Genomic DNA, 144,179 nt, shown 5'->3' on the forward strand with positions numbered 1-144,179 from the left:
GTCTGTCACACACACAACTATCTTGTCTCATCACAAGGGCACTGACATTATGTGGCATCAGATGTACATGTCACAACACAACCACAAAACACAAATAATGTGCTACCAGAGTGTTGCTCACTCAAAAAATGCATGCTTGTGATGGACAGGCATAACAGCGACTCACATTTCAAAAACACATGGATGTTGATGATGATTCACAACTCCCACAAATATTCAGAGACATGTGTGTAGCACAATACGCACATAATGTGAATCAACGCCACAATGTCAGATGTGGGAGACCCAGTGACACACCGACCCTTTCACCTATGAGTCAGGGTGTATATAACATGTCAGCACACAATGAGCACCTAGAACTGTGTACATGCCTCTCTGCACAGTTTGAAATGACAGTTGTGATGTGCATTACACAAAATGGTGTCTGTCACCATCACATCTTGCAAAGCCTGGGAGTGTGTGCCACTAAGTCCAACATAGAAGATACCATGTGTACCCACATACTCACACAGGTAATACATCCTCAGATGTCACATCATACACTGTGTGACAGGCTGGTCATATGTTGTCAATTAACTTATTCCATGGTAAAATACTGTGTGTTTAGCATCACTTAGTAATGGCCTGCAATAGTGACCGATGCATGTGTGTACCCCTAAGACGCGTTGTACACTGACTGAGCGAGACATGTGCATGCCTATGCTATTGCCTGCGATGGTGACCGATGCGTGTGTGTTACCCGGAAATACGCTGTACACTGACTGAGCAAGACGTGCACATGCCTAGGCTATTGACTATTATGGAGACAGACGCAGGTGATTTTTTAAGACGCCTCGCACACTCACGGCCCGAGCCATGCGCACGCATTAGCTATTGGATGTAATGGAGATGGACGCCCATTTGAGCGTTGTACAAATTGTGTCCAAATAAAATTCAGTTGGCTCCCTACAACAATGCATCAACAGCAAGGGGGTGATGTAGTTGAATGTTTTATCCATGCAGGAGGTGTGTATGAATCGTACAATGCAATTGATTGGCCATTTTCATAACATGCAAATGTGTCGGACCTATCACCTAGGTCGCCTGGGACAGATTCATCTCTGCAGCACAGATTTAAGACTGTCTGTTCCCCAGAGACTACACTTGCCTGCACCAACTGCTATAGCATTACATCTCCAATACCACTGCTGGTGTCTCTGCATCCTCTGGCTACAGGAATGGCACGTACTGTGGAGAGAGCCCCAGCCATCACAGAGGAGGAGAAGAACCAGGCCCTGCTGGACAGCCTCCTTCCACAGTACAGCAAGCTGTATGGGAAATTAGGGGAGCAGGTGAGTGCGCAGTCCACTGTCTTCCAAATTGTGCATGGAGTCTGACTAGCACTACTAGCATTGTGTTCAGCAGTCCTAAGCATGCTCACTGAGTATTTGTAACTCCCAAACTTTGTGGATACAATTACTGTACAGTTGCAGTGATGTCAATGTGTACATTTTATTTCTTGTTTGACTATTAATGCTCAGTTTCCAGTTTGTTGAATCAGGCTTGCACACAGGACAAATGCCCATTACCATGGTGGCTCTAACTGTATACAGCATATTCCCTTGTGATGACAAAATGTATGGTCAAATGTGTGAGGAACAAACATGTTGCATGTGTAGTGATGGTGTCGTACATTGTCACTCTTACAGGTTGATGCCCATCACAAACAAGAAACCTGAAAGTCAATTGTACGTGCGGTTCGATCAGTGGGGGTTTTTAAGCGACACCATCACAACTGTCATAAGAGGTGGCAGGACCTTCATGGCTGGACCAGGAGGATCGCCAGGGTCCAGCTGAAGCTGTTGCCTCCACGCCAACGTGGAGGCAGATGGATACTGACCTCCCACATGCTGAGGATTTTGCCAGTGGTCTTCCCTGACCTGGATGGGCAGTTGAAGGCCAGAAAGCAGCAAGGAGGGGTAAGTTCATTTCTCTTTGGTGAACTATGGCTAACATGATTTTTGCACTCCCCCAGCCTCCTAACACTCCCACGGTTTGTGTGTCTACTGAGAAAACACTAATGTGGACACATTTGCTGAATCCCCATTCTCATTTGCTGACCAGGTGTGGGCCTTTTGGCAACAGTCCCTCACACCTCCCACATCAGCCACATCCATAATGCCCAATACCCTTCCTACCCTGAGCACACTCACACAAGTACAGGCAAGCACATCATCAGACCCAAGCATTAAACAGCAATGCAAGACAAAATCATGAAGCGCAAGCACGCACACTCTGGGGACTGACAGCACAAACACAGGGGATAGGGCACAGACACACAGACAAGCATCCACAACCACTCTGCAGTCCTCAGATCCCTCTCCCTCCAAAACCCCTTCCCTTGCCTCACCTGCAGCACCCACTGCCCAGCAACTCTTCCTTTTTGACCTTGGCCTCTTCCCCACAACTCCATCTGATCCCACTCACAAGGGGAAGAGGCACGCACAGAGGGGAGATCCCCTGCCACACGGACACCCTCCCCAAGGCGCAAGGACACTGAGGCCCCCATCTGCAAATCCCCCATGAACTGGAGGAGCAAGACCCTTCCTATTTATGCACCACCACTACACAGTCTCCGTCCTCTAGCCCCAAGCCTACCACTCCTACAGTTCCCCTGCCACACCCTGCCCAAGGTGCCCTCACACACAGATACACCATCCCCAAATTGATTAGGCCCGTCCCCCTTCTACATGCACTTCACACCCTAAGCCTGTTCCTGCGACTGCTGTTGAGTCCATGTCCTCCTCATCTGTCCTGCCCACTTCACCTTTGCCCCAAGACACTGCCTTTGACATTGGCACTGCTGTGGAGACCCCTCCACCCCGTCTCACTTGGGCACTGCTGTGGTGACAGTGCCCACTGTGTCAGACACCTCCACTGCAAATGCCACTGGCACTCCTGCACGCACCACCTGCCCCATTCTGCTATCCCCTGAGCCGGCCCCTGCAGTGCTTGGCCTGACCCTATTAATGCCCCTTCAAAGGGAGATGTCCCCTGGCTGTAGCAGTACAGGCAAGCAATGTGGGGCACTAATTTCTGTGGCACACTTTATGGAAAAAATTAATGGACTGGCCATTGGCCTTTATGTTATCTTTGGGTTTACCACATCAATTATTTGAAGCTGAATAAAGCAAATTTTCATTTCAATGTTGTTTTGCATATGCTGTACATGATGTTGTTAATGTGTATCCTGATTTCCAGTTGTAATACTTGTAATGTGGAAGAGGTGTGGCGCAATGGCCAGGGTACCTGACTCAAGGCAACGGGGTTCATGGTTCGATCCCCGGTGCTGGCGACAGGTTAGTCCAGCACTATGTGACTCTGGGCAATAGCTTGCTTAATCTTCCCGAGGGCCCCCAGCGCCGGGACACCACTTCGGAGGTAGCTGTGCGCTTTACAAATACTGGTATTTATTTCAATGTAGCTATTGTGATAGACTCCATGTGGTCCCTGGTATCTGAGTTCTATTACAGTATGTACCCATGTAATCCTTTGCTGAAATTAGAGTATGTCATGAGCTATACAATTTGGCAATGGGAGCCTCATAATTCCTTTGCTGTGTCACATCTTTGGCTTGCACTATAGCACTTATGTTGTACTTACACTTGTGCACAAAGTCATTTCTTGGAACAGTGGGCACTTCTACACTGGAAATGCAGGTTTTTGCAACACATGGTGACCAAGTCATCTGTGGTGTCATTGCAAATGGCCATACACGATAATTGTGTATGTGCAGATGACTTAATTACCCTCCTGTACACAGTCTGATGTGACCTGATCCTTCAGTGTTCTGTAATTATTGTCTCACTAACCATAATTTAGGCGGACATGACACGGCCCTGCACAGACTACTTTTTGCACACCTGACCTTCCACAGGAGTGGAGTCACCTCATGGCAGTGAGTCGTTCCGTGGAATTGGCAGAGCCCATGCGGTATATTCTGAGAGCATGTCTCTTTGTTTTACTTTCCATTTTTCTACACAGCCTGTATTCCAAACAGATGTCCCTGTCTGTGATGCTTGATGAGTTGCCCTGTATTCATTAAAGAATGTTGTCCTGTGTTTTCTGGGTTGTAGGTGCATGTGAATCTACTGACCACTAGCGCGTCATCCCGCAGTGTGTTTGTTGTTAGGGCCTGGGAGGTGGGCAAACACAAGTGTTACATATGTAGGATTTGCCAAGGCTGTTTAATGTTTCTAACATCAAGTTGATTTCCCTTTGTAGTATTTTTCTGTGACTGGGTCACTTGTATGTGTGTGTGACTGCTACCACTGCTCAGATGCAAAGATGCACGGTTTTAAGGTTTCAACATATATTCTTTGTGGGTGTCCATGTGTTCCTCATATTTTCTGGGACTGTGGCAGGGATCCCAATTATTCATATACATTTCACATAAGGCACATGTACCGCATACTGTTCAGGCTGGCAGACATTCACAAGGGTTTTTAACTGGCCATGTGTGACCAGTTGGTGCACCTTGGATCCCCCTGCCACCCCTGGTTGTGTCATGTTGCATGTGCAATGTCCACAGGCCATGTGGGATTTGCAGATGCACATTGGTGCTGTTCACGGTGTATGGTGATGGGAGTATCCTTATGTGAGTTGTGGCATGGCTATGCCCGTACCTACATTTTGACCTTAGATTACAGGCCATGGCCAGTGATTTGTGTTTGTGTAAGTGTGAATGTAGGTGTTGTGTCAAGACACATGACCCAGTGTGCACAGGTGACTGGGGTCCACAGTAGGGGCAACATCCCAAATTGTCTTCACAGAAGGGTTATCATGCAGGCTATGGTCACCTAAATGTAGGATCCTTGAGGGTACAGATGGAATGGGTCTGTCTCTTGCATGTGTTGGTTGCTGTTCCACCCAGCTTATGTTACCTGAGTCTGTTGGGATCCCACTCATCTAATGATGTCTTCTTGCCCACAGAGGGATAGATTATTCATGATTTACTTTTGTATGGCACTGTATAGACCTATGTGTAATATGAGAGCAGCACATCGTCATGTATTGCATACCTGCCTGGGTACACTGACACACACACATACATGTTGTGTTTGAGATGCAGTGTGAGTCAGCCTGTTTGTGTTAATGCAACTGCACCATTCAATTGGTATTATTTGTGTGCCATAGGCTGGATCATGTTTTGAAGTTCTCCACCGCTTTCTGTGTGTCTCCTACATCATTAGTCAGCACATTCCTCCTGGTTGGTATGTCCCATTGCTGCCATGGTATGTGAGTGTGTCACCTCACATCTACAGTCTCCACAGGATATTTTAGTTTGTGTATCTGTCCCTGCAGATATATGTGTGTGTGTGTGTGTACATTCTGATGCTCACCTCTTACATGGTCTGATTGCACACAGAAGCATTGTCAGCCCCCATGGGCAATGGTTGTCTGCACATAGCCGAGTGAATATTGGTGAGACACAACAAACTATCCGTCAACAGATCTGTGTGTGTTTGGATCACAACCACTACTTTGTCACTACATTGCTTGTTGTGTACGTGCCAGGTATGATACCTGATGTATTGAAATGGCAGCAGGTGTTGTGACCACATTCATCTTTTGGACACTGTAGTGATGGTGTGTTTAGACCCCATTACCATGATGTTCCTGATGTGCTTGATTATTACGTAAAGAGGAGGAAGGTACCCCCTATGATTTACATAGGGACGGGGTATATATGTAGACTAAAAAGACTTTAAACCCTGTAGTATGGTGTCTAAAGAAAGGGGGAATCCCTTATTAAACACAACTACTAATGCAGTATTCTCTCTTGAAACAATGTCAACTACCCTGACATTATCTACCAATAAACCACATGTATTGTGCCACTATATCTTGTATCACAGTGCAGCATACAGATTCTCAAAAATTCTCCTCTACGGTTGCAGGTATGTAAAAAAGATAAATGTATTCAATAAAACCACAGTATATATTTATACGCATATCCTCCCTATTGGGCTACAATCTAATCATGTGGATATATCGACCAAGTGGTCGATAATTACTAGCACATTTGTTTTGAGCCTCTGTTTGTGAATCTAAGGCGTTCTTTTTATACATTTAAAATACGATCTGTTAGCTGACACTGTGAGGTGGATCCTACAACCTCAAAATACATTTCTAATTTTCATATGTCTACTGTTTAGTTCATGTATCACACTCAAAGCTCATATGAGGATTTTACAAATTCGCAACAAATACAATTTGATATTTAAAACACAGTCATTGAAAACAATTAGGTTCCTAATAGCATATTCCATATAATAATTTACAACATATGCTATACGTCTACGGGCGCTGGGGCAGAGTTAATAATTTGTCATTCTTGAGCATACCTTAAAACTTTGTTGGATTATGTTTAATCAGTTACATAATCTTCGGAGGTTCAAGTGTTTCACTACTGTTTCAGCCTCATTGATAGGGTCCTTAATTAGGAAAAAGATGAGGCATTTAACATCTTTTCTTGCATTCAAGAGATATGCAAATTCTACGCCCCAGATGCCTTTTTATATATATCTGGGACATCAAAGGAATCATTTAAATATACCTTTTATGATAATCCTGTTCTCATGCCCGTTGGAGCCACCGTCTGGTTTTATTGGGTGCGGGGAAAGATTTAAAGCTCTCTTGTTAAGAGCAATTTCTAAAAAAAAATAGAGACATTTTGTGGTCGTTATCAATTATTACAACAATTTCTGCACCTCCTCTGCACCAGTGTGGAGGTGCAGAAATTGTTGGCTTCTGTCCCATTTTCAGTATCTTTGTGTGCTGAATCCTTAATAATTGTTGCCAAATTAAACATGAAACTCTGTCCAGCTGGTTAAGTTTAACTAATACAGTACTGATTGGGTCTTTATTTACTGCTTCTTGTTCATCTCTATTCTCCACTAGGGACATGTTATGATGCAGACATTTCACTTTGCAAAATATCGATAACAGACGACACAATGCAATTCAAGTTGTAAGTATGAGAAGACAATGTATCAATACTATTATCAACAAAAGCAAGTACTTTATCGAAATTATCTTGATCAATTGGTCTTAAACAGACAGCAGCTTCCATTATGATAATTTCAAAATTTCATTATATGTTGCATACATAAAACCTTCTAAACGCGCATACTTAGGTCCCAATAATAAAGCAGATAGGTCCATGTTTCCAAAAAGAGAGAAAGATGTTTTATTGAAGACAGTGTGTAATGTTCCAACCATTGTTGGCACAATTTCCCTACTGAATATGTGATGACTATCACTGAGTGTTGAGCGTGGGAATAACAAGGGTCGGGTCTGCTGACCTTAAACCCTGGTATGGAATTCAAAAAATGAGCGCAACAACCATTTGTGTCTATTGGTCACAATAATTACCCATTTGGACCTGAAAGTGTGGAGTTAAATTCACCAAACTAAGGAGCTGTTCTTATAAATATGAGAAAAGACTGATCGGTAGTAGTGTTCCCTAAGAGGGAAAGAACAGCACATCAATATGTCTATAACTGACAATAATGAGCGTGAATAATTTTGTTGCCATAGTTACAGCAGGGTGCTAGAGTAGATTCGAACACCTACTACCTAGAGGGGCTATCAGCACGTTATAAGATAACATGCATATCAATACACAAGAAAAAAAAGCTGTTACAGCACACCCTTTACTATGTATATCAATCCAAAAAAAAAATGTTGGCCAAATACTAATGTATGTATGTATGTATGTATGTATTGGCGCTCTTATATAGCGCAATGACTGTCACCCATCGGGTATCTTGGCGCTTAGACTTAGATGATAAATCCCAGTGTACAGACAGTTGCAAAGCCTAGAGAAGGGTTTAACAATTTATGGGAAACAAAAATGTTTTCAGAGCCTTCTTAAAGGAAGTAAGATAATCTGTGCAGCGTAAGCCAAGAGGTATAGAATTCCACAATTTTGCCGCAGTGAATCTAAAAGAACGGCCTCCTAACCGAATCCTCAGAATCTTGGGAACTGTCACCATACATGCTGAGGCCGAACGAAGAGATCTGGCCGGTACGTCCCAGGAAAACAGGTTCTGCAAGGAAGAAGGGCCCTGTCCATGAAGGGCTTTATGTACCAGACACAGGGCTTTCAACTCAATCCTCTGAGGGATTGGAAGCCAGTGGAGCTCCCTAAGCGCTTTTGTAGAAGAGTCAAACCGACTCCGTGAGAGAGCCAGCTTGGCGGCGAGATTTTGCACTCGTTGCAGTTTTGCCAACAGGGTTTTTGGAGCCCCTAGAAGTAGTGAGTTGCAGTAGTCGAGCCTACTTAGAATGATGCTTCTCACTACTTCTGGCCTGGACTGTTCCGGGAGCAGCGGTAATATTTTCCGCAGCATTTGCAGAAGGGCCATACAAGTGGCCACTGTTTTATTTACCGACACGTCAAGCTGCATGCTGGAGTCAAACATCATCCTCAAATTTTTTGACTGATTGTGCCGGCGTACCAGTATCCCGAAAGGTTGGAGGCCAGAAATTCGATGGCAAAGGTCTGGGGGAGAGGTCCGTAGAACAGTGCAACACCTCCGATTTGGAGCCGTTAAATTGCAAGGAGTTACGGCTCAACCATGTCGCTGTCATGGACATGCACTGATGGAAAGTTTCTAGCGACACTCTACTATATTTCTAAGCACATGAGGATAATCCAAAGAGACAAATGATGTGCAGAGCATTAAGATAGTCCACGAGCGTCATCAGTTGATAATACTTTTTATTAGTTTCTTACAGATTCCCAGCACACGATTTAGCCGACACGTGTTTTGTCTGTACTCAGCCTTTTTCAAGGCTGAAAGAATACATTTTACACAATCAACGTACTAAATATATTCAAAAATGATGTTTTTTAATTAAAAACACCTAATACAAAATGATAAAATACCTCACAACATTTAGTTCATCTGAACCATTGTAATTAGATAGAAGGACCTTCATTACAGAATCCATTTAGATCAGTTCCAGAAAAGTAAGAATTCCACTGATGTGATTCATAGGAAGAAGAGATCAAAAGACGACCAGTGTTTGAGTCCTTAGAAGAAAGTAGAAGGAAAAGTGAGACTTGGACCACTCTTGTGTACATGCAAAAGTAAAAAAAATTATAGTGACATAGAAACAAGTGAAATATTTTAGAAAAAAAGAGATTCTGAATGTATCTAAAACTAAATTGTGTACCCAGACACCATAGACCCATTTGAAAAACTCCATTCATTAAAAACTTGAAAGGAAACCCACCAATATGGGAATAATGAAGCAATAAAGTCCAAAGTGGATCTGTCCCAGTGGCAAGTCCGATTGCATGTTCAAAATCCCAAAATGTTTTTATGATGTACCCGATGGTATAATTGCACAAGATACAAAATTAAATGTATATTTCCTGAGACATAGATATAACATAATAGTAAATTGCACAAAGAAAAACATGTTGATATTGCCTGGCATATAAAGGCAAAAAGCTTATACATGTACGCCAAATGTGTCAAAAAAAGAGTTAAAAATAGCTTAATAACGAAAGATTGGAGCATGTATATATGCATAGGGCGATAAAGTCTGCAGGACTATTTGGCAAAAAAAAATCCGGATTGGTCCCAAAGCTCACTTAATTCGTGAACCTACATGATGATCATCGTGAAAAATCATGTATGTACAAAAGAGTAATATGATAACTGCACAGTGTATCACAGCGTGAACATCCTGTTAGTGCTACTAAAGGGCCATAGTAAACATAAGTTGCAAATGATTAAATCCGTAGAGTCTTATGTACAAATGAAAGTATTGGAAAAAGATATCAGGATGATACAAGTGATCATATTAACCCTCACAAATTAGTGGAGACCATAAAGTACATATGCTGTACCATAAGGTGGTCCAAGTAATAATGTATGCCTATGCCGAAGATGGGACAGTCTAAGATTGCCACCGCTATACATAAAGTCCGTACTGTAATAAACGACGAGATCGAGAAGCATCATGTATCTCAAAAAGAGACATTCACCCAAAGAAGAACAACTGCAGTACAATACATGAAGCAATATTGAGTCCCGACCTCCAAATCATCAGCTGTGCACTGCAATAGTCTCATCCTAAATTCATAAACAAATAAGTGTTAGGGATAACATCACGCACACCAGGAAAAATAATCCTGAAAGACTAGTAGTCACTCACTCGTAAGTGTTGTTGTGTGTACTTCAAAACAATGACATTTTAGTAGTGTGCACCATATGTAGCTGTCCTTATTGTGCTCAGCATCCTTATGGTAAATAGCAAACGTGGGGCAAAACCAGGGTAAGTTTGCAACCTGATGATAGAGTAATAACCCAATGAGTATGGTAAAAAACGTAAAATTGAACAACCAACATGTATCAAAAAGGCACCTGATTGAACTCACCCTATATCCGAAAGTATCTCCACAGCAATTGCACGTGTTTCCGCTCATAGTGTAAGTAAGTGAATGCCTGTGGCCATCTTGTATTAGGGCGATCTTGCTCGAATGTCACATAACCGGAGAGCACGAGACAATCACGTGGACTAAGACTGATCATGGAAGTGTTGCTACGCAAATTTGGTCCCAAAGCTCACTTAATTCGTGAACCTACATGATGATCATCGTGAAAAATCATGTATGTACAAAAGAGTAATATGATAACTGCACAGTGTATCACAGCGTGAACATCCTGTTAGTGCTACTAAAGGGCCATAGTAAACATAAGTTGCAAATGATTAAATCCGTAGAGTCTTATGTACAAATGAAAGTATTGGAAAAAGATATCAGGATGATACAAGTGATCATATTAACCCTCACAAATTAGTGGAGACCATAAAGTACATATGCTGTACCATAAGGTGGTCCAAGTAATAATGTATGCCTATGCCGAAGATGGGACAGTCTAAGATTGCCACCGCTATACATAAAGTCCGTACTGTAATAAACGACGAGATCGAGAAGCATCATGTATCTCAAAAAGAGACATTCACCCAAAGAAGAACAACTGCAGTACAATACATGAAGCAATATTGAGTCCCGACCTCCAAATCATCAGCTGTGCACTGCAATAGTCTCATCCTAAATTCATAAACAAATAAGTGTTAGGGATAACATCACGCACACCAGGAAAAATAATCCTGAAAGACTAGTAGTCACTCACTCGTAAGTGTTGTTGTGTGTACTTCAAAACAATGACATTTTAGTAGTGTGCACCATATGTAGCTGTCCTTATTGTGCTCAGCATCCTTATGGTAAATAGCAAACGTGGGGCAAAACCAGGGTAAGTTTGCAACCTGATGATAGAGTAATAACCCAATGAGTATGGTAAAAAACGTAAAATTGAACAACCAACATGTATCAAAAAGGCACCTGATTGAACTCACCCTATATCCGAAAGTATCTCCACAGCAATTGCACGTGTTTCCGCTCATAGTGTAAGTAAGTGAATGCCTGTGGCCATCTTGTATTAGGGCGATCTTGCTCGAATGTCACATAACCGGAGAGCACGAGACAATCACGTGGACTAAGACTGATCATGGAAGTGTTGCTACGCAAATTTGACGGCCATCTTAGAGTGTGCAAAATAATAACATACAAGATTAAATGAGTGTGGGGACAGCATGTAAGACCTCGCAAAAATGTGTAACAGAGAAGCACTTATGGGAACTTACCCTGTGCTCAAATGCATCAATGTCAATCAATCAATTACACTTTATTTGGTTTTCACATGACATTTAGAAAAAAACATAAAAGCACAATGTACAACAATAGTTAAAACACTTTCTCAGTCAAATTAAACAATTAGCTAAAATATTCACAGCAATTAATGATCCCGTGGTGTCACTATTATGCACTATACATAAATAAGGAAGTTAAAAAATCTAATGAATAGTTTAAAAAGAAAACAGTCAAAATACAAATTTCAGAATATGACATTCTTTAAAGGTGCTTTCTATGCCTAATGGTACTTTTTAGGAATTGTACCGTGTTTCTCGTAAAACATTCCAAATCGAAAAATTGGAGTGCAAGGTAGGCTGGGTGACATTGTCTCATACCCCATATTTTCAGTATTGGCTTAATCCAATTTCTCGTTTGTTCTTTGTAAAATTTACAGAACAGGATTACATGCATTGGCGTTTGGGGCAAGACCTCGTCACAGGGGCAATTAGATAAGTTTTTAGCCCAGTCGTTCATTTTGGGGAAGCTTACCAAGCGATGGAATACGTCAAGCCTAAGGCGTGTTAGAACAAATCTGTTGTACCCACTTAATATAAACGTGAGATAGGGTTGAATACTGAATCTTGATTGCATCATTAGGTTATTTTGTACTGTTCGCTTATTTTCCTCAGCGGCAAATCTAATCGCCTCCATGTGGCTCATACAATGTTTTTTAAATGTTTTCCTGGGAATAGATGCTAACAGTGTGGGATTTTCATAGTAATTTGATAGACCCAGGTCAGCCAGAAACTCCATTATATAATTAAGCCACCGAATCTTTAGAGCATTGTCTAAACCTAGACTGTCTCTCAAGACATCCTGATTAGTGCTCTAGGGGACGACCAGATACGATGCCATAATAAGGCAGGATAGACTTTTATTATATCTGTGATGTAGGGTATTCCCAGTTCCGTATGGCATATATATGTTGAGGTGCCTCATGGGACTGCCAGTAAATATCTTAAAAAGGCATTGTCCACTTTCTGGATTTTGTTCACATCACCATGACCCCAAACTCCTGCCCCATAGGTCGCTGTGCTGACACACTTAGCTTGATATATTTGGAGCATTTCAACTGGAGGCCTTTTACCTAACTTCTGCGAAAAATTCAACAAGGAAGTTGTTGTTCTCATAAAAAGAAATTTCCTGGCTTTTATTGCTTGGTGCTATGAACCCTTATTGTCAATTAGGATACCTAAATAAGAGTATGTTTTAGTAAACTCCACCTTTTTATTCTCTATGTAGATATCCTTCTGTTTACTTCCACCTGTCTCACAACTCATTATAAACGTTTTATTAATATTAATTCTTAGGTCTAAGTTTTCCATGTATTTGTGATAGGTGCTAAGGGCACGTTGTAACCCTATCGAGGTTTGAGCCAAGTTTTGCGGGCCATACGTCCTCTTGATATCATCTCTACGTGTTTTCTGTGGACAAGATAATGACACACTCATGGGGAAATGGTCACTGATAGCATTTCTATGCATACTAAAATTCAACAAACAGGAGGCATGCTTATTTGAGATTAAGATAAAATCTATGATTGTACTTGCTCCTCTACCGTTGAAGGTCTGTGTAAATGGGATTGGAGGGGAGGACAGTGTGTTGGCAAAACCTAATTCCAAGACAAATAGAATCTCGTTTAAACAATCTCCATTGACTGTGTGAGGAAAATGGGGTAGATTTCTATTATCTTCATCGATCAGGCCGCATGTTAAATTATTATTTTTAGGACACAGAGACAGGTTAAAATCCCCCCCAGATAAGTAAAACATTCTGCGTGCTAATATTCTGAATTTCTTGCAATGCATTTCTGAGTTGTTTTAAAACATCAACCAAATGTTCCTTCAGTACATTGTTATAGAAATTGACCACTACATGCATGTTTTGCTTGTTCATATTTAAGATTATTATTTGATAATAAGGTTCTGAATTTACAAATAATATTTCCTTTATCACCAACAGATTAGAGATATACACTGTCAGACCTCCCTTAGCCCTCCCAAAAGCGGACGACATAGCTGGTGTATGGTAGGTCTTATAACCCTCAATGTGAATTTCACTGGTGGCCCAGGTCTCTTGAAAACAGAGGACATTGAATTTCCCCACAAAGTCATGCCATAGGTGATTTGTTAGTTTCGACCTTAGGCCAGCTAAGTTCTAATACAAAATTGTGAGACTACTTTCACTGGTACTAAGTTCCTCTTTGAAATTAGATATAATGGACGTAGGTGGATGTACAACTGAACTCATACTCATAGCCGGGTTTGTTCCCTGATCTGTCACTGGACTATGGTCTGCTATTACCACGCTACCGGCCAAGTTGTTATCTGAGCCCGTGTTCTCTGGTTCTGATGTATAATCGCTTTCTAAATGTAGTCTGTATGGACTTGTATTCTGGTTTGGTTCTGCATGGTGTGGACCAAGAGGGATAGATACTATTGCTTTCTTTGTCTTGAGTTCCTGTGTCTGGTCCAGTCAGTCTATCTCTTCCAGACTCGAGAGCAGTGTAAACCTGTTCTCAACAGGTATGTTGTAGGTACAATTATCACTTGCCTCGATGTTTCTAATATTACCACCTCTCTCTACCAAAAAGGGTGGTTGATAGAAAAAGCCCAATGGCAGTGTGTTAATCGCTCTCGTTGTCACATAATTATTTCTTGCTAACCAAAAGATCTTTTCCACTTGAAGGAGTGTTTTAAACATTAGCACTAGGCAATCCCCTGGTAGTGTTTTTCTGCTTTTACCTACCCACTGAACTCTACGGGCCATCTTGAACTCAATAAAGAGCTGTTCCGTGAGCCCGACCTTCGTGCTTTGCCAGTGTAATGATTTGTTTCTAGGCATTTCCCAGGTTTCCTTTTCTGAAATGCCCAGCTTTGGTACATTTGGTAAAATGACCGTGTACGGTGTTACTGCTGGCGGTAAGTCTAGATATTGGTCTCTAGTTATATACTCCTTGGGTAATTTTGGGTATAATATACGTGGTTGCGACACTGTCTGTTGATTGCAGATAGCATGATTGGTCCTGTGCTCTGAGGTTTTATCTGTACTCCTACCCCTCATCTCTTTAATATTGAGGGACTGGCCAGTAGTGTTTTGTGGAGGGATGTCTGACCTGGACGTTCGAGTTTGTTCATGGGGATTACTCTGACTAGGGTTTACATCCTCTCTACTTTGAGCAGTTTGTAGATAAGTAGTTAACGGATTCGAAGTCCTACTTGTTTCTCGGTTATAATTTTCCCCCTTACTAAGATCAATGGCTACTTGTTTATCGCTGCTTCCCCTGTTTAATTTGTTCATCAGACGGACCTCTATTAGAGTTATCCTTTCCCCCATTTTGTCCCGCAAAACTCGTAGATGTCAAAAAATTTATTGAACTGCTCACAGTACACGTGAAAGAGTGTCCGCGGCCATCTAGTTTTTACCGCTGTTGCTCATCGGTCACATGACCCGAGAGCGCGTATCGTCAACATCACATGTAGTAGATGTTGACAATATCTTTAAGCAAATGTTGTCGCCGTCTCTAAATGGGTGTTGGTATAACGTCGAAAAACATGTCAATACGTACTTCGTGCAAGAAAATGTGATTATACAATTCAGTTATTTTGCCATGTATGGATAAATGATATGAAAACCAAATTTTTTTTATTGTAGAGCCAATATATATATGCCTAAAGTACTGACGCACACGATTATAAGCTACATTCTAATATATTGACAATGTGACTTAAGACGCAAACAAATAATAAAATGTAAATCGAGAAATCCCTCGATCTCATGATGGAGAGAGATTGATGCCTCCAGATAATTACTGTGACAGAACAAGGTTTAAGATAGATGTTGCAAAAAGGGTCCAGATAAAAACATGTAAAAATACGATTCACAAAGCCTGCAAGATTAAGCCTATAAGGAACCACATCAGTGACAATATAATATGAAGAAAAATGCGCATGTGTAAAGGTATACATAAAGTAGTCTAATGAACTACCTAATGCGCAAATAGACACAAAAATATATGTGGATCTATCCAAGCAATAGGAGGGTAACGCTTGTATAATACCCCATCACCACTGTGATATTTATAATAAGTATTAGGCCAAATGGAAGGAGAAACCCGGTCAGTCACAGTCCAAACAAAGTCGTAACAGCCCATTAAGCATGGGCGGATTTTGCGGATCCACGATTCACGAATTTGCGAATTCACGGATCGTGGATCCGCAAAATCCGCGGATTTTGCGGATCGGCGGATTTGGGGGCGGGGCTTCCTCGAGTGTGTGGGCGGGGCCAAACGGACGGGGCTTCCATGCGAGCGCACATGCCTCTTGTCTGTATAAAAGGTCAGAGAGTGTGTATAAAAGAGACAGAAGCTCCTGGTCACAGGAACAGCATGGGGATTGCGCTCGTGAAAGTCAAAGATGCAAATGCCTCTGGCCAGCATCACAGCGGATTTTCGATGGTATATTTGGGAAGAAGGCACACCTGCCCAGCCTCCACAACGCTCACGATTGTTTTTGGGCTGATGAATGAGTCACTGAATTTAAGCTTCAACTAGGGCACATGCTTTATTGATATCTGTAAGTGTTTCCTGTTGAGGGTTAATTTTTGTGCCAGGACCGTCGTGCCAGAATGAACCCTGCCCTTCATATTTATTCAAGAAGACACCACCGTTTTTCCCCATCGTAAATTATTTACGATGGCGCCGGCAAGCTGCCAGCGCCATCCTGAAAAAGTTACTTAATTAGCTTCAACAGGAAGCTCCAATTGATAAAATAAAGCAGGCGCTCGAGCCCCTGCTTTATCTTATCTATTAGAGCTTCCTGTTGAAGCTAATTAAGTAACTATTTCAGGATGGCGCTGGCAGCTTGCCGGCGCCATCGTAAATTAGGCTTGAACTTTTGACCGCGGAATCCGCCGCTCGCGGATTGCGGATTTTCGGTAAATTCGCGAGAGTTCGCGGACCGCAAATTTACCGAAAATCCGCAAAATCCGCGATCGGAGCGGATTTTGCGCTCATGCTTACAGCCCATGCGTTTATTGAACATCTGAATGTCAACCATTACAATTTGAGCTTCACGCATAATATTAACAAAAACCACATTGATTTCTTGGACATTACACTTTTTGTTGAGAATGGTACACTGGAGGGCAAACAACATCGTAAGACTACAGTATGCAATTCAGTGTTGCACGCTAGTAGTGCACATCCTGAATCCCAAATCAGTGCAATAGCCTTTGGCGAGATGACTCACCTAAGGAGGAATTGTAGTAACAATCATATTTTCCAATAGGAGGTAGATACTCTGAAACAATGTTTTCTTATCAGAGGATATGACCACACCACACCACATTAGAAAAAGCTCATACTAGAATCAATAGAACGAAACGCACAGGACTCTTAAAATCCAATTCTAAAAAGAAGAAGAAAAAAGAGAGAATGAAAATTGCACTCATGACGCAATTCAATTCGCACAGTAGCAATGTGTTAGTGGGTCGAGAGGGAAGGATACAACACATCGAAGGGTTATGTAAGGCTTTATTATATTTTGGAAAGAGCGTCTACTGAGTTTCTTCCTAGAAGCCAGGATGCATGTACACTCGACTCTCTCTCTTCTTCACATTAGGGGTCTTCGGACTATATCGCTCTTCTGTGCCTCTTGTCTTCCTCCTTCTTTGATATAGGGCTCGGATGAAGGAGAGAGAGAAGCAGTCAGCGTCGGGTTCAGATACGTGCTCTAGGAAAGGGGAAGTGAGGGGACACCTTCCAGCAAGTGACGGTAATACTGACAAGGGGGTACGAGTGAAGGGTAGGGGGTCGTGCAACACTCAGGGCTCCGTGTGCCCTACACGTCCGGTGTGTCCCGCCTCCCTACCCAGCCCAGGAACCTTTTGCGTACCTGGTTTAGCCATGCTCCTCCTGGAGCATGGCAGGATGAAGTGTGGTCTCTGATTTCCCGCGGCGCTTCCGTCTGCTTCAGGGTCTCGACTTCTCCTTGAGTACTCGGCACTCCTTCTCCTTGTTCTTCAACTGGCGTGTTGTCCTCTCGGCGTTCCTCGTCCGGCTTCCGCACGTCGGTGAAGAGACACACCTCCTTCCGGGGATCCTCCGCTTTTGTTGGATCTGAAGGTGTTGTGTCAAGTCTGGGGGAGGGACAGGCATATGTTGTTTCCCAGTTAAAGGGACAGAAGCTGAAATCTCCTGGGTTCTCTTCCTCATAGGATATTCTCCAGTCGTCCTGCTGTTTAGAAAAATAAGGGGAAGAATCACGTGGAGCCTCCCACCAGTTCACAGTCTTTTGTCTCTCCTCTTCCCCTGCACCCTGGGCCCTGCGACACAATGTTTTCAAAACAATCTATAGACATTGGCATATTTTGAAGTTAGATCATGATTTGGATCCATACATATCCAACAAACCACAGATCACATACAAAAGGGGTAGAACCTTGAGGAACATACTGAGTTCGTCAATCACTGGTAATAGAGGAATGGAACAAACAGGGATGTGGTTACCAGTGAAAACTAGTGTCTATTATAAATGTTTAACGTGCAGTGTATGCCAATTTGCTGATAATAAGATTACTAGTTTTAGCTACAACACCATGCAGATACATAAGATACACCATTTCATGAATTGTAATACCAAGTACATAGTGTACTGTATTATCTGTCAATGAAATTTAAACTATGAATGTAGTATCATCAGACCGCTAAAAGAGCAGATCGAGGAACACATTAGAGCCATTTGTAATGGTAACACCAATTTTCCACTGGCAGCACATTACAATACTTCACATGCAACCTCAGAAGTACTGCGAATTAGATTTCATAGTATTGCCATAGTGGAAGATGATCCCCGCGGAGGAGACAAAACCTCTGCACTCAGAAAACTGGAAACAAAGTGGCTTATTAAATTGAGATCTGTTGATCAAGGGCTTAATACTGATAGAGAATTGCATGTGCTTTTACGAGACTGATTACAATTCTGTAGATCCACATTGTCATGGTGTTCCGCATTGTACAGGGCCTCTTTAACATTGCATTATTTGAGGTTTAGTACTACTGCACTGTAATCTAGAAATATTCCTTTACAAATCAGATCATATTCTGTGTGATCTAATGTAATGTAGTGACCCAATACTGTTTCAGCTGTCTAATACTGTATATACTGCATAATGACATTGTGTTATGTTTGTAATGCATAATTGGGGAGGAACGTTTGCAGACTTTGCATGGAACGTTGAAATATGAATTTATTGTTCTAATTCATTGGGCTGTTACTACTTTCTTTGGACTGTGACTGACCGGGTTTCTCCTTCCTTTTGGCCTAATCCTTATTATGAATAACACACAATAGTGATGGGGTATTATACAAGCTTTACCCTCCTATTGCTAGGATAGATCCACACAATTTTTGTTTCTATTTGCGCATTGGGTAGTTCATTAAACTACTTTAAGTATACCTTTACACATTCAAATTTTTTTTCATATTATATTGTCACTGATGTGGTTCCTTACAGGCTTATTCTTGCAGCCTTTGTGATTTGTACTTTTATATGTTTTTATCTGGACACTTTTTGCAACGTCTGGCTTAAACCTTGTTCTGTCACACTAATTATCTGGAGACATCAATCTCTCCACATCATGAGATTGAGGGATTTCTCAATTTACATTTTATTATTTGTTTGCGTCTTAAGTCACATTGTCATTACATTACAATGTAGCTTATAATCGTGCACATCAGTACTTTAGGCATATATATATATTGGCTCTACAATCACATTTTTTGGTTGACGTATTATTTATCCATACATGGCAAAATAACTGAATTGTATAATCACATTTTCTTGCACGAAGTACCTATTGACATGTTTTTCAATGTTATACCAACTCCCATTAAGAGACGGCAACAACATTGATATTGTCAACATCTATTACATGTGATATTGACAGTATGAGCTCTCGGGTCATGTGACCGATGAGCAATAGCGGTAAACACTAGATGGCCACGGACACTCTTTCACACATACTGTGAGCAGTTCAATGCATCTTCTTGACATTTAAGCACAGGGTTAGTTCCCATAAGTGCCTCTCTGTTACACATTTTTGCGAGGTCTTACATTCTGTCCCCACACTCATTTAAGCTTGCATGTTATTATTTTGCTGACTCTAAGATGGCCGTCAAATTTACGTAGTGATACTTCCACGATCAGTCTTAGTCCACGCGATTGTCACGTGCTCTCCGGTTATGAGAGACTCGAGCAAGATCGCCTTAATACAAGATGGCCACAGGCATTCCCTTACTTACACTACGAGTGGACACATGTGCTAATGCTGTGGAGATACTTTCGGATACAGCGTGAGGTCAATCAGGTTCCTTTTGATACATGTTGGTTGTTCAGTTTTATATTTTTTACCATACTCATTGGCTTATTACTCTATCATCAGGTTGCAAACTTACCATGGTTTTGCCCCGTGTTTGCTATTTAACATAAGGATACTGTGAACTATAAGGACGGCTACATATGGTGCACACTACTAAAATGTCTTTGTTTTGAAGTACATATGACAACACTCACGGGTGAATGACTACTTGTCTTTCAGGATTATTTTTCCTGGTTTTCGTGACGTTATCCCTAATACTTATTTCTTATGAATTTAGGATGAAACTATAGCAGTGCACAGCGGATGATTTGGAGGGTGGGACTCATTATTACATTGTGTATCGTACTGCAGTTGTTCCTTTTTAGGTGAGTGTCTCTATTTGAGATATACGATACTTCTCGATCTCATCGTTTATAACAGCATGGACATTATGTCTAGTGGTGGCATTCTTAGACTGTCCCATCTTCGGCATAGGCATATATTATAACTTGGACCACCTTATGGTACAGCATATGTACTTTATGGTCTCCACTATTGTTGTGAGGGTTAAGATGAACACTTGTATCATGCTGATATCCATTTCCAATACTTTCATATGTATAAGAGACTCTACGGATTTAATTATTTGCAACTTATATTTACTATGGCCCTTTAGTGGCACTAACAGGATGTTCACACTGTGACACACTATGCAATTATCATATTACTCTTTTGTACATACATGATTTTTCATGATGATCATCATGTAGGTTCACAAATTAAGTGAGCTTTGGGACCAATCCCCATTGTTTTTTTTGCCAAATAGCCCTGCGAACTTCATCGCCCTATTTCTAATACTCTCCCTAGGTTGGATGTATATATACATGCTCCAATCTTTCATTATTAAGCCATTTTTAACTGTTTTTAGGCATGTTTGGCATACATGCATAAGCTTTTCATCATTATATGCCAGGCAATATCAACATGTTTTTCTTCATGAAATGTACTATGTTATATCTATGTCTCCAGGAAATATACATTTAATTTTTTATCTTGTGTAACTAGACCATCGGGTATATCCTAAGAACATTTTGGGCTTTTGAACACGCACTAGGACGTGCCACTTGGACATATCCACATTGAACTTTACTGCTTCATTATTCCCATATTGGTGGGTTTCCTTTTGAGTTTTTAAAATAATGGACTTTTTTACTTGGGTCTATGGTATCTGGGTACACAATTTAGTTTTAGATACATTCAGAACCTCTTTTTTTCTAAAATATTCCACTCGATTCTATGTCACTATAATTGTTTTAACTTTTGCATGTACACAAGACTATGGCCTAGTCTAACTTTTCTTTCTGCTTTCTTATAAGGACTCAAACACAGGTTGTCTTTTGATCTCTTCTTCCTGTGATTCACATCAGTGGAATTCTTGCTTTTTGGAACTGATCTAAATAGATTTTTTAATGTAGTGTAAAGGTCCTTTCTTTCTCTATCTAATTATAATGGTTCAGATTAACTGAATGTTGTGAGGTATTTTTATAATTTTGTATTAGGTTTTTTTAATCAAAACATAATTTTTGTATATATTTAGCACATTAATTGTGAAACATTTATTCTTCCAGCCTTGAAAAAGTCTGAGTACAGACGAAACACGTGTCGGCTAAATCGTGTGCTGGGAATCTTTGAAAAAAAAATAAAAAGAATTATCAACTGATCACGCTTGTGGACTATCTTAATACTCTAAACATCGTCTGTAAAGATGGTTCAAAGACCAAGTCTACACCAGCAGCTGTTAAGGATATTCAGGCACATAAATCAAAAGAAAAACCGGTTGCAAAAGGGCAGATTCTCAGAATCTGCCCCTTTGCGACCAGTATTTTAGCATTTGAAATGCATCATCCCAAATGCAAAAATCGCAATTTTTCTAAATAGCAATGACTTAAATTGCGATTGCATTTAAGGAATCGCAAATTGAGATTCCTTAAATGAAATGCATTAAAGTAAAAAAAAAAATATCGATTTCACTAATAGGGGGCGCAAATTACCATGAAGTTGAACTTCATGGTAACTTGCAAAAACTTTGAAAAATGCACTTTTGTCCATTTTTCAAAGTTTCATGTTGCGCACACATATGCCCTAGGGCATGTGTGTGCGCAACATAAGTGCACAGATCAATTTCAGGGGTGCAACAGGGTGTCCTGTTGACACCCTTGCACCCTGAAATTGCATTTGTGTGGACATATTGGTACTCGCAAATTGTGCATGCAATTTCCAATTCATTCCTATGGGCCTATAGGCCCATAGGAATGAATGAGAAGCCATTCCTAAATTTGCTAGTCGCAAATAAGGAATGTGTAGGAATCGCTATTTTTACAGCGATTCCTACATGCAAAGGGATTTGCGAATCCTAAATAGCGATTTCTTAAAATTCGCTGTTTAGGATTTGTAAATCCTGACTTTCATGCATGTGGCCCATTGTTCATTGTATCCATCTAGGATGGAGAGTTTTAGCTTTAAAAATGCTTGCTTTGGTAACTAAGGCTGGAACAGGAGTTACTATAAAAATGTATGTCAATTGTGCAAATGGCCTCTAGTTAAGTATAGCCATATACACTGCATTCAGTATTTGTTCTGGGATGAAAAACGCATTTCCGCATTTAAATAAATGCAATTTACATGCAATGGGCACGATTTCACCTTCATTAATGGTGATATAGTAAAGCCAATAGTACCCGCAACTACATGGATAACCAGGTTTGTTGTGTTGACGTGTGTATGTAAGTGACGTGTTGCAAGTCACATTATAGTGATTTGACTATGTCTGTGTGTTTCATGCCCAATGAGAACTCCAAAACTATGAATTAACTAAGTCATATGGTTCAATGTGCTGTGCATAATCAGGTATCAGGCTGCTGCACTGCTGCACTGATCGGGTTGTTATTAGGCCTGGGCATAGTTCACAGAACTCAGCCAATTCACAAAAAAAATCTGCGGAATTCTGCAAGCGGCGAGTGCAGCACAAACTGTCATTCGCACTGATCTTTCTGCCGCTGAGGTAGAAATTCTACTCGGGTGACAGCTCGCGCTCGCCAACATACCGTTGGCAAGCGCGAACAGGAGAAAAACTCCACTAATCGACATGGCACAGGGTTTTATGCCCTCCGCGAGCTCTGCAGAGGGTAGTTCACCTCCCATGCCTAGATGTTATGATAAATTCGGCAACCCCTGCATGACAGAGGATGAACATTGTGAAGTGAGCTGTGAACTTTGCTGCACCAATCGAGCCATTGTCCATGTGCAGGTTTGAAATCAGCTACCCGATATGCTAGGTGGGGGACGCCATGCAGATTCCTGCTATGCCGATTGGGCCATAGTCCATGTGTTAAATGAAGTTGGTGACTATGTATGCCAGGTGGGGCCACTGTGAGGATTGCTGCGGTTCCAATTGGGCCATAGTCTGTGTGGGGAATAGAATCAGCAACCGTGTATGGCAGATGGGACCCCTATGAAGAGTACAACTGTGCTGATAGGGCTTTAGCCCTTATACAGAGTGAGGACAGTGCCCCCGTATGCCCGGAGGGCCAGAAGGACAAGATAAGGAGTGTGATCAGGTTGAGACTGTTATCGTGAGAAGGAGGCTGCCATGGCAACCCAAGCGAGACCAAGCCCAGACTTTGAATCTGTGCCAGGAACCCCCCGGATACCAAGAATTTACCAGCATCTTAGGAGCATAGAAGACCCCTCATCCACTGGCTTTTCAGGATGGCTTGTGCGGACCAGGACACCTGATCGCTGCCTCTTCAGGTTTGTGTGCGAAGAACTTACCAGAGACAGCTGCTGCAGCTTCAGGGCTAGGGGTGGGCAGAATTTGTGGAGTTTCACTCTGCATAATTATATAAACATTACATAAAAACTGCACCCGAGCTTCTGCGGAGTTACGCCAATGGACGTAAGCATGCAATTCATGCTGCTCAAGCTGTAATTTAGCAGTGTGCAAGAGTGTGTGGCCGTTTGAGTTGATTTTGCTGCCTCTCAAGTAGAAAATCTACTTGAGCGCCAGCAAATCTACTGGAGAAGCAGCCCTTTGACCTTGACCGCCTGTGACCGAAAATGGTGCTAGTAGATGTCAAATCTCGCTCAAGCGTGCATATATGGAGCCTCATGGGATAGAATTCTGCCATATGGTGATTGGCGGCGATTGTCCAGAACTCTGTGTTACAAGACTAATAATGTTGATATGCCAAATTCCACTAATTATGCGTGCGGAATGACACATTACACCCACCCCTATTTAGCGCCTACAAATGAGGCACCCTTGGACCCTGCAGTTGTTCAGATCCTGCCGTTGCGTGTATGTCTGGTGTACATGCCAGTCATCCCCGGTGGAACTTGCTTGCCATATTTTGCTTCGGCATTGGAACACTTTTGGCTTTTTTTTTTCTTCACTTTCAACGTATGGACGTTATTTGAACTGGCTAAGTGTATAGTTAACCCTCCATTCACTCGACTGGCACCACATCCTAATAGAGGAGAGATTTTAACTTTCAACAAGTAATGGGAAAATAATGTGTTGGTGGAATGGCGAAAAAAAGGAATGAAAATTAGAGTAACACGAGCTTAAGGCAGAACATACAAAATACACTTGCATGGATACAAATAAAAAAATAATATTACATACGATTTTACGTAGGCGCTCCCACATGTTGGGCAGTCTTCATGGAGGCAAGTAACAAATGTAACAATGCATTACACAATTTGGAATGACAGTAAAATCAAGTCCTCTAAAGCACTGCAGAACTTGGAATGTTGGCTCCACAATACCGACATACTCTCTGGTTTTTACAGTTTTCCAATCCAGAGTCCAGCACCAGAAGCAAACTACAAAATTACCATGCCATCTCGGAATTTTCTGTGCAGTTATTTGCCCAGGTGAAAAATGGCAAAAGTATGTTTAGAAGCATTTGCGGTGGACAATGGAAGGGCCGGACTCATCGTACTCCTGCTTGCTGATCCACATCTGCTGGAAGGTGGACAGGGAGGCCAGGACCGAGCCACCAATCCAGACAGAGTACTTACGCTCAGGTGGGGCAATGATCTTGATTTTCATTGTGCTTGTTGCCAAGGCAGTGATTTCCTTCTGCATCCTGTCTGCAAGGCCTGGGTACATAGTGGAGCCACCAGACAGCACTGTATTTGCATACAGATCCTTACGGATATCAACATCACACTTCATGATTGAGTTGTAGGTTGTTTCGTGAATACCACAGGACTCCATACCTAGGAAAGATGGCTGGAAAAGCGCCTCTGGACACCTGAACCTCTCATTACCAATGGTGATCACCTGACCGTCAGGCAATTCATAGCTCTTCTCCAGAGAAGATGAAGAAGCAGCAGTGGCCATTTCTTGCTCAAAGTCCAGGGCGACATACCAGAGCTTCTCTTTGAGATCACGCACAATTTCTCTTTCGGCTGTAGTTGTGAAGCTGTAGCCTCTCTCAGTCAGGATCTTCATGAGGTAGTCTGTCAGGTCACGACCAGCCAAGTCAAGACGCAGGATGGCATGAGGCAGGGCAAACCCTTCATAGATGGGCACAGTGTGGGTGACACCATCACCAGAATCCATCACAATACCAGTGGTACGACCAGAGGCATACAGGGACAGCACAGCCTGGATAGCCACATACATGGCTGGAGGTTGAAGGTCTCAAACAGGGTCTCTAGCAGGGCTTAACAGACATTTCTGCTATAGTGAATGGGGAATAACCACTACTGCTAGCGATAGCTCAACAAGTTCCCTTTCAGCATTGCTTTGCATGAAAGTTTAGTACATCTGGGGTGTAATTTCAAGGCCTTGTTTCACTAAACAGAACTGTGATAAATCAGTCCCACTGTCCTACCAAAATTCCACATACAACACATTATGGACGTTTTTGACGGGGCAGCTGCAGTGATTTACTATTAAAGCTAGGACCCGATATAGGAAGGTGTGCATCCCCCACAAAGCATTGCACACATCGAATCCTATTTACCTGGCTGTAAACCTGAAAACATTTTCTGGCCAGCAGCACTGCTATACAGCATATTCTCTTCACCTGGAACCTCGAATATTCAAACAAGAGAAGTCTATGAATGGTTTTCAGGCAGCACTATGAGAACCTGAAATTCCCTTCCACTGACTTTAAGCACCTCTCCCTGCTGTGTAAGAGTCTAACAGCGCCTCAAAGTCACCATTTTCCAAAGACACTGTGATTGAGCCCAAGAATAGTTGCTAGTCTTCACATGTCCATTCTTCAATTCTGTCGTATGTCACCACAGGACTCTCTGTATTCACATTTGATATCACCGCTCCTACTGCCTGTTTGCACTGGATGGTAGGGCACTGATTCCCAAACGTTTTAAAACCATTACCTACTTTTTACAATGACAAACGTTAGTGATCCACCTAGCCTTAATGGAAATAAGGCTGGCAAAATATTTTGATGGCACTAAAGCATTGTTTGGCAGCACACTGTCATTTAAACACTGCTTATTTTCCATTGAAATAGGCACTACATTTGCACAGAAATATAGCTCTACTAATAAAACTATACTGCACACAAATGATAATGTGTGGTACTTAAGTTTCAGTGAATATTTATTATTTCTTCATCACCAAGTAAAGTGTCTTGATTTGTTTTCATCCTATCAAATCATTCGCTTCCATTGAATGTCAGAATTACAAAATGAGTTTCATTTTGTAGGTTATCTACCATTAATTATTGTAATCGCTTTAAGCTTCTGTTTTATTTCTGGTGTGTGATTATCCTACTGTCTGTTATATATAACAGACTATGTTTATTTACTTTGTTTTTTGGTATGTTTTACTTTTCAACCTGTAAGTACTCAGGTATAGCACTCTAAATTATGGCAACATTCATTCTACCTAAATGAATGAAATATGCAACAAATCAACAGGCATCTTGTAAAAATGGGGAACTGCACTTCGAACTGACACATGTCAGTTTCCCTAGCCACAGCATTAAGTGCATGCAGAAATAACCTACGCAATATACATTTATATATTAGCAGGTTTTGAATTTGGCCACATAATGAGCCAGATCATACTTCAGAGCAGGGTTTCCCAAAGTGTGCAGGATTTGTTGTTTAATTTTTTTTTCTCTGACTGAAAAGTGAGAGTAGTTTGTAAAGGGAATTATGTGAACTAATTGCTGGAGTGCAGGGAATGTGAAAGGAAAGGCTCTGGGATGGCATGTTTTTGCAGCACATACCAAAATGTTAATACTTGTACATAAACTGAATGCATTCATCAGTTAGGAAAGCAAAAATTAAGCAAATGTTTTGTAATGTTTTGTAATTCTGAAGTGTTCCGGAAACAAAGATTTTATTAGGATCAAAACAAATCAAGACACGTCACTTATCCCATAAATGGTTAATATTCACAGAAACTCAATCTCCACACAGTATCATCAAGTATATAGTTGTATCAGTAGAACTGTATATAGTGCAAAGTTAATGGCTATTTAAACGGAAAATAAGCTGCCTGTGAATAACAATGCGATCTAACGCCCCTCCTCATGTCCATTAAAAGTAGGTGGGGCTCGAAAGTTTGTCATTCTAAAAAGTGTGTCATGGTTCTAAAAAGTTTGGAAACCACTGCTCTAAAGAACTCTTCAAGAAATACACTAAGGGGAATATTCACAAGAACGTGTGATAATTACTGCAAAATTAGCTTAAAGCAACCCTTCACATCGCAGTCTATCGGGGGAAAATAACGCTGTGTCAATGTTGTATTCTCAACACGGCAGTATCATGCGATAGTCTCACGATAACGCATCAAACGACAGTATTAAAATTAACGTGTTGCCGAAAAAACACAACGCGAAAATAATAGCGATGAGGCCAATAGTAATACAAAAATCTGTGATAACCAGCCACAGGCCTACAATTTCCACGCATCATGTGGAAAAATGCACCATAAAAGCAGAGTAAAAAAACGGTGAGATGACAATGTACGAGCACAACCCCACATCCGTGATGTAGAACAAATGACCATTGTCCCACATCAAATAGCATCTCCTCCCAAACCGTCATAAGATACATTGACATGCAGTCTGCATGTGAACTGCACCAATGCGGAAACATACATGGAACACACTGTGAAACTGCATCTCCCCTTCACATTGCAGACGGACAATCAATACCTCCTGCACACAGACGTGTCATGTACATGATCAATCAATTATGAAAGGATTGACGAATGTAGGCAGAGTGACTACCACTTACGTACATGTTGCCCATGTCGTGGGACTTGAGTCACAGGGTGCATCCCTGCATCATGGTGGTACATATCTGACCCCAAAAGGAGCCTTGTTGTTACTTGTCGGCCACTAATGACAGCCAAAATGGAATCATTTGGGACACATGTGAAACACCGAAGCGTGGGATTCCGTACTAACTGTAACACACAGAACTGGCAGTTCGAATACAATGCAGCCTCTCTGCACAGAGGTGACACACCCACCATCCATTAACAAATTATAAAAAAGCTATACATGTTGCGCTCACACTTGTCTGAGTGATGTGCTTGTACAGATGAGTGACATGCACTCAGGGAATGTGTCTTGGAATGCATTTATTTGCACATGCTGTGCCTGTGGTCATTTTGTACTGTCCCATGATTGCTAAGGACCGTCGGAATGTGACATGCTCATGTTGAGAAATTGTCAATGATGGTGTTCCTATGGGCTATTCCTGCTGCTGCTCCAGTGGGGTTTGGCCCACCTCCCTCATCTTCCTCATCATCGTCCGGTGCAACTGGCACTTGTATTAACTTGCATTGCTGCATACACATATGTTGTGCAATACACAAAATGCAACGATCATCTTACACACAATGTCTGGGATGTACAGGAGCCTTCCACCTGTGATGTCCAGGCACCTGAAACATGACTTCAACACACCGAATGTGCGTTCCATGATGCCCCTGGTGCATTTGTGGGCCAAATTGTTCTGCCTCTGGATCTGTGTGTTCGGGGCTCAGAGGGGTGTCATCATCCAAGGGCAGAGTGCATATCCTTGATCACCTGTGACAGTGCAGAGAGACATGAGTCAATAGTTGGTTCTGCATGATGTGTTGGCAGGCTCACTCGTTCATTGGTGTGTGATATGTGTGACTTAGTGATTCCTGTATAACATGTATTGCTTGTTGCAAATGAGTGGCATCAATGTGTATTACGTAGCTTCAGAGCTGCTCCTCTCTCCCAGGAGCCCATTCACTAGTGTGCGCAGCACGTTGCATCACTTGCACCCCAATGGCACAAAATTGTCATGCCTGTCTGCGCATGTCCACAAGCCTGACAACGACACAGTGATGATGTGCGCTGAAGGTGGGTGGCCACGGGTGTGTAGGCCTATGGTAAGGACAGGGAAGACACAGATGTAGAGTTCATACCTGGCTGAACTCGCCATGCGGTTGAGGGCAGTCCTTTGGCTTATGCTGCCGCAATCGTGCCCTACACAACAGTTGGCATGTCTGATCCCTGACCCTGAGCGGGCTTGCGCTCCCTCATTTACCCCTCGACCGAGCCTGCATTCCGGGGACATGCTACATAGCAACATTGTCCATTTTTGGGACAGGTGGCGCAGGCACTACAAAAGAGACACAGGCATTAGTTACTTCCTTGGCAAGGCCTTAACTTAACCAAGCCCAGAGCCACATGTTGAATAACTACATCTCTATGTTGCATTGCCGTACGCCAGTCCACTCCGCTTATGCTCACAGGGGGGTACAACACAGCTACATGTACCAGGTCTACCCCACTGCCTGAGGTGACAAGGTTGCGCCCCAGGGCCCTCATGCATACATAATGACCACACGGATGCACTTAGATAGTTTGAGGAACTGGCTATGGGCACGTGCACTCAGCACCTTTTATTGCCAGGGTCACATGTCCAGTGACACCTGAGCTGGATGGGTGTTGGGTAGTGTAAGCCACCCCTCAGGGGTTGGTTGGTGCGGGCAACAACTACAACAGTGATCAGACAATCAGAAGTTCAAAGTTCAAACAGCAAGGGTCCATGACTTGAGCTGCACAGAGTTAGTGGCCCCATATGCACTGCGCCCGACACTGGCACACCGCCACGGGACGGTGACCTGCGATGCACTGAGGTAGGGCCATGAGAGCCTAGCGGGTCCTCCTTGATGTCCAAGTAGAATGTCGCTGAGTGCTACAGGGGACAGTGGAAGGTGTCCCGCAAGAGCATGATGCAGAGGGAAGAAGCAAGCAGAAACAGGCAAATGCAGGAGTTGAATGCTACAGAATCCTTTTTACTACCATGTCAGTATCAGATGATGAAGACAACCCCGAGGCCATAGACTCAGATGCCACCCAAGTTCAACCAGATAGTGTCCATGACTTCCGTGGCACAGAGTCAGTGGCACCAGAGCTGGAGGGGATGCAGTCTGCGATGAGGCCTATACAATGATATGAACTCTGCCATGAAGAGATCAAGACTCAGTTGCAATTGTGTGAGCTACTCGACCACAGTGTGTGCTGGAGGCAGCGGTCAGCAGTAGCCACAGACACGTGTCGTCGGCTTGCGATGCACCGAGTTAGTGGCACCAGTGCAGTTGTTGGTGGTGTTCGATCACCTCCGTAACAGAGATCCTTTTTTCCTCCGGACTGAACCACATCTTCCTCTTACTCTTCTCCTTGCGTACTGTGATATGAACTCTGCCATGAAGAAATCAAGACTCAGTTCCAAATGTGTGACCTACTTGACCGCAGTGTAGGTCGGAGGCACCAGTCAGCGCGGGTCAACCGCTGTTCAGCCAGCTCCTCCTGGATCTCTAACACACGACGTTGAAATGCCATGTGAAGATGATTTGTGATTGACGGAGGCAGAGGGACCAGAGCTGAGCAGGTGTGCAGCCTGCGATGATGCCGTGTCCTGCCTGGTACGCACTGTATTGGATTGGTGTGAATCCTGCTGGACCGCAGTGTACGCCGAAGGCAGAAGTCAGCAAGGACCCACAGACATGTGTGGTTGGAATGCTATGCACAAAGATGGTGGCACCACATCAAAGGGAGTATAGTGATATAAACTTTACCATAAAATATGTACTCTGCCATTGTGTAATCAAGACTCAGTTCCAAATGTGTGACCTACTTGTCCTCTGTGTTTGCCCGTGGAGTATGTCAACCAGAAAGGAATACTGCAGGCCTTGCTCGCAGAGGCCGTGATGGTCTGAGGAGGCTGCCAAGGTCACGGGCCTAGGGCTTGGAGCTTGCACTGGCACGAGGTGGGCCATCCGTGACACATACCGGTGTTCGTAGGTGATCAGTGAGGCCAGGGTGCACAGGGGCGTACAAGACTGGTTCGGGGACAAGCTGTCCGGGCTATGGCAGGCACACAGGATTGCAGGCACCGCTGCTCACAACGGCGGCATCGTGGCGGGGTGAGAGGCACCGCCCTGGCAGACATGTTGGCCATTCCGGAAGAGAATCATGCCCAGGGATATGTGCTTTTTATTCACAGCCCTACACTAGCCTGAGCCAGCCCACTCCGCACAAGCTTACAGGGGGGATGTAACAAGCTACATTTTTGTGATCTTCCTCACTGGTTGGGGTGACATGGTTGCGTCCACTGTCCACAACACTACCACCACCAGCAGTATATGTCGACATGGATATGTCTGTGGTCTGCATACTGCAGTCTAGCCAGCACATCCACACCACACTTGGCATTGTGTACATTCTCATTCATGGGTCACTTGCCTCCTCCGCACATGCCTGGTTCCCACCTCTACCCACATTCTGCTATTGTGTGGCTGAGATGCCATGCTGTTGATGGCTCATGTACATGGCTAGCCCAGGTTACTGCAGGATGCTGTGCTGTCAAGTATGGTGGGTGGGCATGTTGTTTGGCATGCTGTATGTGAGTTTGTAACGTGTGCATTCCCAGAGTTGTGAGTCACATGATTGTGAAGTTGAGGTGTGTTGTGTGCTCATTTGGTACTTACCAACGAGCAGTGCATTTCCGTAGGTGCCATCCTGGAAGCGCTGGTTGATGATTGACTGTCTGAAGATATATGAATCATGCACACTGCCTCGGTAGTTGGCGACGACATTGGTGAAGAGTCCCCGGTGGTCCACTATTGCCTGCACATTGAGTGAATGCGTGTGCTTTCTGTTGCAGTAATTGTATGCAGTGTCGGCAGAGGGCACAAGTAGGACTATTGCCCACATCACGTGCGGGAAGCCAGCTATGGCGTAGAACCCGTGCTTGCTCTCCAGCTGTTCCTGCACAGTGTGGGGGAAGTAAAGGTACTGGGGTACCAAGCTGATAATGGCATCCAGGACAGATGTGAGGAACTTGGATAGGGCTGGCTGTCAGACTCATCTGACTCTGGAAGTTGTTCGTTGGAAGGTACCAGAGGCCAAAAAGTGCAGCACAGCCAGCAGCTTTTTCTGATGTGGGATGTTGGTTGTCCGCTGTGTTGGTACCATCAGCCTGTGGGCAATGATGGTCAGGATGAGGAAGATGGTTGTCCTTTTGAGCCTGTAGTGGGCAATGACATTCTCTGGTGTTAGGTCTGTGAGGCTGGTGCATTTCCTGAAGGTCCGCTGTCTTTGTCTACGCTGCCTCTGTGGTGGTCTGGGGCTGGGGGGAGCGGTTGGTTCGAGGGGGGCCTAGGGGTGGTGGCGGTGGGTGTTGTGGCCCTGTTGGGTCTCCGAGCCTCATGATCAGTAGTTCCATGGCAACTGTTGATCTTCAGTTTTGGCTCTGGGCTGGGCTCCCTTTTCTGGTGCAGGTCAGGTCCAGTTCCAGGTCAGAGCAGGTGTTAATTTCCTGCTGCTAACGCGCCTTATCGCCTGTTTTGTGGTCTTATCGCTGATCTGGCTAGTCGTTGAGAATGTTGCGGTGTGGTGATGTTGCGGCTTTTTGCATGGGAACGCCTACTCTGCATTACATTAGCGATAGTTGCTGGGGTTATCTGTGGCGATGTTTTTGGCGGCTGCTATCGCAGGTAAACTGGTGATATCGGCTGTTAGCACCAGCTTGTGAATGGGGCAATACATGTATCGCCAATTTGGCTGTGATAAAGTGCTGATAACTCGGCGATAAGTCCTTGAGAATATGCCCTCCATTGTATTCCAAACTTTTTCCCTGTGAACGGAGGAGCACTGGCCCTTCCTTTAGTTAGTGAACATTGAGGATGACACATTGTTCGCGCTTTATTCAGTCATCTGCTATCTAAATTGAGGTAAGTCTTCTGTCCTGTCTCGGATGTATTGATGTTGGGACGGCATGCTGTGATGCATACCCTTCAGGAAAATGCACAGGCTTGAGTGAATAGCTCAAGTGAGACGCCTTCAATTTATATTAAAATGGCGGCCCTGTTGCAGTATTTCCTTGAGCACGTCAGCGGACTCCGAATTTACAGTGCATCTTCACGAGACCTTGGTGGTCTCTGCTAGACTGAAAGCAATTTCTCTGTCTTGCCCAGCAATGATAGCCGTCTCCCCTTGTCAATTTCTTTGTTTGATGGCTGGGTGGTTCCATTAAAAATGCTAACGAGAAATAAACCGAAGCTATCCCAGCCTTTCAGTTCAATGATAAGAGATTCAAAGCTTAGGACCTTGAAATCGCTTAGATCAGCGGTGCACCTGCGGGTTGGTGTAATAAGAAACAAACAGATGGGGAAAGAGCTTCCTGTTTTACCTCTGAAAAGAAAATAGCTATTTATCCGACACAAAATGCAGTCAATGTTTAAAGAAGACCTCCGTGCTCTTTTTTCTTGAACCCTTAGATATTCATAATGAAGGCAGCGTTAATTGTATACAGTTTAGCAGCTCTTTAAATACCACGGATTGTCTAAATAAATTACACTCATTACATAGATTTGTTAATGATGAAAGGCTGAGTCTTATTACCGAGGCTTAAACAGTGATTGACATTTGGTACACAAATTATTCTACTAGGTATATTAGTCTTCAGTTATTTCACCAAATGCACCTCTAGTCCTTACTTGTTTCTCATATTACAAGAAGCATAACATTGCTATAACCATTCACAGCTTTTTTACTATGGATTTACTCCTAAAGATAATGAGTTACATCAACGCCCACCCTCGGTTAATCTACACTGCAGGCTACTAGCCTGTTTAGTGGATTCAGTGACTTGTTGAATGCTGAGCCAAGTCTCTCTATAGTGATCAATCCTCACACCAAGCAGAGACCGACAACAACATGCTCAAAATCATCTCGATGTTGGAATCACATTTTTAACAAAACCATGTATTGGGTAACCACTACTGAAAGTCACTCAGTTAAATTCAGTGCTGAATAAGTGAACAGCATTTGAAATCGCCAGAAAGAACCAGAAAGGAGAAAATTAGGCACAAGATACAAACATACCCTTGAGAAGGTATAAGTAACAGCAGATAGTAATGCACATCAACCAGATTCAAACGTTGAGGCGGAGTAGGAGTGAACCATGATTTCAATAGCAGCAGCAGGAGCTGAAGTGCGAGAGAAGAAAACAAAATGTAGAAGCATAAAAAAGTATCTATAGTATTTTAATTTGCATTGATTGTTATTTACCCCACTGAACTAAAAGAGGAACCATGATAAGGAGCATCGGTGATGAAACTGAAATAAACCTTAGATACAGGAAGAGATATAGAGGCACATGCATCAAGATAAGGAATTGTGATTCCTTAGTAGCGATTTTTAAGGAATCGCTATTTATGAGTTGCAATTCCTTATGCGTGTAGGAATTGCAAAATGAATAGCAATTCCTATAAATTCCCTAATAGTGAATCGCAAATTCTGATTCGCTATTAGGGAATGCATTCCCATTTATTTCTATGGGCCTGGCCCATGGGAATACGAAGGCATTCACAATTTGCGATTATCAAATAGGTAATCGCAAATTGCAAATGCAATTGCAAAGGTGCGAGGGTGCCTAATGCCCCCGTGATGCACCCCCAAACATGGTAAGTGTGCACATGTGGCGCACACACTGAAAAATCCAATTTTGTGCATTTGTCTAAGGATTTGCAAATTACCATCAACTTGAACTTGATGGTAATTTGCAAATCCTTAATGCAAAGTCGCATTTGTAAAATGCTTTATGCATTGCATTTAGGGAATTGCAAATTGCGATTCCCTAAATGCATTTGCAAAGTAGGTAATCTCAAAAATTGCGATTACCTATTTTGCAAATCCCTTTAGGTTTGATGCATCAGAAATGGCTTTTTACTGGTCGCAAACGGGCCAATGTTTGTGACATGTAAAAAGCTTGATGCATGTGCCCCATAATGTGTTATGAGAAATAGGTTCAAAGTTGCACAGTGACAAAACAAGCATACCCGCACTCACGCGCACCCTGAACTCAGGTGCACGATCAGCGATTTAATAAAGGGTTGTTGGAACTGCAGTCGGACATGTGCCAGACCTGTTGCAGAGCAACTAGTGTTAGCCTTATTAATTGTTTAAATATATATAATATTATAATTTTATATTATTTGTATATATATATATATTTTTTGTGTGCATATTTCTTTATATTTTTTATAAATAATTTGTTCATATTAATTTCATTTGGTAATTTATTTGATATTTTGCATTCTATTTTTTATGTTTTATGCATTTGTATATATATATATATATATAGTATATAAATGTTATGTTATGTTATGTTATGTTATGTTATGTTATGTTACGTTGTTTTTATATAGCGTACGGCTACTCGAACTGGAGTGTCCCGACGCTTTTTTTTCCACCAACGGCTGATAAAAAGGTAACACAACACAATAAAAACAGTAAACCACACAAAAAATAAAAGAACCATTTAATAAAGAAACAGACTAAGAGTTAAAAAGCCACGTCTTCAGGCTCCTCCTGAACTGAAGCAGATTGGGAACGCTACGTAAAGAAAGCGGAAGCGAATTCCACGCCTGGGGAGCTCGACAGCTGAAGGATCTCCCTCCAGCACGAGCCTTCCTTACCCGTGGCACCACAGCTTTAAAAAGGGATTCCGAGCGGAGAGAGCGAACTGGGTGATAAAAGTTCAACCTCCGCTGCAGGTATCCCGCCCCTGATCCATGCAGAGCTTTATGCATCAGGGTCAGGGACTTAAACAGAATCCGCTTCCTAATAGGGAGCCAATGAAGCTTCTGCAGCAGCCCCGAGGCACGGGCTCGCCTACCAAGACCGAAGATTGCCCGGGCAGCAGAGTTCTGCACCACCTGGAGGCGCTGGACCAGGTAATCGGGAAGGCCAAGAAAGAGAGCGTTGACATAGTCCAGCCTCGAACCGATCAAAGCCTGAACGGTAATCCTCCTGTGCTCTTCCGATAGTAAAGGCAAAAATTTGCGGAGCTGATACTGACAATTGTGAGGGACTCCTTGATAGTTTTGTCAGAGTTTCATTAAACACTAAAGGAAGAGGGAGTGAAAATTAGCACACATGTTGGGCGCAGCTCTGACAGAGATACTCAGTCACGTCCTGATTACATCACGGATGAATGCCCTCCAACCAAGAGTGCAGATGCCCTTCACTGATGGTCATGATTTGTCTGATACATTCAGAGGTGTCCTTTCAGGATGGTGTTGGATTTTGAATAGACGGCATTGCCTTTGTGATAGAAAATCTGACCTGAAAGTACATTATTAATTCTGTAACAGTCATGTTCCAGCTAAGATTTCCCTGTTCGGGTGGCTTAGATTAGGGCCCAGCTTCGATTACCGCTGCTTATAAAGAATCTGAAAATCACAATTTTCAGATATTTCTGAAGAATGAATCTAGTAAAATCTCTTTACATTTGTTTCCAAATCTAGGACTCCTCCCATCTGAATGATGAAGTGGGACCGCCTATATTTGTTACTTCTGTGTGGCAGCATAGTAATTCTGCCGAGCATGAGCCTGAATTGTATCTGGCTGCCTTGATGTTGCAATCAGAGTCCAACTTCAGTCCAAGACATCTGCTTTTCTGGAAACAAAACCTCAAGACAATTCAAGTCAAACTCAACACATTGGAGAGATTCTAAAAACGGGCATTGATAGCGACTGAGCAGATTTTGGAACTTGATGTTCCCCCGACTAAAACTCTAGAGCTTTTCATAGCGGCCAGAAGCCTCGAGAGGATGCTGGATGTGGGAGACTTGTTATGTTTGGTGCAACATTGAAGTTGTTTGTTGAGTCGCAAACATTGGGTCGTTTATGGTGAAAGATGTAAATGTCTCTTCATAAATATATCTTTCAAGCTTAGACAAACCAAATCTTCCACCGAAGCCGCAATAGTGATCATCCTTTAAATATTTTGAGACTAGTTAATTTCTGGTGTTGTCAGTCAGCAGTGCTTAATTAGTATATGAATGAGTGCCGGTGTCCAAAGCTCCGCTCTGGTGGTGCTATTAAACACTGGTGTGCCAAATACCACAGCTGTATGGTCTTGAATTCGACTTGGCCCTCTTTAATCCGCGACCATGCACCCCCTGCTTCTTTATCTCACTCTTGCAGATCTCTGATTTCGCTGTTTGTGCCGTTTCTCCTATCTTTCACTCCCCCATCCAACCTCCCCTTGGTTTTTTATGTTTTGGTTTCTTCTCTTGCTCAAGGTCAGTATCTGATGGCAAACAATGTATTTCAGCTCCCAAAAATAGGTGCTTATGGGCCCCATTGGTAACCACCTGATCGAATTAAACACAGGGTGCTGCTGTATATACTTGATATAGGAATGATGTGTTAATAGTTTTTGGCCTACCTTTGTTTGTTATTTCTGTCTGACTCTTTCTGTCTAGCTTTCTCTCTCTTTCATACCTGGGGTTGGTGCAAGACAGAGCAGTGCCACAAAACTGTCTGAAGGTAATCAGAAGCAGAGCTAGTGATCTGAATTGCGAAGTCAGGCATGTTGTGTGCCAAAAGGTCAGGGCACACATCTCTACTGTTTGCAGACTTCGCGTATCTGGAGGTGGCCGATGACTCAGGTTAAATTGGCAATCACCTTGATGTTTTAATAATGCTAATCAAAAATGATCCACATACTGTATTGCGTTTATCAACTGTAGGGTTTTAGATTTAAATGTGGGAAACACGACTGACCCTATACAAATATATTCAATTGCAGTAAACTCATTCAACGGTAGCAATATCAGATACAAGGTATTTACAAGCATGCACTATTTTCCCAGGGCACACTGTGGTCACCCAAGGCTCAAACTATAATCCTTGCAAATGAAGTTTGAGCTCATGTTGCAGAGAAATGAGCTCTACGAAAATATTATTTGCCCTTTCAAACATGTCATCCTTTCAGGTTCACAAAAAATGAGCAGTTTTAAGGTGGCAGAATTAGCAACAGGGAGTCATCCTAACAACTACAGTGCTGCACAGTTTCGGAACGACCTAGATAATCTCCCTATTATGGCCAGAAGATCTGTTGTACCGGAAGTAACGGGACCAGAGGGCAGGGAGATGGTGCCAAATATACAAATGAGATTTGGTGATGTAAAACACATCTGCGCATTTTGCGATGGATTCATTTCCTACGGAGAAAAAAGCATCACTCTGATCAACAGAGCTATTGACTATCATATGCAAGTTTGTCCGAAACGCCCAAAATAATAAATACTTCTTTTTTTTGTTTTGTTGCTCCTGTTGAGCCCTTTACAATGAATCGTTTTCATTGCCCCCTCCAAGAAAAACCCAAAAAAATATAAAACTGTTCCGAAAAATTCAAAAACAGTAAAAAAATGTTCAGAAAAATAAAAAAAAAAGTTCTTTTCAGAACTACCTCCCCGTTATTAAAAAATTGGTGCAATATTTGGAACTGTGCCAACCTCTATTTCTCTTAGTTCGCTTCCTAGTTCGCTCGCCGGTACGCGAACCGGAAGCGAACCAAAAACAGTAAGTATAAGGGAAGGAAACAGACACTTATGTTAAAAGAAACACAGCTATAAGGGAGTAAACTAGAGATACCATTACCCGTAATCCACTGCTGATGATGTCACATATTACATCATTCATGACATGCTCAGTGACATCATCAGCAGAGGATTGCGGGTTTTTTGGCAACATGCCTTATCCACGGTTTAATAACGCTGCCTTTTGCTTTATATAAGTTTTCAAATTGTATGAAATATATACCAATAGGTCGTTATGAACCTTTAGGTAGTGCTTTTCTTCATGAGGTCTGGTCGCTTCCATACACATACAGATGTTTCAAAGATGATCAAGAAGTTTATCTGAATGGAGAGGAATGCACTGAGACGCCAGATCATTCACTAATGTGTAGGCACATACAGTTACACGGTTCATGCAACAAACACCGACCAAATATGGCTTGCGTGTTGCAAGGCACGCCAGTTCCTGCTATCATCCCCACGTTCAAGTTGTTGGAAAATGGTAGTTATTTGATGCTCAATAATGAAGATTGTTCTGAGTTAATTAAAAGTATTCCTTTTATCGTAACAGTAAGTGAACGGGTTATTTGCTGCAGAAATGTTCTATTTCCTCCCACACATGAACATAGGGAGTTTTCAATCTGGCCACAAATACCAACCTTGGGACACGTTTCAACGGCATGGCAAGAATAAGAGCTCTTTTGTCTCAGAGAGAGGTGGCCTTGAGTTCGGCCCGTGAAACTTTCGTACTTCACATAGCGAACACCCATACAGAGGTGCACACCCTTTTCAATTAAGATTTGCCTTTCAATTTCAGCAACATGTTTCCGACTATCTTTAACGCATCCTCCACAAAGTCCCTGGCACACTTTTTTAAAGTTGTTACCAGTGGTCTCGTGACTTCATTTGAGAAAATCTTTGGAGTCATCCCTGCTTCCTTTCATTGTATTTTCTGCACTCTGGTTCGTAGATTGGCATTTTTACTTGCATCTCCCCCTCCCCGCCTCCTTGCCTCACCATAACTCCCTCCACGGCCCGCGGCTGCTTATAAGTGTTGCTAACTCTTATTCATTTACAGCATGTTAACATACTATCACCATTCACTTTTTATGTACTAGTAACTATGCTGGTAATTTTGCTACTGATAATATGTGTACTTTTATTATCTAAGGTACTACGCCTGAGAAGACGGCATTAGTAAATAAACATTTCAAATACACATCTGTTCTTCTTAACTCCATGTTCTGGTTTCTAAGAAATCTATAACGACCGACTGTTCATGAGTTCCACGTATCCTGAGGTACTATAAGTTCATATTCTGGATTGTCTAAACATTGAGAGTTTGTTATATCCAATGTGACACTGTACCTAGCTTGCTAAGGAGTTTTTGATTACTAACGTGAGTTTTGGGACACCCTAATTCGCCGAGGTTCCAATCCTCTGTCCACAGTTCTGTGTGAGAACAGAAACCCTGCGACAGGGGCACCCCCGACCCTTGCTGGAGCTTCATCACACTTGCGATACAACTCCAGCAATGCATTCGCCGAGGTTCCAATCCTCTGTCCACAGTTCTGTGTGAGAACAGAAACCCTGCGACAGGGGCACCCCCGACCCTTTCTGGAGCTTCATCACACTTGCGATACAACTCCAGCAATGCGCCACCTTTACGGCACAGATACATCACGCATCTGTGCTGTTTTTGCCCCATGATGCGCCGCATTGTAAATGCAGCACACCATAGGTGACGGAACAGCGGCACAGAATGACTAACACATCCCTGGTGATGCGCCAGTCATCATAAATGTATCCCTATGCTTCTTATCTTGTTAGAGATGAACCGCCATATGTATCATCAAAGTTATTTGCATTTCCTAAATAGCGAACTTTAAGGAATAAATAGCGATTCTTTACCATTCCTAGTTTGCGATGAGCTATTTGCTAATTAGCCGAACGTAGCCCAATGAAGCCCAATGTAGCCCAATGTAGCCCAAAGATGGCCGCCAGACACACAAAAAAACAAATGTAGCCCAAATATCAGCCAGATGTAGCCCAACTATAGCCCAGTGACAGAATGACCAATCAGCTTCGCAAACCTCCGTTACGCGAAGCGGAGCGCTGTTACAGATATATATCTTTTTTTGAACGTTAATTTCTCAAAATCCACTGGAGCACATATATTGAGACCTAGCAAAGGCACATCGGGCTACCAGTCCCTAATATTTTGCCAAGTTTCGTGCAAATCCATTCAGCCGTTCAATTATTATTATTATTTTTTTTTTTTGCCCCGCGGGGCCCTTTTAAAACCTCCACATCAAACCTAGGGGGTCAGCGAGGATCTACTATGCCCCCTTATAGTTATTTCCCCCTTTGTTTTGACCTCCTCTTGTCTCTCGATCCTACCGAGAGACAAGATGGCGGCCGCTACGGACTGTTTGGAATGTTGACAGACGCCGGAGAACCAATCAGCTTCGCTTCACAAAGCTCCGTTGCGCGAAAAGTCCGCGAACCAGTGTGCTGCCCGGTCCGCTGTTACAGATATATATCTTTTTTTAAACGTTAATTTCTCAAAATCCACTGGAGCACATATATTGAGACCTACAAAAGGCACATCGGGCTACCAGTCCCTACAATTATGCCAAGTTTCGTGCAAATCCATTCAGCCGTTCGGGCTAAAAGTGAGGCCAACCGCCCTATGGAAAACTCAATGTTAAAAACACGTTTTGGGACCCCCCTTTTTTCTCGGCCCCCACTGGACGAACCCCCCCCAAATTTTCAAGGGCTGCTCAGAAACAAAATGTGCCATTTTCCTGAAAATTTCAGCCAATTCCGTCCACAAACGCCAAAGTTATTAGACATAGAATTTTCAAAAAACCCATAGAGAAAAAATCCTAACTATATATACCTACTGGCGACCGCCAGTAGGTAATATATACACACATATATTTACATGTATATATATATATATATATATATATTACCTACTGGCGGTCGCCAGTAGGTATATATAGTTAGGATTTTTTCCCTATGGGATTTTTGAAAATTCTATGTCTAATAACTTTGGCGTTTGTGGACGGAATTGGCTGAAATTTTCAGCAAAATGGAACATTTTGTTTCTGAGCAGCCCCTGGAAATTTGGGGGGAGTTGGTCCAGGGGGGGCCGAGAAAAAAGGGGGGTCCCAAAACGTGTTTTTAACATTGAGTTTTCCATAGGGCGGTTAGCCTCACTTTTAGCCCGAACGGCTGAATGGATTTGCACGAAACTTGGCAAAATTGTAGGGACTGGTAGCCCGATGTGCCTTTTGTAGGTCTCAATATATGTGCTGCAGTGGATTTTGAGAAATTAACGTTCAAAAAAAGATATATATCTGTAAGCGCGGACCAGGCAGCGCCCCGGTTCGCGTACTTGACGCGTAACGGAACTTCGCGTAGCGAAGCTGATTGGCTCTCCGGTGTCTGTCAACATTCTAAACAGTCCGGAGCGGCCGCCATCTTGTCTCTCGGTAGGATCGAGAGACAAGAGGAGGCCAAAACAAAGGGGGAAATAACTATAAGGGGGCATAGTAGATCCTCGCTGACCCCCTAGGTTTAATGTGGAGGTTTTAAAGGGGCCCCGCGAAGCAAAAAAAAAAAATCTTTTTTTTTGTTTTTTTTCGTGGTTAGCGCCCGGTACGCGAACCGGGAAGCGTTCTGGGGAGCGTACCACAATGAAAAATGAATGATAGACTTTTCAAATGCTGTATGTTAATTGATTGTTGGTTTTGTTGATTATTTTTTATTTTTTTTTATTTTTTAAGCTTTTTTTATTGTGTTTCATAATTTATTAAACTTTCTAACATTTCATTGTCAGAAATTTCATAATAATCATGGAATATAGATTGTAGTCTCTGAGGTTGTAAAATGTCCTCATTTGCAAGGAGGTTATCTACTGCTTGTACACATTGCAGTAGTTCTTGGTCCCAAGTTTCATCCATAAATTCAATCTCATTTGGATCAATGATTTCTGTGTTGGACTCTGGAAGGACAATTTCAAATGAAATGTTTTGTTCACTTTCCATTTTCCCTGAAATTTGCATAAAAAAATATATATTAGTAGAGGTAGGGCACTGTTGGGATTATTTTTAGATAGGCAGTTTTTAACAGAGAATTTATCTTTGGGCAGGGTATAGTATCAGAGTGGAAGTAGGAATATAAAAAAGTGTATCTAAATTTATAAGTACTACAGAGGGATAGTATATAACTAACAGAAAAAGTTTGCCATATTAACTTAAAGTGCAAAATATACTTCAGTTTTAAAAATAACAACTTACCTTTAAAAAGAAGTTGAAGTTATTAATGAAAATCCTATTGAAATGTACACCAGGAAGTAGTAGTCAAAATGGCTGTGTTTCCTTCTCTTCCTTTATATATATTCGGGTACATAACCAATCAAATGTCAGGTAAAAAAAGTAGAAAATGAAAGTAACATTTTAATTGGTTGTCAATTCCAACATTTCAGATGTGTTTTGTGAAGTAATTTACCTCACGGTATTTAGAGAGGTCTACAGGCTAAATGGCTAAATGGAATTCCAATCAAATTTGTGAAAATGGTAGGGATTGGTATGTAGTATGAGCTAATCTATATTTGGTGAAATTGTCTCAAGTGGCTTTTCTGTGAACTATTTTCCCACCTTTTTTGATGGTGCGCTTCCCAGGGAGCGACCCGGTACGCGAACCGTTGAGCGCCCCGGTTCGCGTACCTTAAGCGTTCCGGGAGTCCACCATTTTGTGTTTCGGTCGAATTAAGATACAAGATGGAGGGCAAATAATGTTCAGAATGGGTAGAAGGGGGCACGGTAGACTTATCTTGACCCCCTAGGTTTTCTGAGGGTGGCTGAGGAGGTTTATATGTGCGAAAAAAAAACATTTTTTTAAAAAATTTCGCGAGGTTAGCTCCCGGTACGCGTACCGGGTAGCGCCCCAGGGAGTGTACTTTGTTGAAAATTTGTGAAAAAAGTTAGAGTAAAATAATAATTGTGAGTGATTAGATGTAGGGTAGCTCTGAGAAGAGCTTTTGGGTTTATGGTATATTTAGGTACTTATAAGTAGGTACCAATGCACATTCTTAAATTCAGAGTGAAAACTCTGTTGCCCTCATCTGAGAAGTGAACTCCATCTCCTCTGTAGATATCTTGCATGTAGTAACGCAAGTTATTGTTGTACAGGGAGCCCATTCCATGGTCTCTCATGTAAGCTGAAACAGATTTGTTTACATGCTTCCTCGACTTCTCAATTTGTGGACAAAATTGGTTTGACCACCTCCATTTCTGTCTTTGGCATATATTTGAATATACCAAGGCAGTCTGAGGAAAAAGTGCCATTAATTGCTCAAAGGTGTCCTTTAAAAGCATTTCCAGACCTACACCAGTCAAAGTGCCCAAGTCATTACCTCCACAGTGCACAATTAACAGGTCAGGTTTTGGCAAATGCATAAAGGTTTTCACCAATGGTATCAATTGGTGACATTTTAATCCTCTGTGGCCAAACCACTTAATTTCCACATCTTGTAAATTGAGGTTAGGTAAATTCCTGCTTTCAACGTACCTTTGAGCCCAGTGAATATAACTATGACCAACAATCCAGACAGAAAACATGGTGAGAGAAGGTTCTCCTGCAGTCAGATGAAGTGTGGCAATGAAATGGCAGTTGAAAAAATGAGAGTTTGAAATGAAAAAAACTGTGGAGTTTCTGTGTTCATGAAGTAGTAACAGTGATTGGTGGATTTTGATTGATGAAAACAGAAAGTTAGGGTGTACAGATGTGTTGTTTGAAAGATGTATTTTGAGTGGTCAATAAAAAATCATTAAATGAAAGAAAGCACTGGATATGCAGGTGCACTGAGAGTTCAGAGTTCAATTGCAACATTGTTGTGTGAACTTGCAAACACCAGAGTTTCTCCAAGAGGTGGTTGCTATGGAAAATAGGCAGAAAGGGCAGAGGGGGAAGGGTTTTCATTTGAAAAAAAGTGAGGGAAGAGTTTTGATTGGGTGACATGAGAAATATGTGTGAAGAATTACAGCATTTCTGTGCTTTTGATAGCTGCAGACTCTGGAGTGCATACCTTTTGCTCTGCTGAAGACAAATTGGTGTGTTTCTTAGACTGTTTTCAAACTGAAAGTATTTGCTAAGGTGAGAAAATATTTCTTTACTTTAGATAGAGAATAGTGTGCTTTAAGGAGAAAATTATGATTTATGTGGCGCAAATTGCTTGTAAATATGCTCTCACATGTGCATGGAAAATTTTGATTTTGAATGTTTGTGTTACATAGCCATGTTAAAAGTGACGCAACCATGCTGGAAAGCCAATCAAAAAATGATTTCATGTGTTTTAATGACATTTTAAGTCATTTTCTGATGTGCAGTGTTTAGAAATTATGATTTGAAAATCGTTTTTGAGGAAAAGGAATTGTTTTTAAATTCATGACAAGGATATAATGGTGTATGGTTCTTTATAAGGCAATTGACTGTCCCTGATGTTATTTTTCTCATTTTAGTGTAAGACCTTTCTCTGTGGCGCAAATTGCTTGTAAATATGCTCTCACATGTGCATGGAAAATTTAGATTTTGAATGTTTGTGTTAAATAGCCATGTTAAAAGTGACTAAACCATGCTGGGAAGGCAATCAAAAAACGCTTTCATGTGTTTTAATGACATTTTAAGTCATTTTCCCATGTGCAGTGTTTAGAAATTATGATTTTAAAATCGTTTTTGGGGAAAAGGAATTGTTTATAAAATCATGACAAGGACATAATGGTGTATGGTTCTTTATAAGGCAATTGACTGTTCCTGATGTTATTTTTCTCATTTTAGTGTAAGACCTTTCTCTGTGGCGCAAATTGCTTGTAAATATGCTGTTACATGTGCATGAAAATTTTAATTTTGAATGTTTGTGTTACATAGCCATGATAAAAGTGACCCAACCATGCAGGAAAGCCAATCAAAAAACGCTTTCATGTGTTTCAATGACATTTTAAGTCATTTTCTCATGTGCAGTGTTTTGAAATTATGATTTGAAAATCGTTTTTGGGAAAAAGGAATTGTTTTTAAATTCATGAGAAGGACATAATGGTGTATGGTTCTTTATAAGGCAATTGACTGTCCCTGATGTTATTTTTCCCATTTTAATGTAAGACCTTTCTTTGTGGCGCAAATTGCTTGTAAATATGCTCCCACCTGTGCATGGAAAATTTTGATTTTGAATGTTTGTGTTACATAGCCATGTTAAAAGTGACCCTACCATGCAGGAAAGCCAATCAAAAAACGCTTTTATGTGTCTTAAGGACAATTTAAGTAATTTTCCCATGTGTAGTGTTTTGAAGTTATGATTTGAAAATCGTTGTTGAGGTAAAGGAATGTTGTTAAAATTTATGTGCGCCATATGCCCCCAAATTTCTTTTTCAGGGTTGCAGCAGGGTGTTCTTGAGACACCCCTGCACCTTTGGAATAAATTCCTAATTTGTGATGAGCAAATTGTTAATCGCAAATTGCACCTTCATTTATATGAGCCTCCTAGCCCATGGAAATGAATGGGTAATTTGCAATTAGCTATTTTCTCAAAGCAAATTTGGAATGGTAAAGAATCGCTATTTATTCCTTAAAATTCGCTTTTTTGGAAATGCAAAATAGTTATATGATACATATGGCGGTTGATGTCTAACAAGATAAGAAGCTTACGGATACATTTATGATGACTGGTGCAATGAAGTAGAAATCACTTACTTCATTGGTAGGCCTTTACAATAAATTATCTCCTCTGTATTCTTCATCAAGCGTAACTTTAATCTGCAATCCTGAGTAGGCCTCACCTTAAACAAACCTCTGGATAGGCCACATCTTATTGTCATCCTGAATTAATCATTTAAAATGCTAGGGACAGATTTATGATAGGTGTATACCTCTTTTGTGCCACTTAGAAAACATTGTCCATGGGGAAATGACTTAAAATGTCCTTAAGACACATGAATGTGTTATTTTAAAACGTTTGCAATTTTTTTGGGTCACTTTCAACATGGCTATGTGTCTGAAACAGTCAAAATCTAAATTTGCAATGCACAGGTGGGAGCATATTTACAAGGAATGTGCTTCATGGGGAAAGGTCTTATAATGTAATATGGGAAAAATGACATTAGAGATACTGAAATGCCTTATAGAGAAGCATACACCATTATGTCCTTGTCATAAATTTGCAAACCATTACTTTTCCCCAAAAACGATTTTCAAATTATATTTTGAAAACACTGCACATGTGGAAATTACTTAAAATGTCAATAATTCAAAATTTGTGATTCCTTAAATGCAATGTATCAAAAAAAAAAAATGTAAAAAATGATATTAAGGATTTGGAAACTACCACCAACTTCTAGTTTGTGGTAATTTGCGAATTCTTTTCAAAAAGCATTTTTTTCAACAAAAAAAAAAAGGTCCCATATGACGCCCATACATGCCATTAGGGCATGTAGGTGTGCCATGTGCTCCCAAATTTCTTTTTCAGGGGTGCAGCAGGGTGTTCTTGAGATACCCCTGCACGCTTGAAAAAAATCCTATTTTGTGATGAGCTAATTGCTAATCACAAATTGCAACATTAATTCCTATGAGCCTCCTAGCCTATGGAAATGAATGGGTAATTTGCAATTAGCAATTTGCTCATTGCAAATTAGGAATAGTAAAGAATTGCTATTTATTCCTTAAAATTTGCTATTTAGGAAATGCAAAATAGTTTGATGATACATATGGTGGTTCATCTGTAACAAGATAAGAAGCTTAGGGATACATTTATGATGACTGGCGCAATAAAGTGCACATTACTTACTTCATTGGTAGTCCTTTATATGTATTATCTCCTCTGTATTCTTCATCAAGCGTAACTTTAATCTGCAATCCTGAGTAGGCCTCACCTTAAACAAACCTCTGGATAGGACACACTTTATCGTCATCCTAAATCAATCATTTAAAATGTTAGGGACAGATTTATGATAGGTGTATGCCTTTTTTCTGCCACTGTGCGTCACTTTTATGATGCAGCGGTGGTGCATAATATTTGCTATGAGGTGACAACATTAAAAATTGATGCATTTAGGCAGATATGTCATAGTGTAAAAAAAAAACGTACCACATAAAACCCAATCAGCAGTAATGCAAAAGATGCACCATGTCGCAAGACAGGCCTCACTTGGGGCCATATGTATCAAGCTAATTAGCATTTGCAAAGATCAAAATTCTATGAATTTCGGCCTTTGCGAATGTTAATTAGACAAATGGTATGTATCAAACAACTTTGATGCAAAATAAGGAGTAGCAAAATTTGCTATTCCTTATTTTGCGATTGCACTGAAGCATTTGTAAATTTTGTGACTACTTAAATGCAATGTATCAAACAAAAACTATGTAAAAAATGACATTAAGGATTTGGAAACTATTGTGGTAAATTAGTGGTAATTTGTGAATTCTTTTCAAAAAGCTTTTTTTCAAAAAAAGAAAAGGTGCCATATGACGCCAACACATGCCCTTAAGGCATGTATGTGTGCCATATGCCCCTAAATTTGTTTTTCAGGGGTGCAGTAGGTGTTCTTGAGACACCCCTGCACCCTTGGAAAAATTCCTACTTTGTGATGAGCAAATTGCTAATCGCAAATTAAACCTTCATTCATATTAGCCTCCTAGGCCATGGAAATGAATGGGTAACTTGCAATTAGCAATTTGCTCATCGCAAATTAGGAATGGTAAAGAATCGCTATTTATTCCTTAAAATTCGCTATTTAGAAAATGTAAAATATTTTGATGATACATATGGCAGTTCATCTGTAACAAGATAAGAAGCTTAGGGATAGATTTATGATGAGTGGCGCATCACCAGGGATGTGACAGTCATCCTGCGCCACTGTTCCGCCACCCATGTTGTGCTGCATTTACAATGCGGCGCAGCATGGGGCAAAAACGGCACAGATGCGTGACGCATCTGTGCCGTAAAGGTGGCGCATTGCTGGAGTTGTATCGTAAGTGCGATGCAGCTCCAGCAAGGCTCAGGGGTGCCCCATCTCTACAATGCTGCGTCAAGACCTATGCCAGCTTCAAGCAGGCGCAGGGTTTTGAAGCAGCTTTCTCCAATCTGATTGTAAATGCGGCACACCATGGGTGGTAAAGCAGTGGTGCACATTAACTGGTGCATGCCTGGGGATGTGCCATTTAATATAAATCTGCACTTTAACATTTGAGTATGTGCAGGGGACACAGAGTCGTTGAGGCTTATCCAAGGTTAAGAACAGATGAGTCCTGTTCAGTGAAAAATTAGACATAGGCTTCACCTGCTCAGCATCGCTGGACATGGCTAAATAATAGCTGCAAAATGTTACTCTTGTTAAATAATTTTACTATTATAATCTGTGAGATTTGTCTCTTACTCTGCAACATCTCATTGTTGTTATCTTTCTTTAAAGATAAAGACAACCTCAACATGAGCGACAATCTGCAATCAGTTGATTTTGACCTCATCATTGAACTTGTAATTGAAACATCAGTGGATGTTGATCTATTGGATGATTTAAATCCTGAGGATGAAGAAGAGCGTGATGAGGATGCAGATTTGTCCGAATTATATGATATAGGATGGGAAGCTGACCTGCTTGAGCCTTTGGAATTATAAACATTTATTTTTAAAATTTATAATCAATAAAAAGTAAAAAGGTAAACCGTTTAATTTAAAAATAAAGACACCTTCAAAAACAGGTTATGTGTAGTGTCTTCAATAAAATATTAAAATATGCTCATAAAATTAGATCAGATTCACATATAAAATAGCATAGGTAACATAAATATAAATGTCATTTCTTTTCTGGTATTTCTGTATTGTAAAAATGGCAATGACTAAAAAATCTTCAAATTAAAATGTCAAGTAGTGTGTTATGTTTTTGATCACTATTACTGATTTACTGTTTGATAATAATGTTTATTAACATTTTTTATTATATTTTTCCTCAGATTCAACTGCAGATCATTTCAAGATTTCAATATGCCTACAGTACTAAGACAGATAAAGGCTGCAAAACGTCAAAGACAGCAGGAGAAAAAAAAAACGCAGCAGTCCTCTAACAAAAAGATTTCTCAAGCCACGAAGAAAGCACCGGGTAAGAGCTCTAAATATTTCATAAGAAATATTTGTAATAAAAAAAATATTACTACAGAAAATGTTTCAATCCATAACACGAGAAGTAAATCAAATGGAAAGAAAAGGACAAATGAAAATGTTACTGCTAGAGCAAGAGATAAATCTGTGCATGATAGTAGAAGGAAACAACAGTTTAGGGAGATTCGTAAACGAATGTTCCGTAACAGGATAATTGGCAATTTGTTAAAAAATATTAAGAAAGGTCAACAGAAACTAGTTTTTTATAAGAGAAAAAAAAAAGTTGAGAAAGTTATTGATCAGGCATTTGAAATTAAACGTAAGTTATTTATTTTGATAATCAATAGAATTAGGAAGCTAAACAAGGCAATTTTTGATTTCAAAAGAAATAGTAGATGGAAGAGAATAGTTAATCGTAGTAATTTTTGTGAAGTTTTTTCTGGAGAATGGATACATAGTTCAAGCTGTGAGGCATTTTTTAATGAAGAGAGTTATTTCCAGGATAATGATTTGGTGCATGCAGTTGACATCAGTGGTCGTGCTTATGAAGTGAAAGATGGTTGTCCAGTTGAAAAAGAAAAACTTGTGACAACAGAGGCAGAAGAGTTGTTAGGTAATGAGGTTTTAGGAAGACGTGCTAAGGGTCCTGTGTACACCTGGAAGTGTAGTAGTATTTGCAGTGTGCGACAGGATTCCATCAATTTGCTTTGTGATTTTGTACGGTCATTTAACAAAAAAAGTTTGAAGCAGAAAATGAGGTTGTTGCAAGAATTAGATCCTTGCAGAGTAAGAGAAGTGACAGGTTTGCATGGTCATTCACTGGCTTGTCTATCCAGGAGAGTATGCCAGAGTGTTTTTCATCATTTCAGGATGCTAGCAGTGCATCATAACAAAGTGAGGAAGTTAGTTAGACTGTTGTATTATGCTAAGAGTCCAGCAATTATGCTGAAACAATTATGCGCTGCTCTTTTGCATGGTTCTGAAATAGATGTGAAGAATATATGTGAAGAAATTGAGTTTTGTTACTTTGGAAGTAAAGAGGAGAATGTTGAAATTGAGCAAGAAGTAGAGGGTCATTTGGAAGATAGTGTACATGTTTCCAGTACAGATAATTTCCAGAGGGAAATTGCGACGTTTGACATGAAATCAAGTGAGAGGCCTAATTTCACTTGTGTGTGTTGTAGACGCACTTATTATAAGAATCAGACTAAGTTAGTGGATTTATATGCAAAAAGTGAAAGGGAAAATAATAGTGAATGGAAGGATTTTGCAACATACTTGATGGTAGAAAATTGTTTTGATTTGGGATTGGATCAACGTGTGTGTACTTATTGTTGTAACAAATTAAAACAAAACCAGATGCCTGCTAGAGCAGTTCATAATAATCTGGAATTGGTTGAGATTCCTTCTGAATTGAAGGACTTAAATACTTATGAATCTATTTTGATTCAAAGTATCCATCCCTTTCAGGCTATTGTAAGAATGGAGCCAAAGACAGGGAAATTGCCTCCATCAGATTTACAGAGAGGATTAAAGGGAAGAGTTGTTTATTTGCCTCTAGATTTCAAGAAAAACATTAACACAATTGGAGTAGAAAAAGTGGAAGAGGAACCTCTGGTTATCTTAGTTAATGGGGTTCCGACAAAGAATAAGAAAATATGGCAAGATTTAGTAGATGTTAGGAAAGTTAAAAAGGCAACATTGTATTTGAAAAAAAATAATAAATACTATAAGAATGTATATGTTGCAGAAGAGGAAGTAAGTGAGGAAGAGGATAGCGATTTGTGTGCTGGTCAAATTGAGAAAGTAGAACCCTCTACTAGTGAGGAAATATATGAACATTATAGTGTTCATCCTTTGCATTCGAAGGAAGTCATGGGGAATGCTATTGAGTTGTTTCAAATGAAACAAGCCAAAGGGAGTCCCATTAGTGTTTGGGAGGAAAGTTTGGAAGCTCGGTGTTTCCCACAGCTTTTTCCAACAGGTCAGGGAGGAAGATATGATGAGCGACCTCATCAAATTCCTGCTTCTGAATACCGGACTTTGCGATTGTATGCAGGAGATGCTAGGTTTCGACAATGCATTCCTTATTTGTTTCATCTCCTGTTTGAAAGCGATCTGTCTGGACTGTCATATGCAGTGAACCACATCTTGAAAAGTGGTATACACATGCAAAACATCTCGGCAAGTGATTTTATGGATAAAGTGAATGTCCAAGATAGTATTTTGGATTCTCACCTGATTAATCTCATGGCGTGTCAGCGTGGTACTAATGAGTACTGGTACCGTCGTCATGGTGATTTAAAATGTATGCTGAGGAACTTAGGTACTCCCACATGGTTCCTCACTCTGAGTTGTGCCGAGTATGGCTGGGAAGACTTACTTCAATTTCTACGAGAGGCAAATGCTAACGTAGAAAACATCGAATTCAAGACACCCGGAGAACTGTGCTCTTTGGATCCAGTCAATGTATGTAGGTACTTCAATCATAGATTTGAAGCTATGATGTCTTTCATCATGAATAAGAAGAATCCACCTCTTGGAGAGGTGTTGGATTTCTTCTGGAGAAAGGAGTACCAAGCAAGAGGTGCTCCTCATATACATATGTTGCTGTGGATCAAGGATGCACCTAAATTTGGAACGGATCCAGAAGACTCAGTGATGAGTTTCATCCAACAGTATTCTACGTGTGCTGTTCCAAACGCAAAGGAGAAGAAAAGCCTAAGAGAAAAAGTTCTGCGTTTCCAAAGCCATCGATGTGGAAAGTACTGCCGTCGTAAATTCCGAAACAAAGACAAGTTCTACACCAAATGTCGTTTCGGCTTTCCACGACCGGTGATTTCTAAAGGAAGAGTAAACAGTTTGATGTCTTCGCTGCGACATAATGTGATGAAGAAATCACCTAAAAACACTTACAATTTGAAGAGGAACGAAGAGTCCAAGTACATCAACGACTACAACCCGGTGATTTTGTCCATGTGGAATGCTAACATGGATATACAGTTTGTGGCTGATAACTGTATGGCTGTGGCTCGGTATGTGACGTCTTACATCACCAAAAAAGAGAAGACAGAATTGAAGGATATGTGGGAGGACATTTCCCATGAAAAGAGCCTCAGCAAGAAGTTGTACAGTTTCAGTCTGAAGATGTTGTCGCATCGAGAAATCGGAGCGTACGAATGTTCTGACCGGTTGTCTTCAGCAAGTCTCTATGCCAAGTCCAGGAGTATCGTTTGGGCGAGTCTTGGTCTTGCTGCAACGCGTAATCGAGTTCTCAAACCTGTGCGGGAAATTGAGTATTTGGCGGAAAAGGAGCCAAACAGTACCGACATTTTGAAGACAAACATGTTGGATACATATTATCCAAATCGAAGCAGTCACCTAGAGAATGTTTGTCTGTATGAGGTTCTGCAAAATTACATGTTCAAGAGGAACATCAAAGAAGATACTGAGAAAGGAGTGTATGCTGTAATAGGAAGTGAGGGATGTCTGGTCAAGCAAAGAAAATGCCACTTGATAAACCATCGAAAATTGAGTGGCGAATCTCCTGAAAAAAAGGAGTTTTTCTATTTAGCACTTTTGCAACTTTTCAAGCCTTGGCGTGCAGAAGAGGAACTGCTTGGAGATTTCCTCTGTTACGAAGACTCTTTCAATGCCGCCAAGGAGACCATAGAATGTCCTGCTTTTCCCAAATATGTAGAAATGTTGAATGCGGAAATTGAGCAGGAAGCAACGATTGCAGCCGAGATTGCCAGAGACAGTTCTCAGGACAGTCAGAGTTCTGCTTCATTGAGTCAGGATCCACTAGGAGGACCTCTTATTGAAAATGAAGCTGCCACTGCTATGAATGAAGTGGAAAGAGCCATGGCACATGCTCAAGAGGATGCGGTTAACTTAGAAGAGTTGGAAAGGCAACTCAACGTTGAGCAGAGGAAAATATATGACGAAGTTACCATGCAAATTGATCATGGATTAAGTCATGATAAGAAAGAGTGCTCATGTACGTTGTTGAAGCCTGTCCGACTGTACGTGAGTGGAGAAGCGGGAACTGGAAAAAGTTTCCTCATTAAAGCAATTTCATGCTATTTGCAGGAAAGGACAGAGTCATCGCTGTCTTGTGTTGTCACTGCTCCAACTGGACTGGCAGCACATAATATTAAAGGGATTACTTTACATCGTTTACTGATGCTGCCAGTGGAGCATGACAACAAATTAGAATATCACAAGCTATCTGGAGATGCTTGTTTTGAAGTTTCAAGAATCTTGAGGAAAATGAAACTTCTTATCATTGACGAAGTAAGCATGGTTTCCAATGTCATGCTTGCCTTTGTGCATTTGAGGATGCAAGAAGTTCTCAAAACAGAGTATGATGTGTTATTTGGTGGCAAACACATCATTGTTTTCGGAGATCTTCTGCAGCTGACACCAGTGAAAGGGCAACCTGTGTTCAAAATGCTCACGCATGAAGATACCAGGAAGTGCCTAGGCAGCATTGGCAACGTCAATATATGGTTAAACTTCAATTATGCTGAACTGCATGAAAATATGCGTCAGGCGAAGGATGAAGTTTACAAGACTATTCTACAAGATGTTAGAATTGGAAAAGTGACCGAGCATGGGAAAGAAGCTTTACATGCACGATTACTGTCAAATTTGTATCCAGAACAAGATGTTGTGCCTGAGAATATTTTTCAGAAAATTACTGATAAGAAATCTGGAATATGTTTGATGCCAACTCTTGCAGAATGTGCCAAATTCAACAACAAAATGTTGAATTTAGAAAAGCAAGAGATTGTGAAACTGGAAGCTATTGACAGAGTAGAGCATATGGGATCAACAATTATTTTGTCTGAGAATCTGAAAACAAAATTGGATTCATTAGAGAAGACTATATCTAAAACTGCAGGTTTTGAAAAGACTCTGAATGTGTGCTTGAACTGCCGTATAATTTTAAGAAGGAATTTACATGTTGAAAGAGGTCTGGTAAATGGGTCAATGGGTAATGTTGTTGATTTTGTAAAATACAGAAATAGAGATGGAATTGAATTTTTAAAAATTAAATTTGATGGCATTGAGGAAGTACAGCTAATTGGTCGTTGCTCTGCTAGATTTTTGCTTGTGAAAGACTTATATGTTCGCCGTAAGCAGTTTCCTGTTTGCTTGGCATATGCGGTGACAATCCATAAATCGCAAGGTTTAAGTGTAGACTGTGCATTGGTGAATATTGGCAGTTCTGTGTTCAAGGAGGGTATGGCATACGTGGCATTGTCACGAGTTAGAACTTTATCGGGATTGTACTTGATTGAGTGTGATGTCACAAACATTTGTGCGGATCTAGATTGTGTTAAGGAATACAATAGGTTAAGAAGAGAGTATGCGCCACATTTGCCTCAGTATCCTTTGTTTGAGAAACGTGTGGTAGGCCGGAAAAGAAGAAATGTGACCAATACTGGGGAGGTTGTAGCAAAAAGACGAAAAGTCGATGAACCTAAAATTACAAGCAGAAACAAAGAGGATTCTGTTGAAGATGTTGTTGGTTTTCAGTTTGAAAACAGTTCTGGTGTCAACTGCTATGCTAATGTAGTAATTAATGTTTTGTTTTCTCTAAAAAATGTAAAAGAAGAGATTGTGGTCAATTCTGATCAAAGATTTTGCAGTTTGTTAAATTCTGTGTTAGAGAAATGTACCACTGATAGAAGAAACATAGAAAGTGTGTCTGAAATTAGAAATCTGTTAGATATATGTTCAGGCCAAACACAATTCTCTCAAAATATTCAGCAAGATTGTCAGGAGTTTTTAATGTATATGCTTGATGTATTACATGCTGAAGGTGTAGATGTAGATCAGCTGTTTGGGCTTTCTTATCAATGGCAGCATGACTGCGAGAACTGTATGGTATCAAGTACTACTAGTGTAGACTCAGAAAGATTTATATATTTAACTTTGCCAGACAGTAAATCAGTCTCCTTTAATAAGCTAGTAAAAGCTGCTAATCACAACATGGAGTGTAGCCAATGTAAATCTGAAATGATGTCCACTTTATTTATACGAACATATGGCCAGTACGTCATTTTAATGTTCCAACGATGTAGGCCTGATGGAACAAAATTGACAACTTTAATAAAAAATTTTGTAGCTTCGCAGTTGTCAATATCAGGAAGGACTTTTGTAACTACAGCAATTATATATCATGACGGCCCTTCAATATCATCAGGACATTACACAGCTTATTTAAAGTCTAGAAATGGCTGGTCATTCTGCAATGATTCTGTTTTAATTTTCAAAAAAAAATTGCCGTATGACCTTAAAAACTCTTACCTGGTGTTTTTAAAACCAAAATTTTAGGGAAATAATCTCAGGATGTGCTCTGTGGAATTTCAAGAAGTTCTAATGGCTCCTACACAATTTGGCCTTGAGGATAAGTGTAGTTCAGAGACATAACTTCTAATCATAGGATTGGACATCATGGAGAAATAAGTGCACTTTGAATGAGTTCAGAAAAACTGTTTCTTTTCATAAGCTAATTGAAGCAGCCAATCAAAACATGGAGTAGAGGGAATGTAAGTCTGCAATGCTGTCTACTGTTTTACATTGCTTTGTGATTAAAAGTGATGTAGAGAATTAAATAATTGTGCTACTCATAGAGGTAGTGTAAGTCTGCTTCATATTAAGCAGTATCAGTGTCATAGGAAATGTAGAACATGACTGAGCAAGAAGGGGAAGATATTACTATTCCAGGATTGTGAAAATGATCTTCAACATTTTAATTGTGAAAGTTGCGGAAATGCCAAATGATGGGATTGGCTTACAAGAAATCCAAGAGTTATAAATATCTCTGACTAGATTTGGCCTTGTGGAAAATAGTGGTACAGAGCAAGAAGTCATTTATTGCATGTAACGTGTTTTTAAAAACGATGGAGGTTTTCTTTCAGAAAGTGGCGGGCTGAAAGTAATAACAGCACAAAAGAGTGTAAGCTGTTCATAGGACATCCTTGGACGTCATGGAAAGTAAGTTAACTTTAAGGAGTTCTGAATTTTAATTTCTGATGTTGTATGGGTTTTTTAAACACAATCATTTTGATTGTGTTTTTTTTTCCCCGCTGTTACATGATGAATACCTTCAAGTCACTGTTTTTAGTGAATTTTGATACATTCTGAGAACAGCAAAAATAAACCATTTAACATGTATAATTAAATCTGTACTGTTTGCATTTATGATGTATATGTAGAACTGTGTAGGAGGCATGGAGAAGGTGAGTTTTCTGTAAGTGTTAAATTTACTGCATGCAGTGCTGCACTTCTACGTATTCTTTCATATGCTGGACTACATCTGCACAATGAGATACCTAAGCAAAGGAAACACAAGTGATGTGATTGTGAAATGAGCAAAATAAATTGCACATATTTCAATTACATCACCTGTGTTTCCTATCATTACGAATCACATTGTGCAGATCAAGTTTAGGTCTGTCCAGGGAAACATAGGAGGTTTCTACTTTGTTGAAGAGTGCAGTGGACATGACTCACTTCATTGGTAGACTTTCACAGATATTATCTCCTCTGTACACTTCAACAAGTGTAAATCTCATCTTGAACTCTGAGTAGGCCTCACCTCAAACAAATCTCTAGATAGGAGACATGTTATTGGCATCCTGAAGCGACACTTTTCTGAAACAAGAGCAATGCAAAAGATGCACCATGTTTTAAGATAGGCCTCACTTCATCTGCATCAAGATACTGTTAGTTTAAAATGTATATCTTTAGGATTGTGTAGAGGACCTGGAGAAGCAGAAGCTTCTGTCAGTGTCAAAGTTGTTGAAAAACTATTTGTCCTTCAATATTTTCCCTTGTCTTTTGTAATTTTTAAATACATGTTTTAATATTGTTCAAATGTTGGTTCTCTCTTTCACAGATTGAAAGTATAAAAATAAAATGTGATTAATTTAACGGCAATTACAAGGTAAATAGTTGTACTCTTTTCGTTACATTTCTATCACATTCACCTACTATTAGATCCACTGCTTCACTTCTTTAATCCTCAGTTTCCTGCCTTTGCTACTTTCCTCATTCCTTTCTCTATTACCTACTTACTCAACTCCTTCCACTCTTTTTCTCAGTCCCTCTGTTCTCATAGTTCCTCAGTCTTGTTCACTCACTCCATCTCTATTACTCTTAGTGTCTGTGAATTACTTTCCCAACTTTTTTTTTTGGACCGCTTCCCGGGAAGTTGCCCGGTTCGCAAACCAGCAGCGTTATGGGAGTCCACCATTTTGTGTTTCGGTCGAATCAAGATACAAGATGGAGGGCAAATAATGTTCAGAATGGGTAGAAGGGGGCACGGTAGATGTATCTTGACCCCCTTGGTTTTCTGAGGGTGGCTGAGGAGGACCATAGTTCTTCACTCTTGTTCACTCTCTCTGTTTCTATTAATGTCACTGTTTATGACTGATCATAAAATTTTTTTTAAAAAAAGAACAGTAACTATAAGGGAAGGAAACAGACAGTTATGTCAAAAGAAAGACAGCTATAGGGAGTAAACTAAGGATACTGTTACCTACAATCCTCTGCTGTTGATGTTACTGACCATGTCATGAATGATGTAATGTGTGGAAGTGTGGAAGGGTATGCTCAGACATGAGTCCCTTGCTCATTGCACCATCAGGATTCAAGCAAGCCGGGCCGAAGACGGCTGTAATGCCAGAAACCGGTCCCCGGAAGCTTGTTTCCTTTCCAGTGAAGAATTGGCTTGGTAGTTTGGTCTGCCCTGTTCCCATGATGCACTGGGCCAGGGATAGACTAATTTGCATATAGCCAGGTTCTGAACTGGGATGGTGCAGTGAGCTAAAAAACGGTGATGGATCAAGCCCTGATCTGTTGACTGGGTAGGAGTGTTCTGATTAACTCAGATACTCTGTCCATCACCACCCCCTTTTTGTAATTATTTTGGCCACCATGAGTGTGGAAGGGTATGCTCAGACATGAGTCCCTTGCTCATTGCACCATCAGGATTCAAGCAAGCCGGGCCGAAGACGGCTGTAATGCCAGAAACCGGTCCCCGGAAGCTTGTTTCCTTTCCAGTGAAGAATTGGCTTGGTAGTTTGGTCTGCCCTGTTCCCATGATGCACTGGGCCAGGGATAGACTAATTTGCATATAGCCAGGTTCTGAACTGGGATGGTGCAGTGAGCTAAAAAACGGTGATGGATCAAGCCCTGATCTGTTGACTGGGTAGGAGTGTTCTGATTAACTCAGATACTCTGTCCATCACCACCCCCTTTTCGTAATTATTTTGGCCACCATGAGTGTGGAAGGGTATGCTCAGACATGAGTCCCTTGCTCATTGCACCATCAGGATTCAAGCAAGCCGGGCCGAAGACGGCTGTAATGCCAGAAACCGGTCCCCGGAAGCTTGTTTCCTTTCCAGTGAAGAATTGGCTTGGTAGTTTGGTCTGCCCTGTTCCCATGATGCACTGGGCCAGGGATAGACTAATTTGCATATAGCCAGGTTCTGAACTGGGATGGTGCAGTGAGCTAAAAAACGGTGATGGATCAAGCCCTGATCTGTTGACTGGGTAGGAGTGTTCTGATTAACTCAGATACTCTGTCCATCACCACCCCCTTTTTGTAATTATTTTGGCCACCATGAGTGTGGAAGGGTATGCTCAGACATGAGTCCCTTGCTCATTGCACCATCAGGATTCAAGCAAGCCGGACCGAAGACGGCTGTAATGCCAGAAACCGGTCCCCGGAAGCTTGTTTCCTTTCCAGTGAAGAATTGGCTTGGTAGTTTGGTCTGCCCTGTTCCCATGATGCACTGGGCCAGGGATAGACTAATTTGCATATAGCCAGGTTCTGAACTGGGATGGTGCAGTGAGCTAAAAAACGGTGATGGATCAAGCCCTGATCTGTTGACTGGGTAGGAGTGTTCTGATTAACTCAGATACTCTGTCCATCACCACCCCCTTTTTGTAATTATTTTGCCCACCATGAGTGTGGAAGGGTATGCTCAGACATGAGTCCCTTGCTCATTGCACCATCAGGATTCAAGCAAGCCGGGCCGAAGACGGCTGTAATGCCAGAAACCGGTCCCCGGAAGCTTGTTTCCTTTCCAGTGAAGAATTGGCTTGGTAGTTTGGTCTGCCCTGTTCCCATGATGCACTGGGCCAGGGATAGACTAATTTGCATATAGCCAGGTTCTGAACTGGGATGGTGCAGTGAGCTAAAAAACGGTGATGGATCAAGCCCTGATCTGTTGACTGGGTAGGAGTGTTCTGATTAACTCAGATACTCTGTCCATCACCACCCCCTTTTTGTAATTATTTTGGCCACCATGAGTGTGGAAGGGTATGCTCAGACATGAGTCCCTTGCTCATTGCACCATCAGGATTCAAGCAAGCCGGGCCGAAGACGGCTGTAATGCCAGAAACCGGTCCCCGGAAGCTTGTTTCCTTTCCAGTGAAGAATTGGCTTGGTAGTTTGGTCTGCCCTGTTCCCATGATGCACTGGGCCAGGGATAGACTAATTTGCATATAGCCAGGTTCTGAACTGGGATGGTGCAGTGAGCTAAAAAACGGTGATGGATCAAGCCCTGATCTGTTGACTGGGTAGGAGTGTTCTGATTAACTCAGATACTCTGTCCATCACCACCCCCTTTTTGTAATTATTTTGGCCACCATGAGTGTGGAAGGGTATGCTCAGACATGAGTCCCTTGCTCATTGCACCATCAGGATTCAAGCAAGCCGGGCCGAAGACGGCTGTAATGCCAGAAACCGATCCCCGGAAGCTTGTTTCCTTTCCAGTGAAGAATTGGCTTGGTAGTTTGGTCTGCCCTGTTCCCATGATGCACTGGGCCAGGGATAGACTAATTTGCATATAGCCAGGTTCTGAACTGGGATGGTGCAGTGAGCTAAAAAACGGTGATGGATCAAGCCCTGATCTGTTGACTGGGTAGGAGTGTTCTGATTAACTCAGATACTCTGTCCATCACCACCCCCTTTTTGTAATTATTTTGGCCACCATGAGTGTGGAAGGGTATGCTCAGACATGAGTCCCTTGCTCATTGCACCATCAGGATTCAAGCAAGCCGGGCCGAAGACGTCTGTAATGCCAGAAACCGTTCCTCGGAAGCTTGTTTCCTTTCCAGTGAAGAATTGGCTTGGTAGTTTGGTCTGCCCTGTTCCCATGATGCACTGGGCCAGGGATAGACTAATTTGCATATAGCCAGGTTCTGAACTGGGATGGTGCAGTGAGCTAAAAAACGGTGATGGATCAAGCCCTGATCTGTTGACTGGGTAGGAGTGTTCTGATTAACTCAGATACTCTGTCCATCACCACCCCCTTTTTGTAATTATTTTGGCCACCATGAGTGTGGAAGGGTATGCTCAGACATGAGTCCCTTGCTCATTGCACCATCAGGATTCAAGCAAGCCGGGCCGAAGACGGCTGTAATGCCAGAAACCGGTCTCCGGAAGCTTGTTTCCTTTCCAGTGAAGAATTGGCTTGGTAGTTTGGTCTGTCCTGTTCCCATGATGCACTGGGCCAGGGATAGACTAATTTGCATATAGCCAGGTTCTGAACTGGGATGGTGCAGTGAGCTAAAAAACGGTGATGGATCAAGCCCTGATCTGTTGACTGGGTAGGAGTGTTCTGATTAACTCAGATACTCTGTCCATCACCACCCCCTTTTTGTAATTGTTCTAGTTACTTAGCCTTGACGTTATGGGGGATGTATGCGGTCTTTGTGCACATGGCGGGCGGGGAAGGGTACTGACTGGGAATACGGACAACCCTATTGATGTCGATTTTTCATTATTGTTTATTGTATTAATAAAGCTAGAGATAAGTCAAGTACGTGGTAGATCAAAACATTTTCGTGTTTATGCACGCTGATGTGCTTTGAACGCTGCCCCCCCCCCTCATCATTTAGATTACCACCGCCCATTGCACAAAAGCGTACCGGGCGCTCCCCACGCATAAAACCTTATGGTCATTTCCCCCTTTGGTTTGGCCTCCTCTTGTCTCTCGATCCTACCGAGAGACAAGATGGCGGACGCTCCGGACTATTTAGAATGTTGACAGACACCGGAGAGCCAATCAGCTTCGCTTCGCGAAGTTCCGTTACGCGTCAAGTACGCGAACCGGAGCGCTACCCGGAGCGCTGTAACAGATATATATTTTTTTTTTAACGTTAATTTATCAAAATCCACTGGAGCACATATATTGAGACCTAGCAAAGGCACATCGGGCTAACAGTCCCTACAATTTTGCCAAGTTTCATGCAAATCCATTCAGCCGTTCGGGCTAAAAGTGAGGCCAACCGCCCTATGGAAATTAACATGGGAAAAACGCGTTTTGGGACCTCCCTTTTTTCTCGGACCCCCCTTGACGAACCCCGCCCAAATTTTCAGGGGCTGCTCAGAAACAAAATGTTTCATTTTCCTGAAAATTTCAGCCAATTCCGTCCACAAACGCCAAAGTTATTAGACATAGAATTTTCAAAAATCCCATATAGAAAAAATCCTAACTATATATACCTACTGGCGACCGCCAGTAGGTAATATATATATATATATATATATATATATGTGATGTCATCAGTGATGTCATTTGAGATGTCATCAGTGATGTATGATATAGTGATATATGGTCTATAACCTATGGTTTTTTCAGTGAATTTTCAAGGTTTTGTAAATGCTAATTCCTAACTATATATGGTCTATAACCTATGGTTTTTTCAGTGAATTTCAATGGTTTTTTAATAGCAAATATCATAAGCTGTCGAATGTCAAGTACGTGGTAAGTAAAAACATTTTCGTGTTTATGCACACTGATCTGCTTTGAATGCTGCCCCCCCCCCCTCATTTCTATTAGGAGTACTCTCTCTTTGCAGATAGTGAAGGGTAGTTAACGCAGGCCTTTGCCCCCGTTGTAATCCGTCGTGCCTGCTTCTCTCTCCATTTGATTGATTGTTCTCTTTGGTTCATTCTCTATTTACAAACAAGCACAGAGTCGCAATACTCTGTTTAGTCTTTGCAGATAGCGAAAAATCGTGTAAAAAAACAAAAGGAATCGAGCAAAATCAGTAGGCCACTAATGGGATCTCTTTTTGACCTCGCTAAAATAGAAACATTAGGAACAACCTGTTGAAAATAGCAATGTGTATGTACATAAGCGGCGTTCATTTGTGTTCACAGTACCCCTTGTTGATTGTTTGAATCGAGCATTGAATTGTTCGAAGTTGGTTCTCTTAAGGATCTTCTCTGCCTGCAAACGAGGAAGAATAGGAATATTCTCTCTCCCTTTGCAGATAGTGAAGGGTAGGTAACGCAAACCTTTAACACGTCGTGCCTATTTCGTTCCTCATTGATTGATTGCTTGCCCGAACATTGACTGTTTGGGAATTGGTTCTTTTTGGAGGTATTCCCTGTTTGCAAATAAACGTAGGAAAATCTTTGCAAGTAGTGAAAGGGTAGGTAATGCGGACCTTTCTCCCCCGTTGTAATCTGTCATGCCTATCTACTCCCCACTGATTGATGCACCTGTTTCACCCGGACCATTTACTAGAGATAGGTCATCTGGCCCGACCAGAGAGCACCCCTAGTGAAAAGGACATATGCAATAATAACGAAGTGATCACTGTATCCTGTTAACAGAAACTTTAGCATGAAACAACCTGGAAAGAAAGGAATAGGAAAACGAAAATCAGTAGGCCACTAATGAACTTTTTATTAAATAACAAACAAAGAAACGATAACAATACATAATGATAAAACCTATTATTGTCCTAGAAACAAGAAACGTTAGAAGTAAGCCCGTAATAAGAAACCTGAAAACAGTAAGAGAAACCAAGTGTGACATTGCAACGGCCACAAGGCAACGAGGCTTCATCGCCCCTCACTGCCCCAAAACGTGTCTGTCCCACCGCCTGCCACGGCCAAATAACGGCAAACTGGGAAAGATACAAGTCAGCAGACATCCGCCCCATTCTGGAAACTTCCAAAGTGCAACAGGTTTCCGGCTACGCCCAGCCGGAAGCAACACATATAAGGCGGGTCCTGCTGCCAACCGTCGGCAGAAGATCATCACGTAGGGTGTAGCCGGAGGAAAGGCCGAGGCCAGCGGGACCCGGCCAGGGGATTGACAACACTGGAGAGTTGCAGGGGGGGGAATGTCTATGTCCTCGACCCTCCCCTCTCTCTCCCAGTCCGGCCGCGGTGGCACTTGAGAGTTGCAGGTTGTCCCCCCACTCTCTCTCCCGGTCCGGCCACCAACGGCCGGGGGCTGGGGCCGACGGGATCCGGCTGCAGCCGATGAGCCAAGGAACCCGTTCATGGGGCCAGAGCAAAGGGCGTCCGGCCGCCATCCACCGGAGGTCCGGCCCAAAGACGGACGGGACATTTCTTCTTTCTTTTATAATGGCTGCGACAACACTGGGGGGGGATGTCTTGCACATGCCTCCGACCCCCCCCCTCGTCCTCATCGCCTGGTCCGGCCATAACAAATGTCAAGCGAGACGCCGTGGGGTGCACTGGGTGGGAGAGACGGTGCGAACAGGCCTCTCCCGCCTCCCCAGGTGGAGGCTTTCCAGCTGCACCCTCAGCGCTCAAGGCGCCCGGAAAAGGGTTCTTCCACTGTGGCGATGTTGCAACGTCTCGCCCGGCAGGGTGGAGCCCGTCCGCTCATTTGACCCCGCGATCGCCAGTAGCTACCGAACTCTCAAAATGGCGGTCGACCTGGCAAGAGCGGGCCCAGCATAAAGAAATGGCCCGGTCACTGGTTGACTCCACCACCGTAGTCCTCCACGACCTTGAAGATTCTAGAGGAGCCGCGGGAGTCCCCGACCCCCGCAGACACCCCCGATGGGGAATGACTGCCATGATCGCCCGTGGAGTGACGAACCTGTAGCCGCGGGACGTTGGCGCTCCCATGCTGGCGCCAGCCTCAGTTTGAATGACTAGAATCCTGCAGACCTCAGTTCCGGTGAAAGCACGGTGTGACCCGGTAGGAAAAATTGTTGCACCCCCTCCCCTTTTTGACTGATGGTTCAAACCACCGATCCTTTCCTTTGCCCTTTTAACGGAACTTTGGACTGCCTCCCCCCCCCCCCCCCCCCCGCGGCGCCCCACGCCGTTATTTGCTGGGCGGCAACTTACTAGACATCACCTTCGTGCCATCTAGATTTCAGCGCGTTCTGCTGCCTTGGAACTATTCGCACAACAGACCGCTACTGACGACCCACCCCCAGGCAACATCTTCTGAATTTTCATAATTTGAAAGAACTAGTAACATCTCCTCATCAGGAATTTCCTCTTCAATCATCTCATCAGGAATCTCCTCATGAAAACTCTGCAATGATGATTCTTGTAACTCTATGGTCTCCAAACATTCGATAAATTCGCCATCAAGAGATTGATCCAAAAAATCATTCAAGTCATCTCCTCCTTGTGAGAATACTTCATTATTGGTGCTGTTAATTTCAATAAATGTAGTGGATAATTCAAAAGAAATTGCCACGGTCTCTTCATTGTGAGCCATTTTATTTTGAAATTGCTTGCTGTAAATTGCAGAAAAAAATAATCACTTTCATTTATCGTTTTTAGTAATACATAATATAAAACTAACTTTATCAAGTATTTAGTATAACAGAAGGACTGTAAATAAATAACAGAAAACATTTTTCATATTATCTTAAAGTGTACAACATAGTTCCCCTTACAAATTAACAACTCACCTTTTTAAAAGTAGGAGAAGTGTTAGTACTGTGTAAACCAAACACCAGAAATTGAGCACCAAAAATTCCTCACAAATGTACCTCAGACAGTAGTATCACAAAATGGCTGTGGTTTCCTCTCATTTTATATACATAACCAATTAACTTTCATCACACACAAATACAAAACCAAAGGAACATTTTAATTGGTTCTAAATTTCAACACTTTCAAATGTGTTTTCCCCATGCAATTTTCCATAGGACATTTAGATACGTCTACAGCCTGAATGGCTGAACGGAATTACACCAAACTTGGCAAAATGGTACATCAAACCTAAGAGGTCAGGGAGGATCTACTATGCCCCCTTATGGTCATTTGCCCCTTCGCTTTGGCCTCCTCTTGTCTCTCGATCCTACCAAAAGACAAGATGGCGGCCGCTACGGACTGTTTGGAATGTTTACAGACGCCGTAGAACCAATCAGCTTCGCAAAGCTCCATAACGCGAAAAGTACGCGAAGCGGAGCGCTGTTACAGATATATATCTTTTTTTGAACGTTAATTTCTCAAAATCCACTGGAGCACATATATTGAGACCTAGCAAAGGCACATCGGGCTACCAGTCCCTAATATTTTGCCAAGTTTCGTGCAAATCCATTCAGCCGTTCGATTATTATTATTATTATTTTTTTTTGCCCCGCGGGGCCCTTTTAAAACCTCCACATCAAACCTAGGGGGTCAGGGAGGATCTACTATGCCCCCTTACGGTCATTTGCCCCTTCGCTTTGGCCTCCTCTTGTCTCTCGATCCTACCGAGGGACAAGATGGTGGCCGCTACGGACTGTTTGGAATGTTTACAGACGCCGGAGAACCAATCAGCTTCGCTTCACAAAGCGCTGCCCGGTCCGCTGTTACAGATATATATCTTTTTTTGAACTTTAATTTCTCAAAATCCACTGGAGCACATATATTGAGACCTAGCAAAGGCACATCGGGCTACCAGTCCCTTCAATTTTGCCAATTTTCGTGCAAATCCATTCAGCCGTTCAGGCTAAAAGTGAGGCCAACCGCCCTATGGAAAACTCAATGTTAAAAACACGTTTTGGGACCCCCCATTTTTCTCGGCCCCCCCTTGACGAACCCCCCCCCAAATTTTCAGGGGCTGCTCAGAAACAAAATGTTCCATTTTCCTGAAAATTTCAGCCAATTCCATCCACAAACGCCAAAGTTATTAGACATAGAATTTTCAAAAATCCCATAGAGAAAAAATCCTAACTATATATACCTACTGGCGACCGCCAGTAGGTAATATATATATATATATATATATATATATATATATATATATATATATATATATATATATATATATATATCTATATATATATATATGTATATATATACATATATATATATATATATTCACTGAAAAAACCATAGGTTATAGACCATATATAGTTAGGAATTAGCATTTAGAAAACCTTATTTTACTCACACAAAACCATTGAAATTCCATATATAGTTAGTTGCACTAACTATATATCGCGCACCCGCAATCCACTGCTGATGATGTCACATATTACATCATTCATGACATGGTCAGTGACATCACTGATGACATCACTGATGACATCTCAAATGACATCACTGATGACATCACTGATGACATCTCAAATGACATCACTGATGATATCTCATTTGACATCAATGGTCACATCAATGATGATATCATTAATGTGACAATACAATGCATCTCCTCACACTTTAATATAACCTCTGTTACACCCAGTGTTAAATACAGAGTATAATTTTTGAAACCATTGACACACCAATACTAGTTACTACATACGCACTCACTGATTCCTACGTCTACACACACATTCACTCATTCACCCATACAATCATTCATACATACAATCACTCATCTTTACAACACTATCATATGCACTCATACACCTATACAGACACTCACACTCTGCCACTCATCCATGGAGTTACTCACACACCTAGTCAGTCCTGTAAAGAATCAATCACACTTCCATTTTCTAATCTACACAGTTAAACATAGAGTACCTTACATTTTCAAACATATACTAACACATACTTACTCTCTTATAGAATCACTGATACAAGTACACATTGATCTGCACAGAGTCACACACCTCCCAGCCAGCCATACACACACTCAGTCTCCCATACAAATACTTGTGCAACCAATCAATAACCCATATAGCTACTTATATAGCTACTGATCAACACATGCAGCAGCTTGCACAACAACAGACATACTGATGCACACTTTCAGACAGTTTAGTCACTAACCCGTGCATTTAGTAAGACGCATTTAATCACTCACTCATACAGTCAATCACGCACCTACTAAAACCTTCATTCAGACACTTATACATCCACTCATTCTTCAATATGTAAAACATATATAAACTTTACAGAAACACATAATCACTGGATGTTGTCATCAGTGATGTCATTTGAGATGTCATCAGTGATGTCATCAGTGATGTCACTGACCATGTCATGAATGATGTAATATGTGACATCATCAGCAGTGGATTGCGGGTGCGCGATATATAGTTAGTGCAACTAACTATATATGGAATTTCAATGGTTTTGTGTGAGTAAAATAAGGTTTTCTAAATGCTAATTCCTAACTATATATGGTCTATAACATATGGTTTTTTCAGTGAATTTCATTGGTTTTTTAACAGCTAATATCTGTAGCTGTAAAATGTATTCTTCTTTAAATCCAAAAATATATTTTATATGTTTATTAATAATTTTTTTTTTAAATATTTTTTTTTCTTCGTTCCCGCTTCGCGAATCGGGAAACTTCCCGTTAGCTGACCTTGATGCCGCGAAATAGACCGCGAGCCGGTAAACGTTTCTTTACCGCAACTGCCGCGTTAGAAAACAACATCGTGACGCCTCCCGTCCACATGACGTTTCGCGTTGTCGCGTGATACGTCATATGACGTGCTACGTTAGCGAACTGGTACGCGAAGCGAGGCGCAAAGCGCAGTTTCTGGAAGCAAACCGGGAGGCCCTGCAAAGCGCGTAACGTAAACACAGCAGGTCATGTGACTTGGTAATAACACTTTTCATTGGTTCGTTTCACTTTTGGTTTCCTAATGATGTAAGACTAGGTCATATAATCTAAAATGAACACTTTTCATTGGTTGAGAACTATTGTTTTCCCAAATGATGAAAATCCCTCCTTCTTTCCTCACTCTGACTTTCATCATTGTGAGAGAAAGACCCTTTGTTACCAGTGAGCAATGGCTTCTTTAGTAGCTTCAGCTGGTGCTTCCCCACCACCTCCACCACATCCAAGGAAGAGTGGACCACCTGCTGAAGTTATAATTCAGCAAGAAGAGGAAGAAGAGGAACAGGACGAAGAGCACGAAGAGAGGCACTTTTTGCCTGAGGAGCCCAGGACGTCTCACCGGAAAGAAAACTTCATTTGGCAATTTTTTAAAATTCCCAAAGGTCAGAAAAAAGTAAATGCAAGATACGTAACTTGCCTTATATGTCAAGATAGACTGTCCAGAGGGACCGACAAAAAATACAGTTTCGGAAACTACACAATGCATCGCCATATGACTAGGTGGCATCCTAACAACTACAGTGCTGCACAGTTTCGTAACGACCTAGATAATCTCCCTATTATCGCCAGAAGATCTGTTGTACCGGAAGTAACGGGACCAGAGGGCAGGGAGATGGTGCCAAATATACAAACGAGATTTCGTGAAGTAAAACAAGTCTGCGTACATTGCAGTGGATTCATTTGCTACGGAGAAAGTAGCATCACTCTGATCAACAGAGCTATTGACAATCATGCTCATGTTTGTCCGAAACGCCCCAAACAATACATTCTTTTTTTTTTTTTGTTGCTCCTGTTGAGCCCTTTACAATGAATCGTTTTCGTTGCCCCCTCCAAAAAAAAACAAAAAAAATATAAAACTGTTCAGAAAAATTCAACAAAAAGTAAAAAAATGTTCAGAAAAATAATAAAAAAAATATAAAACAACAAAAACAATTAAAAAAAAGTTCTTTTCAGAACTACCTCCCCGGTATTAAAAAATTGGTACAATATTTGGAACTGTGCCAACCTCTATTTCTCTTAGTTCGCTTCCCAGTTCGCTCGCCGGTACGCGAACCGGAAGCAAACCAAAAAAACAGTAAGTATAAGGGAAGGAAACAGACAGTTATGTTAAAAGAAAGACAGCTATAGGGGAGTAAACTAGAGATACTATTACCCGTAATCCACTGCTGATGATGTCACATATTACATCATTCATGACATGCTCAGTATGTATGGAAAGGGGCAGATTTATATTAACTAGCACATCCCCAGAGATGCACCAGTTAACGTGCACCGCTGCTCTACCACTCACAGTCTGCCGCATTTACAATCAGATAGGACAAAGCTGCATCAAAACCCTGCGCCTGCTTGAAGCAGGCATAGATCTTGACGCAGGTAGGCTGAAAGCTAAAGCAACAACTAAGTGTCGTGTGCAGAAGTTGCAAAAAAGGAAAAATGGCGTTTAAACCAATAATGAGCCCATGCTAACTTAACACAGTGTAAAGATATCCAGGATCTACATCAGTTTGGGGTTCACGAACCTGGCAGGTAAAAGGCACTGAGGCTTTGCACCGTGCATATCTCATCCCAAATCATATGTTGTTTGTGAATGAAACAATTTCCCAGACCAAATGCTTTGGATTGGCTACTTCTAAAAAATTAAACACCCCTACTATCCCGGAGTTAGAGGAATATGATGGTTGGAGTAATTTTACTCGGTTGTCCATTAAAGATTTACAGGCCCTACTCCATAATTCTTCCTTTAACATTTCCAGTATAAATCCAAAAGGTTGGCTGCTTTGGCAACGTGCCTTATCCACGGTTTAATAACGCTGCCTTTTGCTTTATATAAGTTTTCAAATTGTATGAAATATATACCAATAGGTCGTTATGCACCTTTAGGTAGTGGTTTTCTTCATGAGGTCTGGTCGCTTCCATACACATACAGATGTTTCAAAGATGATCAAGAAGTTTATCTGAATGGAGAGGAATGCACTGAGACGCCAGATCATTCACTAATGTGTAGGCACATACAGTTACACGGTTCATGCAACAAACACCGACCAAATATGGCTTGCGTGTTGCAAGGCACGCCAGTTCCTGCTATCATCCCCACGTTCAAGTTGTTGGAAAATGGTAGTTATTTGATGCTCAATAATGAAGATTGTTCTGGGTTAATTAAAAGTATTCCTTTTATCGTAACAGTAAGTGAACGGGTTATTTGCTGCAGAAATGTTCTATTTCCTCCCACACATGAACATAGGGAGTTTTCAATCTGGCCACAAATACCAACCTTGGGAACAGATTTCAACGGCATGGCAAGAATAAGAGCTCTTTTGTCTCAGAGAGAGGTGGCCTTGAGTTCGGCCCGTGAAACTTTCGTGCTTCACATAGCGAACACCCGTACAGAGGTGCAGACCCTTTTAAATACAGATTTGCCTTTCCATTTCAGCAAGATGGTTCGGACTATCTTTAACGCGTCCTCCACAAAGGGCCTGGCGCACTTTTTTAAAGTTGTTACCAGTGGTCTCGTGACTTCATTTGAGAAAATCTTTGGAGTCATCCCTGCTTTCTTTCATTCTATTTTTTCCACTGTGCTTGGTGGATTCCCATTTTTACTTGCATTACCAGCGGACGCTCTTGTGCTTTTTTACATTTTTAAATATGGATGTCCCTCCTGTGCAAGCTCCCGCCCTGCAGCTGCTGACGCTGTTCCGCAATCGCATGCTTGAATATTATGGCACAATGCCGTTGGCGATATTAAGCACGGCATATGGATTATCTTTTCGATTCTCCTACTTCACCTGTGTCCAGCCTGTATTTCACTGCCTGACCTGTGATTTCGATTGGGCCATTGATTTGTGTCTCTGCGGACCGGTTTCTCCTGACGTCGACTTTAATCAGCTGATGACTCCTATCATTACTCACGAGTTGGTTTGTCCTGGCGAAAGGATTATGGCTGTGGCATTGATGCATGGACTAATTGGTCCCTGGAATTTACTGGCGGCAACACAGTCTTTCTTGGAACAGAGCTTTCTTGAAAACCCACCGAGCTGTCCTCTGATGGTGATAGAGGATCCGGTGCTGGGAGAGCACGTATGTTCTTTTCCGCTTTTAAATTGGATGGCTGAACTCTTTTCGGATGAAGACGGTGACTTCCTATTGGAGGCTGTTGCAGCTTATTTTGCATACACAGTTATGTCATAGACCTTTTTCATGTTTGATATGCTGAGTACTAGCATTTCATTGACAATTCATTGACTTATTTGTCAAGTTTTTATTATTTAGCTTGCCTATTGGCTTAAGCCTCGATAAAGTAGTTGGCTGTTTTATTTTTCTTTAGCATTAAATTTTCCTAGTTTTTAATGTTTTACCTTGCGGACCGTCCACATATAAAGTTGCAATCTGCTCTCATGAGATGCCACTTCTATTATCTTATTCAGTTCGTTTCCGGATCATGGGGAGGTGTCATCTAGATCCTGGATATCTTTACACCGTGTTAAGTTAGCATGGGCTCATTACCGGTTTAAACGCCATTTTTCCTTTTTTGCAACTTCTGCACACGACACTTAGTTGTTGCTTTAGCTTTCAACCTAGTAGTTCATCGTGGTTTACATGAGAATAATATGTTATTGCTCTACTATCTGCTTTGCTTGTTAAACTATATCTGTACAGCGACTGCTGAAGTTTCAAGAACAACACGATACAGAATTGTTATGAGGTCTGATCTCCACGACTTCATACTCATAACATAAGTGCAGCTTCTGCCAATTCTGGGCATGAGGCGGGTTTTATATTGCTTTGCCGAACACACATACACAACACTTGATGCGGTTCACATGAAGAGAGAGCTGGTGTATGCTGATGTGATTCCTTCAAATCTAAGACACTAAAGTATGGGCACGCCCTAAACCAACACAAAGAGACCTTCTTAGCAAATAATATAATATGTGTATTAGGGAGGGTCAGATATAAGCAGCCGCGGGCCGTGGAGGGAGTTACGGTGAGGCAGGGAGGCGGGGAGGGGGAGGGGCAGGGTGGAGCCCTCTCCACCCTGCCCCTCCCCCTCCCCGCCTCCCTGCCCCACCGTAACTCCCTCCACGGCCCACGGCTGCTTATAAGTGTTGCTAACTCTTATTCATTTACAGCATGTTAACATACTGTCACCATTCGCTTTTTATGTACTAGTAACTATGCTGGTAATTTTGCTACTGATAATATGTGTACTTCTATTATCTAAGATACTACGCCTGAGAAGACGGCATTAGTAAATAAACATTTCAAATACACATGTGTTCTTCTTAACTCCATGTTCTGGTTTCTAAGAAATATATAACGACCGACTGTTCATGAGTTCCACGTATCCTGAGGTACTATAAGTTCATATTCTGGATTGTCTAAACATTGAGAGTTTGTTATATCCAATGTGACACTGTACCTAGCTTGCTAAGGGGTTTTTGATTACTAAGGTGAGTTTTGGGGCACCCTAATTCGCCGAGGTTCCAATCCTCTGTCCACAGTTCTGTGTGAGAACAGAAACCCTGCGACAGGGACACCCCTGAGCCTTGCTGGAGCTTCATCACACTTGCAATACAACTCCAGCAATGCGCCACCTTTACGGCACAGATACGTCACGCATCTGTGCTGTTTTTGCCCCATGATGCGCCGCATTGTAAATGCAGCACACCATAGGTGACGAAACAGCGGCACAGAATGACTAACACATCCCTGGTGATGCGCCAGTCATCATAAATCTATCCCTATGCTTCTTATCTTGTTAGAGATGAACCGCCATATGTATCATCAAAGTTTTTTGCATTTCCTAAATAGCGAACTTTAAGGAATAAATAGCGATTCTTTACCATTCCTAGTTTGCGATGAGCTATTTGCTAATTACAAATTACCCATTCATTTCCATGCAGCAGGAGGCCCATAGGAATGAAGGTGCAATTTGCGATTAGCAATTACCTCATCGCAAATTACGAATTTTTCCGAGGGTGCAGGGGTGTCTCAAGAACACCCTGCTGCACCCCTGAAAAAGAAATTTGGGGGCATATGGCGCACATAAATTTTGAAAACATTCCTTTACCTCAAAAACGATTTTCAACTCATAATTTGAAAACACTGCACATGGGGAAATGACTTAAAATGTCCTTAAGACACATAAAAGCGTTTTTTGATTGCCTTTGCAGCATGTTTCAGTCACCTTTAACATGCCTATGTAACGCAAACATTCAAAATCTAAATTTGCCATGCACAGGTGGGAGCATATTTACAAGCAATTTGCTCCACAGACAAACTTCTTACATTGAAATGGGAAAAATAACATCAGAGACTCTCAATTACCTTATAAAGAAGCAGACACCATTATGTCCTTGTCATCAATATTAAAACCATTGCTTTTTCTCAAAAACGATTTACAAGTCATAATTTGAAAACACTCCACAGCTCCTATGCACATAAAAACCCTGTCAGTACTAATACTTCACATTTTCTCCAATTACAATTTCTCAAAGAAACAAAATCTATTTGTAAAACACTTGAGACAAAGCAACATTTGAAAAACACAACTTTCTTCATAATTTTCTCCTTAAAGCACACTATTTTCTATCTAAATTAAAGAAATCTTTTCTCACCTTAGCAAATACTTTGAGTTTCAAAACAGTCTCAGAAACACACCAATTTGTCTTCAGCAGAGCAAAAGGTATGCACTCCAGAGTCTGCAGCTATCAAAAGCACAGAAATGCTGTAATTCTTCACACATATCTCTCATGTCACCCAATCAAAACTCTTCCCTCACTTTTTTTCAAATGAAAACCCTTCCCCCCTCTGCCATTTCATGCCTTTTCTGCATGGCAACCACGTCTTGGAAGACCTCTGGTGTTTGCAAGTTCACACAACAATGTTGCACCTCATATCCAGTGCATTCTTTGATGTAATGATTTTTTCTTGACCACTCAAAATACATCTTTCAAACAACTCATCCATGCACCCTAACTTTCTGTTTTCAGCAATCAAAATCCACCAATCACTGTTACTGCTTCATTAACACAGAAACTCCACAGTTTTTTTCATTTTAAACTCTTATTTTTTCAACTGCCATTTCATTGCCACACTTCATCTGACTGCAGGAGAACCTTCTCTCACCATGTTTTCTGTCTGGATTGTTGGACATAGTTACATCTATTGGGCTCAGAGGTATGCTGAGAACAGGAATTTACCTAACCTCAATTTACAAGATGTGGAAATTAAGTGGTTTGGCCACAGAGGATTAAAATGTCACCAATTGATACCATTGGTGAAAACCTTTATGCATTTGCCAAAACCTGACCTGTTAATTGTGCACTGTGGAGGTAATGATTTGGGCACTTTGACTGGGGTAGGTCTGGAAATGCTTTTAAAGGACACCTTTGAGCAATTGATGGCACTTTTTCCTCAGACTGCCTTGGTATATTCAAATATATGCCAAAGACAGAAATGGAGGTGGTCAAACCAATTTTGTCCACAAATTGAGAAGTCGAGGAAGCATGTAAACAAATCTGTTTCAGCTTACATGAGAGACCATGGAATGGGCTCCCTGTACAACAATAACTTGCGTTACTACATGCAAGATATCTACAGAGGAGATGGAGTTCACTTCTCAGATGAGGGCAACAGAGTTTTCATTTTGAATTTAAGACTGTGCATTGGTACCTACTTATAAGTACCTAAATGTACCATAAACCCAAAAGCTCTTCTCAGAGCTACCCTACATCTGATCACTCACAATTATTATTTTACTCTAACTTTTTTCACTAATTTTCAAGAAAGTACGCTCCCCAGAACGCTTCCCGGTTCGCGAACCGGGCGCACTCCACGCAAAAAAACTAAAAAAACGATATATATTTTTTTTGCCCTGCGAGACCCTTTTAAAGCCTCCACATCAAACCTAGGGGGTCAGGGACGACCTACTATGCCCCCTTATGGTCATTTGCCCCTTCGCTTTGGCCTCCTCTTGTCTCTCGATCCTACCGAGAGACAAGATGGCGGCCGCTACGGACTGTTTGGAAAGTTTACAGACGCCGAAGAACCAATCAGCTTCGCAAAGCTCCGAAGCGGAGCGCTGTTACAGATATATATCTTTTTTTGAACGTTAATTTCTCAAAATCCACTGGAGCACATATATTGAGACCTAGCAAAGGCACATCGGGCTACCAGTCCCTACAATTTTGCCAAGTTTCGTGCAAATCCATTCAGCCGTTCGATTATTATTATTTATTTTTTTTTTTGCCCCGCGGGGCCCTTTTAAAACCTCCACATCAAACCTAGGGGTCAGCGAGAATCTACTATGCCCCCTTATGGTCATTTGCCCCTTCGCTTTGGCCTCCTCTTGTCTCTCGATCCTACCGAGAGACAAGATGGCGGCCGCTACGGACTGTTTGGAATGTTTACAGATGCCGGAGAACCAATCAGCTTCGCTTCACAAAGCTCCGTTGCGCGAAAAGTACGCGAACTGGAGCGCTGCCCGGTCCGCTGTTACAGATATATATCTTTTTTTGAACGTTAATTTCTCAAAATCCACTGAAGCACATATATTGAGACCTACAAAAGGCACATCGGGCTACCAGTCCCTACAATTTTGCCAAGTTTCGTGCAAATCCATTCAGCCCTTCGGGCTAAAAGTGAGGCCAACCTCCCTATGGAAAACTCAATGTTAAAAACACGTTTTGGGACCCCCCTTTTTTCTCGGCCCCCCCTTGACGAACCCCCCCCAAATTTTCAAGGGCTGCTTAGAAACGAAATGTGCCATTTTCCTGAAAATTTCATCCAATTCCGTCCACAAACGCCAAAGTTATTAGACATAGAATTTTCAAAAATCCCATAGGGAAAAAATCCTAACTATATATACCTACTGGCGACCGCCAGTAGGTAATATACATATATATATATATATATATATATATATATATATATATATATATATATATATATATATCACTGAAAAAACCATAGGTTATAGACCATATATAGTTAGGAATTAGCATTTAAAAAACCTTTTTTTCCTCACACAAAACCATTGAAATTCCATATATAGTTAGTTGTACTAACTATATATCGCGCACCCGCAATCCACTGCTGATCATGTCACATATTACATCATTCATGACATGGTCAGTGACATCACTGGTGACATCACTGATGACATCTCAAATGACGGTAATTGCAAACACAACAGTGATGGACAGAATGTGGATCAATGTCACACATTCACCCCAGTCAAAAGATCTGGGCCCAAATCCATCGTTTTTCCACTCCACACCACCCTGGGTTAGACAATGGCGATATGCAAATCAGCGCTGACCCTGTGCCCCATGGGAACAGTCCAGTCCGAACTACAAAAGCCATGTCTCAAATGACATCACTGATGACATCACTGATGACATCTCAAATGACATCACTGATGACATCACTGATGACATCTCATTTGACATTACTGATCACATCACTGATGACATCTCATTTGACATTACTGATGACATCATTCATGTGATAATACGATGAACCTCTTCAGACTCTAATATAACCTTAGATACACTCAGTGTAAACAGACACTCACAGAATGTCACTCATCCATGGAGTTACTCACACACCTAGTCAGTCATGCAAAGAATCAATCACACCTCCATTTCCTCAACTATACAGTTATACACACCTTACTTATTCAAACATATACTAACACATATTTACTCTCTTTTACAATGCCTGATACAAGTTCACAATGATCAATACAGCCACTCACACATTCACTGGCTCTTATGCATAGTTATTTATATATGTCAACTGTCACATGTACTGTGTTTTACATATGTACTTACTTTGACATGTAGCACTGAGATATCCATTCACTCACCAATGCACTCAGTCAACCGCCCATACAGGTGTTTCTACATGCACTTTTGAACCCATACATCTAGTGAATCAACTGCTCACACATCTATGCACAGAGTCATACACCTCCCAGCCACCCACACACACACACTCAGTCTCCCATACAAATACTTGGGCAACCAATCAATAACCCATATACTTACTCATATAGCTACTGATCAACACATGCAGCAGTTTACAGAACAACAGACATAATGATGCACAAATTAAGACAGTTTAGTCACTAACCCATGCACTCAGTGACACACATTTATTCACTCACTCATACAGTCAGTCATGCACCTACTAAATCCTTCATTCAGACACTTATACATCCACTCATTCTTCAATATGTAAGACATATTTTAACTTTACAGAAACATACAGTCACTGGATGTTGTCACCAGTGATGTCATCAGTGATGTCATTTGAGATGTCATCAGTGATGTCATCAGTGATGTCATTTGAGATGTCATCAGTGATGTCATCAGTGATGTCACTGACCATGTCATGAATGATGTAATATGTGACATGATCAGCAGTGGATTGCGGGTGCGCGATATATAGTTAGTACAACTAACTATATATGGAATTTCAATGGTTTTGTGTGAGTAAAAAAAGTTTTTTTAAATGGTAATTCCTAACTATATATGGTCTATAACCTATGGTTTTTTCAGTGAATTTTCAAGGTTTTGTAAATGCTAATTTCTAACTATATATGGTCTATAACATATGGTTTTTTCAGTGAATTTCATTGGTTTTTTAAAAGCTAATATCTATAGCTGTAAAATGTATTCTTCTTTAAATCAAAAAATATATTTTATATATTTATTAATAATTTTTTTTATTATTATGTTTTGGTTCGCTCCCGGTTCGCAAACCGGGTAGCTTACCGTTAGCTCAATTTGGTGCCGCGACTCGGTACGCGAACCGGTAAACGTTCCGTTTGCGCAACTGCCGCGTTAGAAATCAACATCGTGACGCGTCGCGGAAGCGCGACGTATCGCGTTGTCGCGTAATGCATCTTATGACGCGCCGCGTTAGCGCACCCGGAAGTGCTCCGGTACGCGAACCGCGGCGCGAAGCGCAGCTCCCCGGAAGCGATCCAGGGGCGCGTTGCGAAAGCGCGACGTATCGCGTTGCCGCGTAATGCGTCTTATGACGCGCCGCGTTAGCGCACCCGGAAGTGCTCCAGAGCGCGAACCGAGGCGCGAAGCGCAGCTCCCCGGAAGCGATCCGGGGCGCGTCCCGCAGCGCGTAACATAAGCGTAACAGGTCATGTGACTTGTTAATAAAACTTTTCATTGGTTCATTTCACTTTTGGTTTCCTAATGATTTAAGGCTAGGTCATGTGACCTAAAAATAACACTTTTCATTGGTTTAGAACAATTTTTTTTCCAAAATGATGAAAGCCCCCACCTTTTTTCTCACTCTGACTTTCAACGTTGTGAAAGGAAGACCTATTTTGCTGAGTAGAAAATGGCTTCAGTAGTAGCTGCAGCTGTTGCACCCCCACCACCACCACCACCACCATCAAGGAAGAGAGGACCACCTCCACAGTTCCTTCCCAACACAGAGGAGGAAGAGGATGAAGAAGAGGAAGAGGAAATACAGCCAACACAGTTTTTACGTGAGGAGCCCCGGATATCTCACCACAAAAATAGTTTTATTTGGCAGTTTTTTTCTTTTCCTCAAGGACAAAAAAAAGTAAATGCTCGCTATGTGACATGCCTCATATGCAAAGAAGATTTATCTAGAGGCACAGATAAAAAGTATAGTTTCGGCAACTATACTATGCACCGTCACATGCAGAGGTGGCATCCACTGAATTACAGCAGGGCAGAGATGCGTGACCTGCAAGACAACCCACCAACTCCTGTGGCCAGGACATCGGCACAGGTAACTCTGTCGGGGCCAGAGGCACGGGAAACAGTGCCAAACATTCAAGAAAATTTTGTGCACATGAAGATAGTGTGTATATATTGCGGTAACCTACTCTCATGTGGCAATATGAGTATTAATTTGATAAACAGAGCCTATGAAAACCACAAGTGCTCTAAACGCCCCAAAAAATAATTTTTTTTTGCTCCTGTTGAGCCCTTTCTAATGCCTGTTTTTCGTTGTTTCCCCCCAAAAAAAACAAAAAAAACATAAAATTGTTCAAAAAATACAAAAAAACAAAAAAAATTCAGAAAAATAAATTTTTTTTATAAAACAACAAAAACATTAAAAAAAAAAGTTCTTTTCAGAACTACCTCCCCTTTATAAAAAAAATGCTAGAATGTTTAGCACTCTGGCAACCTCTATTTCTTTTGGTTCGCTTCCCGGTTCGCTCCCCGGTACGCGAACCGGGAGCGAACCAAAAAAAAAAAAAAAAAAAAAAAGAAGAGTAAGTATAAGGGAAGTAAACAGAGAGTAATGTTAAAAGAAAGACAGCTATAGGGACTAAACCAGAGATACTGTTTAATAGATTTATTTACCGAAGAAAAGATGGAAGAGGATATAATTGTGAAAAACAAAATAGATAAGGAAGTGAAAGAAAAAAAGGAGAGTAGAAGAATAACAAAGAAGAGTTTCTTAGAGAATATGAGTGAATGTTCAAAATAAGATTAAAACATGTGGAATAACAGAGAGAAAAAACAGAAAGCAGAAAAGAAGAAGTAACAGAAAAAGAATAATTGAAACAGCAAAGAAATCTAAATAACATAGGGGCATATTATCAACATAGGCAATAAAAGTTTTGCAGCTTTTATCGGCAGAAATGTGTCGCTAAAGCCGCTTTTGCGGCAGAAAACTGCTGCTAAAGCCGCTTTTGCAGCAGTTTTCTGCCGATAAAAACAGCAATAATTTTATTGGCTGTGTTCATAATATGCCCCTTATTGTTCTTCAACTACACAGAGAAAGCATAATGAACAAGTAGTGAAAGAGTGATCAGTCAGAGACACTAAGAGTAATAGAGACGGAGTGAGTGAACAAGAGTGAGGAACTATGAGAAGAGAGGGACTGAGAAAAGGGGTGGAAGTAGTAGAGTAAGTAAGTAATAGAGAAAGGAATGAGGGAAGTAGCAAAGGCAGGAAAGTGAGGGTTAAAGAAATGAAGCAGTGGAACTAATAGTAGTTAAATGTGATAGAAATGTAATGAAAAGAGTACAAAACATTTACCTTATAATTGTCGTTAACTTAGTCACTTGTTATTTTTATACTTTCAATCTGTGAAAGAGAGAACAAAAATTTGAAAAATATTAAAACATGTATTTAAAAATTAGAAAAGACAAGGGAAAAGATTGAAGGACAAACAGTTTTTCCTAAAACTTTGACACTTACAGAAGCTTCTGCTTCTCCAGGCCCCCTACACAGTCCTAAAGATATACATTTTAAACTAACAGTATCTTGATGCAGATGAAGTGAGGCCTATCTTGGAACATGGTGCATCTTTTGCACTGCTGTTGTCTCACAAAAGTGACGCAATGGCAGCGCAAAAGAGGTGCACAATCATCATAAAACTGTTCCTAACATTTTAAATGATTGTTTCAGGATGGCAATAAAGTGTGTCCTATCCAGACGTTTGTTTCAGGTGAGGCCTACTCAGGGTTGCAGATGAAATTTAGGCTTGTTGAAGAGTACAGAGGAGATAATACATGTGCAGGCCAACCAATAAAGTTCAGACCTCCTCTGTTTCCCTGGACAGGCCTAAACTTCATCTGCACAATGTGATTCGTAATGTTAGGAAACACAGGTAATGTATTTGAAAAACGTGCAATTTCATTTGCTCATTTCACAATCACATCACTTGTGTTTCCTTTGATTAGGTATCTCATTGTGTAGATGTAGTCCAGCATATGAAAGAGTACGCACTGCATGCAACAACTTTGACACTTACTGAAGCCTCAGCTTCTCCATGCCCCCTACACAGTCCTAATTATATACATTTTAAACTGACGGTATCTTGCTGGAAATGAACTGAGGCCTATCTTGCAACATGGTGCATCTTTTACACAAAAGTGACGGAACAGCGGCGTAAAAGAGGCACACAGCCTTCATAAAACTGCCCTTAACATTTTAAATGATTGTTTCTAGATGCTGATAAGGTGTAACCTATCCACAGATTTGTTTCAGGTAAGTCCTACTCAGGGTTGAAGATGAAATTTAGGCTTGTTGAAGAGTATAGAGGAGATAATACATGTGCAGGCCTAATAACGAAGTGAGTCATGTCCACTGCACTCTTGAACAAATGTCAGACCTCCTCTGTCTCCTGGAACAGGCCTAAACCTCATCTACACAATGTGATGTGTAATGTTAGGAAACACAGGTAATATAATTGAAAAACGTGCAATTTTTTTTGCTCATTCCACAATCACATCACCTGTGTTTCCTTTGCTTAGGTATCTCATTGTGGAAATGTAGTCTATCATATGAAAGACTATGTAGAATGTGAGCACTGTATGCAACAACTTTGACACTTACAGAAGCCTCAGCTTCTCCATGTCTACTACACATTTCTAAATGTAGATCATAAGTACAAAAAGTACAGAATTAATTATACATGTTAAATGGTTTATTTTTGCTGTTCTCAGAATTTATCAAATTTCACTAAAAACAGTGACTTGAAGGTATTCATCATATAACAGCGGGGAAAAAAAAAACACAATCAAAATGATTGTGTTTAAAAAACCCATATAACATAACCAATCAGAAATCAGAACTCCTCAAAAGTAACTTACTTTCCATGACGTCGAAGGATGTCCTATGAACAGCTTACACTCGGTTGTGCTGTTTTTATTTTCAGCCCACCACTTTCTGAAAGAAAACCTCCATCGTTTTGAAAAATATGTTACATACAATAAATGACTTCTCGCTCTCTACCACATGTTTCCACAAGGCCAAATCATGTAAGAGCCATTTATAACTCTTGGAATTCTTGTAAGCAAATCCCGTCATTTTGTATTTCCGCAACTTTCAGAAAGAAAACGTTCAAGATCACTTTCACAATCCTGGACTAGTAATATCTTACCCTTCTTGCTCACTCATGTTCTACATTTCCTATGACACTGATACTGCTTACTATGAAGCAGACTTACACTACCTCTATGACTACTACAATTATTTAATTCTCTACATCACTTTTAATCACAAAGCAATATAAAACAGTAGATAAAATTATATCAACCCCTAGAATCATTATACGCCAGTTACCTACCCTAAATTCTCTTTTCTGAAAACAGAAAGTAAGAATATTTTTAAATAAAAAGGCAACATTGTATCGTAGTCAAATGGGAATAATTTCCGAAACAGCAATTTTTTTTACATTTTCAATAAGCTGTGTAATAAGCGGATCTTGTCAAATGACCATCATGCCATATAATAGCTGCAGTTACAAATGTTCTTCCTAAAATCAACGACTGTGTAGCCACAACATTTGTAATTAAAGTTGAAGACTTACTTTCATCAGGTTTATATAGTTGGATTTTTAAAATGACATTATAATCAAAAGTTTGGACCAATAATCTAGACAGCATTGCAGACTTACATTCCCTCTACTCCATGTTTTGATTGGCTGCTTGAATTAGCTTATAAAAAGAAACAGTTTTTCTGAACTCATACAAAGTGCAGTTATTTTTCCATGACGTCAAGTGTTATGGTAAGAACACCGTTTGCTTTGGGAAATACTCTGTTGTCCTTCAACTAATCTCTGCCCACCACTTTCTGTAAGAAAATCTTCTTTTTTTCCAGGAACTATTTAAAACTCAAAAATAACTTTTGACTCTGTACTACACTTATCCTCAAGGCCAAATCGTGTAGGAGCCATTAGAACCTCTTGAAATTCCTCAGAGCAAATCCTGAGATTCCTTCCCTAAAACTTTGGTTTTAAAAACACCAGGTAAGAATTTTTAAGGTCAAAAGGCAATTTTTTTTTGAAAGTTAAAACAGAATCATTGCAGAATGACCAGCCATTTCTAGACTTTAAATAAGCTGTGTAATGTCCTGATGTTATTGAAGGACCGTCATGATATATAATTGCTGCAGTTACAAAAGTCCTTCCTGATATTGACAACTGTGAAGCCACAACATTTTTAATTAAAGTTGTCAATTTTGTTCCATCAGGCCTACATTGTTGGAACATTAAAATGACATACTGGCCATATGTTCGTATAAATAATGTTGACAACATTTCAGACTTACATTGGCTACACTCCATGTTGTGATCAGCTGCTTTTACTAGCTTATTAAAGGACACTGATTTACTGTCTGGCAAAGTTAAATATATAAATCTTTCTGAGTCTACACTAGTAGTACTTGATACCCTACAGTTCTCGCAGTCATGCTGCAAGTTCACCTGCACCCGGACCTGCCCCGCACCAGCACCTGCCAAGTCGAACACCAGCAGCACCCACCTCAAGTGCATCCTGCTCAACACCCGCTCCGTCCACAGACACGCCATCGAACTCTGGAACCTCCTAGACGCCACAGCCCCTGACGTTGCCTTCCTCACGGAGACCTGGATGAACGCCTCGTCAGCTCCTGACATCGCCATCGCCATCCCAGAGGGCTACAAGATCGTCCGGAGGGACCGAAACGCCAACCAGATGGGAGGAGGCATCGCCATCATCCACAGGAGCACCATCCGTCTTACGACCAGCATCGACAACACTCTGACCAGCGCCGAACACCTGCATTTCCAGATCCACACCAACCCGAACACCACCCTCAGAGGCACCCTGATCTACCGACCCCCTGGACCACGCACGCAATTCAGCGAGGACATCGCCGACTTCGTCAGCCCGCATGCCCTCCCCTCCGCTGACTACATCCTCCTGGGAGACCTCAACTTCCATCTGGAGAACAACAACGACCGCAACACCAGCACCCTGCTCGACAACCTTGCCAACCTGGGACTCAAGCAACTGGTGTCCACCCCCACCCACCTCGCCGGACACACACTCGACGCAGTCTTCTCTTCCAGCACAGACATCGACTTCAGCCACGCCACAGAGCTTCAATGGACGGACCACAGCTGCGTCCACTTCACCTTCAAGAGAACAACGACCCACCAACACCAGCAACAGGCCGCCTGCAGAAGCTGGAACAAGATCACGGCAGACCAGCTCGCCACCTCCCTGAGCCAGCACCCTCCTGCCAGCTCAGCGAACCCCAGCCAGGCCGCCGATAACCTCACGAAGTGGATCAGCAACTGCGCGGACGAACTCGCCCCACTGAGGACCCCGCCTAGCAGACCCGGCAGCAAGAAGGCCCCATGGTTCACAGACGAACTCAAGAGCTCCAAGAAGAACTGCCGAGCCCTCGAGAAAGTCTGGAGAAGGGAACCGACACCAGACAACAGGACCTCCCTCAAACTTGCCACCCGGAAACACCACCAGCTGATCCGCGCCGCCAAGAAAACAGCATTCAAGGACCGGTTGGACAACAACGCACACAACTGCAAGGAACTCTTCAACATCGTGAAAGAGCTTTCCAACCCCAGCGCAGGAAACAACGACATCACCCCATCGCAAGACCTCTGCAACTCCCTCGCTTCATACTTCCACAACAAGATCGCGGACATACACAACAGCTTCAACAACCAACCAACGCACACCAGGACCGAACAACCACCCCCCACCACCACCCTCCACGCCTGGACCCCGATCAGCACCGAAGACACCATCCGCACGATGAACTCCATCCACTCCGGATCACCGACCGACCCCTGCCCTCACCACGTCTTCAACAAGGCCGACGCTGTCATCGCACCCCACCTGCGAGACATCATCAACACATCCTTCAACACCACCATCTTCCCGGAGAGCTGGAAGCACGCCGAACTCAGCGCTCTACTCAAGAAACCAACAGCGGACCCCACCGACCTCAAGAATTACCGCCCCATCTCGCTCCTCCCGTTTCCAGCCAAAGTCATCGAGAAGACCGTCAACAAGCAGATGGCCGCCTTCCTCGAGACGAACGGATCCCTCGACCCCTCACAGTCCGGCTTCCGAGCCAATCACAGCACCGAGACCGCCCTCATCGCCGCCACCGATGACATCCGAACCCTGATGGACAATGGAGAAACAGCGGCCCTCATCCTCCTAGACCTCTCCGCGGCTTTCGACACGGTCTGCCACCGCACCCTAGTGCAGCGTCTCAACAACGCCGGAATCCAGGGGAAGGCACTGGAATGGATCATCTCCTTCCTCGACGGAAGAACACAGAGAGTCCGCCTACCACCGTACAAGTCAGAGGCCTCCGAAGTCATCTGCGGCGTCCCTCAAGGATCATCTCTGAGCCCCACCCTCTTCAACGTCTACATGAGCCCCCTCGCGGCCATCGTACGCAAACACAACCTCAACATAATCTCCTACGCCGACGATACCCAGCTGATCCTCTCCCTGACGAACGACCCCGCCGCCGCCAGAGCCAACCTGCACGAAGGGATGAAAGAGGTAGCCGAGTGGATGACGACCAGCCGCCTGAAACTGAACTCCGACAAGACGGAGGTCCTCATCCTGGGCTCCTCACCCTCCGCCTGGGACGACTCCTGGTGGCCCCCCGCCCTGGTCACCGCACCCAAACCGACAGACCATGCACGCAACCTGGGCTTCATCCTGGACTCCTCCCTCTCCATGACCAGGCAAGTCAACAACGTCTCCTCGGCGTGCTTCAACATCCTACGCATGCTACGGAAGATCTTCTGGTGGATCCCCACCGAGACCAGGAAGACCGTCACCCAGGCCCTCGTCACCAGCCGACTGGACTACGGCAACGCCCTCTACGCCGGGACCACCGCCAAGCTCCAGAAGAGACTCCAGCGGATCCAGAACGCCTCAGCCAGACTCATCCTCGACATCCCACGAACCAGCCACATCTCCGGACATCTGAGAGACCTTCACTGGCTCCCCGTCAACAAAAGAATCACCTTCCGCCTCCTCACCCACGCACACAAAGCCCTACACGACCAAGGCCCGAGCTACCTCAACAGCCGAGTCAACTTCTACGCTCCCAAAGGCCACCTCCGTTCAGCCAACCACGCCCTCGCCGCCGTCCCCCGCATCCGAAGAGCGACTACAGGAGGAAGGTCCTTCTCCTACCTGGCCGCCAAGACCTGGAACTCCCTCCCGACCGACCTGCGCCTGACCCAAGACCACCTCTCCTTCAGGAAGAAGCTGAAGACCTGGCTGTTCGAGCAGTAGCGGCACCCCCCCCCCCAGCGCCTTGAGACCCTACGGGTAGGTAGCGCGCTCTATAAGTGTCAATGATTGATTGATTGATTGATTGATAAGAAAGCCCAAACAGGTGATCTACATCTACACCTTCAGCATGCAATACATCAAGCATATACATTAAAAACTCCTGACAATCTTGCTGAATATTTTGAGAGAATTGTGTTTGACCTGAACATCTGTCTAACAGATTTCGAATTTCAGACACACTTTCTATTTTTGTTCTATCAGTGCTACATTTCTCTAACACAGAATTTAACAAACTGCAAAATCTTTGATCAGAATTGACCACAATCTCTTCTTTTACATTTTCTAGAGAAAACAAAACATTAACCACTACATTAGCATAGCAGTTGACACCAGAACTGTTTTCAAATTGAAAACCAACAACATCTTCAACAGAATCCTTTTTCTTTCTGCTTATAATTTCAGGTTCATCGACTTTTCGTCTTTTTGCTACAACCTCCCTACTATTGGTCACATTTCTTCGTTTCCGGCCTACCACACGTTTCTCAAACAAAGGATATTGAGGCAAATGTGGCGCATACTCTCTTCTTAACCTATTGTATTCCTTAACACAATCTAGATCCGCACAAATGTTTGTGACATCACATTCAATCAAGTACAATCCCGATAAAGTTCTAACTCGTGACAATGCCACATATGCCATACCCTCCTTGAACACAGAACTGCCAATATTCACCAATGCACTGTCTACACTTAAACCTTGCGATTTATGGATTGTCACCGCATATGCCAAGCAAACAGGAAACTGCTTACGGCGAACATATAAGTCTTTTACAAGCAAAAATCTAGCAGAACAACGACCAATTAGCTGTACTTCCTCAATGCCATCAAATTTAATTTTTAAAAATTCAATTCCATCTCTATTTCTGTATTTCACAAAATCAACAACATTACCCATTGATCCATTTACCAGACCTCTTTCAACATGTAAATTCCTTCTTAAAATTATACGGCAGTTTAAGCACACATTCAGAGTCTTTTCAAAACCTGCAGTTTTAGATATAGTCTTCTCTAATGAATCCAATTTTGTTTTCAAATTCTCAGACAACATAATTGTTGATCCCATATGCTCTACTCTGTCAATAGCTTCCAGTTTCACAATCTCTTGGTTTTCTAAATGCAACATTTTGTTGTTGAAGATGGCACATTCTGCAAGAGTTGGTATCAAACATATTCCAGATTTCTTCATTCTCAGGCACAACGTCTTGTTCTGGATATAAATTTGACAGTAATCGTGCATGTAATCTTCTTTCCCATGCTCGGTCACTTTTCCAATTCTAACATCTTGTAGAATATTCTTGTAATCTTCATCCTTCGCCTGACGCATATTTTCATGCAGTTCAGCATAATTGAAGTTTAACCATATATTGACGTTGCCAATGCTCCCTAGGCACTTCCTGGTATCTTCATGCGTGAGCATTTTGAACACAGGTTGTCCTTTCACTGGTGTCAGCTGCAGAAGATCTCCGAAAACAATGATGTGTTTGCCACCAAATAACACATCATACTCTGTTTTAAGAACTTCTTGCATTCTCAAATGCACAAAGGCAAGCATGACATTAGAAACCATGCTTACTTCGTCAATGATAAGAAGTTTCATTTTCCTCAAGACTCTTGAAACTTCACAACAAGCATCTCCAGAAAACTTGTGGTATTGTAATTTGTTATCATGCTCCACTGGCAGCATCAGTAGACGATGCAAAGTAATACCTTTAATGTTATGTGCTGCCAGTCCAGTTGGAGCGGTGACAACACAAGACAGCGATGACTCAGTCCTTTCCTGCAAATAACATGAAATTGCTTTAATGAGGAAACTTTTTCCAGTTCCCGCTTCTCCACTCACGTACAGTCGGACAGGCTTCAACGACGTACATGAGCACTCTTTCTTCTCATGACTTCATCCATGATCAATTTGCTTGGTAACTTCGTCATATATTTTCCTCTGCTCAACGTTGAGTTGTCTTTCCAAGTCTTCTAAGTTAACCACATCCTCCTGAGCATGTGCCATGGCTCTTTCCACTTCATTCATGGCAGTGGCAGCTTCATTTTCGATAACAGGTCCTCCTAGTGGATCCTGACTCAATGAAACAGAACTCTGACTGTCCTGAGAACTGTCTCTGGCAATCTCGGCTGCGATCGTTGCTTCCTGCTCGATTTCCGCATTCAACATTTCTAGATATTTGGGAAAAGCAGGACATTCTATGGTCTCCTTGGCGGCAGTGAAAGAGTCTTCGTAACAGAGGAAATCTCCAAGCAGTTCCTCTTCTGCACGCCAAGGCTTGAAAAGTTGCAAAAGTGCTAAATAAAAAAACTCCTTTTTTTCAGGAGATTCGCCACTCAATTTTCGATGGTTTACCAAGTGGCATTTTCTTTGCTTGACCAGACATCCCTCACTTCCAATTACAGCATACACTCCTTTATCAATATCTTCTTTGATGTTCCTCTTGAATATGTAATTTTGTAGAACCTCATACAGACAAACATTCTCGAGGTGACTGCTTCGATTTGGATAATATGTATCCAACATGTTGGTCTTCAAAATATCGGTACTGTTTGGCTCCTTTTCCGCCAAATACTCAATTTCCCGCACAGGTTTCAGAACTCGATTACGCGTTGCAGCAAGACCAAGACTCGCCCAAACGATACTCCTAGATTTGGCATAGAGACTTGCTGAAGACAACCGGTCAGAACATTCGTAAGCTCCGATTTCTCGATGCGACAACATCTTCAGACTGAAACTGTACAACTTCTTACTGAGGCTCTTTTCATGGGAAATGTCCTCCCACATATCCTTCAATTCTGTCTTTTCTTTTTGGGTGATGTAAGATGTCACATACCGAGCCACAGCCATACAGTTATCAGCCACAAACTGTATATCCATGTTAGCATTCCACATGGACAAAATCACTGGGTTGTAGTCGTTGATGTACTTGGACTCTTCGTTCCTTTTCAAATTGTATGTGTTTTTAGGTGATTTCTTCATCACATTATGTCGCAGCGAAGACATCAAACTGTTTACTCTTCCTTTAGAAATCACCGGTCGTGGAAAGCCGAAACGACATTTGGTGTAGAACTTGTCCTTGTTTCTGAATTTACGATGACAGTACTTTCCACAACGATGGCTTTGGAAACGTAGAACTTGTTCTCTTAGGCTTTTCTTCTCCTTTGCGTTTGGAACAGCACACGTAGAATACTGTTGTATGAAACTCATCACTAAGTCTTCTGGATCTGTTCCAAATTTAGGTGCATCCTTGATCCACAGCAGCATATGTATATGAGGAGCACCTCTTGCTTGGTACTCCTTTCTCCAGAAGAAATCCAACACCTCTCCAAGAGGTGGATTCTTCTTATTCATGATGAAAGACATCATAGCTTCAAATCTATGATTGAAGTACCTGCATACATTCACTGGATCCAAAGAGCACAGTTCTCCGGGTGTCTTGAATTCGATATTTTCAATGTTTCCATTTGCCTCTCGTAGAAATTCAAGTAAGTCTTCCCAGCCATACTCGGCACAGCTCAGAGTGAGGAACCATGTGGGAGTTCCTAAGTTCCTCAGCATACATTTTAAATCACCATGACGACGGTACCAGTACTCATTAGTACCACGCTGACACGCCATGAGATTAATCAGGTGACAATCCAAAATACTGTCTTGGACATTGACTTTATCCATAAAGTCACTTGCCGAGATGTTTTGCATCTGTATACCACTTTTCAAGATGTGGTTCACTGCATATGACAGTCCAGACAGATCGCTTTCAAACAGTAGATGAAACAAATAGGGAATGCATTGTCGAAACCTAGCATCTTCTGCATACAATCGTAAAGTCCGGTATTCAGAAGCAGGAATTTGATGAGGTCGCTCATCATATCTTCCTCCTTGACCTGTTGGAAATAGCTGTGGGAAACACCGAGCTTCCAAACTTTCCTCCCAAACACTAATGGGACTCCCTTTGGCTTGTTTCATTTGAAACAACTCAATAGCATTCCCCATGACTTCCTTGGAATGCAAAGGATGAACACTATAATGTTCATATATTTCTTCACTTTTAGAGGGTTCTACTTTCTCAATTTGACCAGCACACAAATCTCTATCCTCTTCCTCACTTACTTCCTCTTCTGCAACATATACATTCTTATAGTACTTATTATTTTTTTTCAAATACAATGTTGCCTTTTTGACTTTCCTAACATCCACTAAATCTTGCCATATTTTCTTATTCTTTGTCGGAACCCCATTAACTAAGATAACCAGAGGTTCCTCTTCCACTTTTTCTACTCCAATTGTGTTAATGTTTTTCTTCAAATCTAGAGGCAAATAAACAACTCTTCCCTTTAATCCTCTCTGTAAATCTGATGGAGGCAATTTCCCTGTCTTTGGCTCCATTCTTACAATAGCCTGAAAGGGATGGATACTTTGAATCAAAATAGATTCATAAGTATTTAAATCCTTCAATTCAAAAGGAATCTCAACCAATTCCAGATTATTATGAACCGCTCTAGCAGGCATTTGGTTTTGATTTAATTTGTTACAACAATAAGTACATACACGTTGATCCGATCCCAAATCAAAACAATTTTCTACCATCAAGTATGTTGCGAAATCCTTCCATTCACTATTATTTTCCCTTTCACTTTTTGCATATAAATCCACTAACTTAGTCTGATTCTTATAATAAGTGCGTCGACAACACACACAAGTGAAATTAGGCCTCTCACTTGATTTCACCTGAAACGTGTCAATTTCCTTCTGAAAATTATCTGTACTGGAAACCTGTACACTATCTTCCACATTACCCTCTTCTTCTGGGTCAATTTCAACATTCTCCTCTTTACTTCCAAAGTAACAAAACTCAATTTCTTCACAAAAATGTTTCACATCTATTTCAGAACCATGCAAAAGAGCAGCGCATAATTGTTTAAGCATAATTGCTGGACTCTTAGCATAATACAACATTCTAACTAATTTCCTCACTTTATTATGATGCACTGCTAGCATCCTGAAATGATGAAAAACACTCTGGCATACTCTCCTGGAAAGACAAGCCAGTGAATGTCCATGCAAACCTGTCACTTCTCTCACTCTGCAAGGATCTAATTCTTGCAACAACTTCATTTTCTGCTTCAAACTTTTCTTATTAAATGTCCGTACAAAATCACAAAGCAAATTGATGGAATCCTGTCGCACACTGCAAATACTACTACACTTCCAGGTGTACACAGGTCCCTTAGGACGTCTTCCTAAAACCTCATTACCTAACACCTCTTCTGCCTCTGTTGTCACAAGTTTTTCTTTTTCAACTGGACAACCATCTTTCACCTCATAAGCTCGACCACTGATGTCAACTGCATGCACCAAATCATTATCCTGGAAATAACTCTCCTCATTAAAAAATGCCTCACAACTTGAACTATGCATCCATTCTCCTGAAAAAACTTCACAAAAATTACTACGATTAACTGTTCTCTTCCATCTACTATTTCTTTTGAAATCATAAATTGCCTTGTTTAGCTTCCTAATTCTATTGATTATCAAAATAAATAACTTTCGCTTAATTTCAAATGCCTGATCAATAACTTTCTCAATTTATTTTTTCTCTTATAAAAAACCACTTTCTGCTGACCTTTCTTAATATTTTTTAACAAATTGCCAATTATCCTGTTGCGGAACATTCGTATACGAATGTCCCTAAACTGATTTTTCCTTCTACTACCATGCACAGAGTTATCTCCTGCTCTAGCAGTAACATTTTTGATTGGCCTTCCCTTTCCGTTTAAATTGCTTCTCTTTTTCTGGACTAAAACATTTTCTGTAGTACTACTTTTTTTTCTACAAATATTTCTTATGAATGATTTCTTTATCTTACCCGGACCTTTCTTGGTGACTTGACAAGTTTTTATTGTAGAGGTCTGCTGCAATATTTTTTGGAGCTGCTGTCTTTGATGTTTGGTAGCCTTTCGCCTTCTGTCCTTCGAAGGCATTCTTTAATTTTGAAATGATCTGCAGTTGAATCTGTGGTAAAATATAATAAAAAATGTTATTAACCACTATTAGCAAACAGTAAAGCAATAACAGTCATCAAAAATTTAACACACTACTTGTTATTTTTACATAGAATAATTTTTAGTGCATTGGCAAATTTAGAAATCACAAATAGTAGCAAAGAAATGGAATGCTTCTACATTTTACCTGTTCTGTTTTATATGTGAATCTGATCCAATTTTATGAGCATATTTTACTATTTCATTAAAGACACTACACATAACCTGTTTTTGAAGTTGTGTTTAATTTTAAATGAAACAGTTTACATTTTTACTTTTCATTTCAAGTACATTTTAAAAATAAATGTTTATAGTTCCATAGGCTCGAGCAGGTCAGCTTCCCACCCTATGTCATACAATTCTGACAAATCGGCATCCTTATCATGTTCTTCATCATCCTCAGGATTTAAATCATCCAAGGGATCTACTTCCACTGATGTTTCAATCACAATTTCAATGATAATATCAAGATCAACAGATTGCTCATTGTCACTCATGCTTGATGTTGTCGTTATCTTTAAAGAAAGAGAACAACAATGAGATGTTGCAGAGTAAGAGACAAATCTCAGAGATTATAATAGTAAAATTGTTTAACAAGAGTAACATTTTGCAGCTATTATTTAGCCATGTCCAGCGATGCTGAAGAGGTGAGGCCTATGTCCAAGTTTTCAGTAAACAGGACTCATCTCTTCTTAACCTTGGATAAACCTCACCGACTCTGTGTCCCCTGCACATACTTAAATGTAAAGGGGCAGATTTATGTTAACTGGCACATCCCCAGGGATGCACCAGTTAACGTGCACCGCTGCTCTGCCACCCATGGTGTGCCGCATTTACAATGTGGAGCACCATTGAGTAAAAACAGCACAGATGCGTCACGCATCTGTGCCGCAAAAGCAGCACATTGCACGAATCACATCGTAAACGCGACATGTCTACTGCAATGCACAGGAGGAAGCCACACATTGCATGGTGCTTCACTCCTTATGCCTGTTTCAAACAGCCATAAGGATTTGATTCAGCAATGCTATAAAGCTGACTCAGTGAAATCTTCTAAATTTCACTGTGTTAGTTTTACAGGGCTTTCATGCAAATGAATGCCCACCCTGCAACAAAACACCTATATGAAACCTGACGCAGGTTTCATGTGGCACAGGACTTTACAGCATGACACATCTGCCTAGATGCATCAAGTTGTAAATATGTCGCCACATAGCAAATCTTTTGCACCGCCGCTGCGTCACAAAAGTGACGCACAGTGACGCAAAAGAGGCATACACCTATCATAAATCTGTCCCTAACATTTTAAATGATTGATTCAGGATGACGATAAAGTGTGGCCTATCCAGAGGTTTGTTTGAGGTGAGGCCTACTCAGGGTTGCAGATGAAATTTACGCTTGTTGAAGAGTACAGAGGAGATAATACATGTGAAGGCCTACCAATGAAGTAAGTCATATCCACTTCACTCTTGAACAAAGGCCAGACCTTTTCTGTGTCCGTGGACAGACATAAACCTCATCTGCACAATGTCATTCGTAAACTTAGGAAACACAGGTGATGTAATTGAAAAATGTGGAGTTTCTTTTCCTCATTTCACAATCACATCACCTGTGTTTGCTTTGCTTAGGTATCTCATAGTGCAGATGGACTCTAGCATATCAAAGAGTACACAGAAGTTGAGCAGTGTATACAACAATTTTGACATTTACAGAAGATTCAGCTTCTTATCTTGTTGGAGATGAAATGAGGCCTGTCTTGCAACATGGTGCATGTTTTGCATCACTGCTGCATCGGTTTCATGTGGCACGGGACTTTACAGCATGACACATCTGCCTAGATGCATCAAGTTGTAAATATGTCGCCACATAGCAAATCTTTTCCACCGCCGCTGCGTCACAAAAATCACGCACAGTGATGCAAAAGAGGCATACACCTATCATAAATCTGTCCCTAACATTTTAAATGATTGATTCAGGATGATGATAAGGTGTGGCCTATCCAGAGGTTTGTTTGAGGTGAGGCCTACTCAGGGTTGCAGATGAAATTTACGCTTGTTGAAGAGTACAGAGGAGATAATATATGTGAAGGCCTACCAATGAAGTAAGTCATATCCACTTCACTCTTGAACAAAGGCCAGACCTCTTCTGTGTCCGTGGACAGACCTAAACCTCATCTGCACAATGTCATTCGTAAACTTAGGAAACACAGGTGATGTAATTGAAAAATTTGGAGTTTCTTTTCCTCATTTCACAATCACATCACCTGTGTTTCCTTTGCTTAGGTATCTCATAGTGCAGATGGACTCTAGCATATCAAAGAGTACACAGAAGTTGAGCAGTGTATACAACAATTTGGACATTTACAGAAGATTCAGCTTTTTATCTTGTTGGAGATGAAATGAGGCCTGTCTTGCAACATGGTGCATGTTTTGCATCACTGCTGCATCGGTTTCATGTGGCATGGGACTTTACAGCATGACACATCTGCCTAGATGCATCAAGTTATAAATATGTCGCCACATAGCAAATCTTTTCCACCGCCGCTGCGTCACAAAAATGACGCACAGTGACGCAAAAGAGGCATACACCTATCATAAATCTGTCCCTAACATTTTAAATGATTGATTCAGGATGATGATAAGGTGTGGCCTATCCAGAGGTTTGTTTGAGGTGAGGCCTACTCAGGGTTGCAGATGAAATTTACGCTTGTTGAAGAGTACAGAGGAGATAATATATGTGAAGGCCTACCAATGAAGTAAGTCATATCCACTTCACTCTTGAACAAAGGCCAGACCTCTTCTGTGTCCGTGGACAGACCTAAACCTCTTCTGCACAATGTCATTCGTAAACTTAGGAAACACAGGTGATGTAATTGAAAAATGTGGAGTTTCTTTTCCTCATTTCACAATCACATCACCTGTGTTTCCTTTGCTTAGGTATCTCATAGTGCAGATGGACTCTAGCATTTCAAAGAGTACACAGAAGTTGAGCAGTGTATACAACAATTTTGACATTTACAGAAGATTCAGCTTCTTATCTTGTTGGAGATGAAATGAGGCATGTCTTGCAACATGGTGCATGTTTTGCATCACTGCTGCATCGGTTTCATGTGGCACGGGACTTTACAGCATGACACATCTGCCTAGATGCATCAAGTTGTAAATATGTCGCCACATAGCAAATCTTTTCCATCGCCGCTGCGTCACAAAAATCACGCACAGTGACGCAAAAGAGGCATACACCTATCATAAATCTGTCCCTAACATTTTAAATGATTGATTTAGGATGATGATAAGGTGTGGCCTATCCAGAGGTTTGTTTGAGGTGAGGTCTACTCAGGGTTGCAGATGAAATTTACGCTTGTTGAAGAGTACAGAGGAGATAATATATGTGAAGGACTACCAATGAAGTAAGTCATATCCACTTCACTCTTGAACAAAGGCCAGACCTCTTCTGTGTCCGTGGACAGACCTAAACCTCATCTGCACAATGTCATTCGTAAACTTAGGAAACACAGGTGATGTAATTGAAAAATGTGGAGTTTCTTTTCCTCATTTCACAATCACATCACCTGTGTTTCCTTTGCTTAGGTATATCATAGTGCAGATGGACTCTAGCATATCAAAGAGTACACAAAAGTTGAGCAGTGTATACAACAATTTTGACATTTACAGAAGATTCAGCTTTTTATCTTGTTGGAGATGAAATGAGGCCTGTCTTGCAACATGGTGCATGTTTTGCATCACTGCTGCATCGGTTTCATGTGGCACGGGACTTTACAGCATGACACGTCTGCCTAGATGCATCAAGTTGTAAATATGTCGCCACATAGCAAATCTTTTCCACCGCTGCTGCGTCACAAAAATGACGCACAGTGACGCAAAAGAGGCATACACCTATCATAAATCTGTCCCTAACATTTTAAATGATTGATTCAGGATGATGATAAGGTGTGGCCTATCCAGAGGTTTGTTTGAGGTGAGGCCTACTCAGGGTTGCAGATGAAATGTACGCTTGTTGAAGAGTACAGAGGAGATAATATATGTGAAGGCCTACCAATGAAGTAAGTCATATCCACTTCACTCTTGAACAAAGGCCAGACCTCTTCTGTGTCCGTGGACAGACCTAAACCTCATCTGCACAATGTCATTCGTAAACTTAGGAAACACAGGTGATGTAATTGAAAAATGTGGAGTTTCTTTTCCTCATTTCACAATCACATCACCTGTGTTTCCTTTGCTTAGGTATCTCATAGTGCAGATGGACTCTAGCATATCAAAGAGTACACAGAAGTTGAGCAGTGTATACAACAATTTTGACATTTACAGAAGATTCAGCTTCTTATCTTGTTGGAGATGAAATGAGGCCTGTCTTGCAACATGGTGCATCTTTTGCATCACTGCTGCATCGGTTTCATGTGGCATGGGACTTTACAGCATGACACATCTGCCTAGATGCATCAAGTTGTAAATATGTCGCCACATAGCAAATCTTTTGCACCGCCGCTGCGTCACAAAAGTGACGCCCAGTGACGCAAAAGAGTCATACACCTATCATAAATCTGTCCCTAACATTTTAAATGATTGATTCAGGATGACGATAAGGTGTGGCCTATCCAGAGGTTTGTTTGAGGTGAGGCCTACTCAGGGTTGCAGATGAAAGTTACGCTTGTTGAAGAGTACAGAGGAGATAATACATGTGAAAGCCTACCAATGAAGTAAGTCATGTCCACTTCACTCTTGAACAAAGGCCAGACCTCTTCTGTGTCCGTGGACAAACCTAAACCTCATCTGCACAATGTCATTCGTAAACTTAGAAAACACAGATGATGTAATTGAAAAATGTGGAGTTTCTTTTCCTCATTTCACAATCACATCACCTGTGTTTCCTTTGCTTAGGTATCTCATAGTGCAGATGGAGTCTAGCATATCAAAGACTACGCAGAAGGTGAGAACTGTATGGAACATGGCTATGTAAGTCAAATAATCAAAATCTAAATTTGCCAAGCACACATGGGGGCGTATTTACAAGGACCTTGCACCACAGGGAAAGGTCTTAAATTAAAATGGGAAAAATAACATCAGAGAGACTCAAAGGCCTTATAAATATGCCCCAAGCAACCTATGAATCTCTAGCAGTACATATCCAGAAAGCTAATTGTTTTCATAAATCGTTTTTAAACACAACATCTAAATCAATTATATACCTACATTCATGAGGAAGTGAGTTAAAATACCCTAAGACACATAAAAACATTTTTGTACGACCCTTGCACTATTTTTGCGTCACTTTTAACATGGCTATGTAACACAAAGAAACAAAATCTATTTGTAAAACACTTGACACAAAGCAACATTTTAAATACACAACTTTCTTCATAATGTTCTCCCTAAACCATACTATTCTCTATCTAAATTAAATGAATCTTTTCTCACCTTAGCAAATACTTTATGAGTTTCAAAACAGTCTCAGAAACACACCAAATTGTCTTTAGCAGAGCAAAAGGTATGCACTCCAGAGTCTGCAGCTATAAAAAGCACAGAAAAGCTGTAATTCATCACACATATCTCTCATGTCACCCAATCAAAACTCTTCCCTCACTTTTTTCAAATCAACACCCTTCCCCCCTCTGCCCTTTCTGCCTTTTTTGCATAGCAACCACCTCCTGAAAGACCTCTCATGTTTGCAAGTTCACACAACAATGTTTCAATTGAACTCTGAACTCTCAGTACACCTGCGTATCCAGTGCAATCTTTCATAAAATGATTTTTTCTTGACCATTCAAATTACATCTTTCAAAGAACTCATCCATGCACCCTAACTTTCTGTTTTCAGCAATCAAAATCCACCAATCACTGCTACTGCTTCATTAACACAGAAACTCCACAGTTTTTTTCATTTTAAACTCTTATTTTTTCAACTGCCATTTCATTGCCACACTTCATCTGACTGTAGCAGAACCTTCTCTCACCATGTTTTCTGTCTGGATTGTTGGACATAGTTACATCTACTGGGCTCAGAGGTATGCTGATAACAGAAATGTACCTAACCTCAATTTACAAGATGTGGAAATTAAGTGGTTTGGCCACAGAGGATTAAAATGTCACCAATTGATACAATTGGTGAAAACCTTTATGCATTTTGCCCAAACCTGACCTGTTAATTGTGCACTGTGGAGGAAATGACTTGGGCACTTTGACTGGGGTAGGTCTGGAAATGCTTTTAAAGGACACCTTTGAGCAATTGATGGCACTTTTTCCTCAAACTGCCTTGGTATATTCAAATATATGCCAAAGACAGAAATGGAGGTGGTCGAACCAATTTTGTCCACAAATTGAGAAATCGAGGAAGCATGTAAATAAGTCTGTTTCAGCTTACATGAGAGACCATGGAATGGGCTCCATGTACAACAATAACTTGCGTTACTACATGCAAGATATCTACAGAGGAGATGGAGTTCACTTCTCAAATGAGGGGAACAGAATTTTCATCCTCAATTTAAGACTGTGCATTGCTACCTACTTGTAGGTACCTACATCAGCCACAGGACCCAAAAGCTCTTTTCAGAGCTACCCTACATCTGATCACTCACAATTATTATTTTACTCTAACTTTTTTCACTAATTTTCTAAAAATGACGCTCCCCGGAGCGCTACCCGGTACGCGCACCGGACGCTAACCGTGCGAAATTTTAATTTTTTTTTTTTTTTTTCGCACATATGGGCCTCCTCAGCCACCCTCAGAAAACCTAGGGGGTCAAGATACGTCTACCGTGCCCCCTTCTACCCATTCTGAACATTATTTGCCCTCCATCTTGTATCTTAATTTGACCGAAACACAAAATGGTGGACTCCCGTAACGCTGCCGGTTCGCGTACCGGGGCGCTCACCGTGAAGCACTCCATTAAAAAAGGTGGGAAAGTAATTTACAGAAAAAACCCTGGAGACAATGTCACCAAATATAGATTAACTCATACTACATACCAATCCCTACCATTTTCACAAATTTGGTTGGAATACCATTTAGCCATTTAGCCTGTAGACCTCTCTAAATACCCGGAGGTAAATTACTTCACAAAACACATCTGAAGTGTTGGAATTGACAACCAATTAAAATGTTACTTTCATTTTCTACTTTTTTTACCTGACATTTGATTGGTTGTATATAAAAAAAGAGAGAGAAACACAGCCATTTTGACTACTACTTCCTGAACTACATTGCAAGATCATTTTCACTCACAACTTAAACTTGTTTTTAAAAGGTAAGATATTATTTTATAAATTTGAAAACATTTTCAGATAGTTATATACTATCCCTCAGTAAGAGTTAGACATTGAGAAAGGCTTGTTTATTATAATTATGGATTGATTTAGGTTTCTGTGGTATTATTATGAATTTACATAGGCTTTCTCACAGGCACTTTTTAATAGTACTACTTCATGCCTCAAAAGTACCTGTCTGAACTTAAACCCAACAGTGCCCTATCTCTACTGATATATTTATTTTTTATTCAAATTTCAGCACAAAAATGCAAGGAGAACAGAACGTTTCCTTTGAAATTGTCCTAGACATGAATAATGAGGAAATAATTGAACCCATTGACTTGGAATTCATGGATGAATCACGAGACCATGAACTTTTACAATGTGTAGAATCTGTGGATTATTTACTTCATTATGATGACGGTCAAATGTGGGAAGTTATGTTCACTCAACAAGAGGACATATCGGACAGTCAAATGTTAGACGTTCTATTAAATTTTGAAAAAGAATCAGAAAAATAAAATTATATTTAATATTAAAAAATAGTTTGAGTCTTTAATCATTTTTATATGTAATTCATAAACTAGTACCAAATTAATTATAATGTAAAGTCAGACTTATAGTATACTGTGCACAATTCCAAAAATACATTTATATTTAATAATCATTAATACTGCTACTTAAATAAAATAAAAAAAACAACAAAAAGAACAATCAATAAACATACAATATTTCAAAATATCATAGTCTATCATTCTTTTTTCCTTATAGTACGCTCCCCGGACCGCTTCCCGGTGCGCGTACCGGGCGCTACCCACGCAAAAAAACCAAAAAAAGTTTGGGTTTTTTTTGCCCCGCGGGGCCCTTTTAAAGCCTCCACATCAAACCTAGGGGGTCAGGAAGGATATACTATGCCCCCTTATGGTCATTTCCCCCTTTGTTTTGGCCTCCTCTTGTCTCTCGATCCTACCGAGAGACAAGATGGCGGCCGCTCCGGACTGTTTAGAATGTTGACAGACACCGGAGAGCCAATCAGCTTCGCTTCGCGAAGTTCCGTTACGCGTCAAGTACGCGAACCGGGGCGCTGCCCGGAGCGCGCTTACAGATATATATATTTTTTTGAACGTTAATTTCTCAAAATCCACTGGTGCACATATCTTGAGACCTAGCAAAGGCACATCGGGCTAACAGTCCCTACAATTTTGGCAAGTTTCGTGCAAATCCATTCAGCCATTCGGGCTAAAAGTGAGGCCAACCGCCCTATGGAAATTAACATGGGAAAAACGCGTTTTGGGACCCCCCTTTTTTCTCGGCCCCCCCTTGACGAACCCCCCCAAATTTTCAGTGGCTGCTCAGAAACAAAATGTTCCATTTTCCTGAGAATTTCAGCCAATTCCGTCCACAAACGCCAAAGTTATTAGACATAGAATTTTCAAAAATCCCATAGAGAAAAAATCCTAACTATATATACCTACTGGCGACCGCCAGTAGGTAATATATATATATATATATATATATATATATATATATATATATATATATATTCACTGAAAAAACATAGGTTTCAGGGACGTTATAGTTAGTTGGACGTTTGACTCATATAAAACCAGAGAAATTCACCAGTTATAGTTAGTTGAGCTAACTATAACTCGCGCGCCCGCAATGCACTGCTGATGACGTCACATATTACATCACTCATGACATCTCAAATGACATCACTGATGCCATCACTGATAACATCATCCAGTGAATGTGTGTTTCTGTAAAGTTTAAATATTTTTCATTTATATCTATACCAAGGTGTATTGAAGAATGAGTGGATTTACAAGTGACTGAACGGATTATTTAGTAGGTGCATGACTGACTGTATAAGTGAGTGATTCAACGTGTCTTACTGAATGCATGGGTTAGTGACTAAACTGTGTGAAAGTCTGTATTAGTCTCTCAGTTGGTGTGTAAGCAGCTGCATGGTTTGGTGAATAGCTACATGAGTGTCTGTCTATATATAGGTTATTGATTTGTTGTCTGTTGTCTATATAAGTTATTGATTTGTTGCCTTCAAAACTGTCGCCCCACCAATGCTTCTTCAACGTCTTAGGGAAAGCGGGCTGGATGGTTTGTCCTTGGACTAGATGGATTCCTTTTTAAAGGAGCGAAGCTTCCAGGTGTCTCAACAACCTTATTACTCAAAAAGTGTAGCAATGACTCAAGGGGTCCCCCAAGGGTCTATACTGAGCCCAACTTTATTCAACTTATACATGGCCCCGTTGGCAGATATAGTTGATAAATATGGCATCAGTATTGTGTAATATGCGGAAGACACACAATTGGTGGTCTCGCTGTCTCAATCTCAGGAAGAGGCGGCCACCAATTTCGTCACATGTTTACAGGAACTTGCAACCTGGATGTCTAACCACTGCCTAAAGCTAAATGGTAGCAAGACGGAGGTTTTAATTGTGGGGAGAACTCCCTCGTTATGGTCCTCATCGTGGTGGCCTCAAACACTGGGCACAATCCCCCCTCCCAGTAACTAAGGGGCATATGTAGGTAGTCGTTTGCGATTCGCAAACACCGAAATTCGCCGAATTTCAGCGTTTGCGAATCGCAAACGGCGTTTCGATATATAGGAGCCACTTAGCAAAATAAGGAATCGCAAAAATTGCGATTCCTTATTTTGCTTATAGCATTTAAGGAATCACAATTTCGCGATTCCTTAAATGCTATGTAGGGGTGCTTTAAAAATTGCGATTTTTGCATAAGGAATCGCAAAATACCACCTACTTCAAGTAGATAGCATTTTGCGATTTCCTTCAAAAATGCCATGTTGCGCAAAGACATGCACTTAGGGCATGTATGCGCGCCACATGTACTTAGAGGCACATTCCAGGGGTGCAACAGGTGTCCTTTGGACACACTGGCACCCTTGGAATTGCAAATCTCAAATTGCGATTTTCACACAGAAAATCGCAATTTCAGAATGTATCCCCATTTATTCCTTGGGGCCTTTTGGCCCATAGGAATGAATGGGACACTCATTCCTTAATTGCGATTAGCAAATAAGGAATGTTAGAGATTCGCAAAAAAATTGTGAATTTTTACCTACATTCCATTTTGCTATTCTCAAAGAGCGATTCCGTAAAAATCGCTATTTGGGAATCGCAAAATGGAAATTACCTACATATGACCCCAGGTGAAGAACCTGGGGATGTGGTTGGACTCCAAACTTTTCTTCGATAGCCAAACAAGAATAGTGGCGGGGAAATGCTTTGGACTGATGAGAGGGCTTCGGAAGATTCTAGATGTGCTTTCAGTAGAAGTCAGGAAAACCCTAATACATGCACTAGTAACTTCCCGCCTGGATTACAGGAATGTCCTATACTTAGGAGCGAGTGGCAAGAGTGTGCAGAGACTGCAATGCATACAGAATGCGGCGGCACGCCTTGTGCGGATGCTACCAAGGAGAGCGTCTTCTAGAAACACCCTCACTACCCTGCACTGGCTCCCGGTGAAAGAGAGAATAATCTTTAAAGCCTTATGCACCAGCCACCGTATCTTGCAGGGTAAAGGACCTAGCTACCTACATAGCCTACTGCCCCCTTACTCTCCAACTAGGGCCCTGCGGTCCTCGGGGGCTGAACTGATTAAGATGCCAATTATTAAAAGAGCAAGAATGGGTGGTGGTCTTTTCACCATCTGGCAGCTAAACATTGGAATGCCCTCCTTCTCGACCTCCAGACAGAACCAGTGGAGAAGATCTTTCGGAAAAAAAGTAAAGACCTTTTTTTTCGAACATATGGGGCTCCTGCTAACAATACTCTGAGGGTACCACACAGGATGAGGTTAGGGGCCGCAGCGCGGGGACACACTAGTTCAGTGTAACCATGCGCTTTATAAGCTTATTATTGTTATTATTATTATTATTATTATTATCATCATTATTATTATTATTATTATTATTATCTGTATGGGTGCCTGAGTGTCTGTGTGGGTGGGTGGGGGTGTGTGTGACTCTGTGCATAGATGTCTGAATGGGTGATTCACTACTTGTGTGGATTCAAAAGTGCATCTGTAAAGAGCTGTATGGGTGAGTTAGTGTGTGTATGGGTGTGTTGGTGAATTAATGAATGTCTCAGTGGAATATGTGTAAGTAACTACATATGTTTTAAAGCAGTATATGTCAGTGTTGGAGTACATAAATGAGTATACATTAGAGTAAGCTATTTGAAGAGCGGGTGTATAAACCACTGTCTTCTTGTATCAGTGATTGTATAAGACACTAAGGGGCCGATTATGATGGCGGACGGACCTGAGTCCGTCCGCCACCATAGAGAAGGAGGGACCGTCCGCAGGGGCAGCGGCGGACCCTCCGTGCAAATTAGGATGTGACCGCCACCCTGGCGGTCACATCCTGTATTTTTATCATTGTGGCGGGTGCTGCTTGAAGCAGCACCCGCCGCAATGATAAAAAAGTAAGTTGTGCATTTGCATGCACAAAGCGGCAGGCACCTCGCGGTGCCTGCCGCTTTGTGCAGGCAAATGCAGGGGGGTACCATAGGTACCCCCCATGTGCACCCCCCACCCCCCCTTCACCCCTGGGGGCCCGCAACGGGCCCCCAAACACAAATCCGTATGCCTTTACACGGCGGAAATGCCGCCGTGTAAAGGCATCTTTCCGCAGTCATCCTAATATGGCTGGCGGTGTCTGATAGACACCGCCAGCCATGTTAATGCTTTTCCGCCGCGGGCGGAATCCGCCCGCGGCGGAAAAGCGGCGGACAGATAGTAAGACCCACCAGCCATCCTAATATGGCGGTGGGTCTTGCAAGGCTTCCCGGCTGATTTCCCGCATCCTCTGGGCCGGCGGTGGCTTCCGCCGGCCCGGTGGATGCGGGAAATCCGCTATCGTAATCGGCCCCTAAGTATGTCTTAGTATCTGCATAAATAAGTGATGTGGTGTATGTATAAATTGCTCAATTGGGGTGTATAACTGAATACATGGGTAAATGAGTATGTAATTCATTCTTTGCATGACTGACTAGGTGTGTGAGTAACTCAATGGATGAGTGGTAGAGTGTGACTGTATGTATAGATGTATCAGTACATATTATAATACTGTATTGATGAGTAACTGTATGTATAAGGCACTGGTTGTGTGTATAGACCTAGGAAATAGTCGGTGGTATGTAGTATCGGGCATTGTTGTGTCTATGGTTTCAAAAATAGCAGTCTGTATTTTAGAGTGGGTGTATCAAAGTTTATATTAGAGCATCAGTATGTGCACCAGATTATCATGTGGATGATGTCATCTGTGATGTCATCAGTGATGTCATTTGAGGTGTCATCAGTGATGTCATCAGTGATGTCACTGACCATGTCATGAGTGATGTAATAAGTGACGTCATCAGCAGTGCATTGCAGGGGCGCGAGTTATAGTTAGCTCAACTAACTATAACTGGCGAATTTCTCTGGTTTTATATGGGTCATATATCCAACTAGCTATAATGTCCCTGAAACCTATGTTTTTTTCAGTGAATTTCTAAGTTTTTTTTTAAATGTTAATACCAAACTATAACGTCTGTGAAATCTGTGTTTTTTTCAGTGAATTCCAAAGGTTTTTTAAATGTTAATTTCATATTTTAATATTTATAAAACCTATGTTTTTTCTAATTGTTTTTTAATATTCGCAACTCTATCATCATAAATATGTATATGTATATATATATATATTTTTTAGAAAACTACAGTCCCGTACCATAGTCTACCAAGCTCGATCAGCACCCGAATCCGATCCACCACATTTAAATGCTTCGCATTTCGTATCCGACGGGTTTGTGACACCGCGTCCCGCATAACAACATGTACTTATAAGGTCACGCCAGCTGCTACTGTGGGATGCGACCGGTGCGCACTACCAAGCGGCACATTACGCCGTGTACATATGAGGTGTCACCCGCTGCGCGTTCCAAATGCAACAAATGCACGGTGCCACGCCCTGTGTTACGTCATAGACGTACGATATCATGCCGCATATGCCATTTCCTCATTTTTTTGTCTCAAAACTATATCTAAATAACTTTAAAGTGTATATGAGAGCAAGCAATAATTACAAATATTTTAAACTGTTAATTATTTGTAACTGTAATACACTTATATTATAGTAAATATATTTTCTCAAAATCACATCGGGTGCTATCTCATTGCGCACTAGCTGCGCGATTGCCATGTGACCATAAAAAAAAACATTTCATTAGTACATAACATTTCCCTTTGTAACAGTTCATAAACGCCACCCATTGTAGTCAATATCTGTACTGCATTTCATGAAACACACCTCTTTTGCTTAGAGAGCTTTGTTCTAAACTTTTTGCAATATACACATATCTTACACTACACACAACATACAACCATCATTTTCATCAATATTCATGCTCTGTAAAGTAGCCTTCCACCTTGAGCTCTACAGTTTGCAATATACAAAGCAAGAAAACGTGTGCAGAGCCTGCAATGATGCGTATGAGTGGTGCACACAGTGCGCACTGGAACAATGTCTTTTCCTACAGGACAGCATCATCTACAATACCAACTCAATGTCAAATGTAAACACTGAAGTCTGCAGTATAGGCCAGAAAGAGCGTTCAGCAAGGGCCCACAGCCACGTAGCATTGACTTGAGCTCTACAGTTTGCGATACGCAAAGCAAAGAAAAACATCTGCAGAGCCTGCAATGATACATATAAGTGGTGCAGACAGTACGCACTGGAGCAATGTCTTTGCCTACAAGACTACCTCATCTACAATGTGAACTCAATCTCATTTGTGAACACTGCTATCTGCAGTGTAGGCCTTAGAGAGCAGTCAGCAAGAGCCCACAGCCACATGACATTGACTTGAGCTCTACAGTTTGCAATACGCGAAGGAAAAAAAACATATGCAGAGCCTGCAATGATGCATATGAGTGGTGCAGACAGAGCGCACTGGAGCAATGTCTTTTCCTACAGGACTGCATCATCTACAATACCGACTCAATGTCAAATGTGAAAACTGAAGACTGCAGAGGGAGCGTTTAGCAAGTACACAGCCACGTGGCATGGACTTGAGCTCTACAGTTTGCAATACGCAAAGCAAAACTAATGTGTGCAGATGCTGCAATGATGCATATGAGTGGTGCAGACAGTACGCTCTGCAGCAATGTCTTTTACTACAGGACTACCTCATCTACAATAGCAACTGAATCTCAATTATGAACACTGCTATCTGCAGTGCAGGCCAGAGAGAGATGTCAGCAAGGCACCACAACCACATGGCATTGACTTGAGCTCTACAGTTTCCAGTACGCGAGCAAAAAAAAACGTGTGCAGAGCCTGCAATGATGCAGATGAGAGGTGCAGACAGTACGCAGTGGAGCAATGTCTTATCCTACAGGACTACCTCATCTACAATAACGACTCAATCTCAATTGTGAACACTGCTGTCCGCAGTGTAGGCCACAGAGAGCAGTCAGCAAGGGCCCACAGCCACATGGCATTGACTTGAGCTCTACAGTTTGCAATACGCGAACCAAATAAAATGTGCAAAGCCTGCAATGATGCATATGAGTGGTGCAGACAGAGCACACTGGAGCAATGGTTTTTTTCCTACAGGACTGCTTCATCTACAATACAGACTCAATTGCGAATACTGAATTCTGCAGTACAAGCCAGAGAGAGCGTTCAGCAAGGGCACACAGCTACGTGGCATTGACTTGAGCTCTACAGTTTGCAATACACGAAGCAAACGAAACATGTGCAGAGATTCAATGATGCATATAAGTGGTGCAGACAGAGCAAACTACAGCAATCTCTTCTCTTACAGGACTGCATCATCTACAATAGCGACTCAATCTGAATTGGGAACACTACTGTCTGCATTGTTAATTGAAGGCAGTACTCACACACACAACCATCAATACTTTTTCTCACTCCCTCTTTACAAAATACAACAAAATAAATGGCATAAAACTCTATAATAAATAAATCAAAACAATTCGATTTGGGATTTCATCTGCCCACAGTCTATTCTATTCACTGTTCCTTTCAACTTGCAAGATGAATTTGGTCATTGTACTGAACCTGTAACTCATCTAAAAAAACTGCTTCAACCAAGTATACTATAGCCTTATAGCCAGCCGTAGCAGTCTATACCGGCTACTAAAAGCCCTCTCCAGCATTAAAGGCCCAAGCTGAAGGGGAGGGCCTTTAACAAGGGAGAGGGACTTTAATAGCCACTATAGCCCAGCTACAAAGGGCTATAAGGCTATTTGAACATTCTGCCACTAGAGGATAGAATGTTCTAACAAATAAAGCAAAGCATTAAGAGAGTGCAAGGTAATTGGAATCCCTTCAGGCTCCCTGAAGCATTTGTTCACAGCCAGAGCTGTGAACAAAAAACTTTGCAATGTTGCAGCACCAGGCTTATACAAGACATTATAAGAACGGAGCTACTCCATTGTTTTCAATGGAGCTCCCAACATTCCAATGCTCTAATAAAACAATACTGTGTATGTTTCAATAGACGTTCTGATTAATTAACTAAAGGATCCTGTAATTAAACAATCACCACTCAATCTCAATTGTGAACGCTGCGAACCGCAGTCTAGAACAGGTGCAGTGGTCATTAACACCTCACAGCCACATACCGTTCGATTCAAAAGCACAGCGCTGGTTGCACCTGATCACACAGAGTACACAGAAATCATCACAAACTTTAACTCATGCAATCTTCAATCATAAAATCAAGACCCCATTTCACTGTTTGCACCTGCTGTACCACAGTATACTCCACCGACTACTGTCAACCAAGCCAAATAATCATGTACAGCAGTTAGCTATGGAAGCACAGAGTGTGATGCACCTCAACACACGAATTTCTGAGAAAAGCAAGCAGCAGGATCAAGTCATCGTTCCACTGTTGGGACCTAGAGTTGGTTGCAGCTGGTCGACCCGACTACCTTCATCTCCACTCTCAGATGCAGATCTAACATCATCCATTGTGGGATCAAGACACCGTTCCACTGTTGGGACCTACAGCTCGTTGCATCTGGTCGAAGGGAGTACCTCCATCTCCACTCTCAGATACAGTTCTAACATCGTCCATTGTGGGATCAAGACAACGTTCCACTGTTGGGACCTAGAGTTGGTTGCAGCTGGTCGAAAGGAGTACCTCTATCCCCACTCTCAGATACAGTTCTAACATCGTCCATTGTGGGATAAAGACACCGTTCCACTGTTGGGACCTAAAGTCGATTGCACCTCATCGGAGAGGGTACACAGAAATCATCACAAACTTTAACTTCTGACATTCTCAATCATAGAATTAAGACCCTGTTTCACTGTTCGGACCTGCTGTACCGCGGTGTATTCCAGCGATAGCAGTCAACTGAGCCCAATGACCATGTGCAGCAGTTAACTACTGAACCACAGAGTCTGCTGCACCTCAGCAGAGGGAGTCCGGTGAAAAACTAGCATCAGGTAATATCAGACATCGTCCATCGCGTGATCAACTCACCGTTCCACTGTTGGGACTAAGAGTTTCTTACACCTAGTCGAAGGGAGTACCTTCATCTCTAGTCTCAGATGCAGTTCTAACATCATCTATTGTGGGATCAAGACACCGTTCTGCTGTTGGGACATACAGCTGGTTGCACCTGGGCGAAGGGACTACCTCCATCTCCCAAGCCCAATGATGAAGTATGTCACAAATTTGTGAGTGAGGGCAATTTTTACTCACCGAGCACGTGCCACCACCGTAAGACACATTCCTACCTCCTTTTGAGTTGTATAGACTGGGAAGGTCAGGGTAGGAATGTAACCTCTCCCCCCTTCTTGATGTGTGTTGGATGGTCAGTGACATCACTGATGACATCACTCATGACACCTCAAATGACATAATTGATGACATCACTGAAGACATTATCCACAGAATCACTAATGCACTTAATCACACCCCCATAGAATCCTTTACCTACACCCACTCCCACACAATAATTCTCAAACCCATTCACAGTCCCATACCAGTACTTAAACAACCACACACTGTTTTGGCCTTGGGCGCCAACAACTCCTTCTGTTACCTCCAGTAAGCCCCACAAAGCACAATTGCTTAGAGGTCATCAGAAGACCACATCCTGTTTCTCCACCACTCTGGAAATGCGCCTTCTGGTGCACTAATGGTTGGGGTATGAAGGCTCCTTGGCTTCAGAGGGTCTTTGGGTATCTACAACCCCTTCTGTTACCTCCAGTAAGGCCTACACAGCAAGATTGCTGAGAAGGCTTCAGAGGCCACTGCCCCTTTCTCCACCATTCTGCAAACACGTCTCCTGGTGCACTGATGGTTGAGGTCGAATTCGTCTTGGGGGAACAGGGGCAACCTTGCCTAGTTCCCCTTTCTATCCTAAAAAACTTTGATAGTGTGTTTGAAATCCTTATAGCAGCTTTTGGGTGATGATATAATGCCTTAATTGCTTCTATACATACATGAGGGAATCCCATCCAGGCCATGACAGCCCACAGAAAATCCCAGGTGACCCTGTCGAACGCTTTTTCAGCGTCCAACAGGGCCACTGCAACCGGGGATTTTGAGGCCTGCGCCCATCCAATAAAGCTATGATCTTTTTGATGTGGTCCGTGGTGTCTCTTTTAGATATAAACCCATGTTTCCTTATAGAAACCAGGGAGGGGATCAAGTCATTTAGTCGGTTAGCAAGAATTTTAGAGAAGATCTTGCTATCGGCTAAAATAAGGGAAATAGGTCTATAAGATCCAAGCACTTCCCCGTCCTTTCCTTTCTTTTTAAAAATAGCAATAGTGGCTGAAGCCCATGACTCAGGAGGATTGCCTAAGAAAGCTTGCTGAAATAGCTTAATCAATTCTGGTTTTAGCATTCTCCTAAACACACGATAAAATTCTAAGGGGATACTATCAGGTCCCATCGCCTTACCAATAGCCACCCCCATAATGGCTGCTTCAATTTCTTCCCAAACGATTGGGGCACTTAATATCCCCTTCTGATCTTCAGAGAGTTCCGTTTTATTAATACTAGCCAGGTATTGTACTGTCTTTTCTACCAAATCTACCCCACTATTGGTCTGATGATATAAATGATAGAATTCATTAAAGGCTACTAATATGTCCTCTCTAGAAGTCTTAACATCTCCCCTGATATCACGAATTTTCAAAATTTCATTAGATATTTTTTTTTGGCGCAGTCTCTGCGCTAAAATTTTCCCTGTTTGTTCGTTTAATTCATAGCTGTTAGTTCTGTGTTGTCTAAACTCAGATGCCACTTGATCGGCAATATGAGAATATACTATGCTGCGCTTAATCGATAGACCAATTTGGGATTCTTCAATATGCTTATTATCCTTGATACTTTTAGCTAGCTTTTCCCCACTTTAAGACCATTTCACAGTCACTTTGAAATTTCTCACGTTTACTTTTGTTTAGAAAATTAGAATATTTTAGGGTTTCCCCTCTAACTATGGATTTAAATGTATCCCATACAATTGGAATAGAAGCGGTTTAATTATTGATAAGAAATAATCCTGAATAACTTTGGTCATGAATTGTATGTAGTCCCCTTGCTATTTGCTATATATCTTGAACCCTTTCTTCGTCAATTATTAAAAGAAGAGGATATCATTCCGGTTATGATTGGACAAAACAAATTTTAAATATTTGCGTATGCAGATAATGTCGCCATTACTACCTCTGACATTAGTCTTGCACTGCCAAAAGTTAGTTTTTTAGCGGAAGAATTTGGAACCCTGTTGGGCTACAAAGTAAATTTAGCAAAAACTCAGCTGATTCATTCTGAAAGTGGCCGCCCTAATGACTTGAATTTTGTTTCAGAATCCCAATATCTTGGGATTACCATCTCCCCTAAGATTGAGGAAATTATTCATCTTAATATTGAGCCAGTGTTGAAATCTTCTAACACCACGCTGGAAAGATTGAATAACATACACTTTTCTCTCTACGGACGCGCAAATATTGTGAAGATGTTGATCTTTCCTAAATTTCTATATTTATTTTGAACAATTCCCCTCCTGTTTTCAGCATCTTATTTTGCTAAAATAGACAGAATGGTCTCTAGGTTTTTATGGGGTTATCGACGATCTAGGCGTGCTTTAAGATGGTGTTCTCTTACGAGAATGAAGGGTGGATGGGGGATTCCCAATTTCCGTTTATATTACTGGCTTATTTCTTTAAAAAACATGGGCATATTAATATTTCCCGATATTACTTTGGACGGATCAATTAATCCCTCAATTTACGAGATGTTGTTAGGTGAGGAAGTCTCCCAATGTCTAATTAAAATCATAGAACCTAGCTATTATAAGAAGAGTAAATTTAAAATTATGTCAACAGCAATATCTATATGGCGCCAGATTTAAAAAAAAGTTATCCGATTAAACAATTTGAATTATTATCCTCCAATCTTAAATAATCACATGCTTCCCGAAATTTTTAAAGATCAAATTATGAAGAGATGGCATATTGCAGGTATTTGCAAATTGGGAGATCTTTATCAAGATACTCTATTTGTTTCTTTCTCAAATTTACAAATTAAATATAATCTACCCAGAAAGGATTTTTTTAAATACCTTCAGATACGCAGCTTCTTGGACTCAAAGGGCCTTATCCATCATATCTGTATGAGTAAAAATAATATTTTAGAAGCAAGCAGAAGTACAAAAAAAATTGGACCTATTTATCAGATGGTTATTAATCAAATGGATGCTGATTTAACTAGTATTGAGAATAAATGGCAAAGGAAAATCACAATGGTTAATATTGATATAACAAGATCTATCCAATTATAATTATATATTATTAAGAACTTCCGCCCCATCTCTCTTCTTCCCTTCCCTGCAAAAGTTATCGAGAAGATTCTCACTAAACAACTGACCACATTCCTCGAGGCCAATGGCTCCCTCGACCCATCCCAGTCCGGATTTTGAGCCAACCACAGCACCGAGACCGCCCTCATCGCAGCCACCAACGACATCAGGACCCTGCTTGACAACGGGGAAACAACCGCCCTCTTCCTCCTAGACCTCTCAGCAGCCTGTGATACAGTCTGCCATCGCACCCTAATAACCCGCTGACGTGTGGCAAATGTCTTTGTGGTAAAGTAAGTCACTGGGTTAAGATGATTCTGCACTGTGATTGTGTGTTAAACAGCCGAGTACAGTGTATTAAAAAGGTCTTGTGTCATGCATGGTTCCTTCCATGTGATAAATGTTGATTTGGATAAAAGATCTCCCTGGTGCTGCAGGGTCCCACTGGGTAAAAGTGTTTAGAGTGTTGTGAACTGTTACTTACTGTTCATCAGGCAGACTGGCGTCGAAGCACTACATGCAACTTGAGGCGCCGGTACTCCCTGTATCCATATGGTGGTATTACATCTGGCTTTTTGCAGTGCCAGTTGAGGATGTGTGTGAAGACAATAGAGTAAGTGGATAGGGCCAGTGGACGAAGTGGGTGGAGTTGGTGGAAGTGGGTGTGCCCTCCTAAAAATGTTTTGCACCTGGACTTACTCTTTTACAAATTAAGCACTGACTATATTCCCTGCCATTCTGGACCATACGATATAGAAGTGACAGCACATGTGTGGGGGCACCTTGTTGCAATAGCGCATGTAGTGAAAGCATGAGGGAAGGCTCCAGGAGAAAGGTGGGCGTGATGGTCTTTATGTCTTGGCAAAGCCTCATGTAATAGAAACGTTCCAGGGGGTAGGGTTCTTATCTTTAAAGAATTCCTCACTAGTGCTGAATGCCCCCCTAGTGTACAGGTGGCCCCAGGTGTGAATAGAGAGTTTACAAAGAAGCCGGAGACATCCGCCTTCTGTCGTAACCGGGATGACTTGCCGCCCGGGAAGGGGCAGAAGCGGGGAATACATTAGTGTGCATTGTGTAGCTTTAGCGAGGTTGTGCCACGCTGTGACGGTGCATTGGACGCTGGTGGTGTAGCCAGGTGGCGCGAGACCGCCGGGGTGCTGAGATAGGCAGTGCTTGGGTCGGGATCATATATCCATCTTCTACTGCGAGGTGTGGCATGAAGGAAGGGGGTTTCCAATATGCGGCATAATGTGCCTATGCACACCTAAAGTATAATTCGAAATCCGAAATAGCAATTCCGCTGTCACTGAACTGGCGAGTAAGTACATCCCATCTCAATCTGGCCTGTTTTCCCCCCCATGTGAGTCTTATGAGTTGAGTCGTAATCGTCAAGAAAAAGTGCTGGCTGGGGGCGTAGGGGATATTTAAAAACAACATATAGAAGTTTTGGTAAAATAACCATTTTAATAATAGACGCTCTGCCAGCCATCAACAGGGGCATCGCGACCCATCTCATAATTTTGTCGGTGATAGAGTCCAGTGCCCATCCGTAGTTAGCAACAGGGGACAACGCAGTAAAGTAAACCCCATTTCACAAGGTAGAAAATATTAGGGCTCACCTGGTGGGCAGCTGCCAGGGGGCGACCAGGTGCTCCTTGCAGTTGCGAGGGTGTTTGGGGGTAGTGGTGAAAGTCCAACCTAGCGGAGATTCCAGTGCAAACCCCAGGTCTTTGCAATGCTCGTCCATGAGCAGAGGTCAGGGTGTCCAAAAAGGCACAAGGGCACGACATCCACGACAAGCCCTCCAGAGGCATATCACAGGCAGGGATCTCTGAGTAGACTCATGCATCACACAGTGTCCCCCTCAGGGTGTCGTGGCCTGGTAATGGAAGAAGTGCAAGCGCCTGCTCAACAGGGGTGTGTCAAGAGCTGTAGATCCAGGACCAATGTGGACCAATTAGAAAAAAAGGGGAAGGGGAGAGTTCAATGAGGATACAGTACAGTTCCATTCGGAGGTAGCTCCCCAGTGCGTACGTAAGAAGTGGTCAAATCCAACATCTGGCCATGGTGATATAGGGGTATCCCGGAGTCAGCAAATAAACGCGGCTGTGCAAGTAGGGACATTTGTATCCACAGTACGGGAGATTATTCTCCGTCAGAAGCACCTCTGTTTTTTGTCGTCCTGGTGTCTTGGAGACGAGGGGCCTTCAGGCTGTTTAGGCATGGTCTTGCTAAAGTCCTGGGCGTGTTGAGGGTTAGTAAAGAAGTGTTGCTTACTCTGGGAGGTTATTTTCAGATGGGCCGGGAATAACATAGCGTATGGGATATTGAGTTGTTGAAGTTTCTTCTTGACTTGGAGGAACTTTCTCCTCTGTTCCTGCACGGCCATGGTAAAATCTGGACTAATAGAGATCTCCATGCCCTCGTAGCTGAGGCGACCCTTCTCCCTGGATAGCCAGAGGGCCGTATCCCTGTCGCAATAGCTCAACTCCTCCCCCATGGGGATAATTCCCCTGCTGTGCTAGGGGACGGGGGGTGCGCGCAGCGCCGCGGTGCTCATGACGAGCTCGGCCCGTCATGCAACATGGTGGCCCTGTTCTCATGGAACGCCCCACACAGCAGGGGAATTATCCCCATGTGGGCGAGGCACATTGGCCCGCGAACAGTGTTCCCTCTCCACCACGAGAACCGATGAGAATTCCTCCCTGCCGAATAGGGCTATGAGAAAGCGCTCCACATAAGTCTCCATTATCCCAGTGGCCGTTGATTCCGCCACCCCTAGGATACGGAGGTTGTTCCTCCTCAAGCGTGATTCTAACTCCTCATTTTTGTCTGCTATTACTTTCAACACTTTGTCCATTTCAAGGGTACGGCTGGTGGTTGCACTGGTTGTTTCTTCTAGATCGGATATACGTCTCTCACCCTCAGTTATATGGTTGCAGTGTTTTTCCACTTTGTGTGTAAGGCCATCCATTCTAGCTGACCTAGAATCCATTTTGGATTCTATCGATGTGAGGCTCGGCTGCATAATAAGCAATAGTTCCTTCAAGTCCGCTGTGGACGTGGCCGGAGCCTCCGCCTGGTCATCATCCAGTTCAGTCTGCGAGCGGGGAGTCTTTCGGGTGTCGAAGGTAAGTTTCGACTGCCTCCCGTCAGGGTTCCCCATGGTCAGGCACCTGGTGGTTCTCTGCCTGGGTCAAGGTCAGGGGGGCTCAGTGTCCTTCTCCAGGTAGAAGTGGCCCACGAGCTATGATGTAGGCCAGTTGTGCTGCGCAGATAGTCAACAGGGAGGAGTAGGCCTCAAGGCTCCCAGACGACTCTCACTTTATTTGCTATTGGAAATGCGCCCCCCCCGGAGCCCAGAACAGCAAAGCTCCCACGTGGCGGGTAGTAGCAGTCTTCGTGTCTTGCTGAGAAGTACAGTGCCTGGGACGTTAGATGTGGGGATGGTCTCCACGTTGTGCAATCCGGGCCCCCACAGTCAGCAGGGTCGATGCATGCCTCCAGCAGTCGCTGCCCCAACACTCTATCCCACAGTTCCAGGACCAGCGGGACCGCGGGAGAATGTGGGCAGTCAGTGGGTAGCAGAACACAGGTCGAGGTTGGCCCGCCTCGCAGGTCTCACCCAGTGTAGTACCCCCAGGATGAGGCAATCAGGCGAACGTGAGCTCACCGCCCAGAACAGGTTGCACATCACAACGCAGGCGCCGCAGTTCTTGGATTGCCGAGGGCCCCCGCAGGCCAGGCAGTTTTTTACTGCAATAGCAGCGGGATCGTAGCGGGGTGTGATGGGGGCACAGGTCTCTAGTGGTGCAGCCGCAACTGATCAGGGTCAGTAGGGGAGCTTCCTTAGGGTCCAGGCAGCCGCAGAGCGTGTCCCGCACCACTGCGCCTCTGTCTACCAAGTCCGCTAACAGCACCAAGGACCCCTGGCAGTAAGGTCCGGGCCTCACAGCTGGGCGCCGGGCGATATGCGCAGTCCTCCGGTTCCCCACGTGTGAAGCAGTGCCAGTCACTCAAGGGTCACAGCGGCACTCACCCCCGCCTCCGTTCAAGGGCTAGACCAGGCCCGCTCCAGGCGCCCCGCCCGCATAGGCCACCACTCTGTCCGGCGACCAGCAGGGCCGCTGCAGCCCCCCCAGCAGGCCGCAATCGTCACAGCAGTCTGGCAGGAGAGGGGCGACAGCACTCCTGCACCCCCTGAGTCAAGCAGGTCTGACGATGGGCATAAATCACGCAGCTGCTCAGCCACGGAAACCCGGCTTCAGCATCCAGCAGCCATATTGTGCACGTCAGTCCAGGAAGCGCGACTCGCCGTCATTTCAGGAAGCGCGGTCAGGGAGAGCAAATGGTGAATTATGCAGCATAGGTGGCCCAAACACTAGCTATTTTGGGCTTGTTATGTCCCCTGAAGGGTAGCATGTGTCGGGGAGCGGCCGCTGGTGCATTATGTGCCAGGATGGTAAGGATTAATGGCATGCCAGATTTCTCTCCCGAACTGCAAGAGCCTCACATAGGTGCGCCATCTTGCTTGGCGCCCTCTAGCACCCCCCTTGTTTTTGAGCAATTTGTTTCTATTGAGCTTGTTATTTCTGACTTCATTTTTTATTTCTGTTCTTTTGGACAGCTTCTACCATGGAAAGTATTAAGACTTTCGGATTCTTTGATGACGATTTCACAAGACTACTTGGACAAAACTCCTCTACAGACCGTCCATTTTCTCTGAATAAAGGTACCAATGCCGAGTGGTTAAAACTTCTCAATCCCAAACAAAAGGCTAGGAGAACTGAATCACATGCGGAATTCATGATTGAGTATCTAAAAGCAGGAGTCATTCCTTATGGCCTGAGGATAAGGAATATCCCAGGCCTATTTGTTGAGATTCGTAAATTCTTGGAAAGATGGTCCCTTATAGTGAACAGGTGCTCTAGGGACCTCATGATGCTCATTATTGAGACCGCTAGAGAGGTTGTGGCCAGCCTTCTTAAAGAAATATCTGAGATGGAAGAAACACTCTTGAAAAACAACCCCATTGATGATGCCAAGGAAAAACTTGAGGAAGTCAATCTGAAGCTCAATTCCTTCAGTGACTACCCTATTAAGAAAAAAATATATAAATTGAGAAAATATATTCGTTATTTTTCTGAGGAGAGAGTGTACCCTTATTTGGGTGCCCAGTATTATTCCTCCAGGGACCCTTCGCAACAAGGAGACCACCAACATTGCTCTAATAGTAGGATATTAACCTTTTCCGATACATCTGAATTAGACAACGAAGGAGGTTCTTGTTCCTCAGAGGGATTTGCCAATAGACGTGCTCCATTCGAGGGCCCCCAAATATACAATTGTTTTTTAGGCAATTGGCGGGGAACAACCCGAGTCAGGTTCAGACCTCAGGAGAGGGGTCGTTATCAACAAACAGAGAATAACCCTTGATACCTGGAAACAAGGAGGAATCAATACTGGAGGGAGTAATCCCACTTGCCCACACTGACCCTATCCCTATCTTCATTTTGTCTAACAAATCTCTTGATGAACCCACTATTAATTTACTATCTTGTGGTTTGTCGTTTGTTCCAGTACCTTTTTTAATCTCTTTGAATTGAATAGAGATATTCAATCCTTCTTTCGGATAATCAGACTTAAGACATTTTTCACAGGACAAGCTATCATGCCCAGTAATAACTCAACTGGTTTCCGCCCTACCTCTGTATTTACACCTATGTTGGACCAGGTTGGAGCGGAAGTGGGCATTTTTGAGAAAATTGTATATTCCAAAATACAAAACATGACCAAATTTGTTCCCAGACCTTCCTTTAATCTTGAGTATGATGATTACCAGGCTCTTAAAAAGTTATCCTTGGACCACACTCTTACCATCAAACTGAGCGATAAGGGGGGTGGGATTGTGATTTTGGACAGCCTTGAATATAAAGAACAAATACCATGCTTAATGTTCCCGAGCATTATCGTTGTGTTTCATTTTACCCCTTGGAAAAAAATCAAACAAAGATGCTTGAGATTACTCAGAAGGCTCTGGAGCGTGGATCCATTTGCAAACAGGAATTTGAATATCTTAACAAGTCCTTTTTTTAGATTCCGGTACTTTACGGGGGTCCTGAAAACCCATTAAACACCCATTCAGGCCCATTGTGTCCACTATTGGCTTGTTGACGGAGCTTTTATCTAAATACGTGGATGCATGTTTATTACCTCTGGTTCGCAAATTACCTGCATATGTTCGTGACACGGGCCACCTCATCAGCAAAATCAAGAGACTTGATTTTAATGCATACTTATCTCAATGGACATTGAGGCCTTATATACGAATATTCCTTAGTGCGGGGGATTGGAGGCAGTTAACCCCTTGCGTGCCAATGGCCGACGGAGCCCCACCCACCCTTTAGAACGCCCGCACCGTGGCGGAAAAATCGCCGCAGTCAAGGCGTTAAAAGTACTCTTGAAAATCAAGATTGCCACTTTGAAAATGTATTAATTCTGGAATGTTTAGCCACTGTGCTAAAAGAGAATTTTTTAGAATTTGATAAAACAATTTATCAACATGAAATGCATCAAACCATTCTTTCCATGACACCGGTGGATCACATGTATTTGCAAAAATTGGGGTGGGGGAAAAACAACCTGCATTTTACCAGGTCCTGTATATGTTAAGAAATTGACAGTACAACATTTCTTAAAATAAACTTGCTCTCAAAAAATTGTGGGACAGTAGCAATTTACTGCATCTTGGGACACTAACCAAGCTCTTGTGTACACCAACTTTCTGTCTAAAATCACAAGAACAAATACAGTGCTACCATAGGTGATTTACGTGTAACTGATGAGAACCACTATAGCCGTGTCTAAAGTTTCCTGTGGAAAATAAACCAGATTTTGGAACTCCCTTTTTTCTCTGCCCCCGCTTACCGAATCACCCCCAAACTTCCAGGATAGAAGCTGACTAGTTTTAAAAATTTAGCGAAGATTCATCAACCGGCGCTAAAGTTATTGGGAAAAGAAAAAAAAACGGTTTCACTATGGAAACTAGGTCCTAACTATAACTATCTACTGGCGACCGCCAGTAGATAATATATATATACATACATACACACATATAGGATTACTATAGTAGTAAATTAAAAAAACACAAACATTTAAATATTTTTTAATAGTGTTATATATGTATATATAAACAAGCACACATCTATATTTATTTGTGTATGTTTATATAAGTATATATTTATATATTATTAAATGCTATGTCAATTTATTTAATTGACAGTATATTGATGTTATATATCAAAATATTTCAGATTTACTATTTAAAAATATATATATATTAAAATAAATTTTTTATTTTTAAGATATTAGTGTGAAACAATATATATTTTTTCAAACTTTTTGTAATCAATATTTTTAAGACACAACATTCTGTATTATATTGTTCCGATCAATAATATGTCAGTGATCCCCAGTGGATAAAGCCTCTTTTGAGCAAACCTGCTTATTAAATATCTATGTAAATTGTTGAATATTAAATTGTTGCATATGTAGTTTGGCCTGTCTTTACTTCCCCATAAACTGTTGGTGTACTCTCTGAATCACTAAATCAACAGATGCCACTGACTACAAAAAGAGTCAGTCAGTGGAATAACAACTGAGCCTCTACCTACACAGAAATGGGAAAAACAAACTTCTTGTCTGATACAGCATCATAATTACTACTTCATTCCCCTTAATATCTTGGCCAGTGTACTCTGGACAAGGGTAATATGCTGGAATCTGAAAGAGGGTCCTGTTGTTTTGTTACTGAAAGGCAATCCAATCCATTAGTTCAAAGATAAAGAAATTGGGCATGGAAGGTCGGGGCTATCCCGTTCTCCTTGCTTGCTCTCACTTTATTTGCTATTGGAAATGCGGCCCCCCGGAGCCCAGAACAGCAAAGCTCCCACGTGGCGGGTAGTAGCAGTCTTCGTGTCTTGCTGAGAAGTACAGTGCCTGGGACGTTAGATGTGGGGATGGTCTCCACGTTGTGCAATCCGGGCCCCCACAGTCAGCAGGGTCGATGCATGCCTCCAGCAGTCGCTGTCCCAACACTATATCCCACAGTTCCAGGACCAGTGGGACCGCGGGAGAATGTGGGCAGTCAGTGGGTAGCAGAACACAGGTCGAGGTTGGCCCCCCTCGCAGGTCTCACCCAGTGTAGTACCCCCAGGATGAGGCAATCAGGCGAACGTGAGCTCACCGCCCAGAACAGGTTGCAGAAAATCCGATCTTTGTAGGAGGAGGCCCCCCCAGGGACCACAGCAGGGAGCGAGGTGTGCAGGCTCACATCACAACGCAGGCGCCGCAGTTCTTGGATTGCCGAGGGCCCCCGCAGGCCAGGCAGTTTTTTACTGCAATAGCAGCGGGATCGTAGCGGGGTGTGATGGGGGCACAGGTCTCTAGTGGTGCAGCCGCAACTGATCAGGGTCAGTAGGGGAGCTTCCTTAGGGTCCAGGCACCCGCAGAGCGTGTCCCGCACCACTGCGCCTCTGTCTACCAAGTCCGCTAACAGCACCAAGGACCCCTGGCAGTAAGGTCCGGGCCTCACAGCAGGGCGCCGGGCGATATGCGCAGTCCTCCGGTTCCCCACGTGTGAAGCAGTGCCAGTCACTCAAGGGTCACAGCGGCACTCACCCCCGCCTCCGTTCAAGGGCTAGACCAGGCCCGCTCCAGGCGCCCCGCCCGCATAGGCCACCACTCTGTCCGGCGACCAGCAGGGCCACGGCAGCCCCCCCAGCAGGCCGCAATCGTCACAGCAGTCTCGCAGGAGAGGGGCGACAGCACTCCTGCACCCCCTGAGTCAAGCAGGTCTGACGATGGGCATAAATCACGCAGCTGCTCAGCCACGGAAACCCGGCTTCAGCATCCAGCAGCCATATTGTGCACGTCAGTCCAGGAAGCGCGACTCGCCGTCATTTCAGGAAGCGCGGTCAGGGAGAGCAAATGGTTAATTATGCAGCATAGGTGGCCCAAACACTAGCTATTTTGGGCTTGTTATGTCCCCTGAAGGGTAGCATGTGTCGGGGAGCGGCCGCTGGTGCATTATGTGCCAGGATGGTAAGGATTAATGGCATGCCAAATTTCTCCCACGAACTGCAAGAGCCTCACATAGGTGCGCCATCTTGCTTGGCGCCCTCTAGCACCCCCCTTGTTTTTGAGCAATTTGTTTCTATTGAGCTTGTTATTTCTGACTTCATTTTTTATTTCTGTTCTTTTGGACAGCTTCTACCATGGAAAGTATTAAGACTTTCGGATTCAGTGATGACGATTTCACAAGACTACTTTGACAAAACTCCTCTACAGACCGTCCATTTTCTCTGAATAAAGGTACCAATGACGAGTGGTTAAAACTTCTCAATCCCAAACAAAAGGCTAGGAGAACTGAATCACATGCGGAATTCATGATTGAGTATCTAAAAGCAGGAGTCATTCCTTATGGCCTGAGGATAAGGAATATCCCAGGCCTATTTGTTGAGATTCGTAAATTCTTGGAAAGATGGTCCCTTATAGTGAACAGGTGCTCTAGGGACCTCATGATGCTCATTATTGAGACCGCTAGAGAGGTTGTGGCCAGCCTTCTTAAAGAAATATCTGAGATGGAAGAAACACTCTTGAAAAACAACCCCATTGATGATGCCAAGGAAAAACTTGAGGAAGTCAATCTGAAGCTCAATTCCTTCAGTGACTACCCTATTAAGAAAAAAATATATAAATTGAGAAAATATATTCGTTATTTTTCTGAGGAGAGAGTGTACCCTTATTTGGGTGCCCAGTATTATTCCTCCAGGCACCCTTCGCAACAAGGAGACCACCAACATTGCTCTAATAGTAGGATATTAACCTTTTCGGATACATCTGAATTAGACAACGAAGGAGGTTCTTGTTCCTCAGAGGGATTTGCCAATAGACGTGCTCCATTCGAGGGCCCCCAAATATACAATTGTTTTTTAGGCAATTGGCAGGGCACAACCCGAGTCAGGTTCAGACCTCAGGAGAGGGGTCGTTATCAACAAACAGAGAATAACCCTTGATACCTGGAAACAAGGAGGAATCAATACTGGAGGGAGTAATCCCACTTGCCCACACTGACCCTATCCCTATCTTCATTTTGTCTAACAAATCTCTTGATGAACCCACTATTAATTTACTATCTTGTGGTTTGTCGTTTGTTCCAATACCTTTTTTAATCTCTTTGAATTGAATAGAGATATTCAATCCTTCTTTCGGATAATCAGACTTAAGACATTTTTCACAGGACAAGCTATCATGCCCAGTAATAACTCAACTGGTTTCCGCCCTACCTCTGTATTTACACCTATGTTGGACCAGGTTGGAGCGGAAGTGGGCATTTTTGAGAAAATTGTATATTCCAAAATACAAAACATGACCAAATTTGTTCCCAGACCTTCCTTTAATCTTGAGTATGATGATTACCAGGCTCTTAAAAAGTTATCCTTGGACCACACTCTTACCATCAAACTGAGCGATAAGGGGGGTGGGATTGTGGTTTTGGACAGCCTTGAATATAAAGAACAAATACCATGCTTAATGTTCCCGAGCATTATCGTTGTGTTTCATTTTACCCCTTGGAAAAAAATCAAACAAAGATGCTTGAGATTACTCAGAAGGCTCTGGAGCGTGGATCCATTTGCAAACAGGAATTTGAATATCTTAACAAGTCCTTTTTTTAGATTCCGGTACTTTACGGGGGTCCTGAAAACCCATTCAGGCCCATTGTGTCCACTATTGGCTTGTTGACGGAGCTTTTATCTAAATACGTGGATGCATGTTTATTACCTCTGGTTCGCAAATTACCTGCATATGTTCGTGACACGGGCCACCTCATCAGCAAAATCAAGAGACTTGATTTTAATGCATACTTATCTCAATGGACATTGAGGCCTTATATACGAATATTCCTTAGTGCGGGGGATTGGAGGCAGTTAACCCCTTGCGTGCCAATGGCCGACGGAGCCCCACCCACCCTTTAGAACGCCCGCACCGTGGCGGAAAAATCGCCGCAGTCAAGGCGTTAAAAGTACTCTTGAAAATCAAGATTGCCACTTTGAAAATGTATTAATTCTGGAATGTTTAGCCACTGTGCTAAAAGAGAATTTTTTAGAATTTGATAAAACAATTTATCAACATGAAATGCATCAAACCATTCTTTCCATGACACCGGTGGATCACATGTATTTGCAAAAATTGGGGTGGGGGAAAAACAACCTGCATTTTACCAGGTCCTGTATATGTTAAGAAATTGACAGTACAACATTTCTTAAAATAAACTTGCTCTCAAAAAATTGTGGGACAGTAGCAATTTACTGCATCTTGGGACACTAACCAAGCTCTTGTGTACACCAACTTTCTGTCTAAAATCACAAGAACAAATACAGTGCTACCATAGGTGATTTACGTGTAACTGATGAGAACCACTATAGCCGTGTCTAAAGTTTCCTGTGGAAAATAAACCAGATTTTGGAACTCCCTTTTTTCTCTGCCCCCGCTTACCGAATCACCCCCAAACTTCCAGGATAGGAGCTGACCGGATCGCCCCACTAGTTTTAAAAATTTAGCGAAGATTCATCAACCGGCGCTAAAGTTATTGGGAAAAGAAAGAAAAACGGTTTCACTATGGAAACTAGGTCCTAACTATAACTATCTACTGGCGACCGCCAGTAGATAATATATGTATATACATACATACACACATATAGGATTACTATAGTAGTAAATTAAAAAAACACAAACATTTAAATATTTTTTTAATAATAGTGTTATATATGTATATGTAAACAAGCACACATCTATATTTATTTGTGTATGTTTATATAAGTATATATTTATATATTATTAAATGCTATGTCAATTTATTTAATTGACAGTATATTGATGTTATATATCAAAATATTTCAGATTTACTATTTAAAAATATATATATATTAAAATACATTTTTTATTTTTAAGATATTAGTGTGAAACAATATATATTTTTTCAAACTTTTTGTAATCAATATTTTTAAGACACAACATTTTGTATTATATTGTTCCGATCAATAATATGTCAGTGATCCCCAGTGGATAAAGCCTCTTTTGAGCAAACCTGCTTATTAAATATCTATGTAAATTGTTGAATATTAAATTGTTGCATATGTAGTTTGGCCTGTCTTTACTTCCCCATAAACTGTTGGTGTACTCTCTGAATCACTAAATCAACAGATGCCACTGACTACAAAAAGAGTCAGTCAGTGGAATAACAACTGAGCCTCTACCTACACAGAAATGGGAAAAACAAACTTCTTGTCTGATACAGCATCATAATTACTACTTCATTCCCCTTAATATCTTGGCCAGTGTACTCTGGACAAGGGTAATATGCTGGAATCTGAAAGAGGGTCCTGTTGTTTTGTTACTGAAAGGCAATCCAATCCATTAGTTCAAAGATAAAGAAATTGGGCATGGAAGGTCGGGGCTATCCCGTTCTCCTTGCTTGCCACTAGGTTTCGGGTGGAGTGCAATCATCAGCAACACATTTTCCTGAATAGTCCTTCTGTCACCAAAATGATAAATACAACATAGGTGACTGATCCTATTTCTCCATAGCTCTGGTGTAAACTGGTTGTAGGGATAATGGGTATTTCTTTGATCAAATTACAATCTTGAGGGCTATGATAGGTACTACCTATGAATTGGTTAGTCTTTGGCAGTGTTCATATGATTTTGCTGCAGTATTTTCCGTGCATACCAATGTGGTGTGCTTTGTGATTTTCTTTGAAGAAGTCAGCACTCCTCAACATATGGCTTCCAATTCCTTCCAATTGGATTAACATATTTCTCTACCCTGGTTCTCTTGCTTCTACAGGGTGATACTCATTCATAATCCTCAAATCCTTGCCTGGATATTCAGCCTGATGAAAACTAATACTATTCTACACTGCTCAAAATTCCTAGACTGACAATTGAAATGAGCCAGGACATTTTGAACAAGAATATTAAGGAATGCTCTTCCCTGAGATACCAGATATGCATTACCACATTATTGGCCCGTCCATTGAGACATGATTAAACAGTATGTATATATGTATGTATTTATATAGGTATGCATTAATGCATATGTGTAGTTATGGGATGTTTGTATAGCGTAAACCTTGCCAAAAGGGGGACTAGTGCTGGGCATAGAAAATGCAAAGATACAGTCAACATATAATTTGAGGGATAGCTGTGTTCTGGGTGCTAGGGTGGACTGTTAATACATCATGAAGTGCTGTTCTTGAAAAGGCAGCTGTTGCCTAAATTTGAGCAGTCATTTCAGTCCTGATGGATACAGAGATGCCCTTCCTGAAGCTAATTGTCTGGAGATTGTGTGTTGCCTTATTTTGATGTAGTTTGCACGTTTATGTACCAAGTCTGTTGGTGTTCTGGATGCTGATGTGCAGAGAACTGCTTAAAATGGTGTACCTAGCCATGAGAGAGGCAGGGGTGCCAGTCATAATGGGTTTGCAGCTGACACAGGTGGATTTGAAAATGGTGTGGGCTAGCAAGGAGAACTAGTGGAGTTCATTCAGGGTGTGGGTGATGTGTTCATATTTCTTCATGCCCTTAATGAAGCAAGATGTAGTGTGTAGGATGACATTAGAGGTGTGGAGTCTGGGGGAGCACTGGCACTGGGCATTGCCTCCATCCAGATGAGAGTGAGAAAGCGCTTTATCTGAGAAGATTGGCTTTCCTCTCTTTAGTAGAGACAACTAGAATTAGGCCATCTTGGTTTTCTTGGTGATGTGTTTCTTGAAGGTGAGGTGGAGTCTAGGGTAAATCTGAGTGCATTTGCATTCGGTGAAACTTGTGGTTCAAATTTGTCTAGGTTTATGTCATTGAGCTAGTTTTGGCCTAGAACTTGATTTTTGTTCTGGGTGAAATTTGGTGGGGTTAAGTTTGAAGTACAGGCCATGTATGAAGCATTGGTTCTTAGCCAAGGGGAAACTTTCAAATAAAGTGGAATTTCATCAGTATATTTCTGACGTTTGATGCCGTTGTAGACAAGTAGAGTCCACGAGAGCTAAATATAGAGGTACAAGAAGACTGGGTCAAGATATAACACTGAGGGACTGAACCTGCCAAGTGCCATGAATCTCAGACCAGACTATTTCAGTGCTTGACACCATATCACAAAATGCACAGGACCAAAAACCTTTACCCAAACATAGAACTAGGGTACTCCATAGAAACAGTACAACTATTCTGTGGGTCTCTTTCTACATATTTCCAAGAAGCTATCCTAAAATAAACTCTCTTTCAACATCACCAATGAATTTGTATATGTATTCTCCAAACAGGTGCTTTATATCACAATGTTTAGTGGTGCAGATGGAGCACTCTGATAGGTGCGGTGATGGGAAATACAAAGAATTATTTATATATACAATTAGAATGTCACAAAATGTATGCAGATCAATAGTTCAGTATGGATTCTGATTACTGTTTTAACAGGGATTGTGAATGTTGAATGGACTCAAGTGTTGACGTTTGACCCACCCCCAAGTTTACATGTAACTCCTCAGGACATAAACATACCGTCTGGCAAAACACCTATGAAGTACAACGAAGAGACAGGCCATTTACTTCACAGACCTGACACATCTTTTCAGTTTTATGAATAATCAGAAGATTGTAACATACCTCAAAGTGTGTGTGTCGTTCACATACTGGGGTGTATCTAGCCGTGCGCCTCTATGTTGCTTCTTAATCCCAGCTAGAGAGAATGCACATGAATATATCAGTGCTAGTGAAGCAGAGTCATTACTGCTTCTACACAAAAATAAAAAACAAAATTATATAATACTGATGGTTATCGGGCAGTGGTAATTACCAGTAACTCTGTCCCCTGCCTCCATGTACCCTAATTCTATATGGTTTCCTGTAAAAGCCTACTGTGTAACATACCCATAGTGGCTCTTCACTTGGAAATAATTGCAACAGATTGGCAATCGAGTTAGTTGGAAATAATGTATTAATTTGTCAGATTGTTGTGGCAAAAAAGTTTAGGACAGATGATAAGTGCACCGAATTTTTGCAGCAACTTTTGGCACTGACAGTGCGGTTTTACAGGAACCTGCATTAAGGCAGTGACAGAGCTACTAGCAAATGCTTGTGCAGTGTATTTTAAAATTAACAATGTTGGGGTTCATTATGATGTTGGGCAGCCCGCAATCAACCTACCATCGGTTGCGGTCCACCCGACCTATGCCCCTGTGGTCTGCCTTCTGCATTGTGATGCAGCTGGTCAAGACATCGGGCAGTGGGACTGCCCGCTGCACTTTCTATGGTCTCAAGGAGCCCATCTGAGCATCAGAAGGTAACATAATCCCATAATGGCGACATCATCAGCCTCATCTCCTCTTTCGTGATTATTATAGCACTTTCCCAGCTCATTTCCTCTTTCGTGATTATGATTACACCTTCTCAGAGCCTTTGCATGTCAGCCTTTCTGGCATGGAAAAGCTGTCAAAACGTGACTTTGTGGGCCCCTGGCAGGGCCCCCTTTCCCCTTTCCTTCCCCTTTTCTGCCCACCACAAAAGCTCCCATTGAGAAATGGATGTTTCAAACTACCCATGGGGTGGAAGGACCCGCTGACCTATGATCGGGCTGTTCCATTCTGTTCCATTTTGCTACACTGTTGGTCTGACGCAAGTCCGACCGAAATCGTAATGATCCCCAAAGTGTTGTCTGACACTTGAAGACCGAAACTTTAGGTAGACACATGCATGCTTTCTTTAGCATGACCTTACAGGTAGCTGTCTTAGGGGTGCTGTCAATCTCAGCTGCCAAACGCACTGAGCGTGGAATCTATGCATGACATTGCTCTGATACCATCCTCAATGGATAGCTCGTCTGCCACCTTAATAAAGAATTTGAGGTCAAAATAAAAGTTCCTCTCCTTTGGCCAACCTGCCTCCTTGTGTTTCATGACTAATTTGAAAGTGGAATCGTCCTCCAGCGCTTTCCTCCAATCCTTTTCAGAAAAATCCCCTACCAGTGGCAAGTCAATGGACACCATAAGGCAGTTTTCTTTATCCTCCTCAAAACTCAGTTCCTTCTCATCCTTAACCAAATTTGAAGAACGTGATAAAAAAGCCTCACAGCCATTTTCCATACCCAGAATGTATTCTGGAGTAAAATAAAAATTTAACAACTTGGTGGAGAGGCGCGCGATACGAGGAGTGAATCCCCTTGAATATTTTCCACTTAATATATGGATCAACGGTTTGTGGTCAGCTTAAACGATAAAACGTGTCCCCCATAAGTAGTTCCTAAATTACATGACTGCCCACCAACAAGCCAGCAATTCTTTTTCAATCACTGAGTATTTTGTCTCTGTGTCTGACAACACCATGATGCATATCCAATCATTTGCATTCGGGAATATTTGATCTGGCTAAGTACGGCACTCAACCCCACATTGCTTGCATCTACAGTAAAAACACACTGGATTTCCAGATCATAATTCTTCAGCATTTGGGTGATTACTGCTCTCTCACACACTCAAACACTTCTTGACATTCTTTGTTCCATTCAAACACAACACCTCTCCTCAAAATACTGGACAATGGCCTTAATTTTGTTGCATAATCTTTGAATTGCCTATAGTAGAACTCCTATAAGCCAATACATTATTTCAAACTGAGTTGTCTACAGAGGGGTTAGCCCATGTAATGCTCTTTACCAACCCAGGCTTTGGCTGCACAAAATGACCTGTGATTAAATGTCCCAAGCATTCAACTTTATCTTTGAGAAAGGCACAGCTATCCAGTTTGAGCACCACTCCTTTACTCTGAAATTTGCTCAGTACTTCATCTAAGATCAAATCATGGGCGTGTCTGTCTGGGGCATAAATCAAGACATCATTCTTGAAATATCGATAACCTTTTGATACCTTTAAGCATGTTCACCATGACTCTCTGAAATACAGAGGTTGCGCAGTCCTACCATCATGTAAGTCTGATGTAGGGGATTCTGCAGGACCACGGCCAGGAGGAGGTCAGCCCGGAGATGCCGCAATAAAGGTAAGTGTGCTTTTATTTACCTTAATTGTCATTTTTATTTGATAAATATTTGTTATGGGGGGTGGAGTCGGGAGGGTTTGGGGCTGAACTCCACTCCACTGCGGAGTCAGAATTTTTGCAGGAACATCGCATCCTCTGCAGACAGAACGCAGAGTATGCAAAAATCTGAAAGCTCCGCCAGCAGAGCGGAGTTTGTGCCCACGGTTAGCTAACACCTGCTCTGAAATCCCAGGTTTCAAAATCATACCAAAGAGTCCTTGGTGAAATGACCCCAGGATATCAAGTCCCTTATTTGCAACATGCACTCTTCTCACTGTTCTTCTCCCTTTGAACTCAAGTATTTCATCAATGTAATCACAAGGTCAATGCTACAACCTTCATAAGATACTACCTTCCAATCTGGTGGCAACAATGCTCTGGTAGGCCAGACCCTATCAAATAATTCCCTGGTAATCATAGTTATTCGTGCACCAGAGTCCACCAATAATGACAACATTTTGTTACCCATAGAAATTTCAACATAAGGATCAATACAATAACTGGGATCTCCACTTTTTATATCATCAATCTTGACAACCAGAATCATGTCTCTCAGATCTCTTTCAATGCTGTCCTTGTCTTCAGCTACACATTCATCTGTGATGCATTTTATTGATGATGTCATCATGGATATATAACTTTGGCACACCTTAGCAAAGTGTCCTCATGTGTTGCATAAACTGCACAATACGCTTCTTGCCCTACATTGTCTACCACCTTTACTGTGGCTATGATTCCCACATTGGAAACATACATACTGTTGAGAAAAGAAACTATTAGCTCTGTCCTGCTGTTTGCTTTCTTTTGGTATTCTACTCATCCTTGTGTGTTTACTGCACCATCAAGTTCATCCTTTTTCCTATCCAATTCCTTTGCAGAAACTTGTGATGTTTCTATACTCTTTGCCACTTTTATTGTTGCCTCTAACGATGGATTTCCCATGGACACAAGTTTTTGTTTTATAGTTTTGTCACTGCAGTGACCAATAAACTGATCCCCTACCAACTGATCTGCAAAGTTCTCAAACTGACATTCTGATGCTAATCTGAGTGCCATTATGGATGTGTCAATGTCTTCACTTACTTGCTGAACTCTTTTGAAGAACTTATGTCTCGCCACCACTAAGCTGGGTTGAACATCGAAGCGCTCCTGCAACTTCTTTACTGTGTCTTGGTAGTCATCCAACTCCTCGTCCCCATTGTTAATTTGACATTAATGTTTTAAAATAGCTCTCCTCTCAAAACCTAATGAGGGAAGCAAATTAGGTATCGAAAGGCAAACAAGTGTATCGTAATGCATTTCAGACTCAGTAACAACCCATCAGCATTCTAGCTCTTTATTAATGAGGTTTTGAGATAGTTTCTGGACATGTATGTAATTGTATACGTTGATAACATTATCATTTATGCCTGCAACAACACTGAGCACATTTTACATGTAAGAGCTGTCTTACAACTGCTACATAAAAACAATTTGTTTGCCATAGTGGAAAAATGTTCATTTCACACCACCACAGTGGAATTTCTTGTGTATTGTCTTTCCCCTGAAGGTGTAACTATGGACAAAAACAATCCTAGACTGACCAGCCTCCTCCTCCATGATATCAAATACAAACCTTTCAAGGATTTTCTAACTTCTATAGAGGTTTAACACACACTTTAACACCCATCACTGCTTGCTTAAATAAAAAAAGTGCCATTCAAATGTTATGCTGGAAGCAAATATGGCTTTCCACCCACTCAATGAAAAGTTCACTTGCGCCCCAGTGTTTAATAATTCCTATCCTACACAACCGTTCTTTGTTGACTGCTGATACCTCTTTGGGAGCTCTCTCACAAAGAGATGTCTCCACAGGACACATGTACCCCGTAGCTTATTTTTCCAAAACATTCTTCCCAGTAGAATAAAACTATAGAGTAGCTGAACAATACCTTTTAGCATTCATTAACCAGAATGCCCAATGCAGACACTAATGAATTTTCATACAGTTGTGTTTATGTCACAACACAAGTACAATGAACCAAAGCCAACAGAAATAAACGAGTTTTCTCTGCACAGTATCGCTGTAGAGGTCGCTGTATTATTCCGTAAATACCCCTGTGGTCCACACTTTGGAACACGGCGACCCGGGAGGGAAACAATCGGCAACCTATTACTACTACTAAAATACACATTGACTAGGAGTTATCCGCTCCTCAGACACGCGTCAACCACTTCCCAGGCATACCGCCTTGAGGAGAACGCCTATAGCATGACCTCCCGACCACGTCTCAATCTTACGAAAATACATGGGTATTTACGGAATAATACAGCGACCTCTATTTTCATTGGAGATACAATCCCAGGAGCACACTTCCTTTAAGGCTCACTGTAGCCAAGGACTTTCACAGTAGGTCACGGGCCCTGCCGGGACAGAATTATCACCGGTGGAGCAACCTTTCTCCTCACGCAATTTTAATTGCAGCCCTGAGGAGTCGCGGAAACTCTTTTCCAAACGCGACGAAACACGTGTCGGCTAACTGGTTCTGGAACGATTAAATATTTTGAACTACAGCGCTACTGTGCAGAGAAATCTTGTTTATTTCTGTTGGCTTTGGTTCATTGTACTTGTGCTGTGACATAGACACAACTGTATGAAAATTCATTCATATTGGTTAATATATGTTATGTATGTTGGGTTTCCTGACATACTGTTGGGCGGTTATAGGGTCTTTTCCGCCCGCCTTGTTGCACCACAAAAGGTATAAGAGCATAAATACATACTGCGTCTACTTTTGGCAGAGCGCCCAGTTGCTACTCTGAGAGATAAAAACCCTTTCCTTTGAGATAACTTTTAGCATTCAACCGACTTTTCAGAAATGGGGGCATTATCACTTAGGGGTTAGAGATACTGTGATTATCTACACTGACCATGAAACATGAACAGTTCTTTAAATTCTTAAAGCCCTATCTTGATGAATAATCTGTTGGTTGATGTTTGCTAGCAAATTAGACTTTGTTATAATCTATAGACATGGGTCACAACAAAGAAAGGCAGGAACTTTTTCAAGAACGAATATAAAGATATGTTGCATGCTAAGCATGTGCCAATTTTGTAAAGATGTGCATGCTTTGTTGTTAATGACATTTGCTGGTAGTCTCGGCATAGAGGGCAAGGAATAGAGTGACCATGGAACCTGAACTTTCTTTTAACCTCTGAAACACATTTGACAAGATATTTGTTCTTCTCAAAAGTGATGTACTTTTAGCCTCAGATTAGGATTTGTATGGTACTAGCTGAGTCATAACACTGCACCCCATAAACGAGAGTACTGGGGTTAACATCCCACAAGTATGATATAATTAAGAGTTAATCTCCATGGAATGACAAATAACTATGTGCAATTAGTTTAACTGGGTAGAAATCTACACACTTTTTTGTGGAGATTGACAATCACTTTTACCATCTCCTCTGAAGAGGTGGTCAATGGGAGTGTAGGGCTGATGCTAGCATGTGCTGTTAAGTTGGGAAAGGGGTTGAAGAAGGCAGAAGAGGGTGTTTTTTGGCAGAAGGTGAATTACATACTCCCTTAGTGTGTCGGAATTGAGTCAGCCAGGGACTGGGGCTAGGCTGCTCTTCAGGCAATTTCCAAACTGATTTTACCAACTGTATTTTCCACCCAGTAGACTCACGGCCATTCTCCCATGTACATAATAGACCACTTGTGATTGAGTGGAGTGGGTTTCCACACTGGAATTCCAGTCTGCCCTTGCATAATTGGGGCACAAATGGTACACAAACACCATTCAGCAAGGTTGCCAAACTTTGAGGATGAAAAAAAAACAAAAAAAAAAAAACCAAGAATTTCTCAGTTTTACTGTTCATTCTTTAATCAGATAATACAGCACTTCTTCCCAAAACTGTTGTAATGGAAACGTATGCCAACGTCTTTGTCTGGCTGCTGTACTAAGTCAAAACAAAACTTGCACTTTTCAGCAGGATAGTGTAATGTTTAATGGGCAACACCTGCAGCCAACTCAAATTAAGCTGAGCCTGGAGTGCAGGAGGTAACTTTTCTTTGTACATATTGGGACCCATTGCACCATTACTACACCACTGTATTGACTATACTGCATTTGTTTTCCAACTAGACCGTTATTTTTAACTTACCTTTCTCCTTATACTAATGACATTACATTCCAGATCCTATTTTTTCAAAAGGTAGTCACTTAAATTGAAGAATGCAAATCTGCTATTGCCATTTCTTTACAATCCCAATATGACAGTTTGGTGGCTTGAGACACTTCCTATTTATAGGAGGTTGTTATTATTTATAAGCCTTTTTTTTTTTTAGTCATGACTGGTAGGAATCATAGGCAGTACTGTTGTGAATGAATAATTTAGAATTCAGATGGAATAATAAATGAATTGAATAATTGAATGTTGAAATTCTTTTGCAATGAGCAAGGGATAGGGTGCACTAAAAGACAGGAGTGCATGCTGAAAAGGATCTCTGAGAGCATAATTAAGGACAGTCGTACAGTTTGTTTTGTTAATACTATTACTTTACCCAAGTATATTTTGTAATCATACCAGTGTGGAAGAAGATTTGGTACTGCTCAGGAGCCAATAACAGTGCTTCAACAATTAATGACAAGTACTATTTATACTTGTTCAATAAGCCTTTACTTCAAACTACATGTTCCTCTCTTTTTGTCTTTTCGATGGCTGTTTTTTGGAATTTCTGGATCAGTAAAGTTTATTTTATTCTGTAAGGTTATATTCTTCCACAAACCTGGTATCACACATTAATATGTGACAGATAAAGGCAATTTGTATGCCATAACACTGTTTCCATATGCTGAATGGTTTTACAGATTGAGCACTAATGTTCCAACAAATTACCTAACATATGTGTTTTTCCCAGTTAACCTACAACCCACAGCTCTTACTCTGCAGGCCCATGATCAAACTGTAAGTACACCAACATTGCCATAACCCTCAATTCCTTTAATCCAGACTCTCAAAAGACTTTCAAAAGACAAGTTGCTCAAGTACTTCTGAATTCAATTTACTTTTGGGACTTCATTTTTAAGAAACATCCCTTCTATACTGCGCCAAGACAAAAACACCCCAGTTCGCCCAGAACAACAAACATCAGACACCAAAGCACAGACAACAGTCATCCAACACCATACCACAGACAATGAACAACAAAAGACAGTCCCAGATGACAAACATCTCTCCCAAGGACGATCCTACATTCTGCAAATGCTTCCTAAGTTATGTTCCCTTATATTTTTGCACATGCTCTCCTTAGCTGGGGTGCTTTCTAGGCCCTCAGTAACAAAAATGTACATGATTTTGTAAGCTCTACTTCTACATTCTTACAATGCATGCACAGTGGCCTCTCTTACCTCACACACACCTACACTGAACCAAATGTTAGTATTCCGCACTCACTACACAGCAAACTCCAACACAACACCTGGTACAAACATGTGTCTGAGGTAGGCACACAAAGTGCGAACAGATCATGTTACATCTGCTCATTGAAACCTCACACTGTAGGTGCAGACAGACTTTATTTAGCACAAGGGATAGCCCCTGAAAGAGCGAAATGCCTCATCCGTCTGTACCTCTGTAAGATCAAGGCAGAAATCCAACCCAATATGTTATGTTAGCATATTTGTAAAGCTCATGGCTGTCCCAGAGACTTGACGTCCCAGCTCTAAGAAACAGCACAGTGTGAGTGGTACTCAGAAGCAACTAATGATCAGAGAAAAGCCAGGTCTTCACAGTCCTTTTAAAGACCCAATGATTGGAAATGATGCAGGTAGAAAGAGGCAGGGAGTTCCAGAGATCTGGCCTAATTACCTGGAAAAATCATCCTGCGGCTCTGCGAATCCGGGGCACGCGGGCCACATGAAGTTCGGCTGAGCGTAAGGCATAAGCAGGTGCGTTTTTAAGGCACAGATTGCTCAGAATCGCAGGGCAGAGGCCTCAGAGAATCCTTTGAGTGATACAGAGAACTTTAAAGGGGATTCTTTTTCCATTGGCAACCAGTGTAGTCGACGGAGGAGGCCAGAAAGAGAATGGTGCTTGGAAGTGCAAACAGGATGCGGGCTGCTGCATTCTGAGCTTGCTGGCACCATTTTGATCACCGTCTTAATAGAACCTAGGTGCAGTGTGTTGCAGTAATCCAGCCTAGTTAAGACCGTGTATTGGACTATCATCTGATGGGTGTGGGCGTCAAATAGTCCTAAGATAGGCTTCATGCCCTGTAACAGTCCGAAGTCTGCTCCTGCTACTGCTACGGATTTGGCATGGACGTCAAAGGAGAGGATACTATTCTCCCAGAAGGTTTAGGCAGAGGTGATGATCCAAGCTTGTAAGGCCACCACTTGCTGCCTCAAGGGTGGGGGTCTCTTCTTAGTAGGAGGATCTCTGCTTCAGTGAAGTTCAATTGAAGATAGTTGGCCAACATCCAATCAGAGATGGCGGTCAGGTCTTGCTGTATGCTGACTCCTTAGAAAAGGAGAGCACAAGCTGCATGACATCAGCATATGACCCCAGTGAGATGTTACAGGCTTTTGCTGCCAAGGCCGGATGTAGATAGTGTACAGGGTAGGACTGAGTGCCAAACCCTGGGGAATTTCACAGCATAGAAGATGAGTTTGAGAATGAAAAGGGGGGAAATGACTTGGAAGGTCCTATTAGCCAAGAAAGACGCAAACCAGAATAGGGCTATACCCTCAATTCGGATCTCCTACAGCCCGTGCAACAACATCTCATGGGAGACGGTATCAAATGCTGCACTCAGGTCGAGTAGGATCAGACCTGAGGTTCTCTCCTCATCCAGTGAGGCACACAGCTGCTCTGTGACTGCAAGCAGAGCAGATTCTGTGCTATGCAGTGTGCCTGAAACCATATTGTATGGAAACCTATGTAGGGGTGTGTGCTAAGATTGGTGCTTCATCTGGTACTTTTATGCTCAGAAAATATATGAACAATGAGACATTAGCCCATGTTCCAAAATATGCATAATCTACATGCCGATATAAAGAAGGAAAGAGGTCCCTTGGAGCAGGGCTGGTAGCACAGTATCTTTTTGCAGAATGACTTATGGGTGTTCAAGCTACTGAAATTTGTGATGCCTATTCTCCTTGCTGTACTTCTGTTATGCGGTTTCCTACAAGTGGGAGTTTCTTGCTATAAGAAAGCAGTCCACAAATTAGGTAGTATGCAGTTAATTAGGGAAAAATGAACAAATACTACATATACAAACACTTTAAAATAATGTAATGTAATGTAAATAGGTACTTATAAAGCAATCGGCTACTCCACAGAGTGTCCCGGCGCTGAAAGACATCGAGACAGAGAGTTGGCACTATAACAGGATGGGGCAAGGGCCGAAAGCTATTGCTGGAATAGCCAGGTTTTTTTAGGTGCTTCCTGAAGGTAAGAAGATCCTACACCCGCCTGAGAGACAATGGCAGTTCCATAGTTGGGAGGCCAGCACTTGAAAGGAGTGAACCCCCTAGAAGGGAGAGGGAAAACATTGGAAGGTCATCGGAAAGCTGCAACGAAGACCTCAGGGCACATTGAGGTACATAGTGCTGAATCCTTTTCCTAATATAGAAGGCACTCACGTCATGGAAAGCCCTAAAAGCCAAGACCAGAGCTTTAAATCGGATCCTCTTCCGAACTGGCAGCCAGAGCAGGGACTTCAAATGGGGAGACATTCACGCTTTGGGTCCCACCATGAGAACAGCTCTGGCTGCTGCATTCTGAACCACCTGCAGGCGGCTCATTAAATAATCCAGAAGGTCCAGGTACAGGACGCTGACGTAGTCCAGCCTAGTTACAATCAGAGCCTGGACTACAGTCTTCCTGTGTGAGAGCGGCAGCAGGTGAGAGAAATTTTTTGAACATTTTTAGTAGGCCAAAACAGGTGCCAGCTACTGTTTGGATCTGAGCCTTCTTGGACAAATCATCATCTAGCTTAACCACTAAGTTCTTCACAGTGCTTACTGATGTTGCAGGGGGGACATATCTTGCGGCCACCACTGGCGCCATGCTTCGCATGGTGCAGGACCAAGGAAAATGATCTCATATTTCTCTGGGTTGCACTTTCATTGGTCTGTCTTAGCCAGGAAAACACCTCCATCAAGCAGACGTTAATGTCTCCACATCTAAAATCAGCGCCCTTGTCACAAGTGGACAGCAGTTACGTATCATCTGCGTATGATAATATTTTGGCACCGTGTTCCTCAGCAAGGAGCGCAAGAGGAGCCATATAAACATTAAAAAGTGTCTGGCTCAGGATTGTGCCCTGCAGAGCCCCTACCTCCATAGGGGTGATGAAAGCCGCAAAGGGAGGGGAACCAGATCGTTTGCTGTCGGCCTATTAGAAAGGAGGAAAACTAGTGGAATACCGTGCCGTCTATGCCGCACTCCTGGAGTCTGCAAGAGCAGATTGTGGGGCACGGTATCAAAGGCCACGGAGAAGTCCAACAGTACCAGCACCGCTTTTCCCCTTTTATCTAGTGTCTCTGTGATAGCTTCGGAGAGATTTCCAATAGGGCTGTTTCTGTACTGAAATTAACTCAGAAGCCCGACTGACTGCGATGGAGTACATGGTTGGCTTCCACATGTTCCGTGGTGACTAAATTCACATATTTTTCAAAAACCTTGGAAAAGAAGGGCAGCAATGATATTGGCCTATAATTAGGGGCCACCAAGGGCTCTGCCGAATGCTTCTTTAATAGTGGGAGAATTTTTGCATTTTTCCAGCTATTTGGCATCCGCCCCTCTTGCTGAGAGGATTACGAAGGCAGAGGTGCCAGAGGCGCAAAAAGCAGCAGAGAGGGCAAAAGTAGGTCTCCCCCCCGCCCCTAAAAATAAGTCGCTACACTTTAAAGGCCAGGGCAGCCCACTCGTTGCAAAATTCGGATACTATCTTACCAATAGTGACCCCCAGGAAATCTCCTCCTATTTTGGAGTAGGCCAATAGGTGTTCACAGAAGAGACAAGGTATAGCGACTGGGGAGGTGGAAGTGGGAATAAACGCAGGGGAGGCTCCGAAAAGCAGACTAAAAAGTAGGCGGAAAAGAATAATTGTTTTTAAAACCAAAAAAAAACCCTTCTTCAAAAACTTACCAGAGAGTTATGTCTTCTACAACAAGCCTGAGTAGTGCGGCTGAACTAAACACCCAAAAGGAAAAGGAAGGAGGGATGCCTAAAGCTAAGGTTAAAACTAAAACTAAAACTAAGGCACCAAATGGCGACAGAGAAGCCTCCCCCTGTTGACTCCGTTTCAGCAATGTAAGCAGAGGGAGACCAAGCAGTCTACTGAAACCCCCCAGATCTCACCTGGGTCCCACTCAGAAGTAACGCTGTCCAATAGATTTAACGCTTTAGAGGTTCAGGATCTGCATATTCAGCCTAACCCTCCCTCTGAAGACCCGCGAGGGAGGATGAAATAAGCTGTAACAATGGGGGGTATTACTCCGACCAGTGAAACTGGGGATGCTGAGTTGGAGAACCCCTGAAGTATAGGGTCAGGGGTGCACACTCTCTCGGACATTTTGATTGCAATGAAGGGGGAGATGATAAGTGGTTTTAAAATCTCAGAGACTAATCAGGTGGATGTAGCGAATAGATTTTCGGTCTCTGAAGCCAACCAGGCGGCAATCAAGTCTTCCTGCGAGGTGCTGGCCCAGAGATTGGAGAAGGTGAGGGCTAGAACGGACCAAATAGAGGCAGAGATACCAATAATTAAGAAAGCGATCAAGTCTGCCACAACAGATATGGAAAAGTTGGAAACCCGGAAAAAGGCACTAAGAGAAGATTTGGAAAGGCTGGAAAACCAACCCCGAAAAAATAATTTGAGACTCCTGAACATACCAGAGAATCTTTAAGAGACAGACCTTAAGGGTAAGTAAGGGCAAAAAATCGTAATTTGCGGATTTTCGACAATTTCGCGATCCGCGAACCTCGCAAAATTGCCGAAAAATCCGCTCGCGGGTGGATTTTTTTTAGAATCCCGCAAGTTTGGCCATGTTACAGGCACACATGGTCACTGGAGATAAATCTTCTGGCCCTTTACGCAGCTGCAGTGTAGGAAAAGAACTATACATTTACCCAACGAGGTAGCACTTACGGATTAGCCAGTAGAAAGTACTCCAGTTGAGTTGAGGTATCGCACAAACCGGTGGCATCTTCTTGGATAAATATGAAGGGCAGGGTTCATTCTGGCACGATGCTCCTGTCACAAAAATTAAACCTCAACAGGAAGCACTTAGAGATATAAATAAAGCAGGTGCTCGAGTTGAAGCTCAAATTCAGTAATGCATTCATCAGTCAAAAAACAATCGTGATCTTTGTCGAGGCTGGGCAGGTGTGCTTTCTCCCCATATCTACCGTCAAAAAGTAGCTGTGATGCTGGATGGAGGCCTTTGCATCCTTCACTTTCACGAGCGCAATCCTTGTGCAGTTCCTGTGACCAGGGGCTTCTTTCTCCTCACCTGCTGCTCTGATCGGTCTCTGACCTTTTATACACACAAGAGGCATGTGAACTCGCATAGAAGCCCCGTCCATTTGGCCCCGCCCACACACTAGCGGTGTGCACCGTCTTCCCGTCATTTCCCCACTATGATGGACAGCTCGCTCAAGGGACCCCTGCGCCCTTCGGCGCGATGGCATAGTAACACACACATGGTCACTGGAGACAACTCTTCTGGTATTTTACGCAGCTGTAGTGTAAGAAAAGCACTATACATTTACCCAACGAGGTAGCACTTACTGATTAGCCAGTAGAAAGTACTCCAGTTGAGTAGAGGTATCGCACAAAATGATGGCGTATTCTTGGATAAATATGAAGGGCAGGGTTCATTCTGGCATTCTGGCACGATGCTCCTGTCACAAAAAATAAACCTCAACAGGAAGCACTTACAGATATAAATAAAGCAGGTGCCCGAGTTGAAGCTCAAATTCAGTAACGCATTCATCAGCCCAAAAACAATCGTGAGCTTTGTCGAGGCTGGGCAGGTGTGCTTTCTCCCCATATCTACTGTCGAAAATTAGCTGTGATGCTGGATGGAGTCCTTTGAACTCACATAGAAGCCCTGCCCGTTTGGACCTGCCCACACACTAGTGGTGTGCACCTTCTTCCCGCCATTTACCCACTATGATGGACAGCTCACTCAAGGAACCCCTGCGCCCTTCGGCGCGATGGCATAGTAGCACACACATGGTCACTAGAGACAACTCTTCTGGCACTTTACGCAGCTGCAGTGTAGGAAAGGCACTATACATTTACCCAACGAGCTAGCACTTACTGATTAGCCAATAGAAAGTACTCCAGTATATATTTCTGCAAATCCGCGAGTTTGCGGATTCTTCCGCGAACTCGCTGATTTCTTTGCCATTTCGCGCAAATTCACGGACCGCAGATCCACAGAATTTGCCCATACTTACTTAAGGGATTCATTATCTTGTTGTTACAAGGGACCGTTCTCAAAAGTTTCCCGAACGTAAGTTTAACATCAGAGATCCAAAGGGTCCATCGGGATCCATTCAAGAAAAAACCCGGCCAAAATAATCCTAGGAAGATTTTGGTCAACTTCCTCTCCTACACTGTCAAAGAACAGATTTTATCGGCAGGCCTCAAAGAAGGTTCAGTCCCCTTTTCACTTACAGACCAAGAGCCCTTTGTCTTCCAGATAAGATCAGATATATCCCACACAACGGCCACTAGGCAATGGGAGTTAGGGTGTAGGTTAGAGGAGTTAAAAAGCCTAGGAGTGAAGTCGCAGTTGAGATTCCCAGCCCAGCTAAGAGCTATGTTTAACAACCAAATGCACCTCTTCCGTACAACCGAAGAGGTGGACGAGTTTATGGAAAAGATCAGAGGGGAGAAATCGGCGAAATAACTATATAGAATTAACACACAGGTAGAATAGCAATTCAAGAATGTTTTCCATCGCTGCGCCTTAGATTGTTCATTAATTTGCTTGTTGATGTAAAAACTATTTTTTATTCTATGAGGTGGGCGTAGCCATACAGGTTCCCCTATTCTGGAAGGGAGGGTTCCTCATGGGAGTTTAGGGGCACAGAAGGGCGGGGGGGAGGGTCGCACTGGGTGGGAAGCAAAGGGATAAAATGAAAAAATACTCATCTCACTCTATGAGGTTAGCATATGGGCGAGCTGCTTTGGACAGAAGATTTCTAACCAATTGCAGGGGTAAAAGTTCAGTGTAGTACGAAGTGTTTCATCTCTTGGAACATTAATGGTCTGATATGCCCAAGGAGGCATAGGCTGATTATGAAGTATTTAGAGCTTTCCGAGGCGCATATATGTATCTTACAAGAGACACACTTGACTGCCAAGGAATCTAAAAGGCTGTTTTCTAATACTCCTTCGGTCGAGAGTTTTTACTCTTCTAGTCAAACCATAAATAACCGGGGAGTTGCGATTGTGATAAAGAGGGGGTCGTCGCACGTTTGAACATCGAGGGCAAGGATTTAATCTGCGCCTCCTTTTACGCCAATGATCGTGCGGGGAGATTTTAATGTCCTCCTAGATCCCGTAAGGGATAGGTCAAATCAAAGCTATTACATAGGGGCACCCCGTATTCAGCGTGCAATGAATAAGTTGATTTATGACCTAGATTTGGCGGATGTCTGGAAGGGGAAAATGGGTGAGGTAGCCAGGTTTACTTTTTACAGTAAAAAAAATCACCACTTTTCTAGGATTGACTATATATTAGTGAGCAAAGAACTCCTGACTAAAACATCTGCTATATCCATTCTCCCGTTTCTTCTCTCTGACCATGCCACGGTGTTGTTTTCATATAACGAAATAATTAATCTAACTCAGACCAGGTGGACACTCAATAGGGGAAAATTGGCTGATTCTGATATTATTCAGAGTATTAAAGCATCCTCCCTACAGGTTTTTTAGATCAATATAGGTTCCACGAACATGGAAATAGTCTGGGATGCCTTTAAGGCCAATTTAAGGGGTCGGCTCCATGGCCTTATATGCTCTAAAAATCGAGCTGAAAGTCGGGACATAAAACTGAGGGAGGATAAAATTAAGAGCTTAGAGGCCGACTTTTCCCGAACAATAGGGGGCTATGGAAAGCTAGATCTGACCGCATTTAAAACAACATTAGCAAGCTTATTATAAATGATGGTTGGGACAAGTCTAAGGATATATGTTTGGCGGCCATCTTGAGTGGGGCACACGCCCGGCGGCGCTTCATGCTCCCAGCGGTCTAGTTGTCGCTAGGAGGCTAGACCAGCATAAAAGCAAGGCAACTTCAGGTGAGCGCCCTTACAAGCTCCGGTGCATTATTGAACTAGCGCTGCATCATCGTGCAGCTCCTGCGTGCATATTTTAAAAATTCCCGTTTTTGTCTAATTAGTTGAAATTATTTTGCATATTTCCCTGTTTTTTAAAACTGGCCCTCGCACACTCGCATCTCTGACCCGCTTACCTGCATATTAATTGGGAAGAACACCGCACTTTGCGGGTCCCTCGCCCTGTCTTGTTTGGCGGCCATCTTGAGTGGGGCACACGTCCGGCGGCGCTTCATGCTCTCAGCGGTCTAGTTGTCGCTAGGAGGCTAGACCAGCATAAAAGCAAGCCATGTTGACGCGCAGCGGTAACGCGCAGCGGGATCGCCGGATTTCCGCCGGAGTTACTCCTGAGTTTAGCCCGTCTGCGCCC

At 42.1% G+C, this 144,179-nt stretch overlaps 1 pseudogene; it reads right to left on the bottom strand.

The window, feature by feature from the left end:
- Window positions 1-24,871: 24,871 nt before the first annotated feature.
- On the bottom strand, window positions 24,872-115,816 carry LOC144769500 (actin, cytoplasmic 1 pseudogene; annotated as a pseudogene).
- Between the last annotated feature and the right edge of the window lie 28,363 nt (window positions 115,817-144,179).

Source organism: Lissotriton helveticus, chromosome 7, assembly GCF_964261635.1.
Source record: "Lissotriton helveticus chromosome 7, aLisHel1.1, whole genome shotgun sequence".
Lineage (NCBI taxonomy): Eukaryota > Metazoa > Chordata > Amphibia > Caudata > Salamandridae > Lissotriton > Lissotriton helveticus.